This window comes from Artemia sp. Qi Xiang Cuo, chromosome 6, assembly GCF_049724085.1.
Source record: "Artemia sp. Qi Xiang Cuo chromosome 6, ASM4972408v1, whole genome shotgun sequence".
Taxonomy (NCBI): Eukaryota; Metazoa; Arthropoda; class Branchiopoda; order Anostraca; family Artemiidae; genus Artemia; species Artemia sp. Qi Xiang Cuo.
In genome coordinates this window covers 28,227,457-28,365,479 of record NC_142799.1, presented here as the reverse complement: position 1 = coordinate 28,365,479, position 138,023 = coordinate 28,227,457, and the positions used below count along the sequence as shown (strand labels likewise).

Genomic DNA, 138,023 nt, shown 5'->3' with positions numbered 1-138,023 from the left:
GTAGACCCTTATTGCATTTATTAAGAGGATTGAAGAATATTATTCATTTTGTTGATGATGTTATATGCGTAGGGGAAAATGTGGAGCAACATTTAGCAACATTAGCTAAAGTGTTTCAGTGTTCTCTGAAAAAATTCAGAGAAGGCAATTTAAAATGTCGGCCTGAAAAGTTTAATCTATTACAAGAAAAAATTAAATTTTTAGGAATGGTAGTGACGCAAGGAGAAATATCCCCGGATAAAATAAAATGCGTGGAAAGGCTCAAACCCCCTAAGACTATGAAGGAACTAAGAGGAATCTTAGGCCTTACTGTCTACTTCAGAAAATTTGTCCGAAATTATGCCCAAATTGCGAAACCACTTACGGAATTAACCAAAGGGAACTCCCAAAATGTTGCCTGGTCCCAGGAAGCCCAAACTTCATTAGACCGTCTTAAAAAGGCACTCACCTCGGAACCCATACTAGCACTCCCAGATTTCGAGAACGGAAGGTTCGTAGTTACGACTGATGCCAGTTCCAAGGGCATTGGCGCTATTCTTTCACAAATAATCCCAGTAGAAAACCCCACTCCTCCAGAGGAATCGTCCAAACAAAAAGTAATAGAAAAGGTTATATGTTATTCGAGCAGAAGCTTAACAAAGGGTGAAAGTAATTATTCTGCCACCAATTTGGAACTACTGTCTATAATCCATCACTTGGATAAATTTAGACATTATTTGATTGGTAGGAAATTTACGCTACGTTCGGACCACAAAAGCTTGCAGTACCTGCAGACATTTAAAAACCCCACGGGAATTTTAGCTAGATGGACTGTGAAAATTCAATACCTGGATTATGAGTTCGAAGATTTAAAATGTAAACAAAACGCAGAGTGTGTTTACTTGAGAAGGTTTCTGGACGACGTACAATCTAAAACTGAATCAAAGAAAGTCAATATCGATAACAATAAGGTCAAGAGTAAAAAAAGTAAAATTAAAGAATTATAGAAAGAAAATAAGGTTAATTACCGTTCCTTGTCTTTAGAAAATGTAAAAAGAAATCAAGAGAAGGAAGGAATGTGTTTAGCACTTATTAATTATTTTGTGAATGATGATATATTACCATATGAATACAAAATCCTTAGAAAAGAAATAGATAATTTTTACTATGATTTCGATGAAGGAATATTATGCAGAATCGTAACTACTCAGGCAAATAGAAACCAAACTTCAATAATACCGGTATTACCAGAAAAATTAATAATGCGTGCTTTTGAATATGTTCATTCGGATATTGGTGGGCATTTGGGAATAACAAAGACCTTCTACAAATTAAAACAATATTTCTATGTGCCAACGGCATTAACAAAACTTAAAGAATATGTCAGTGCATCTGAAAAGTGTAAATTGAGGAAAAACCCCCAAGCTTACCCCAACCCCCCGCTGGGACGAGTTCCGGTAGCGAGAGTCCCCTTTAATATCGTCTCGTTTGACCTATATGGAACGAGTGGTGGTTTACCTGTTTCCAACAGGGGCCATACTTGGATTCTTTCAGTCATAGATCATTTTTCTGGATTTACCTTTGCAAAAGCTTTAAAAAATCAAGGCGCTTATGCCACGAGTAAGGCGTTAGCGAAATTATTTTTTAAATTTGGCATCCCACACAAGGTCATAAGTGACAACGGAAGTAATTTTGTTTCTAAAGTAACAAAAAACCTAATGAAATTTCTCAACATAGAAAAATGAGTAACGTCTCCTTATCATCCACCAGCTAATGGAAAAATAGAGAATAGACATAAATTATTTTCGAATGTACTAAGTATTTATACAAAAGGCAAGAGAAACGATTGAGACCAATTCTTACCCTATTTAACTAATATTATCAACACCGCCTATTCTGAAGCAACTAAGGACAATCCTTTTTACTTGCTTTTTGGTCGTGATTAGAAAATACCATATGACGAACTTATAGAGTCTCGGCAATATTACAACAATTACGAGGATTATAAGAAAGAGATAATAAATATGATGAGAAAAACTTACAAAATAGTCAGAAAAGAGCTTTAGAGATTTAAAGTAAATCGGGAGATAAGAAACCTACCCACAGACACGTGAAACACATCTTCTGTGATAGGAGACTCCATGTACATTAAAAATGAGACGAAAATGGAATTCAAGAAAATTCCTGACAAATATTCCGGACAGTACAGGATAATTAAGACTTAAAACAATAACTTTAAGTTTAAAATGACAAATTCCGATAGTGGAAGAACCTATAAGGCTCATGTTAGCCGAATAAAAAGAGCCAAATTTCCGGAAAAATGGGTATCGCATCCCTCATCTACTGAGACATCGGACGCAGAAAATGAGCCCCCTAAGTCAAGATTAGCGGAGCTAAAACCCTTCAATCTCAAACAAGATTATTTTGAAAATGAAAGTGACCAGGAGGACTTTGAAGAATTCTTAGCTATGAAAAACCTAGCTATTCCAAATAGAGAATCCTTAGTACCAGCGAGCATAAAAATGCTAAAAACCCCAAACAGCTCATCACCAGAAGGTGCAGGATAACTAGACTATACGATATCTCCTAAAACACAATTTTTCCCTGATAAAATTTCGACTCCTTGTCCCCCCAAAAGATTTCCAGATGATATGGTTTCCCCCGCAACACCAATAGAAAGACCTTTGTCACTACAGGAAGAATTGAACAGAGCAGTAGAAACCCCGGATACCATTGTAAAGAAAACTTCTCCTAAGGATTCAATTAGGACAAATCTACGAGAAGCGATGGATTTTATAAATTAGGCCATAAAAACCAGGCAAAGTACATTGCCTTGGAATCAAACCCCCAAGGACGACCGGGAAGGACAATTCCATGATATAACCGTATCTAAAGTCAAACCCAAACAATGGACTTCATGGAGGGAAACACTAATGCAAAAAATGCCCCATCCCCCTGAAGACATGGCATTTAAACAATGGAGAAACCCCGCAAAAACTTTCGATTCCTCTCAGAGTTCTCAAGAATCTTTCAAATCTCCCGATTTGAAAACACAAGGCGAAGACTTAGAGAATAAACCCTCTACTTCCAGAGGAGTAGAAATTTACGAAGGAAGGGCAGGTAATACCTCAAAAACACGAAGCGCCACCTTCGAAAGTTCTAACGTCGAATCATCAGAATCCAGTTCTGAAGAATCGGACGATGAATCAGACCTTATGATAGTTAAAGAAATAGGGAAATCAAAACCAACTTCAGCGGCCGCACACGCAAAACAAACAAAATTGAAAGGGCAAGAATTTTTGAAAAAACAATACAAAAAATTTGACCTCATATCACTAGCTAAACCAAAAAAGAAAAAACCGCAAAAAACAGAAGAAAAAGTAACGACACAGTCAGGCAGAACGGTCAAAAAACCTGACAGATGGAAATATCCCTAATAAAGGTCAATTCAAGTATTCGTGGGGTAGGGAGGTCGTGTTCGCAACCTTCAACTAGTTAGTTTCCTTTTATTATTCGTTGATAGTGGCGGATTTCAAATTCCTTATGAAAAATCAACTTGTGATCATTATCATAGAATTAGTAATATGCAAATAAAATCGACCAAGTCAAAGGTGAAAAAAAAATAATATGTAACAATAAATAAAAATAATACAGGCGATATCAAAACATTAGTGATCAATAAGAAGGGCCCAAGGTAAAACATCGGCCCACCACGAATGAAACTCGGCCGATCACAGTGAGCCTATGGTGACTAATTGTGTTTTTTGATCCTATTTGGCACGTTCCGCCTACCGGTTAGCTACCTTACGAAAATCGACTATACCTCTGCAAATGTTAATTGATCAATTAAAGAATCAACAATATACCCAGTAATTACAATCGATGACAGACTCCATGTCGTGGGGAGTCCAAGTTATGTTTCAACGACGAACGGTGTTTTATAAGAGTTCGTCGGCGAAGCTGTTCCTTTACTCCTCCGCGGAACTGAACTTATATCCCTAAAAATTAGTGCAAGGTCAGTATACCCAAGTTATTAAAGGTATGACCCCAAAAAACCAAACACGGCCCCCTCTCAGAGTTCCCCACAGAAAGTTAACTTATGTCCTAACCAAGATTAATGTATCCAAAACAAAGAGATTACCAGTATAAAGAGTCTAATTACGGACTGAACATTTCTAGATCATGGCAACAGAATCAAAGCCCATATGTAATGCGATAATAGATACGGAGTTTATTACAATAATGAATGCGAAGGAGAACATTATATATTCGGCAGCCATGGTACTCGTGGACGAACAAGGAAAAGAGATATATGCAAATGAATGGTACTTAACCTACAACCTTAAAGGGTATGCACCCCACACTTATAAGTACGGACTAGCACTCGCGAATACCCCTAAATATCGCCCAGCTAGAGGAGAAGTTAAAACAAGATATAGAAAGAGAAGTTCAAACCACCTTGGTTGTTTGCCACTATTGATAAGGCGTTTGCAAGGTAATCTCTACATAAAACATTTCTACTCTAAGTGACCATCGCAAACAGACCTTTTACTATTTGATAAATATAGAGCTTCAAAAATTTTTCACTATTTAGAGAAAAATCCCCAATGTGATAAATATGAAGGCATACATCATCCCCTATCGGAGATTCGATGCTACAAGCAATTTTTATTTAACCCTGAATCAGAGAAATATCAATCAATATGTAATAAGATGTTCGTAAAATTTATGAAAATAAATAAAATAAAAAAAGATTAACATAAAAATAAATTTATGACAATTAAGGAAAAAGTAGAGTAAGCACATCTAACAAAAGAAAAACATCATATCCATAAACCCAACACTGCCCTCAACGTAGGAGTTATTATAGCTTCACCCGCGATGTATTATTCATTAAAACTAAGATCAAAAACTTCTAGATACACGCTGACTTCTGACGATTGCTCACGCGTACAGCCTTCACCGAACCAATATAAAACGGAACTAACGATTTCGCTGGTCTCTTCGTTGGAAAATCAGAAAGAGATAATCTGCTCGGAACGTTGCTAACCTCTTAGGTAGATAATTAATTTATTAATAAAATGAAGAAATTTTCCAGTTGCCCGCAATTAAATACACCACAATTAGCGTCAGATACACCACCTCATAATTATCCACAACGCCTCGCGTATAAAAAATGTCATAGTCTAAATAATGTAAATAAGTTATTAAACGAATATGCTTTAATAAAAGTAGCAGAAGAATTAGACTTTGTCACGTTACATTTCCTTCTAAAACCACCTAGAAATTCCCTAGATGACAGAGTAATCTTAAGAATAGTGGCAAGTTTAGTATATTGTAATTTCATTCCAAGGATGAGCCCCAAAACAATAGAAAAAACTAGAGTGACGGCCATTAAGACGTTTACAACTCTCTTAAATAAGATCCCGATGTCGAAATATCCCCTAATTGCCGAATTCATCACGGAAAACCCGTGGCAAGTCCAAGACGAACGTGGTATCACGACAATATGGCCACTTAAATTTCTCACATTCCTCATTGATCGAGGGTATAACCTGCTAAATGGAGGAAAATTCCTCACAAGTTTGCATAAAAATTGCTGGAGTTTTAACGGCGTAAACCCCAAAGTAAGGTCAAATACATTGGAAATTGCCGCGCGAGATTACAATGACATAAAGAAAGTTATGCTCAATCTTTTTGAAGAAGATGAGAATTTTGGATCCAAAGTATTTCCCAATTTCGATATTATTATACGTGAACAAAAATGTTGTAATGCGTCACACATGCAATTAATTTTTAAAGTAGTGAAAGTTATAAATAATCGACTTTCCCTAGTAATTCGTGAAAATATGAACAAAAATAACATAGCAAACACGTTGACTAACCTAGAACTCTCGAATGATCTGTTGGTCTATTTAATGCACATGGACACAAATGAAAATAACGAAAATAACATGGTATTTGAATTGAAATTTCTAAGCACAAATGTGTTATCATGGGAAGTTCATCGCCTCAATACCATACTAGCGCGATTAGAAACACGGAAGGAACTACCGAAAGATGCGACAATCTTGAAATTGAATATAAATGAGCATGGAAGGAATCATATTTATAAATAGAATTAAAATGTCCCTACAATAAGACATATCGTAAACCACCCTGTTTTAAAAGTTTACTCCCTTGAAAGTATATATATATATGTAATGTAAATACAATAAATTAAGTAACTTGATGAATTAGGGTATATCCTATGATAAGTTAAACCATATAATTACCTCAACGCTCTCGTGTAAAAGAATAATTTTTGCATTAATGAAGAGTCTATTGATCTTACTTATAATAATGTCAATAAGGTCTTTAAAAGATTGATGACAAAAATACACTGGTGACCTATATTGTGTACGTTGTTTTGTGTGCAGAAATGCACTGGCAGTATATTTTTGTGTACGTTAAATGCTTACTTATTTATGTGCTACTTATTGAACAGAATATAAAAAATATTTACGCCCCTTGGCAATTGTTAATTAAGTGTTTGAAGTATATCTCGACTATTCATAACAGTAGAAGTATATCTCGACTATTCATAACAGTATATAATCACTAGAGTAAAGAGAGAATATCCATAATAGTTCCAATTTTAAGATGTCGTTCACCAACAAAGACTGTACTATGCTTATAAATCAGTCTTGTTCAGATCATTATTTAAAACAGTTCAAAAATTAAATCAACAAAAAATCATCATAAAATGGCCCAATTTAAAGATTATAAGAAAAAAAAAGAAAAATAAGTTAAACAAATTTTCCAAAAATAGGCAAAATTAATAACAGATTAATTTTAGAAACAAGAAAAAAATGAGACTTAAGAATAATATCATAAACCTCGTTGTTCATGCAACAACCCAAGATATTGTAAAACATGGAGTTATATTTAAGCATGAAAATTCGCTCCTAGCAAGCCATAATGCATGGAAAATTTTTATGAAATTGGATCCCAAACCATTTGAAACCTTATTTCAACAAGTAACGAGACTGGAGAAAAATACAAACGAACTTAATGACTCCCTATTTCAATTCCTAAGGTTAGATAAAGGATTACAGGCCAGTAAAATGATGCATAGTAAAGACAACAAAGAATTCCAAGCCCCAACTCTCCCAAAATTAAAATCAAAATTTGTAATAGATGATTTTGACAAAAAAAATGGCGGAAATAGACATGGCACTGGGAACCGTTACCAGAGAAAATAGAAAGAAAAGGTCAACGAATAACGTTGAACGCTTATCGAAAGATCTTACCGCGATGTAACCCATAGAAAGTCCCAAACCTGTTACCCCAAATAAGGGAAAATTGTACGACGGAAACTACGCTATGCTAAGTGAACTACCTAGCTTATGGACCTTTCTCAAAGAATTATGGCAGAACCATACCGAAAAAAACGTTACAAGCCAAATAGTATCGAAACACGCAAAGGAGAAAGACTACAGACAAATTATTAATCTAAAAGAATTAAAATTTTCAAATACACAGCAAGAAATTAGAAACGAAAACCCTATCAAGGGGAAAGAAAAAGACACAAAAACAACCACGCCTGTTTATGAAAAATCATAAACAGGCTTAATAAGAGAAATACAATCTTCAATGTCAGAAACTACGACGAGCACAGTCCCAAAAATGAGCACATTTAGTAAACATTCACCTAAAGATTTGACCACACTGACCTATCTGAAACCAACAATAATAACAAAATGGACTTGGTCTAAAGGGCCCACGTTTACGCGAACACAGCAAAAATTCAAATTTACTATAGGTGTCAACTCAGGGACTCAATTAAAGTGTACTCAGATACAAACAATAACATTACACGCTTTTAAACCAGAAGAAAAGAAAAATGGTTATAAAAAAGAAGAAGAAACGGAATCCGTGAACAAGAAATGTTTGACACTATATGGCAAACGCACTTACGACAGATTAGCACTTGCAGTCCAGCCAGCTACAGAGGATATTGATCCATTACACGATGTAAGGGAGAAAAATGCCCAAAAACTGTCAAATCACCAAGCATTTTTAATATTATACAGACAAAGATTACAAGCCTTGTTTGAACTATTTAATACAGAAATACAAAAGTTAAAACAAAGTACGACACGAATTTTCGTAGTATTCTTTTGAAGAAGCAAATATCGGAGATCGACAAGCCTAATTCCCATCATAAGAGAACTTGCCTCCCGCCTCTTTGGTTTAACAACGGAAGCAGACCTGAATATCCAAAGGGAAAATGTGAAAAAGTTAAATAATGCCATGAACATAACGTTACACGTCCAGAAAATACAAGCAAGTATAGCTAACTACCAAAGAGATAAAGTCGAAATGATATACAAGAAAATCTCGAAAACTGTAAATGTAATGAATTACTTAAGGAATGAAGTAGATCGTGTGGTGACAGATTCAAGCCTTACCATGGTGTCACTCGATATAATTACCATGTCATTACTAAATCTAGCAACTGACGTTAGCAAATTTGAGTTCGCTTTATTTGCCCTCACGGGAGGAACCTTGTCATACGACCTGGTAGACCCTTCGAACTTAAAAAGCATTCTAGACGAAATTAAAACGCACCTAACGTTTGGTTTACATTTACCTATAGAACCAGAAGTATCAAACTTATTCCTCTACTATACAAAGCTAAAAGTACACATCACGGAAATAAATGAACAATTATTCGCAGTAGTGACAATTCCATTGATAAACCAACAATCGATATATGACTTGTACAAAATTTCGACCGTCCCCGCTAATGTAAGTAAAACAGATTCATTTATGACTGTCACCCACGAAGCTAGATATGGAATTGTTGACAAATACGAAAGAACGTATTCACTGTCGAGCCATACCGGGGGATTAGGATATTCGTCTTTCAAAAAAATAGTCTGACAACTTACGTTGTATCTTTACAATGTTAAGTCTGTATCTTGTCTGTGAGGTATATTCCTAAAAGACACAAAACAGGAAGAAATGCCCGATTCATGCAAAGCCTTAATAGGAAGTAATAAACCAGAAGTATTCATACACCTTAGGAAAGACCTTTGGTTATTTTCTGTTCCAAGAGAAACCGTTTGGACTTTGTGTGGTTACAATACCACTGAAAAAATTGATCCGAACTAGAGAACCGAATTACTAATACCAGATTTTGTTAAGGTAACCATAAGAAAGGGATGCTGGAGCGTAACCAAGTGGACAACATTCTAAAAGCACTTAATTCAAACGAGTAATAACATAATAAGTCAAGAAGTAGTAAATTTCGAGTCAATCAACCTATCACATGCTATCCAAAATATATAAAGAGAGGAAGTAAAAACCTCAATATGGTCAAAAATAGAAAACAATAAAGGAACATTGACAATTACAAAAATAAAAGAAACATTAGATTCCCAGATCCCCCTATTTACCAATGGAAACCAGAGATTAATGTACGTAGATGAGAGATAAGGATTATTTTCAACCAATTTTTGGTGGATCATACTACTGACTGTATGTGCCGTATTCGAGATGTCCTTGACTATAAGAGAATTACTGACTTTCAATCATGGAATAATTTTTATAGTAAGAAGGCAAATTACGACGGAACACAAGGAAGAAGTGGCAAAAATGCAAAAGTTAAACCTAGAACCCCGAGAGACCGCTTAAGACCAGAAATAGGGACGACATTAGAAGACAAATGGATGTATTGAGGTCTCCATTCGTCCTTGCTATGTCTATCTCCCTCCATGTAGTATCGTTTACGTAAAACCGTGTGGCTATGACGCTGCAACATGCGTTTCTTTTACAGCACGGACGTGCGTGAACAGTGCAGGCATGAAATGTGTTGTAAAGCCAGACCTCAAATTTAATGATGTAGCGTAAAATTTGTTTAAACGATTATTGTAAATCTATGTAAAAGTAGTTAGGTGTCAAATGTGATTTAAATATAGCATATACAATAGCGTATGCTAAGGAGCATAATGAGAAACCTTACTTCATAAAAATCAATCTACTGTATCGTTATTATGATAACCTAGGAGAAATTTCTATGTTTAGGAATTTCCAAGGGAAGCCTCATAAGTGTTCCCACACATGTAATAAAAATTTCATTTCGTTAAAAATCAATGTGTGTTTATAATAATGTCAGTGCATTTAAGTTGCCTTATAGAGTAAAATGTACCCAGTTGATACATGACCCACTGGTATCATGATTACTCATCGTAAAGAACATGTGATTCTGCCGAGTTATTTTATTTCAGGAATTGGGACGACATACTAATCAGGCCAATGCATAAACCAGTGCAAGCATATCCCAGTAGCACCTATTTTCATCACGTCTCAACCAACGAGTACTCGCCACAAAGCCCAAGGAAACCTCATCCAAGCTTCGCACACCAAATTACGGATACATTTCGATCAAGGAAACGATGATCGTTCAACGAAGAATAATTTCTTCAATTACAAATTGTATTATATATCAGGTAACAAGTCTCAAATATCCAGTACTTTATAAACATAACAAACCTGAGAATTCTATTATCTAACTTAAGACGTAAATGAATATATCATCTTTAATAATAAAATTGATGAACCCACTTTACCACGTTGAATGTGTTAAAGAATCAAAATAATAAAAGTTTTACACATCGACGATTTACACTTCAAGTCACCTTCGAATATTTCTCCATTATGAAGTTACAGAGACACTAGAAACACTACCGTAAACATAAGGAGATAATTATTGAAGTACGAACTTGAAAACCAAATCATAGAATCAAAGTATTTCTAGTAGCAACTTCAGACTAACAATGTACTCCTTCCATGAATCATAGACAGTATGTTGAAGGAATTACTAAAGTCTAATGTCGACGCGCCCCAAGTTCTAACAACATTCCCCTGCGATTTACCAAGGAATAACTATATAAGTTAATGAAAACAAGCGATGCATGAACAAGTTTATGAAATATAATGTTTAAGCGCACGAAGAAACAGTTTTACCAACAAATACGATCTCTACATAACTGAAGATAACCCAAAGACAATACGCTGTATCCTGATGTCTTCAAACAACCAGCATCTGTACCGTCAAAGTAATCCCAGTGCTCAAGACTTTAACAACAAAGCACCCTACAAAACATTTAAAAACAACAGGTGAGAACAAACTCTAATGGTGGAATTCCACGCACCTACAATCATAGATCTAATCATTTTGTCTGAAATAAACGCATCAATAATGTGATACTAATCTGTGAAGAAACTATGTATGAAGTATCTTTTCTATTTCAACAATACTAGCGAAGGACCACAATTTACAGCAGAAAAGCGAGTACACTAAAGGACACGTATAGTGGTAAAATAGGTGTGAACTTATATCACGTTTTATTAACTTTAATAATTCAACGATATTGATATTGTATTATTGGTGTTTACATAACAAAACCCAGTGAAAGTATTTCTATTACCAGTGAAAATGATAACCCAATAGTGAGTGTTATAAATTATTCAAGTATGTATCATTATATATATTTAGGTAGAATTATTTGTAGTATTGTCATATTATTCGTTTAATTTAGCATAAGACGGAAAGAATAGTTATTACGTAGCTAGCTTAAAATAGAAAAAAAACATAAAAGATAATCTTGAAAAAAATTTTTTTTAGTAGTAGTAGAGTAAGATCAATCTCTACCAAATATTGTTAGAATTATAGGAGTTATCAGTGTTAGATGTAGAAAAAAAAACCCTTAGTGTAAGTAGCTATCTTAGTCCGATAGAGGAAACTTAGCAGACTATATGAATTAAAGTAAGGAAAGTAATATAGAAAGAATTTTAATCACTTCTGATTAAGATCAATTAGACATTAATAAAATAAAATCAGTTAAAATTATAAACAGTAGAATTTCAAAATAATTTAAAACCTAAAGGCAAGCAAATACTAATAACGGGACGTTATTCAAAATTGGGATGGGTGATATGTACCGTGTATAATGTTTACTTTAAAATATGAAAAATTTACCTTATTCTAAACATATTTCCGATGTAGATTAAACTCCCTTAATTAAGTTTGAAATTCCGTTTTAAACTCTCATTTATTTATCAGCCAAATATCCCTTTAAAAAGTTCAAAGCAAATGAATACCCTGTTGTACTCTGTAGAGATTTGCATTCTTTGTTTTACAAAACAAAAGGCACTTGAACATTCCAGACGCTATTGACAGATTTCAAAGGCGAAAAACTACGGGTTTTTTGCACGCACAAAATTAATGAGATGGATTGGAATTTCGTTGAAGTATTTTGAAAAACATAGTGGGACATTGTTTAAAACTTAGTTTGGTAGTTTCAGAAGTAGTCTCAGGAATGTGTATGCTTAATGATGAGAATTTTACAAATAAACTATTGGATAGTTTATCAGCATAATAGTCTGATTTTGCCAGCATAAGCGTAAAGTGGCGGGCTCTCCGTATGGAGATGAACCAATTAGAAAATAGTGTTTATTGCTCAGAAGCAAACTTCGTGTTATATAGTTGTGAAGAAGTGTTTTTCGGGGCTTTTTACGTGATCATTATATTTTTGGCATTCCTGTATGAAACATTGCTGTATTTGCCTTTGCCTACTGAAGTTTGAAGCCGTATGTTTAATCATGTAAGTCTAATAAACCCATTACTTTTCTATTTTTACAGTCTTGTTTTATATGTTCGTATCTAGATTTCAAGAGTAGCCCTCTAGTTTGTATGCTATCCATTGGTAACGCTCCCAAGGTATCTGACAATTTCATGAAGGATGTTTATATGCCTGGATTGACGACACTCGGGCAATGTTGGTCACTTCCCAAGAAATCCTAAGTTAATTGGCAAGCTAATCCACAACCCCCCCCCCCATAACACAAGCATTTGTATTCTATTCACTGTTACAACCTTTTCACAATTTCTGTTACAATCTCTTAGAGTAAGGGAAAATGTATTTGCCGGGTATACAAGCCTTTCGTTCGCTACGTCTAATAATACCTTATTCGACCTTAAAAAATTTGCGCCTATAATGGCTTCATACGGACAATTGTTGCATATTATAAAGTTTGTCGGAAAAATTCTATTATCCCTTTTCACATCTAGGCGAATTGAACCTTTTGCATCCAATTTATGCGCTGTTACACTAGTTAAACTTGGATTGTTAAAATTTTTCTGTAGTTTAATATGCAGAGGTAATTTATTAAATACGCGTGAGTTTATTATATTAACTGTCGCACCAGGGTCGACTAGTGCCGCAAAGTAAATATTTGCCACACAAAAAATTATTAAATATAGGCAACATATTGTTACTATCACTAAAAGACGGTACTACTATTGGGTTGGACCTATAAAGAATTCTGGACCCCTTCTGGGTCCATTTTATTCTTCCGAGGGGCCTGACACAATTCCCTGTAGGTTTATTTCGTATGTTGGAGCCTGCAACAGAGATTCAGATATGTCCATGGAATCACTAGCTAACTGATTGACATTTGTTTGTCGATTTTGCCATGTATCAATTCGGTGATTTGGATTTCTTGCGAAAGTGCCAGGGGCTAACGCCGACAGAATTCGCAACGTACGTTCATTTCGCGTTCTCGAAAAATTAGCATTTTCCGTCGGTCAGTTTTCGGTATTTCTATTAAATCTCTTAGGATTTACCGTTCTTGCCTTATATTGGTTTTGTCGAGTATTTGAGTTTTGGAACCGATAATTATTTTGTCTGTTTGGGGAAGGGTTCGCGTACATTTGCCGGTTTGATGTATACAAATTCTGTTGGTACGCATTGTGAGGTACTGGTAGCTGTGGAGGATTACGTCTATTTTCTCCTGCACCACTGACATTAAAATTTTTTCTCCCGAACAAATGGTTGCCATAATTTTGTGTATTCCCGACGACATTAGGGAATGATGAATCAGTTATGGCCCTGATCCTAGGACGGCACTCTCTCGCGATATGCTGATATGCCCAGGACGATTACAAGTATAGCATCTTATTATTGTACGATTATTTTTCTAATTAATTGGTTTGATGGGCTGAAAACGTACTGCTTTTTGCCTAACGGGTTCTTGTGTTCTATTTATTTGTGGCACTGGGGAATTATCCCTTGAAAAGAAATTGAGAGAAGCCTCCCTTGAAGGTCTTGCGGTTGTTTCACCTATGGTATTTATTTTTGATTTACTGTGGTTTGCCACTATCGTGTCAATTTCAATCATTCGTCCCACGTCCTGAACTGCCACGTCTAACGTTTGAATATTTTTGGATATTATCATTCGATATAATTTTGGGGGAGTGCCCTTGTAAAAAGGCATGTAGTATATTTTTTTCATACAATTCTCCTGAACCTTTCCCAAATTTTGCTTCGACGGAAACTCTTATATTATGAACATATTCTCTCACATTCTGTGTTTGGTCAAAGCATACCGTCCCGTGTTTTAATTTATTTGTTGAACTAGTTTCGATAAATCTATCTTTGAATGTTGTTAACAATTTGTCTATTATATTTATTGGAAAATTGTCATCATCCCCTATAGTATTTTCAATTTGTTTTAGGAAGGTTAAAGCCTGTCCTCTTAATCTTAAGAGGAGCATACTTATTTACGTTTTTAGCTCTGTTTTTGTTAATTCTACAAATTGTACCAATTGGATATTACATTTGTTGACATCGGATTGTCTATCATATTGATGGATAATTTTTGTTATTTCAACATTTTTCGCGACCAGTTTTTGCGCAATTAAGAGTTCACTTAGTTTTTCTGACATCTTTGCGTTTTTTTTTTGAAATAATTAAACCAACTTTACAAAATTACACAATCACAATTAATTGACTTTTTCACTTAACCTATTCAGGGGAGAACTACTATCTCCTATGAGATATTCTAAAAGGATGTCCCTATTACTAGCTTAAGGGTTCTAGGCTTAGACACTTTTTCTTATAAGTCTGTATCTATTCATTTATTTAAAATTGAGAGAGAGAGAAAAAAAATTGTAGCATAACTAGTCATTTGTTTTCCTCCAAGTTTACGACCGCGCCACTTGTGCCGCTAAATTTTTATGCTGGCTTGTATTTACTGTGCTTGCTTGTGTCGTTATGGTTTATGCTTACCCTTGTGCCATTATGGTCTTATGGCCAACACCATCATATGCTTGTGCTGCTAAGATTACCTTGTGCCGCTAAAGGTTATGGTTATACTTGCGCCGCTAAAGACTGCACCACTTACACCGCTTGCAGCCACCTTGTGCTGCTTATGCCCGTTTATGACCGCGCCACCCTTGTCGGGAAAGAATTTATTGAATGTAATGGGGAGGAAGAATACCACGCCACTTGTGATGGGGGGGAATTGTTTTGCTGGGGAATTGTTCAATGAGGAATTAATATGGATTGGGGAGCCATCAGTCTAGGAGCGTAATAATACTTCGTAGGGTTATCAGATTACTTTGGAGCGCTACCTATGGAGTTAAATTAAACTAGTTACCTACTATGACATGAGATACAGGCATATAATAAAAACAAACACAAATAGAAAAGTAATAGGTTTATTAAGAATTACATTTGGGTATACAGCAATGTATGTGTATAAGCAAAACTTCGATTCAACCGTACTGGCAGTGAGAATGATAATATCATAATAGATCATAGAATCATAATCATAGAATGAATGCTCTATTCTTAGTGATAATAGTAATAATAATGCGAAAAACACTTATTCATCACTATGTAACACGAGTCCTGATTCTGTGCCCTAAGAGCTATTTCACGATTGGCACAACTCCTGTTGGAGGGCCCCCTCCTTTATCATTATGCTGACAAATAAGATCATTACGCTGACTGGCGGTCCAATAATTTATTTGCAATATTTATAGCCCTTTCACCAAGCTCTGGAAGGAAGGGGGGGGTTCAAACTCGGAGACATAGTTATTTTAGTTATTAGTTATAGTTTATTTTAGTTATAGTTAATTTATATTTGGACTAGCTTGAACAAAATGTATATCTACAAATTTTGATACGATAAATTTGAAGAGAAGAGGGCGTGGGGGGACTAGTTACCCTCCGATCACTTTTGACTCTTAAAAATAAACTAGAAGTTTAAATTTTCAATCAAATGAGCTTCCTCCAAAGTTTATACGACCACCGCTTTCATTAAAACCTGTATACCCCTGAGTCATAATATATAGCCCCTGGCCTAGGCTCGGGGCATTGTGTTCACCCCAAGGGCATTATTATATGATCTTTAGACTATTTTGAACAAAAAGGCTATCTCGAAAGTTACATTAGATGCACTTTAGGAAAAGAGGGTGTAGGGGGAGGAGGGAACCCCAGAGGCATTGTTCTACCATTTGAACATTTGAGGCATTGTTCTACGATGAATCAATTGGAACAAAATGGCTATCTCAAAAGTTCGATCGAATGCATTTGGGAAAAATGGCAGGGGGCCTACTTATTTCCGATCACTTTTGACTCTTAAAATAGAACCAGAACTTTCAATCTGTAATAAAATGAGCCCCCTTCCGAATTTTATTCGACCATCCCTTCCATATGGATCTTATATACCCCCCCGGGCATAGCTAACAACGCTCACCCCCGGCCATAGCTAACAACGCTTACCTACGGGCTCTGGGGGTTTTGTTGACCCCGAAGTTTTGTTTTCGAATATTGGACTATTATGAAAAAATTTCTATCTTAAAATTTTATTGGATGCACTTGGGGAAAAGAGGGCGTGGGGGGGGGGGAGGGGGCTAATTGCTCTCTGATCCCTTTTGATTCTTAAAAGGGTAACTAGAATTATCAATTTCCAGTTTATTGACCCCCCTCCAAAGTTTATACGACCACCCTTTCCATAAAAACCTTATAATGTCCATAGGGCATAACTCATAACACTTGCCGTCTGGTTCTTGGAGATTATATCGACGTCGGAGTTTTTTTCTATCTGATCTTTGAACTATTTTGAACTAAATGCCTATCTCAAAAATATTAACCAGATGCATTTGGGGAAAGAGAACATGGAAGGAGGGTTCTAGTTGCCCTCCGATCACGTTTGATTCTTAAAAATGGAACTAGAGCCGTCAAGTTACAATCAAATGAGCCTCCTCCAAAGCTTATACGACCACCTCTTCCACAAAAACCGTAAATGCCCTCAGGGTATATCTTTCTACACGTGCCAACGGGTTCTGGGGGGTTGTGTCGACCCTGAAGTTTTTGTTATATAATCTTTGAACTTTTTTTCAACAAAATAACTGTCTCAAAATTTTATCGGATGCATTTGGGATAAAGGGGTTCTGGGAAGGGGGTCTATTTGCCCTCCAATCACTTTTGACTATTAAAAAGGGAAATAGAACTTTCAATTTTCAATCAAATGAACCCACCACGAAGTTTATATAACTACTCCTTCCATAAAACCTTCTACACACCTGGAGCATAGCTTGCATTACGTGCCCCCGGGCTCTGGGGGATTGTGTCGACCGCTGAGTTTTTTTTATCAGATCTTTGAACTATTTTTAACAAAATGACAATACCCAAATTTTTAGCGGATGTATTTGAGGAAAAAAGGGCATGGGAGGCTAGTTGCGCTCTGATAAATTTTGACTTTAAAAAGGGCACTAGATCTTCTGATTTCCAATCGAATGAGCCCTCTCCAAAGCTTATACGAGCACACCTTCTGTATGAGGTACCTCTGGGGAAAAATAATCATAATTAAACTCTGAAGCCTTATGGCCTTTATTATAGGCTACTCTATACCGTTACTTCTGATTTGAATGATACGTCACTTGTTGTGTTTTGAATAAGTTTGAAACTAATTTCTGGTAGTAAAATCGGCGTTGAGCGGCGGCGTACCACCGAAGAGAAATCAACGACGGCGTGCCGCCGTTTTTGAAAGAAAAATCAGCTACTCAACGCCGAAATTAAAATCAGCAAAGAGTCTTGATCTGTTGAGAAGAATTTTCTACGCCCTGCCTAGGGATAGGAGAAAGCTGGAAGTACGTTCCTCTTTTAAAAGCTATTAATCCATCGTCAGTGGGTTGCTTCTGATTAACTAGCAAGATAAAGGTGATGGAAAATTTTCGTGGATTATAAGCTTGATAGTAATCAATTTGTTTGTTATTAATCTAATACATAACATACCTGTAAAAAGGCTTCCAATGAGGTCGACGCAGATGGGAGGACTGAAAATTGTTTGTTTCATTATCATCATCTCGAAGAAAAGCATATAGACTATGCCCACAACAAACTGGAATTAGCAAACAATTGTTTTTCTAATTTCTGCTGTAAGTGAAACGGGATAAACCTAATGTTTTCGCTATATGGTAAAATTCTACTTTAGGCTATCTTGGGAAAGGGTTAGGCTAGTAAAATGAAACTTTCAGGGATGGGTCTAGAGGCTAAAGTTTGTCCTGGGAAGGTATTTTGAAGTACCTCAATCCTTCTCCTTGTAGAGGGTCCTGCGTAAAGTTCTACTTTAGCTACTTTTGGCTATCTTGGAAAGGGGTTAGGTTAGAAAAATAAATTTTAGAGATGGGTCTACAGGCTAAAGTGTGTTCTGGGAAGGTATTTTGAATTACCTACATCCATTCCTTCTCCCTCTAGAGGGTCCTGAAAATTGCCTAGATGACAGGTACATGCCTATTGAAATTTTGACAAATGAACATTTTACCATAATTTTTGGTAAAATTCAACTTTAGTTACTTTTGGCTATCTTAGAAAAGGGTTAGGTTACAAAAATGAAACTTGGGGATAAGGGTAAATATTTTTGAAATCATATTATTGACTTACAAATAAAGTGAATATATCACTCAATGTCTTTTTTATGCTCTTTACAAATATAATAGGCCTAATCACTTCTATCAGAAATTCAAATTCAAGCCCTTTTTGAGCTCTTGAAAATGACAAAAATATATAGGGTGTAAAAAGGCTTAAAACATCTGTTTTAAACTTACTGTTTCATAATAAATCTTTTCTTTAATCCACAAGCACTGACTTTCCACAAGTAAGTTGGATAAATGAAAATTGTAGCAATTAATTTTGCAGGTAATTTTTCAATAAGCCTCTACCCACTCTTTTATAGGGTAAAAGACTTCTTTTTGGGAAAGACCACTTTTTTTGGCATTTCAGAAAAATAGCAGTGGGTTTTTGGACCACCTCTTTTTACTACAACTTGATGCAATGTGAGGGCAGTAACAAGAACCCCGCCTTCTTGATCAAATTTTCACCAATGATTTGTCAGCATAAATTGAAAATGTGGTCTCTGTTATGAAAAGCAATTGAAAAGAAAAATTTATTTAGGCTAATATTTGTGATTTATAGAATGAATATCAAGCAATAAAAGTTACATTTCTAGAAACAGAAGAACATCAGCTTTCTGTTAATATGTGAATAAAACTGAAACACTATAAGGATATATAGGCCTATATCAAGATAGGATAATTGGTATTTCCAAAAAGAGGTTCCTGTAGGTAAGTCAATAAACTAATAGTTTCAAGTGCTTGATATTAAATAATTTTAATAATAACCATATTGATGCATAGCTTAGACCTTTAGCTATCCATTACTATACCCAATCCTTCTCAATTCCTCTTTGGTAACAAGATGTGAGGGTTTTAGTTTTACATAATTTTGCTCAATTGGATACTGTTTTTTTACCCTATATCTCAAACTGAAGACTAAATGAAAAACCTGTTTTGATAGGATGATGCAAGACACCACTATAGAGAAATACAATGTATAGCATGGTTTTAATTGCTTATATGATATTTAAAGTGTTGTGTCTTGGGGTTTGGGGGGGGGAGGTACCTAGGTTAGGTTAGGTTTATTGTCCTGGGAAGGTATTTTGAAGTACCTACTTCCACTCCTTCTCCCTGTAGAGGGTCCTGAAATTTGCCTACATGACAGACCTATATAGCCTATATTAAAGATCTGACAAAACAACATTTTACCTTAATTTTCAGTTATCAGTTTCTTTTTCTCTGGCTTTAGTTTAAAAAAATGCAATTCCTGTTATTTGAGTAGAATTTTAAGCCATATCAATGTGTTTTTTTTTTCTAAATTTAGGAAATGCATTTGCATATCTTTTAAAACCTTATAAATTAGAATTGAGCTAAGTTGCAAAGCTGAAAACAATTTTGTTAAACTTCATTTAAGCAGAAGATCTATTTTGCAAGGTTATCAATGGTCAGGTTCCTCTAGAGAGAGAAGGAGTAGAGGTAGGTACTTCAAAATACTTTCCCAGGACATGCTTTAGCCTGTAGATTCATCTCTGATAGTCAGGAGTGTTGTTTGGGGGTGGCAAGAGGGGCAGTTTCCCCCCCCCCCCCCCCCAATAATGTAGAGATAAAAAATATTATACATCCCATGCCCTTTGACTTTCCAAATATGGACCCCTCTTGCCCCCCCTCCCCCCACAAATAAAAATGCCTAGTTAACATATTATAGAAGAGGAGCACCTTTATCCTCACTATTTTCCTTGTTTTTCCAGTTTTACAATCACATTTTTCAATATTTTGTCTTTTCTCAAAGTCTTGAAAGTCATTTTAAAACAATCACTCAAGAGCCATCCAGCTAATCTAACCTATCCAAACCTAGCCTAACATAACTGAAATTTAGTAATATTAGCCTATTTGCATCTTTTGGGTATATAGCAGGGGTAAGGTTTATATAAACAGACTATTCAGGTAGCTAAGGTATAAGCATACCTCTATAGTCAGAATTGCACCCTGAATCTAAATTTAACATGCCATTGCATTGGAAATAAACTTTAACCCCACCCTATATATACCAATTCAGGCTATATGTTTGAACATTAGGTGGGTGGTGGTAAATTTCAAACTTACCTCTATAGATGGAATTTCATCCTGAATCCAAATTTAACATTCATTTGCATCAGAAATGAACTTTACCCACACCCTGCAAAACAAATGAAGGGCCAAAAATATACTTTAGGAAGTTATTGCCAAGCTTCTATTTAGAAATTTACCTACTTGACAGGTGAACTTTTGAAATTTTGACAAAGCAACATTTTACTTTAATTTTCATTTATCACTTTCTTTTTCTCTGGTTTTAGTTCTGAAAATGTAATTCCTTTTATTTGAGTAGAATTTAAGCCATATCAATGGGTTTCTTATAAATTGAGGAAATGCATTTGCAGATCTTTGAAACATATTAAATTGGGATAGAGCAAAGTTGTGGAGCTGAAAACAGTATTTTTGTGTTTCATTTAAGCAGAAAATATATTTTCATGCTTTCACTTTTATAACACAAAGATGTTTAAAGGTCAGTGCTCTTTAGAGAGAGGAGTGGAGGCAATTACTTCAAAATACCTTCCTGGGTATACTTTAGTCTGTAGTTCCATCCCTGAAAGTTTCATTTTCCTAACCTAACCCCTTTCCAAGATAGTGAAAACTAGCTTGTTTAAAAGTTTACCCAATTCTTATATCATGATAAGGAAAATAATTGTAGTTAACATATTTCAACTACAGCTTCACTATACTTTACCCCCAACCCCTCCAATGTGTAAATATAGGGCCTATAGACCTAGCCCAAATTATAGGTCTATATTTTCCATGTTTTCAGGTTCTTAGTTTTGTCATAGTCATTCAGTTTATGCATAAACTAGTTTAAAAAAGATTTATTGCAATAGCTTAAAGCAGACACAGTAATTTTTTTAAGAGTTTACATTGTTTATTCAATTGGATCATGATAAATCAATGCCTTTGGATTATGTAATTTTAGCAAAATACAATTATAGTCAAATAGTAAGTTTATAATCAATATTTTAACCCTTATCTCTTGCAAAAATAAGAGAAAAAGATACTATGTATATGGATCCATAAAGGGCTTGAAATTGAATTTCCAAGTTAGATCACTATTATGTTCAGAAAAAGCCTTAAAAAAGTCATTGAGTGCTATTTTCACCTTATTTGTAGGTCAGTAATGGAAAAATCTCCACCTTTATGGAGAGAAGGCCACTTGATGCCTTTTTGTGCTCTTTCTAAATTTAATAATCATATTACTGGTAAATGCCTCCCACCTGCTTATAGTCCCAAATATAGACTTAATTAATGTATTACTCTATATTTTTTTTAATTTGTTGATGTGTTCTTTTCTTTCTCATCAGGGGGAAAGATAGGGTGCATTGTCAGAAAAACATGAAAACAGAAAAATCATGATATTTGACAAAAGCATAAAATAAGGAATCTAATTGTACTAGGCTACTATTTTGTTTTGTAATGTTTTATTAAGAAGAGCTATTCAACTGAACCATTACTAGTAAATTTGTAGCTGGCAACCCAAGTTAGCCAAGATAAAAGTGAATACACTTGATGCTTTTTTTATGCTCTTCCATATTTCATTAATTGCTTTAGGGGGAATTGCATTTTGAGCTCTTTATGAGGCACCAGAAGGTAAAACAGCCCACGTTAACCAAAAGTTTAAAAACGTGTTTTTAAAGAAACTGTCTGATGAGAAAAAATTGCTATTTGTGGATTAAATTAAATTGCTAATTTGGAAGGCAACTAACACCTCTTCCATGCCAACCTTTTCCCCAAACACATCTAATCAAAATTTTCAGATAACTATTTTGTTCAGCATAATTGATTTCCACATAGGAAATATGTTTTGAGGAGGACACTTTCCCCACAGGCCTCAGGGCAAGAGTTGTAAGCTGTGCCCTGGGGGCATATAAGGTTTTTATAGAAAGTGTTTTGTAGAAACTTCAAAAAGGGCTCATTTGATTGGAAATTGAAATGGGTAGTGCCCTTTTTAATAGTTCTGTTTATTGTTTTCACTTTTATCAAACAGTTTATGGTAACAAACTGTAATTAAGGAGTGACCTGGCTCAATAGTAACCAAAACTCTAAAAAAACAAATTTTGATACCAATAGATACATCAAAAGAATCAGATTTGTTTGCTGATTTCAAATATATAAGTTTTAATAAGTTTAGTCTTACCCAAAAAAGGTTAAGCGCCTGAGAAAATTTGCCTTATTTTCAAAAAAAGGAGGAAACACCCCCTAAAAGTCATAGAACTTTAACAAAAATCACACCATCAGATTCAGCATATCAGAGAACCCTACTGTAGAAGTTTAAAGCTCCTGTCTCCAAAGATGTGGAATTTTGTATTTTTTGTCAGAAGAAAAATCATGGATGCATGTTTATTTTTTTTTTATTTTTTTTTTTTGTTCCCAGGGGTGATTGTATCAACCCAGTGGTCATAGAATATTATGAGAGGGCTCATTTGAACAGAAATTCAAAGTTCTAGTGCCCTTTTTAAGTGACCAAAAAAATTGGAGGGCAGCTAGGCCTCCTCCCATGCTCATATTTTCCCCAAAGTAACCCAATCAAAATTTTGAGAAACGATTTTGTTCAGCATAGTTGAAAATCTTACAAATATGTCTTTGAGGATAACTTAATTCCCCACAGTTCCCGGGGGAAGGGCTTCAAGCTATAAGCTTTGCCCATTGTTTACATACAGTATTGGCTAATGGGAAGTATACGGACGTTTTCAGGAGGGATTTTTCTGGTGGGGGGGGGGTCAGAGTAGAGGGTTATGGGGGAGGATGTTTCCTTGGGGGAAGGGATATTTCTATGAAGAGGGCGCCGGATTTACCAGCATTATTTAAAAAACAATCAGAAATTAAATACAAAAAACAAGTTTTTTTTCAACTGAAAGTAAGGAGCAACATTAAAACTTAAAACAAACAGAAATTATTATGTATATGAGGGGTTTGCCCCCTAGTCAATACCTTGCTCTTTATGCTGAAGTTTTTTTTAGTACTTTCAAAAAAGCAATCTGTTCTAATTAACCCATCTTTGTGATTCAAACAAAATTTGAACTATAGTGTAAAGAGTGAGGTATTGACAAGGGGGTGAACTCCCTAATATACGTAATTAAAACATATGAATATAGAAGTTCATTACGTAAGTTATATCAGAACAAAATTTCCAGACAGCCATTTAGCCAAAAAAAGAAGAAAATTAATATGCAAATTTTGTTTTAATTATTCATGTACAGTGAGCCAAAATCAAAGCTTCATTAATTCAAAAATGTTAAGAAATTAAATAAAAAAAAGTTTTTTTTTAACTGAAAGTAAGGAGTAACATTAAAACTTAAAACAAACAGAAATTATTCTGTATATGAAAGGGTCTGTCCCCTCCTCAATGCCTTGCTCTTTACACTAAAGTTTGACTCTTTCTCACAACTTTATTTTTAAAACAATAAAAAACTTTAGCGTAAAGAGTGAGGCGTTGAGGAAGGGACAGCCCCTTTCATATACAGAATAATTTCTGCTCATTTTAAGTTTTAATGTTGCTCCTTACTTTCAGTTAAAAAAACTTGTTTTTTCATTTAATAACTTTAAGAAATCAAAAATTAATTAGGATTTTAAGGAATAAATATCAGCATATGTCTATTAAACTGACAATGCACATTTTTTTCAGTAAACTCATTTGAATTTTTTTTCAGTAAAGTACAAATTATATTCTGGCTTTTAGATAGCATAGGGTTTAGAACCCTACTCAGATTAATTTCTGCTTGTTTTGAGTTTGACTTATTCTAATTTCTGTTTTTTTTTTTATTTCATTTATTTTTTTATACTGATTTGTGGTAGTTGTATGCTTGGTAAATTATTTGATTCTATTTTTGTTAATTTTTGGTTTTAATTGAGTTCTTTACTTTTTTTTGAAAAACTCATTTTGTGCAAAAAGTTTTTTGATTAATCTCTTACAACATCAGGTAAATAAATTACAAACAATTAAATGCACTGACAAAAAAGGAACAAAAGAGTTTATATATCAATTTGGACAGTCACATTATTAATCCAGAAACACACTAATAAAATCAGTATAGTGCCAATAGATTCCTTATTTTATGCTCTTTCTAAACATCATACAGGTATTCACTGTTCTGACAAAACACAAACCCCCTCTGATGGTCCCAGATATTACCTTAAATTGCATTGTCCAGCAAAATAAGGAATACATATAGAGATAGAACATATACAAAACTAAAAGAAAACACTAAAACAGTGAAATTTTTATCTTGTAATATGCAACATGTTTCTGCTAATCAGATTATTATGTTTTCTTTAATTGTTACCTGTATTTTTATAATTTAAATAAATGTATAATTATTATAAATATTTTAAATTATTCTTGTATTTATTAATATTAATTTAAATAAAGATTAATTAATTTAAGTAATATTTTTATCCAACTGACCTTAAATTCTTTTGCAGTCAGATGCTTGCAGACCTAATGCTTTTGACTGGGTCAAGTATATACCTGGGTCCCCTTTAACAAACAAATACAAAGCATCAAAAGGCGAATAACACAAACAGAAATATATTATTTAGAGCTATATCTGGCACCATCAGGGTACGGGGAGGAGAGGAGGCATAATGTCAGAAATGTAAATATGATATTTGGAAACAGCATAAAATAGGAAATCCAATAGTGCTGCTTTTATTTTGTTAACATGTTTTCTTCTGGAGAGGTGTTCAAATACCCTATTAACCTCCAAGATTGTCCCAAGTTATTAAAGATTAGTGCTCATTTGATGGGGGTAGGGGTTGGAGGTAGAAATCTACAAGATCTTCCCAGGAAATAATTTGTGCTCTAGTCCCATTTGTGAAACTTTCACCCACAACTCAAAGACCCTCAAAGCAATCCTCCAAGGGGATTTTTCTCTGATTCTCACTATTTCTAATTGTGATAAAGAATGAACCGTAACCATGGTATTGTTATTTATTGAGTCACTAGGTGTATATTCAGTTGCCTACCAGTCAATTGTTTTGTCATATATTATTATTTTTGTTTTTTTATTCAGTCCCAAGTATGTTTTGGAGGCATGATTACATAGAGGATTGAAAAGCATAGTCTTGATTAATAACTTGTACTTCTATTAGGGCAAATTTGTGCAAATTATCTTCAGTATTTATCAGAAAATCCTGTAGAATAGCCAAAATGACCAAGGCACAGTAAATGTTAAGAATAGGTGTTGAGGACTGAGAATGGTAGTAACCCAAAGAAGGGGAACTATTAAAAAGCAAATTTTAATAGAAACACAATGCCTAAAAAAAGGCTTGTACAATCCAAATAAATTTTTGTTGAATAGTTAGTTATAGGATGATTGAAGTGGATTTATATTGTTTATAAACATAATATAGAAATTAAATAATGCTGTTTAATTTTATGCCTTGGAGGTTCCTCTTTACAGAAAGTTGCTTCCTCTTATGTTAAATTTCATTGTCAATTGTTAAGCACCTATTAATAGCATTTAATTTTGATTCATTTTTCAGGAAAATTGGTTTGATTAATATCATATTGCCATAAATTGGTTTTTGCTTCTGCTGAACAGCACACTGGCTGAACATTGACCCAATAAACAGTAAGTTGAAAAAAGAGACAATATAATTGCTGTTTTATTCTTTAGCTGTTTTTTTTTGGTTCAAAACAATTAAGACCTCCCCCCACACACCCAGTAGATCTAACTACAATGCCTGAAAGGTATAAAGTATGGTCTATTTCAATAGTTTTAATGCAATTAAGTGGCTTCATCATTTCATAAAAAAAATAATTGAGTAACAAAAAAAAAAAAAAAAAAATATAATGCTAGTACTTCAAGATTCAAATAAGGGTTTAGATATTTGAAAATAAAGAAGGCAATATTAAGATTTGGATTCCAGATTCATAAGAAATATTTGACTAGAATTAGGAATATATGATAAATATGTTATGTTTGTTGTTTTGTTTGAAAATCCATGATACAAAAAAAAATAAAGAGCAGTAATAACAAAAAAAGAATTAAACATTAAAGGCAAAACTTTAGTATTTCAAAATACATCACAACTTCAACAGAATACTGTGTCAATAGTCGTGTCCAAAGAAGGTTTGGTTTTGGTAAACATGAATTGTATATAGAGACTCACTTTTCTGTGGTATTAATGGGTTAACAACATGAAATTTTCTCACAAAATATGCAAATATGATAATGTAAATATGTGATAATGTAAAAATGTAAATATGATATTTGGAAACAGCATAAAATAGGAAATCCAATAGTGCTGCTTTTATTTTGTTAACATGTTTTCTTCTGGAGAGGTGTTCAAATACCCTATTAACCTCCAAGATTGTCCCAAGTTATTAAAGATTAGTGCTCATTTGATGGGGGTAGGGGTTGGAGGTAGAAATCTACAAGATCTTCCCAGGAAATAATTTGTGCTCTAGTCCCGTTTGTGAAACTTTCACCCACAACTCAAAGACCCTCAAAGCAATCCTCCAAGGGGATTTTTCTCTGATTCTCACTATTTCTAATTGTGATAAAGAATGAACAGTAACCATGGTATTGTTATTTATTGAGTCACTAGGTGTATATTCAGTTGCCTACCAGTCAATTGTTTTGTCATATATTATTATTTTTGTTTTTTTATTCAGTCCCAAGTATGTTTTGGAGGCATGATTACATAGAGGATTGAAAAGCATAGTCTTGATTAATAACTTGTACTTCTATTAGGGCAAATTTGTGCAAATTGTCTTCAGTATTTATCAGAAAATCCCGTAGAATAGCCAAAATGACCAAGGCACAGTAAATGTTAAGAATAGGTGTTGAGGACTGAGAATGGTAGTAACCCAAAGAAGAAGAACTATTAAAAAGCAAATTTTAATAGAAACACAATGCCTAAAAAAAGGCTTGGGCAATCCAAATAAATTTTTGTTGAATAGTTAGTTATAGGATGATTGAAGTGGATTTATATTGTTTATAAACATAATATAGAAATTAAATAATGCTGTTTAATTTTATGCCTTGGAGGTTCCTCTTTACAGAAAGTTGCTTCCTCTTATGTTAAATTTCATTGTCAATTGTTAAGCACCTATTAATAGTATTTAATTTTGATTCATTTTTCAGGAAAATTGGTTTGATTAATATCATATTGCCATAAATTGGTTTTTGCTTCTGCTGAACAGCACACTGGCTGAACATTGACCCAATAAACAGTAAGTTGAAAAAAGAGACAATATAATTGCTGTTTTATTCTTTAGCTGTTTTTTTTTGGTTCAAAACAATTAAGACCTCCCCCCACACACCCAGTAGATCTAACTACAATGCCTGAAAGGTATAAAGTATGGTCTATTTCAATAGTTTTAATGCAATTAAGTGGCTTCATCATTTCAGAAAAAAAATAATTGAGTAACAAAAAAAAAAAAATTAAAACTATAATGCTAGTACTTCAAGATTCAAATAAGGGTTTAGATATTTGAAAATAAAGAAGGCAATATTAAGATTTGGATTCCAGATTCATAAGAAATATTTGACTAGAATTAGGAATATATGATAAATATGTTATGTTTGTTGTTTTGTTTGAAAATCCATGATACAAAAAAAAAGAGCAGTAATAACAAAAAAAGAATTAAACATTAAAGGCAAAACTTTAGCATTTCAAAATACATCACAACTTCAACAGAATACTGTGTCAATAGTCGTGTCCAAAGAAGGTTTGGTTTTGGTAAACATGAATTGTATATAGAGACTCACTTTTCTGTGGTATTAATGGGTTAACAACATGAAATTTTCTCACAAAATATGCATTGCAGGTCCATGTGAGGAAACAAAACACATTTCATGAAACAAAAGAAAACTTGTTGCATGTATATACATTTCATCTATCTATGCAGCTCATCATCTAGGCAGCTTTCTAGATGATATCCCCATCCCCCCTAAAAAACAAAACACAAATAAACAATAGTTTTTGAAGTTGTTCCCTTCTTTTTTTTATTGTTCTTGTGACTTACTGATTCTTTTTCAATTCAATAGTATCATTTGATCCTTTTCCCTGTGTTCTAGACTGTTTTACTGTAGTCAAGTTTTAACTATGACTAAGGTCTAGGCTGTTCTGAAAATGTTAAATATGGTATTGAATACTAAATTTATCCTGCTTTTGATCCAATAAATTCATAGTTTATAAAAAAGTTCTAAAAACTTTGACCTTATAAATTTGATCAGTATGGGGCCAGCTGATGCAATGATTTCCAATATCAGCTCTTTATGCTGTAAAAAATAGTCTTTTCTGCAATTTATAGGTGGCTATTTTTGTTATGATATGTCTATTTATTTCTGTGTGTGATGGATTCTAACTAGTAGCTTTTTTTGCATGGACTTCAGCTGATGATCTGGCTCATTTAAAAATTACAGTTAGAGCTATTTTTTATGCATTAACTCTGGCAATCAATCGCAATTTTGGGTTATGCTGCTTTATTCTTTGCTATTGAATGAAAGTCTAAAAAAAGATCATATCTTTTGAAAAGAAAAGAAAAGAGTAATGTCAAATTTTGAAACAAGGAAAATAGTCCAATAATTAAAAAAAAAGTAATGGATATTGCTATAAAATAATGAATAACTAAAATATTATGAATAAACTTAGTAATATAGTCAAATGTAAAACAAAAATAAATACAACAAATATAGTCATGGCTGTCACTCTTCAAATACTAAAGGAGCATTTGGTACTTCATTGAAAACAATCCACATTTTGAGTTTTTTTTTTTTTTTGTTATATCTGGAAAAGAAAATCAAAATACTATTCTGTCAACCTTTCATCAGTTTAGAAATAGTTTACTACCAACTACACTACTACTTTGGTAAAAAAAGAAACCCCTGTTAGTGAATTATGCACTTCATGTGTCTTATTTTGCTCTAAAATTGATATTTTAGAGAAATGGCAATAGCAGTTATAGATGGAGTAGCAGCACAAAGATTGTGTGCTTCTATATTGCAGTATAACACCAAATTTGGCAGAATCAACTGCTATTTATGAAATTTCTACTTATTGTTTTATGTGTTGGATCATTGAATCTTAAATAAACTCTTTACTTGTTAAACAAACTTTAATTTCTGCTCAATTTTTTCTGTAGTTTTGTATCTGTTAATAATAGAAATGTTGACTCATAAACTTTCTTAGTAATAATGGTTAACATTAATCAATAGCAGCAAAAATATTGTAGTAGTTGTTTCAGTTGCTTTGATAGGAGTAGCCCAATGATTTTGGAGTTCCATATTCTAATTTCAGCCAGATTTTTAATAAACAGTTTAAAAAATCCTGAAGTACAAAACTTGATGGGAATCAAAACTATTTGTGGAACTGGTGCTTCCAATTTTTAGTGGACTTTAATTTATGGAGCATTTTCTTAATACGTTCTTGTCTTTTATTCTGCTATAGTAGCTTAAGAATTGTAACCAACAAGCTCAGAGACTTAAATACCAACTTTATTAGAAATGCAACACCAATTGTGAGCAGTGCATTTAGTTGGTTTTGAGATATTCTGTTAAGATAATCATGCTACAATTGTGGACAAAGGATGTTGGATACATACTGATTGATCTTTTGACGAAACGGAGTAAAAAAAAAACCGAGAGGAGACATTGTCAACCAAATGAAACATTAGCTGAAGATATGACCTGTGTGCCAAAGGAGTTTAGAGATAGAGCATATGAGCTTTATGCCAATAGAATAGAAGACAGAACATACAGATTATTGAAAAACCGTTTTCTTCTCTTTTTGATAATATCAATTTCATTACTTAATTGTTGTTATGTAAAACATAATGATAAATAAGGTAAATGGCACAAATTACAATATGAAAGTCTGTAGCTTTTGGCATTTTAACTTGAGGTGAGTTCCAAAGAGCCCTGTGAGTGGCAACTTAATATCTTCAGTTATTCCTAAGAGATAGCAGATATGTTGTTTTGACAACCAGCATGCGCGTTGTGCCTTTTCATTTTATAGCAACACAAACTTTCCCTGAAAGTTTCTACTTTGTATCTTGTTCCATTCTTAAGATATCCCGCCTGTGCCATTCTGACAACATGGATGCATATAAATTATTTTGGTTTAGTTCAGTGGTAGAAGTAGTAGCAGAAGTAGTATTTTTAATAGAACTGAAAGTTTTAGCTCAATAAGCTAAAAGTTTTTGGTTAATAAAAATGTGTTGCTCGGATATTGCTGATGCACCCCTTTGATGATCTGCTTAAATATATATTGTTCTAATTTAGTTCAACAATCCACTCAAAATGCCTTGGAAGCTTCAACTTAATACTTTAAGCCATTCCAGATAAATTGCTGATACACCCTTTTGACAATGTGCATAGTGTGTTATGATTTAGTTTGACCCCTTCCTCTGTATTTCCTGAAAGTTTTCCCCTAATACCCTTAGCTTTGCCATTAGTAATAGTTGTAGTAGCAGTAGTAGTAGAAGCAGTGGTATTAATAGTATTGATAGCATTAGTAATACAAGCTTTGCTTTTTAGGGGAGGCAGCAATAATTTTTTGTTGATATGTTTTTTTTTTTTCAATAAATCCTTCTCTCTCTCTCTCAATAGCACTATTAATGTTCACATAGTGCCTTTTTGGTTGGTTCAACATCCCCTCAACATGCCCTGATAGTTTCTGATTAATACTCCAAGCTGTTCCTTAGATATTGCTGATGCACTCTTTTGATGACCTGCATGCACATAGTGTGTTTTGATTTCGTTCAACATCCTCCTAGATGACCCTGAAAGTTTTACCTTAATACTCTTCGTTTCATCCTTAACCTTAGTAATAGTAGTACAAGTAGCAGCAGAAATAGTAGCAGCATTGGCTTGCACACAGTGCCTTTTTATTAGTGGGACATCTCCCTAAACATGCCCTGAAAGTTTCAACTTCATAGTCTAAGGTGTTTCTGAAATATTGCTGAAATATGGATAGACCCTGATGACAGCTCGCAAAGACAATGGGTGTTTTGATTTAATTGAACATCCCCACAATATCTCCTGAAAATTTCAATTAATACCCTTATCCCTAGTAGCTGTAGTAGTAGTAGTAGTAGTAATAGTGCGCATACAGTATCTCTTGGTAAGTTTTACATCTCCCTCACCACGCCCCAAAAGTTTCAACTTAATACCCCAAGGTTTTCCTGAGAAATTGCTTATATGGCTTTTAGGAAATCTAAATGCACAGTGTGTTGATTTAGTCCAACATTACCCTATATTTTCCCTGAAAGTTCCGTCTTAATGCCGTTAGCCTTAGTGTAGTAGTAGTAGCAGTCGTAGTAGTAGTTGTAGTGAAATGACCATAGAACCTTTTGGTTAGTTCTAGATTCTCCTCAACAGGCCCTGATAGTGTCAACTTAATGCTCTGAGCTGTTCCAGAGATATTGCTGATGCTTCCTTTTGACAACCTGCATACACATATTGTGTTTTGATTTAGTTCACCATCCCTCTCGACATTTGCGAAAAAAAAAACACCTCACTACCCTTATCCTTTGTCAAAGTAATAAACTTGCAGTAGCATGGATATGTAGTGTCTTCTGGTTAGTTTAACATCCCCCTCAACGTGTCCTGAAAGTTTCAACTTAACAATCTAAGCTGTTCCTGAGATGTTGGTGATGCACTCTTTTGGAAACATGTATGCATATAGTGTGTTTTAATTCACTTGTAACTCCCTCTCAGTAGTAGCACTAATTGTAGTAACAGTAGTAGTTGTAGTAGTAGTTTACACACAGTTCCCTAAGTTAGTTCAACATTCCCCTCATCATACCCTGAATGTTTCAACTTAGTACTCTAAGCTGTTCCTGAGATATAACTGATACACCCTTTTTACAAACTGCACAAACAATGTGTTTTAATTTAGTTCAATATCCTTCTAAACATTTTCTGAAAGTTTCGCCTTAATACCTTTAGCCTCAGTAGTAATCTTTGTAGCAGTAGCAGTAGCAGTTACTGTACACACAGCACCTTTTGGTTTTTTCTACATCTTCCTTAACATGGACTGAAAGTTTTAACTTAATACGCTGAGCAGTGTCTTGGACGTTGATATTACGTAATTTTGACAACCAACATGCACATAGTCTGTTTGAATTTTAGTTCAACATATCCTCACTATTCCCTGAAATTTTCACCTTAATGCCCTAGCTTTAGTGGTAGTAGTAGCAATAGTAATAGCAGTAGAAGTAGTAGTGTTAGTACTAGTGTGCACAAAGTGACTTTTGGCTAGTTTATTATTCCCCACAATATGCTCTCCAAGTTTCAACGTAATACTCTACGCCATTCCTTAGATATTGCTTATGCGCCCTTTGACAACCTGCATGTACGTAGTTTACCTTAGTCGTAGTAGTAGTAGCAGTAGGAAAAGTAGCAGTAGTAGCAGTCAGAGTATTAGCAGCAGTAGTAGTATGCACAAGTTGCTCTTTGGTGAAGTGAAATTTTTCTCATCAAGCCAAGAAAATTTCAACTTAATACTCTTAGCCGTTCCTAAGATATTGGTGATACGTCTTTTTGACAACTTTTGTGCAAATAGTGTGTTTTGATTTAGTTCAGCTTCCCCTTCAACAGACCCTGAGAGTTTCACCTTTATACTTTTAGCCATAGTAGTGGTTGCAGTTGAAATAGTAGTTGTATTAGTAGTAATAGTGTTAGGAGTAGCGTGAACATATTGCCTTTTGGTAAATTGATTTTTTCATTCATTCTTCACCCATTTCATTTCATTCACACCCTTAGCCGTTCCTGAGATATGCCCTTTTGACAACCTGTATGCACATATTGTGCCCTGATTTAGTTTTTACACTCCCCTCAACATTCCCTGAAAGCTTCACCTCAATATCCTTAGCTTTTTTGGACACCAAAGGTCAAACATGCCCCCCTTTGCCAATAAAAATACTATATGTGAGCAATGAGTGACTTGCGTAACTTTCAGCCCTTGCCCCAAGGGCAGTGGGTGGAGGGTTGTCATCCTCAAAGATATAGTTATTTTACATTTCAACTATGCTGAACAAAATGACTATCAAAATTTGTATTGGAAATCTTTGGGGGATAAGGGGTGGGGGAGGGGCAGATTTATGCCCCTTTTTGGGTTCCATAAAGAATTTATGGAACCCACTTTGCACTTTTCTTAGGCAGCGCATTTGCAGGGTCTATTATGTCTCGTGGAACAAAAATTAGTCTATTGCACTAACGCATGATGTAAATAAAAGAAGGAAGACAAAGCTGTCTTGCCGAAGATGAACTCAAAACAAAAAGAAAGCCATTTGGAATCAGCATAAAACTTTTGGCATGTGCTTCTTGAAACAAATGGTGTTCCATATCAAAATTAAGAATGTATGGTCGTGCATACTAAATTTTACTTTACCTTGAGCATTTTATGGCGCAGTGCCTTCCTTTGACTCCCAGCAAAGCAGATCCGTTACCTTACCTTAGACCTTAGATCTGCCTGTGCTTCCAGTCTTCTAGCAGGAGCCACCAATCTTCCAGCAGGTTTGCCACTGCCAGTACATCCTTTCACCAAGGTTGGATTGAGCTGTTCAAGTTTCGCGGATCTATGTTGTATATTTGGCACGTGTTGTTTCTGGTTCTGTTTTTGTGGCGTGAACTCTATGGTTGCCAGTGGAGCGATGCATTCGGTATCCGGGGATTGTCCATACGTGTACATGGCTAAAGTGTCTCCATCAGCGAGCTCTTACGACATCTGTCACAAGAGGCTGATCCGTCTTATCGCTATTGGATTGGTTGGTTATCCTCTACTGTCAGTGAATGTTGAGAGTTCTACTGAGACATGTGTTCTCAAAAGCGATAATTCTCACATGTTCCTGGTTCAAGTGCCAGGTTTCGGCTGCGCACAGCAGAACTGGCATGATAGTGGATGGAAGTGTAAAGATAGTGGATAACTAGAAATAATATTAACCCTAGCAAAGAAAATAAAAGCTTTGGCGACATTGACGGAGTAGAGTTGCACATAGTAAAAAAAAATTACTTAAATTCATTTGCTCAAGCAACAGCATTATTACTATGTAGCAGCTGCTAGCTCAGGTATTTAAAAACCAAAAGATATGACAAGCAAATAGCGGCCTGATTCCATGTATCTCTATGTCCAAAACGTAAAGTCCAGTTTATCGAATATTTAAAAGAACTTAGTATTTTTTAGAAGATCATTTATAAATGAGAAAGATTCTTTTAGTAGGTCCTCATCCACTAGTAACCTTCGAGATGCTTATTTATATTAAGAAGTTAGAGAGAATGACCTTGATTGGAACAAAAAACAATGTTTGCACCTCTTGCTGAAGTGCTTCCTAATATAATTTTGTGCGCTGTATGCCAAATAAAAACCACACTGTACAGCTGCACGTTGTAACACTGATAACATTTTAAAATCGTGCAGTATTAACTATTTTGATAAGCAGCTTAAAATTCCATGTTTTTCCTATCCTGTTAAACAAAGCAGCAAACAGGCCCGATCCTTTTGGGGAGGATCAATTAAAGTATTTTACTTTGAGATTTAAATACAAAAAATGTATCATAGTCCTTTTCTCCCTTGGAAGGGGAAGAAATACAAAAAAAATGAGATGCGTAGTTTCATTCTGGATACGGTTTTATTTTTATTGACCCTGCTGGTACGATTAACGGGATCTAATAAATATTAGTTGTCTTTGTGGCTGGCTACACTTTTCTTTCTTTTTTACTCGTTTTATTTTTGTTCAGACAGCATATTTGTTGTTACTATTTATATGCAACCTAGGTAATAAAAATGTTTAGAACTTTGCTTTTGCCACAAGTGTTTTGATTTTTTGCATCTTAGCTGGCATTGGTGATTCTTCTCTGAAGTGTTCTGGCTTGAGCCTATGATCCTGCTGTTTTTTTTACAGTTTGGACCTTCGTTTTAGTATTTTTTTTTCCCAGAGCAAATGGAACAATATCCGGACTAGCTCATATTGCATCAAATGTGTTGAATGGCAAACGATGTATTTTGATTGTTTTATAACCTCGGATGTTTTACCAGGAAACCTATTTTTTTAATTTCGAGATTGATTTATAATTAAACTTAAAAGAATGGTCTTAATTTTGCTTCCTTGTTTTCAAGGTGATGAGATGTCGCAGTCTCTTGAACATCAATTGTCAGAAGCTGCTTCGCGGTTGAGAAATCTTATTTTCGACTCACTTAAACCAAACGATTTTGAGTATACGGACTGTGACAGTGATTTAAAAATACCGAGTGTAAAAAGTGTGTATAACGATTTGAAAAAGCCATTTAGTCTCCCCTCCCCTAAGGTTGAAATCCCGAATTTTATCCCTTCAGAATTGCTTTTTTACAAGGATGGTTATGTCTCTGTTATTTACGACACGCCTTACACCAAGAAGGTTAAAAGTTCTGATAAACAATTAAGAGCCCATCATGTTTATGAATCAAGAACGTCTGTTGATGATATAATCGATTTTGTGGTGACAAAGTATAGCGTGCCCAATGAACCGGCTACAAATATTGACGAAGAAGAACGGATTTCTAAGAAGAAAAGGAAGAAAAAGGAATGCAAAGAAAACGAACGACGCGCATTCAAATATACGGACCATATTTCTACCAGGGAATTGCTCTTGAAAAAAAAGCTTAAAAGTGAGGATTTTGGCACTTTTAAATTTAAGATGTCTTCTCATTCTACTGCGGACGATAAAAAAGAACCTATTGTATCTGGAGATGTAGACAGAGGAATCGTTAATACTGTTATTGTAGAATCTAAATCTGAGCTCCCAACAGATGCTTCTGTACTTGGAAATGGTTCCAAAGAAGAAAACGAAACGCTAAAAGAGGGAATAGAATCTATTCTCTTGGAACCTGAAAAGCGCCAAACAGAAGAAACTGAAGTAGATGAAATTATGAGTGATGTGCAAGATTCGTCCGAGAAAATGCTTTCTGTAGCAGTTGATAGTAACTCACCATTGCCTATTATCCTTCAGGATAGCGTGCCCAATGAACTAGTTACAAATGTTGATGAAGAAGAATGGATTTCGAAGAAGAAAAAGAAGAAAAAGAATAAAAAAGAATACAAAGAAAAGGAACGACAGAGATTCAAATCAGAAGAATCTACCAGGGTTTTGGTCGTGAAAAAAAAGGTTAAAAGTGAAGATGTTGGCGTTTTTAAATCCAAGATCCCTTCTCATTCTGCTACAGACGATAAAAAAAAAGCTATTGCATCTGGAAATGTAGACAGAGAAAGCATAAAAACCGTTACTGTAGAATCTAAATCTGAAATCTCAATAGATGCATCTGTACAAGAAAATGGTGCCAGAGAAGATATCAAAACGCTAAAAGTGGGAATACGATCTATTTTCTTGGAACCTGAAAAGTCCCAAGCACAAGCAGGTAAAGTAGATGAAGTTATGAATGATCTGCAAGGTTCGGCCGAGAAAATGCTATCCGTAACAGTTGATAGTAACTCACCATTGCCTATTATCCTTCAGGATAGCGTGCCCAATGAACTAGTTACAAATGTTGATGAAGAAGAATGGATTTCGAAGAAGAAAAAGAAGAAAAAAGAGTACAAAGAAAAGGAACGACGTAGGTTCAAATCAGAAGAATCTAACAGAGCATTGCTCGTGAAAAAAAAGGTTAAAAGTGAAAATATTGGCGTTTTTAAACCTAAGATGCCTTCTCATTCTACTCTGGACGATAAAAAAGAACCTATTGTATCTGGATATGTAGACAAAGATATCATAAAAACCGTTGCTGTCGAATCTGAATCTGAAATCCCAATAGATGCTTCTGTACAAGAAAATGGTGCCAAAGAAGAAAACGAAACGCTAAAAGTGGGAATAGGATCTATTCTTTTGGATTCGAAAAAGTGCCAAGCAGAAGAAACTAAAGTAGACGAAATTATAAATGATCTACAAGATTCGGCCGAGAAAAAACTTTCTCTAACAGTTGATAGTAATCCACCATTGCCTATTAACCTTCAGGATGAATGGTCTGGTGAAGATAAAATTGTAACTGAAGAGCCTCCTTGTGTGCTGAATGATAGGACATCTTATGATGATGCACTAGATTTTGTGGTTACGAAATGTAGTTCACCCATTGAGCTAGGGGAATATGTTGATATGGAAAAAGGAAATCTTCAAAAGAGAAATGAACCCGAAGAAGTGAGGATTGTTAATAACCTACCAGAATCAAAGTTAAGAAAATGTTTGAACGAAGAATCCCCCAAAAAAGGGTTTGGAGGTGACTGTGTTTCCTCAATAGTTGATAAGCCGATAGCTCTCATGGAAGAAAAACTGTGTGACAAAGACTTGAGTGATGCAGAATGTGAACCTATTTGTCTTCAAGGAAATAACGACAGTAAACAAAAATGTACCGCAATGATGCTTGAAAAATCTAAACCTGAAGAAACCAGAGCAAATGAAATTTTGAGCGATTTGCGAGATTTTGCTGAGAAAGCTTTCTCCCAAGTACGTGCCAATGAGTCATCATCGTCTATTGAATTTGATTTGGACCTTTCAGATAAAGCTAAAGTTGGAAATATAGAACTAGAACGCAAAGAAAGATTAAACACGGTAATAATACGTGATTCAACTGGCACAGAAGAAACCAAATCAACCCCAATACTGAGCAGCTTCCAATCAGTTGCTGAAGCAGAATCTTATACTATCACTAGCAACCTTTCACCATTAGCTAATGATTCTAATACGGTTTTGCAAAGTGATACATTTCTGAGCGATACTACTATTGAGGACCAAAGTGTAAAGACAGAAATTACTAGTCAATCTAATTCCTTAACTCTGTCTCTGTTAGCTGAGACACAAGAAGCAAAAGAAAATAAAAAGCTAGAAGGTAATGAAAAATTGAAGACACTAATAGTATCAGACGTAACTGATGTAGGAGAAAGCCAAGAACCGACTGACTGCAAATCTTCTGTGGAATTTCCTGTCAATTCCAACAACACGGTGCCAGCAGTTAGTGACTCTTATCCAGTTTCACAAAGCAGACCCGTTTTGGAGGACAGTACTGTTGAAGACCAAAGTGGAATGGTTGAGGCTGTTAATAACTTGGGTGCAAAAACAGTTTCTCCTGTAGCTGAGACAGAAGAAACAAAAGAAAACCGAGAACTTAGCTATTGTTTGGAATTGATTGAAACGTCATTAGACTTGAAAAAGGAACTCTCCTCAATTTATAACATGAATTCTACTGCAACCTGTGGGGCACTACCAAAGAAAGGGTTGCTTGAAGAAGTTAAACATTTGCTTTCATGCAAGGTAAAATTACACCGATTATCGAAAAGGGATATTAAAAAGTACACAAAGAAACAAGTCAAAAATGTGTCAACACCGTTAGGGCGGCTTGAGAGAGAGTTGTTTCAGTATTCTGCTGAAGGGGAAGCCTTGTCTAGTGATGACTCATTTGAGAAAAAAAAACTAAAGGATCCTGGCATTAACGAAGATTTGAAACCTAAAAAGGAAGGTAGTAACACCAAGAAAAATGACTTCAATGGCAAAGGTGAATATTTAGGAAGAAAAGGGGATTCCAAAAGTAAAGACTGGAAACGCATAAAGTCTAAGAGTGACTTGGAAATTAAAGGAAAGAAAAAGGAGAAAATTGGTTTAGAAAAAAAAAAGTTGGAAGATGAAACTTTAAGTAAGATTTATGGAACTGCAAACGAATTCAAAACTTTCAAAATTCCGAAAGAACCTACTCCAAAGAAAATTGGTCACAAGGCAAGTATCCTGAGTAAACCAGAAGAGAAACACCTACTGTCCAAAAAAGAATACAAGCTGCTAAAATCTGATAAAGATGCTGAATCTCCAAGAGAAAAATTCAGTCCAAAAAGTGTTCCAGTAAATGTTGTCTCTCCTTTGTGGGAAGGAAATTTTGAAAAGGGCAAAGAAAAACATTCAGATAATAACAAAAGAAAAGAATTCAATAGCATGAAAAATTACGAAAAACCCAGAAATCACCCAGAAAACAGTCGATTTATTGGAGAACAGCTTAAAGACAAACACAAATTCATTGGAAATAATCAGAATATGAAGAAAGAAAAAGGGTTGCACAATATAACCTTAAATAGGACATTCCCAAAAGATACTCACTTACGTGATGATCACATTGACCATCGTTTGGCAATACTCCCTAAACCTGAACTGCATGGTCAGCAAACAAAAAACCCTTTTTTTGATTCCACAAAGAAGTCTTTACTTGAAGGTGATGGGCATTATGAAGACTATGACTTTGATTACCTAGAAGAGAAATTGTCTGCATATCTTAATATACCATACACACAAGAAAAACAGGCTAAACTACAACGACAAGTGCTTTTAAATCGCTGTGAAAGTGGCACACTTGCTGATCGTGCGATAGAGAATCAGAGTGTGAACCCAACTGATGGTAAAGAGATTACTGGTTTTAAAAGGAAAAGCCAAAATCCAGAAAAAATTGAAGATTCAGGTGCTAGTGTTCCAACTTCATCCAGTAAGATTTTGTTGAAAGAGCGCGAATTGCAGCCTGATTTAAAAATACCGGACAAAGATTCAAATAGACAGTTTAGAGCTACTGAAAAGCCACCTGAACGGTTAAGCTCAAATCTAATTCAAATCATTACTAAAAATAAGAAAACAGACATAATTAAGCAACCATTGTGTGACAATGTCAGACCTACTAAAAAGAGGAAAACTTTGCTCCTTGATCCATGTGTTGTCCTTGAAGCTGCATCCGAAGCGAACCTTACCAGTCGATCTTCAATCGAATTTAAAGATTTTGGTTCCAAAGATAATTTTTCTAGTGATATTCGGAGTATAGATTCTGTACAAAAAAAGACACTTGAAGTGGTGAAGAATTCAGAAAGTCCACATTGTAGTGAAAAGTCTTTGTGTAGTCAGAGTGCATCAGATTGGGCAAAAGAATATGGGAATAGTTCACACCTTAGAAGTACTAAAAATACCGCCGATCCCCAAGTCAGCAGTTTGAACGTCAAAGGCTCATCAGCCGATAACGTCATTATAGCTAAACCTCCTCAAAATTATGAGAATCTTGGTTCTGCATGCAACAAGCTTATTAGTATGCTGAAGTTTCCAACAAACGGGGGTGATCCCGCAACGTCAAGTGAAAAGAAAGACGATTCTGATGCTCAACTTCCAGACAATGTAGACTCGGTAAACGAAAAGTGTTGTACGTGGATAACTGAACGTGTTCCTTGTAACGATATTCAGGATGTACATGATCCAGAGGCTATGGATGAACAGCTAGAAAAGGAATGGGAAAAGGATGATGGAGACTCGTACTCTATAATTAGCAGCAGTTTGAGCATCAGTGCCAGTAGACTTGGCCTATTAGACGAAGAAGATGACTCTAAGAAGAAAACACACTTTTCTGGTTCTAAAGAGTTTAGTGACGTAGGTGCTTGTATGAAAACCTCGGATTTTTCAAGGGTTGATGCTTCAAAGTCTAGTGAAGATGAATCTGAATGTGAAATTTTGAAAAAGGCTCAGCAAAAGTTAGCGTTACTCGCTTTTGATCATTCGGAAAATGCAGAAAATGAAGAAGATCTAGAGGCAGTTGAAGCGCTTTTCAAAATGGTAGAAAACTATGGGAAACAACCAGAAACTGAAACTAAAGACTTTGAAGCACCCAGATCAAACCTTTCAAGTGTTCTAAAAAATGACGACTCTAGCATTTTACAAGTTCAATCTCAATACGCTGCCTACCAGTATGCAGCATACTTGCAAAATTATTATACCCAGTTGCAAGCTGCTAGCTACCTTAATCCTTTGGTACAAGCTCTGAATAGCTCTTGTTCTAATACTATGTCGTATCCAGCTAATATATCTGGAACAAAGTCAGCCACAGGATCTAGTGCAAGTGGTGTTAGTGCGCAAATGAACTTGGCTCATTCAAGCTCTGCTAAGAATGCCCCTACTCCTTCTTTCGAACCTCCTCCTCCTTCTACCTAACCTTTAATTTGAATAAATGCTAATGTCGTTTACAATTATAACCTCTTAATTTGTGGGCTTTTTTTGTCAGTTTCGTCGTGATTTTGCTTTAGTCTTAAGTGTATTAGAGTACTCCTGTTCATTGAATAAAATATAGATTCTTTTTTGTTTGGAATTCAGAAATAAACGGGCATTTTTGATTATTTATCAAGAATAGAAATGAAACAAGGCAGTTCACCCTTTATAATCTATCGAAGCATTCTCCTGAATCTGCACAGAATTTGGAACTTTTTTACCTATACTTTCTGACTTTTTAGAACTAGACTTGGTTTTGATTTTCATTTATATATGGTTTTTAGACACCAAGAAGTGTTTACATTTGAATGATTAGGTTTATTAGGCCTATCACTTGAAGCAAGGGCGATATTTGTGAATTTCAGCTTGTTCGAAATTATAAGATACTCCGTTTTTGGTCATCTGAGCGAAAAAATAGTAATCTTTTTTTTTTTTTTTAGTTTGTGGTCTATTGATAACAAACGCTTATATACGAAGCTCGACTATCTTGTTTTTTTTTTCTGCATTTAAAATGCAGCAATATAAAAAGCAGACGTTTTTTATTTTAACTCTAGTATGACCAATGCATATCAAGAAGGCCTATTTAAAAGGTAAGAGAATCGTATGTGGCTTTTGACCTGTCGTTAGGGTGGTACCCCTTTGTGTAAGCTATGAATTACAATCAGATGCTTGCATTAAAGACCGATAACAAAACGTGATATATATTCACTTTTACACGGAACTGCCTCTTCCCGTGGCAGATAATCGAGTGATATGGTTTGTGAGCTGCTGTTAACTAATGATAAAAATATGTTATAGTTTCAATTTGCTCTATAGTAAGGTAAGAATATTTTGCTATTATTTTCCCCCCAAGAATGCCATTATATTTTGCTTTCAAAGATTATTTCACGTGAAGCTAGACTAAAAAATGAAGGCTAAAGCCCGCACTTCAGAAATGTTGGAGGCATGTGTATTCACAGGATTTTTTCAAAGAGAGGGAGTCAGTGTTTCCAAATTCGATTTTTTTTTTTTAACAAATAGAAATTATACGAAAATATAGAGGAAATCTGTAGATGTGGGGGGGGGGATAGTACCTTGTTTCTTCTGCGTGTGCTTGGATAGAGGTACTGATTTTTGGCTTTGTTCACACAATAATTCCCAATGAATGGTGTTTTGGGTTATTGTTTGAAGAAACCAAGTTTAACAAAATTTAGTTATGTACACTGATGTAATAATTTTTTCGAAATATATAATTACTAACAATCACTGCTTTCTAGGTCAGTCTCAAGAATTGTTGTGATTGGAAATTATTGTGACGTTTAGCGCACAAATCTTGGTCTCTGATCGAAATCCAAAAATAGAGGCAAGTCTTGGATATTTATCTTACTCCTTTTCTTTTTTGCCCACTTCATGGTTTATATCTAAATTTTTATACATGTTCTATGTCCTTGATAATTATTTTTGATAAATTTGTATTGAATTTTGTTGTTTTTTTTCCTCTAAGTAAGTATATCCGAATCCAGTTTCAATCGTTGATGATACTGGAGGAGCGATAATACACTCGTCAGTCTTAGAATGAAAAAAAAAAAAAAAATCAAAAATATAATGTTCAATATTTTCTAAGTATTTTTTTTTTTTTTTTTTTTTGAATTAATGAAGAAGGCTAGAGTTTATGAAACCATAAATACTTTCTAAGACCACACTGGCTGTACATGACGTATGAAACCAAGAAAGGAAAGGATATATTAAATGAAAAATAAAATCCTCGTTTTCTCTCCTATTTGATTTGATTTTCTATTTATTATATGTTTTTCTTTCCTTGTTTCATACGTTATGAAACTTTAGAATTAGGAAATGTTCAAAAGAAGAAAAAGGTTTCCATTTTTTTTTTTTAGGATTGATACACCACTACATAATCTCATCACTTATAATTTTTGGTGTAAAGATTCGAAATCGGTTTTTGTGCTCTCGAAGTGACTTTTTTTTTCTTTGTCCCTCTCTTTTTATGGAGATTCGTTTGCGCTTATACCCTAAAGGTTTGATGCCGCTCATCTTTGTATATCTCGCGATTTTTTTCTTTACGCCTGGGTCAAAAAGGCTGTTCATGCCACGGCCGAAGGGGATGCATGGTAAATTTTGAAATAGGTGATGTAGACAAGATTGCCAGAAATAGCCTGAGTATGTGCTGTCAAGTTAGCTCTGATCCTCGGATTATGCTATAGCACTATTTGGCTCTTCATGACGAGAGCCAAATAGTGCATGAATAGAGCCAAATTCGACAGCAGTGACTCTCTATGACCTCGATAGCACAGCATCTTTGTCAAGATAACGCCTGAGTGTCACTGTCTTCCACTTAGAGTAAGCTCTTTGGGGATAACCTTGATTGAGAGTCATTCGATCAAAGCTCTCTTTTCAGCACTCCTGGCGTGGGAGTTCCCGACTGTAGGTAGTCGTGACGAGCCAAACTATGGCAAGCATCAAACAGTTCGTGGTAACGAACTGTAAGTAAGGAGTGACCCGGTTCATTACTAGCCGAAACCCAAGAAAATGGGATCTTGATACCAGTAGACACAGTAAAAAAAACGTAATTTAATGCTAACTTGAAATATATAAGTACCGTAACGTTTAGTCTTGCCCACCGAAGGTTACGCGCCTGAGAAAATCTACCAGATTTTCGAAAAAAGGGAGAAAGACCCCCTAAAAGCTATAGAACCTTAATAAAAATCACACCATCATAATCAGTGTATCAGAGAACCCTACTGTAGAGGTTACAAGCTCCTATCTACAAAAATGTGGAATTTTGCATTTTTTGCCAGAAGAAAGATCACGGATGCGTGTTTATTTTTTTTTTCCAGGGGTGATCGTATCGACCCAGTGGTCCTAGAATATCGTGGGAGGGCTCATTGGAACTGAAATTAAAAGTTCTTGTGCCCTTTTTAAGTGACAAAAAAAATGGAGGGGAACTAGGCCTCCTCCCACGCTTGTTTTTTCCCAAAGTCACCCGATCAAAATTTTGAGATAGCCATTTTGTTCAGCATGGTCGAAAATATGATAACTATGTCTTTTAGGATGACTTAATCCCCTGAATTACCCGGGGGAGGGCTGAAAGTTATGAACTTTACCCAATTTTAACATATAGTATTGGTTATTGGGAAGTATACAGACGTTTTCAGGGGGGATTTTTTCTGGTAGTGGGGGGGGGGTCGGTTTTTATGTGGGAGAATCTTTCCAAGTGAATCTTTCCAATCTTTTTGAAGGAAGTTTTCATGGGGCAAGGGACATTGCTATGAAGGGGGCGCCGGATTGCCCAGCATTATTTAAAAACAAAATCAGAAACTAAATAAAAAAAAAACAGTTTTTCAACTGAAAGTAAGGAGCAACATCAAAACTTAAAACGAACAGAAAATATTACGTATATGATTGGGTTCATCCCCTAGTCAATACCTCGCTCTTTAAGCCAAAGATTTTTTAATACTTTCATAATAGCTATTTATTCTAATTAACGGTCTTTGTGATTAAGGGTCATTTTTAAAGAATTGGAACAAAATTCGAACTTAAGCTTAAAGAGCGAGGTATTGACTAGAGGGTGAACCCCCTAATATACGTATTAAAAATATATGAATATAGAAGTTCGTTACGTATATTTATTACTAATAAAAACGTTCGTAAATAAAATTAAACAACTTTCGAGAAAGCCATTTAACCAAAAAAAGTAAAATTAATATTCAAATTTTGTTTTAATTATTCATGTATGGTGAGCCAAAATCAAAACCTGCATTAATTCAAAAACGTTCAAAAATTAAATAAATATAAGTTTTTTTTAACTGAAAGTAAGGAACGACGTTAAAACTTAAAACGAACAGAAATTATTCCGTATATGAAAGTGGCTGTCCCCTCCTCAACGCCTCACTCTTTACGCTAAAGTTTGACTTTCTCACAACTCTATTATTTTTTAACAGTAAAAAACTTTAGCGTAAAGAGCGAGGCGTTGAGGAGGGGAGCCCTTTCACATACGGAATAATTTCTGTTCGTTTTAAGTTTTAACGTCGTTCCTTACTTTCAGTTAAAAAAACTTGTTTTTTTTTATTTAATATAATTACCAGCTTAGCTTTGCTAGATATAATAGAGTGCATGTTGTTGTAAAGCGCTGACATAGAAATCACGCCAAGGCGCTTCTGTTTTTGCTGAAGGGGATTGGTGACATATTTAGCTGGCGTTCTGGCTCTGCTCGGTTTTACGTTCGCTTGAAAGGAGAAGTGTGGGTCTTATGCGCAATGTGGCAATCTTTTGCAAACCGTTCGATAGTTGGGATGAACTATTCTGGGGGTTCTTGATCAAGACTTCAAATTACACTGCCGGTTTTCTGGATTGACCGAAAGACGTTAGTTTTATCCTGGCTCCAATTAGAAGGTATGCTATCTATTGGGTTTGCATTTAAAGGTACATTCAATAATATTGTTCGCATAAATTATTCAATTTGTTACATTGCGCAATCGAATGTAAATCATCCGTATTTATTTCTGTTGAATGTAGGTATTTTTTTTTTGTTCCAATTTGTGGAGACAAGTCGGTCACTCCTTTCCATATGTGCCACTGCTTAAAAGAAGAAGGTAACTTCTTTTACCTTCGGAGGTATTTTGATAGTGTTTGCTGAAAACTGTGGTTTTACAAAGTATGCATAATTTACTTTATGGTCATGAAGTTTATGAATATATTCAGAACCGTGCCAAATATAACACGCTTCTAAAATGGCAAATTATAGATTTGTTTGTGATTACTAAGTTACGATCATTTAGAAATGTTTCAAGAGGATACAAGAGATAACACTTATAAAGTTGGAATTTATGATGTAGTATTTCAGGTATGTCCTTATTTTTAGTGTGGAGTATAGGGTCAAAGTGCTTTTAATGCTTTTTTTTTTTTTTTGAGACCATTATGTTAAGACTTTTGAAACCTGCAGAAAGGGGTTCCTCTAAGATTGTTCTGAATGCCTTACAGTGAAATTTAAAAGATAGAGTATGTTTTTTAAAGTATCCGTCACGCTCTTTCAAATAAAGTATCTGGATCATCCCCCTTAAGGAACAACCTGCGTTTATCCATTCATAGCCCATGCTGAATAACTCCCTCCCTGTCAAAGACTGTAATATTTACAAAATCCATTGAAGGTTATCGATGAATACTTTTTGTTGTTCGTAGTTTCAAGTTCAGTTTGTAATTTCTGTTTAGATTACGAGATTTTATTATATCGGTTTATTATTTCAAACAGTTCGTGGTAACGAACTGTAAGTAAGGGGAGACCCGGCTCAAAAGTAACCGAAACTCTAATAAACAGAATTTTTATACCAATAGACACATCAAAAGAATCAGATTTTAATGCTGATTTCAAATATATAAGTTTTATCAAGTTCAGTTACCCATCAAAAGTAACGCGCCTGAGAAAATTTGCATGATTTTAGAACAAAGGGGAAAACACCCTCTAAAAGTTATGGAACCTTAATGAAAATTACACCATCAGATTCAGCGTATCAAAGCACCCCACTGTAGAGGTTTCAAGCTCCTATCTGCAAAAATTCGGAATTTTGTATTTTTTGCCAGAAGAAAGATCACGGATGCGTGTATTTGTTGTTTGTTTTTTTTTCACCAGGGGTGATCGTATCGACCCAGTGGTGCTAGAATATCGTGGGAGGGCTCATTCGAACGAAAATTAAAAGTTCTAGTGCCCTTTTATAGTGACCAAAAAATGGAGGGCAACTAGGCCCCCTCCCACGCTCATTTTTTCCAAAGTCACCCGATCAAAATTTTGAGATAGCCATTTTGTTCAGCATGGTCGAAAATATAATAAATATATCTTTTAGGATGACTTAATCTCCCAAAGCTCCCCGGGGGGGCTGAAAGTTATGAACTTTACCCAATGTTTACATATAGTATTGGTTATTTGGAAGTATACAGACGTTTTCAGGGGGATGTTTTCTGGTAGTGAGGGGGGGCGGGGGTTATGTGGGAGGATCTTTCCATGGGGGAAGGGTTATTGCTATGAAGGGTCTGCCGGATTTCCCAGCATTATTTAAAAACCGATCATAAATTAAATAAAAAAAACAATTTTTTCAACTGAAAGTAAGGAGCAACATCAAAACTTAAAACGAACAGAAATTATTACGTATATGATTGGGTTCGCCCCCTAGCCAATACCTCGCTCTTTAAGCCAAAGATTTTTTAGTACTTTCATAAGAGCTGTTTATTCTATTTAACGGCCTTTGTGACTAAAAGAATTGGAACTAAATTCGAACTTTAGCGTAAAGAGCGAGGTATTGACTAGGTTGTGAACCCCCTAATTACGTATTAAAATATATGAATATAGAAGTTCGTTACGTAAGTTACGTATATTTATTACTAATAAAAACATTCGTGAATAAAATTCAAATTTCGAGAAAGCCATTTAACCAAATAAAACTAAAATTGATATGCTAAATTTTTTTTTAATTATTCATGTACGGTGAGCCAAAATCAAAACCTGCATTAATTAAAAAACGTTCAAAAATTAAATAAAAACTAAGTTTTAACTGAAAGTAAGGAGCAACATTAAAACTTAAAACGAACAAAAATTATTTCATATATGAAATGAGCTGTCCCCTCCTCAATGCCTGGCTCTTTACTCTATATTTAGACTCTTTCTCACAACGCTATTTTTTAAAACAATAAAAACTGTAGTTTAAAGAGAGAGGCGTCGAGGAGGGGACAGCCCCTTTCATATACAGAATAATTTATGCTGGTTTTAAGTTTTAATGTTGCTCCTTACTTTCAGTTAAAAAAACTTTTTTTATATTTAATTATCAAAGTAACGACTTTTCAAAAGCAGAAAAATGGTTAAAAGGCGTCATATTTTACAGTCTGAATGATGATTTTGAAACAGTTTTCGTTCCCGAACACTTTGTTCGGGAACGTCGTTCCCAAACGACTGAAGGTTCATATTCACAAAGAACCTTATCATAAAACATAATTAAAATGAAACATCATTATGTTTTCAAAATTAATATAAATGTCAGTGAGTTGGACCTAATCAATAGCTATCTTCTGAGGGGAAATTTATCCCTTAAAAAGAAAAATATAGCATTTCACAGCATTATGAGGTTATTCTGAAGAAGAATATTTTGTATCTTACTTCAAACATTTAGCTTCTACCCTCATATTGTATACATATACACATACAAACACACACACACACACACACACACATATATATATATATATATATATATATATATATATATATATATATATATATATATATATATATATATATATATATATATATATATATATATATATATATATATATATATATATATATATATATATATGTGTGTGTGTGTGTGTGTATATGTGTGTGATTTTTTTCGGAAATGTTTTATTATCGAAAAACACGTAAAATAACCGGCGCTTTAATTTGACCTTCGTTTTTCTTTTGGCAAAACTTTTTTTTAATTATGCGCTCCATTAATTCTGTAAAAGAGGTTGGCTCTTGTCTCTAGAGGTATATATATATATATATATATATATATATATATATATATATATATATATATATATATATATATATATATATATATATATATATATATATATATATATATATATATATATATATATATATATATATATTCGACCTTCAGATTCGTTTTTAACGAAATTCTAAAAATTGCCATCCATTATTTCAGTTTTGACAAAAAGAACAGATTAACTCTGATCTATAGAGATTGGACCGAGAAATATGTAGACGTTCTAGTATATTTTTTACACGTTAATGAATTAATGAACGCGGGGAGGGGGCCCAATAAATGTTTAGGCGGAAAATTATTGTGGTCATTTCAGAAAAACGCTGGCTGAGTCCTGTCCAGATGCTTTAAAATGAATTGAAGAGCGGTTATTTCATTGCGACGATCTGCAAATTTTAGACGGGTCTTTTAAACTACTTACTACTTTAAACATAATTGTGAAAAGAAAGTAGGTACAACAAATGTCAGTGAAGCTGTACTGGCAAAAAGGACATACATCGAAACTGGTTCAGTGAAAGGAAATAAATCCATGTCATTGAAATTTATAAAAGCTAAAACTAATTCAAATTAAACGATTGTTTGTCAAAAAGTGTTTTATTTACTGAAGCCTACAGTGTTGCATTGTAACTGGTATGTTACCCATGTGGGAAGTATTTGGCTTTATCGGGTTTTACACAAAGACATTCATTTTTCATTTTTGATGTCAGAGTCCTCGAACAATTTGAAAAAGGGACCACCATAGAAGAAATCCAGAAATTTTTTTTTAGAATTGTTTATCTAACCGATGAGCTCGAGAAAAATAAATTTATATAAAATTTATAAACAATTAAATAAATAAAATTTAAAATTAGTGAATAATAGATAGTAAAAATAACAAATAAGTACTGAGAAAACAAGTAATAATGATAGCAAATGAGTAATACTTAGTTATAAGTCACCATATAAAGATACACAAAAATCTCTTACATAGCTGGACCATATCCTAACCAAAATCCTGGTTGTGGGCCTGACAGAAACAAAGACAATGATTTATATTTAGATTTTTAAAACCAGAAATGTGAAAAATGGAATTACCAGGGCTCATATAAGTAAAGAGATTAGAAAATTCGGAAAACCAAAGTACTTTAATCGTAAATTTTTCTCTGAGAGTCCTATGAACCTCTAAAAATAAATTGTGGAGTAGCTGCTATAATATCTGATAACGATCACCTAATGGGATAGCAAAACAATATTTGTTATAAAATTATATTTTAAGATAATGTTATAAAATAGATATAAATTAGGGACATTAACATTTGGGTTTCAAAACTGAAAAATTGAATGTTTGTCAATTTTTATCACGAACTGCCTTCAACATCAGTTATTTGTTTGTATCCATTTTTGGGCTACGTTGGGTGAACAATGCATCTTACCCACGACTGCACCCACAAATTTAGTGCTTGTAAAACTAGATTGCTACTCTCGGTGGTTGCACAATTTTTATATTATCAACTTTTCGTTGAATTTGTCGAACCAGAAAATAATATTACATATTAATTATTAGAAAATTGTTAAAGTGGTTGGGTAAAAGACAAAAAAATTATACTTAAAAATCAATTTTCTAAAATGGAAATATGAAGAAATCTGAAAATTAAAGTTGGGTGAATATTGAGTTATCGTGTATCATTTTAGGAAAACTATTTTAGCTGTTTTCTCTTGGAGGTGTTGAGACTTGTTAGCCCTTACTCATCTGCGTGCGTCCATGATCCCAGTGTTTGTGGTATTACCTTTTTAAAAAGTCCGCCAGAGAGGGGAAGAACTCAAAAATTTGCATTCAAATTAATTTGTTAGTGTATATCCATTAGTTTTTGCATACGGTTTTAACAGAATTTGGATCTAGACCTTTTTGCATCCATAGTAGCAGCAGAGCGTGGTAACTATGAACTTGTACTAATGCTTCTCCGAGTATTTTCTTATGATAGTTTTTTTTCCTAGAGATCCCGGAAGTAATCTGTTAAAAAACTTGTTATTTTAGAATGTATCCAGGACATGGGCCTCCCGGTTTTGGACATCCAGGCTATGGACCTCCCGGTTTTGGACATCCAGGCTATTACGGTCCCCCCCAAATGGGACCACCGCATCAAGGAGGGCCCCCATTTCATCCAGGAGCAACGTATAACCCAACACCACTGTATCAACCAGGACCACCTGTTCAAACTGGGCCTCCTTTTCAGCTTGGCATGAATCCCCATGAGTTGCATCAGCAAGACCATTTCAATCAGATGACACCTGGTCCTCCAGGAATTGGGCAAGATCCTCCTTTGATGCCAGGGGGATATCGCCCTCCAAATACTGAAGAATCGGAAGATGATGTGATGCCAACTTCTTCTTTGGTAAATAATCCGGCGGGGAAATTAGCTAAGAGACTCACGGATTTGAAGCCATATGAGAAGATCTCTCTTGTAAGTACTATACTGCTTATTTTTTCTTTTATGAGTTATTTCTATTTAACAGTTGATTGAAATAATTGAACAGCAGTTATACGTTAGGGCTCAGGTAATACGTTAATATTCAACTTGAAATTGTATCTCCGTAATTTTAATTCTATATAGGCAAGTTTTACAGCGTTGCAGATTAACTATGGTTCTAGTTGGTAACTGAGTTTTAGCTGTTTTTTGACGAACTTAGGGTCTTTGGCCAAACTAACTGTCTTTGATTATTTTGTCTTTTATGAGTTCTATCCTTTTAGAAATGTATTGAAGCAATACAACGTTAGAATTACGTTAGTACTCATCTTGAAATTTTGTCTTTGTTATTTTAAGTCTATATCTCTTTCGAGTTTGCAGTGTTCCAAGTTAATTACGGGCTCCCTTGGGAATCCTTTCCCATAATGTGCTGAAAAAACTAATTGTGACTATGGTTGTTCAAAGTATTGTCCATTACAAGCCGTGGCCGAATACGTGTCTGCTGAATTTCGTATCTCCTTTCGGCAGTTTACTCCCTTTTTAAAAGTGTCGAACGTGACTTGAAAGGTTGGTGTCGTCTGTTTAATGTACACTTAGCTTTATTTTTTTTTCATTAAGAAATGTAATACACCTTTAAATATTTTTTGAATATCCTCTGATAATAATGTTCTGTCAGATGAAGGAAGGTGGCTGGGTTTGTGTTATGTTCTGAAATTAATCTTTTCTGGCTAAAAATGAGTCTTTTCAAGGATTCACAGTCGATTCTGGGAAACCAAACCCGGATAATTATAGAATCAAAAAACGATGGCTTAGTCTTAAACTTCTGTAAATACGGAAAATTTTAGGGAAAGAGGCATTTAGATTCTTATGAAGTTTGACATTATCTTCCTATAGTACCGTGTGTCCAAGTAGCTTCTGTATTTGGCTGAAAAAAAAAATATCCAACAAGTGCGATCTGTGTCACGACTCGACTCGCAAGCAGTGGTCTGACTACTTCTGTTTTACTGTAATGGAACAGAAGTGGTCAAGGATTATTTGTTTTTACTTATAAAGTGGTATCTCCTACTGGTCTTATCATCGTAATTCTGAGATGTTAAAAGATCGTTTATAGTAAAAGGGTGAACTGTCTCCTTAGGTGGTAGAAATTTGCAGCTTCTTCTCGGGGCCTCAGTATTACAGATTTGTCTTATTCGCCGATTTGTTGTTCGTGAAAAAAAAAGAAGTGTGAAAAAATAACCCATGAAATAGGGAAGTTTATTTAGAACTAAGAAGCAATTACTGGCTTTTATATTGAATGGGTACGTTAGTGATTTTCGAATGTGTCAAGCGTGTTGTTGCATCACAAAGAGCTGATAAAAATGGAAACATTGATCATAGTAATACTGAAAATAACGTAAGTACTATTTGTGCAATTTTTATTCAAATATCCACGGTTGACATCTACGGAACTTTCAGCCGTAGGGACATACGTGTGTTATGAAAGTGCATTTGAAGCAGGTAATCGCTATAAAAATCTGAAATGTATATGATATGAGCTATTCAGAAGCCTTACAAATTAAAGAAGCGAAGACAGGGAATGGAGTTTTTAAGGCCAACGAAAATACAGGACGAAGCAAGACGAATATTTCGGGAGGACAACCGCCTCTCTTTTTCAACGCTTTAGGAGAAACTTACAAGGAAGCACGTTCGCATTTTCTGACCGAAAATGTGAACGAAACAAATCGGATAAAAACAAAATGATATAAACAAACAACGCGCAAAGCAAAACAAATGCAAACCCAAATTGGGAGGATTAAAACACTTAACAAACCAAACAAAACAGAAAAAAAAACAGCAACAGATAAAATCAGAATTAACAGAATTCTAAAATTTAAAGCCAAAAACCTAATTTCAAATGCGAGACAGTCACCAATATCTACAATTAACAAAAAACAATGTTCTCGCTTATTGCTAGATAAGTGACTAAGGCAGTCACTTGTTAGAAGATTCTTTCAAGCAAAGGCAATTAGGTACCTTGGGATAAAGCTACGTCATATGTTGTATATAGTTGGTAGGCCTTTGTCTGTCATTATTTCTTCAGTCTTCATTTCTATAATTTATATTCTTTGTTATGGCAGACCAGTGTGGTTTGCGAAACTACCTTATTCATAAATTAATTAAGCACGCTTCAGATTTTTGTATCAACGCTGTCGTTTGATCTTCAATTTTGTAAGGCTGTAAGAATATTCTCGAAACATAAAGTCAATGTAGTTTAGCCATTAGTATCTTAGAAAAACGGAAAAAAAATAAATGGTTTTCACTTTTTTAATGCCAAGCAAAAACATTCTAAAAGTTGTAAATTAGTTAGTTTTTATTATGTCTTGAATCAAAAATTCAATTTTTTTATTAAAATCGGTATAATTCCATTCTGTATCCTTTGGTTTTGACCAATCCAAAATCAATATTTGCTGTGTATTATAATTTTGATAACGGTCCAACTCAAAACTTATATTTCTGCTTCCGTACTTTGCATGCAAATAAATAAATAACAGCCATTCACTTTTAGGAAGCAAAGCGTTGGTCGGATGATTTGCCCCCAACCACGCATTGTACTCACGGCCGAAGGCAGTGAATCAAGAGATCGCTACCTGCGCAACGCAGACCATTGCTCACCATGCGAAAAAATTAAAAAATTAAGGCGTTGATTAGGGGGTTGCTGCCTTGCTCTTGTAGCAAATAAAAAAGAGACAAGGATGTTTTTGCCTTTTCTTACACTTCTTTTTCTTTAGGGCCAAGAATTCAGGGACTGGCGCCTAAATGATACAATTCTTCATCGAAATGGTTTGCTATACCCCATATTTTCTAAAACCGAAAACGATATGCATATTGCCTGCAATGTATGCAATACATTTGTCACGGGCATTGTTAGCTTACATGTGCATAGAAAGGGCCACAAGCATGCAAAGGCCTTGCTCGGAGGAGCCAATGTGGACAGCAATCTCAAAGGTTAGTAGTACTGGAAACGAAAATACAGCCAGGTTTTTGTCGGTAGTTAAATCCCTATGTAGCTTGTTTTACGAACCCCCTTTTTCTCTCTGAATATCTCTCAATTTCCTTTTTTCTCTTTTATCTCTATGCTGAATTATGGGAGAGGAAGACCTTCTGTACTTTTAAACATATGAGTACACATTTTGACATATTTCAATTCATTTATTTAATACTACAAAATCTAATTCTAATGCAACAATATAACCAACGAAAAAGAAAACAAATACGGCGGCTATTGCAGCCCCAAAAGTTGACCTTGTAGGGTGCTTCAATACAGCAACATTACAAATGAACAAAACTAACTCCTAATATAAAATAGATTTATACATCAGTACATAACAAAAAGCGGAAAAGATTTACGAACAAAAATAAAAATACGGACAAAGATCAAAATACGGAAATTTTACTCCAGTTTAAAGAACCAGATTTGTATAAAATGAGAAAATTCTTCTCACATGAAAAAGCAGGGGTAAGTCAATTTCATAGCTTAGTAGCTATGCTAAACCAGTAGATAAACTGGGGAACGCTTGGAAAAAGTAGTTCGAATCAGTGGAAGTACAATGGATAGATGTGACTTACGAAGGGAAAGGGAAAAATTCGAATTTGAATTCCTCTTTAATTTGAAGCTTTTTTTAAATTTAAATTTCTAGCATCGAAAATGATGCACAATTGAGGTAGATAACTTAGGTAGAACTATTAATTTTACTACTGATTTTCTATTTTATATGATAGATTAGTTAAACATGGTTTGTGCAGTAGTGCACATACATTAAAGAGCGAACCTTGTTCCATTATAACCGAAAGTTTAAAAATGTTTTCTTAAACAAATTTTAAAATTTAAAAGAGTCGCCATTTGGACACGGACTGAGAAATGGCAACTATTCTCCATTTTAAGGCAAGAAGTGAAGACGAAAATAAATCGGCGGGAATTTCTAAAAAGAGCTTGAAAACATTGAAAACGCTAGTGGATTGGTATATTCTACATTTTTACTCTATGTTGGCACATTGAAATTCTCATATCTGAAACCTAAAGGTTTCACCTCCAACTTAAACTTAAAGAAAATCATATATTTGCTTACACAGCACTAAAATGGGATCACAAATCTTTTTTCTTATTTTTTTTTCTTTTTAGCAGGGATTGTAAGTGACAAGAAAATACTAAAAAGATGAGCAAGGGCTCATTGGGAAGCTAATACTTTCTTTTAATCATTTCTTATATAGTCGTTTGCTTGAAAAGAGCGAATTCAAGACTTGAAACAAACAAGAACCAGCTTATATGAAATATTGGACAGGAAATGACCAGGAATCACTATGAATGAGAACACAGAATTTAACAGAAACAAAAATAAAGCCAAAATTCATACGACCTAAACTTAAACATGCAAAAAAACAATAATAAATCCAAAATTGGCGAGACTTTCAGGAAAGAATATCCATAATATTAAACTGTCGATCTACATTTACTAGTCCTCCTCAGTAATCTTATTCATTATGGTGATTTCCTTCCTTTTTTGTTGGTGAAATGATCATGATATCAATTGTTCTCAGTAAAGCGAAAATGAACTTCTTCTCTTTAGAAAGAATATTGGACGTTAGCCCTACTCATGTCTGAGGAAATTGTTGTTCATTCGGCTCAGATCTTCTTTGGGCTTATTTTGTGGTGTCCTAAACGAAAGAAAAATTGGCCATGATATTGAAAAAAAAGTGTAAAATTGGTGCCTCTATCCAAAAAAATGCCTGACACAAATTTACGCTTCACTTACCGAAATAAAGATGCCTCATTTTACCTAATTGCTTTTCGTAACTCTCAGCCAATCACCGACCTGAAAATAATCTCGTGGTGTTGCAAGCCTGAATCCAAGCGAACATTTCTTTTTTATCTAATCTGTGGGTTTCTGTCCTAACAAGGTGTTTAAGGTTTTTTTTCTTTTATATCTGTTTTCCGACAGGCTCTGTCAGTAGCTATTTTAGTTTCATAATTCTGAAAAAAAATTCTTTAGAATTATATAAAAAAATTCTTAGAAAAGGCTGTCGCTGAAGACTTAAATTAAAGGCTTAATGGCTTTGTTTTGTTTCTTATGTGAACGTGTGAAACTCTTAGTCACGTTCTTTTTTGGGCCAGGAAATATTATTTTCTTTTTTTGGAGGGGGGGGATGTCTGATTTTTCCTTCCTCCTTGGAATTCGGAGGATTCTGGATTTTTCACTGATTTTATATATTACACACACACACATATATATATATATATATATATATATATATATATATATATATATATATATATATATATATATATGTGGGCGCCCTTGAAAGCATATCCTGGGTTAATGCCTCAAAACTGAATAGCCTGAAGCTTATGGAAATTTTTATACTATAGATGCCAAAAAGAAGTTCAGTTCGCTGTTTCTTAAGCCAAATTTAAATTTATAGTGCCCAGTTGTGGGAAACTACCCCATCTTTTCATTACTGGTGTACTGGTGGAGATCAATCTCTTTTTTTATTTACTCGATTGCATATAAAATCCTTTTCACCCTAAATTGTAAATTAGATATTTGTGATTGCGATAAGTAAAAGTTGTTTTTGTTGTTAGTTGTTTCTAAATTTTTTTTCTAGCTCGTTTGGACAAAGATTACGAGTTCTCTGTCATAGGCCAAGTGACAGAACAAGATGCTCCTGAGACTCCGCCCAAGCCCAAAAAAAAAGAAAAGACAAAAGAGCCGACTGATTTGTTCCAGATGAAAGAATTCATCCTTGTTGGTGAGAAATAACTCTCTTTCTGCTATGTTAAATATTAAAAACTTGTAGTTTTTAGAAAGTACCCTTGCTCACAAATTTTTAGCAAACCTTCAAGCCATTAACAATCTTCAACTGGCAAACCTCGTGATAAAAGTGATAAGCCCTATATCCTCTCAGAAAAATGGCTTGCCTGGAATATTTGCTCTTCAAAAGTGAAGAAAGTGGGCATATTCTTCTTCAGCTTTAGCCCCCCCCCCCCCAAAAAAAAAAGAAGACAAATGTATAAATTAGCTTGTAGAAGCAAAGTGTTGAAAAAAGGAAAGCTTTGCAATTTTATTCCATCCCCAGCAAAATTATTGTTGGTTTCCTCCCCCCCCCATGCCTTGGAGAATTTATGTGGGCGCCCTTGAAAGCATATCCTGGGTTAATGCCTCAAAACTGAATAGCCTGAAGCTTATGGAAATTTTTATACTATAGATGCCAAAAAGTCGACCAATTTTATGCCTTACTGCATCGCATCAAGCGTGTCCGGTGGGGTTTTTTTTTTTTTTTTTTTTTTTTTTTTTTAGAACAGTACTGCTTAAATATCTTTATTTTGTAATGAAGCACATAACCTAAAAAAGAGAGGTTTTTGGAGGCTTTTCATTACTAATATTGTGATTTGAAAGTCTAAAACATATTACATATAGATTTGACAAACATTGTTTGACTTCCAGGCTGGAAACATGACCGCCAAAAGTGGGACCCCTGGGCCCGTAACAACTCCTTCCCTTATCCTCGACTTCGGAAATGTTGAGATGTTTGGCCTTTTTTTAATTCATCACCATCCATTGACTATTTAGTAAATATTCCTAAATGACTATTGTTCTATATGATAGCACACACACTCACACGCACACAAACATTCTATTTACATATATAGAGGGAATATGCTAACTATACTACATTGAACGGTAGGATTATTATACCTTTTTGAAATCGATCTTGCACAAACTTCGTTCTGCACAATTACGAGGTTATTGGATTTGAACCACCCCCACACATCATAATTATAATGCAAAGTCTCGCGATGCACCTCTTTCAACTCATGACTGTTAAAGGATCATTCCGGGAGTGGTCTTAAAAATACCAGGTGGATCTCCCAAATGAAAGTACAGTAAGGAAATATTTCTTGCTTGGTTTTTGATAATTTTACTAAATTGAAGAACGGAAGGATTGTTTAGTCTGGGTATTTTTGTTTATATAGTTGGAGTGTCTTAGGCACTCTGTTATACTTTGGAGTGTTATTTCCACCAATTATATATATATATATATATATATATATATATATATATATATATATATATATATATATATATATATATATATACATATATATATTTTTATATGCGGCTATTGCTGCTTTTCTACTCCTGATTGTTCATAGATATTTTGGCAAATGGTCTTGAATGTTTTAAAGACCTCCAAATCAGGACTTTTTTTTTTTTTTTTAAATCAGGACCCAGCTGGCATTTGTTGAATTTTTTTTTTTCAAATTGTCCTGTTGAATTCACTGATTAAATTCATGTTAATTCAAATTCATGGTAAAAATCATAATTTTTCCTGCATACTTGCCTCAGACCGTAGAAAATGGCCTCGAAATGTCCAAATATTCCATTAAAAAATAACTACTACTACACTTGATAATTGTTACACTTACTAGATAGATGAATGAACGTCGAAAGGCTTACTAGAAATGACTTACTAGATTAGGAGAACCGTTGGGAGGCTTACTAGAAATGACAACTGAATTAGGAGAACCATTGAAATTTTATGTCTAGGTGAAGTCAAGTCTGTTGTGCATATATTTGCCCCATATAATGGCAAGACCCTGGGACTTAGCCCTCCTCCCCCTAACACAGTTAAAGTATGTTTATGTCGCAATTTTTTTCCTCGCGATTATTGAATCTTGACATATTTATTTTAAGAAACGTTCTTAAGAATGTAGCTGTAGGAGCTAGAACGGCTTAATTTTGTTACTTTTTATATTATTAAGTAGTATAAAAAAATCAGTTTGATATTCTCTAGAAAACTACTAAAAAATTTTTAAGCCTCAAAGGGAGTTTTCGACTGCGCTTCATGATACCCTTGCCCCCAAAAAAGTTTCGAATTTTTATCTGTTACCGTTACTGATCTATAGTCTCCGATCGCAAAAAAAAATGAAGAAGAAAAAAACAAAAGAGGAAAAAAATGTCCAAAAGACCTGTCCAAAAGAGGATAATAGTGTTTTTTCGCAATACAGTGAAAGGTGACGACTTATCTTAGTTTATATCCGAGAAAGTGGCTAAATATTTGTATCTATTCAGTTTTTGTTTTACAGGTCTTGAATATGTTATTGATGTCAAGGATAAGGATTTTGTGCACTGCCTATTGTGTGACAAATCTGGAACTTTCAAGTCGATGGTAGCTCATATTAAAGGAACACCCCACAGGAAAAAGTTTTTGGTAACGTTTCTTTCTATCTCTGTGTTTCTCCTTTCCCCTCTTCCTTTTCTTCCCTTCCCTCTTTCTCTGCATGTCTCTTCTTTCTTTCTGTCCCTCTTTCTCTCATGCTCTCTGTACTGAATTATGGGGGAAGGGTCACTTTATGCCACCTTTAACTTAGCTTGTATTCCAGTTCAATAATCTGTTCCCATCTAAATGCTCCGACATTTTTCCTGGGAAATTCGAACCGTGTGTTTTTTAAAGGGTTCTGCTTTCTTTTTTTTTGAGATTCTGCTTAAATAAGTTGACTCAGCAGATTGATAGGAACAAAAAGAAAATTTCGTTTGTTAATCATTTTAAATGTGAATTATAATGGTCTAGTCGATTTTCATGACCTGAAGTTGATTTATATTAAATTTGGTTGAAACAATGTCGTATCTTATTTCTAAAGATTTAAGTCATTTCATTCAGTATTTCCCATTGTGTCTTTTACCACACAATATGGGATCTTTGGATCCATGGAGTCGCTTAAACGTTCAATACGTCCATTTCATATGAAACATCTGTCATGAACAATGTCCCTGTTGCTTTTATGAGTAATGTAGTTTTAGATTTTTTTTTTAAGTTTAAAATATTATGACTATGTTTTAACTACTGCTCTTACTAATGACTCATCGCAACACTAAGCCATTTCAGTTGCTCTGTGTTACTCTACTCTTTATTATTTGCTGCTTTTTATATGTGTATCTGTTATGTGTATATACACATATCTGATATGTGTATATGTATATATAATATGTGCTGCTCTATCTACGGTATGTTTTTGTTGCTCTCACTTAAAATTCATCGCAGAACTAAGTCGTTTGAGCTGTTCTGTGCTACTCGACTCAGTATAATGTACTGAACTGTATTTGTGTATCTTATATATTTTTATGCACATATCTGATGTGTGCTGTTCTGTATATGATGTATTTATGTACTACTAGTTACTCATCGCAGCACTAAGCCGTTTTAGATTAACACACGCGCACTCGCCCCTTCACCCAAACTTATTCAAAGCCTCACTTTACAACCTCCCAAAATGTTCCTACTTCGTCTAAATCTTTTCTTAGAACCTTTTTGCACGATAGTTGTGGTTCACTTGTTTTTCATTAGACTTCAGTTTGAATACTAAACATGAAATTTCTGGTAACCGATTATCTTTTTTCTGTAAAATTTGACTTCACCGATTAACTTGCTTTCATTGTAAATCTAATAGGGCCGAATTGTATTTTCTGTGCAGATTGTTGTTAAATATACTGTTTCTTAGACGAGTTTCTGAAACTTTTCTACGACAATTCCTCTTGAAAACATCTATCTTGGTAACTTTTCCAAGTCCAGAACAATAGTTTCAGAACCATACCTAACAGTGTAATTGCAGTGCTCTCTAGCATCTCATTTTGAATTGTAATATTTATGTTTCTTTCCTTTCACACTTATGTCGACTGTCTAAAATCCAGCGAATATACTCTGGATTATTGTTTTCTTTTCATATTGATTCTATTTTTTCTCCTTGTTGAAATACGAAATCACTTTCGATTGTTCTAAGTGCTTGAGGCCATGCGGTGCCTTCAGCCTATCTTGTCCCTTATAAATTTTATTAGTTTTCGTGGCTAAACAATTTAGAATTGACTGGGTCTTTGCCATAAATTTTATAACTTAGATAGTAGATCCAAATAAAGGACAGAAAACTGAATGCCGACTCTAAATTTCCCGAAAATCTTTAATTTCTAGAAAAACTACTTAAATAGAAAAACTATTTAATTTCTCTTATTTTGTGCTGGAGATAGATTCAATTTTAATGAAACTTGCGTCATCAGGAACTGTGAATTTTTTTTTCCAATTAAACAGAGCAGAATTTTCTTTTTAAGGCTCAGGAAAAGGCAGTCCCTAAAAACTTTCTAGCACACCTGCTAGATAAACACTAAAAATTTGCTCAAATAAAAAACCATTTCAGCAATTTGGTAGCTTTCGGAGTTCCGTGTGTTTCTATCTGCTTTGATTGGCAAGCTTGCTGACAAAAGAGACGTAAAATTTCATTATCGTTTCAATCAAATTTCGTAGTCTTACCACAGATTCTCAATAGCTCTCGACAATGGCTAGTCCCATGGGAGAATTCACCAATGGATCTTTTGTCTTTAACTCGATCAGCCGACAAGACAGTAAGGCTGGGACTCGGAAAATGATTAAAAGCTACCGCATGACATTGACTCAATGTCCCTAATTTTGCAGTTCTCAAGACTAGGTGCAAATGAAAAGGCTTTCTTTAGCTGTACATTGTCTATTTCTCAATTTATAAGTGGTACGTTGTTTCAAGTATTCTCTTCAAAGGAATTTTCAGCAATACGACAGGGCATTGAGAGCTCTTTGAAAAGAAAAAACTAAAAAAAAACAGAGGAAAAACAATTTAAGTGCCTTTAACTGTTGAAACAAGATAACCTATATAAAGTTTGAGAAAGTAGCAATTTTCTCATCAGAGTTTTAGCCCTAACTCCTAGGAAACTAATTGCTTGATACTCTTTTGTATTGAGATTTTGTATTCAGTTTATGATGTTGATAAAATATATTGCAAAGGAGCCACAGGACCATAGCAAATGCAAGCTTTAGCAGAATTGGTAATAAAATATGATCAACTATATTTAACTCAAAGACTATGATCAACTATATATTTCAAAGACTACAGTATTCTTTTTTTTTGTTTGGCCTTCTCGATCTCTTGTATCTTTTTTTTACTTTTCTCCAAATAATACAACTTTCCTTATGAACTTAACCTAAATCCTATACTATCATGTTGTTAAAATTTTCCTAATTCTAAAATAAAAATGCGCGGAAGATTGTTTTCTTCTTTTTTGTCCAATAATTTTATGTGTTTTTGCGCCCCCTGAATCGAAAAAAAATCTATAATGTTTTTTTTTTAATAAAATAACTCATTAACTAACTCGTATCTAAGGCACTCATATCCATTCACACTAGAAAACTTTAGTTTGCTCTGACGGTGTAGTGAATGTGATGGATCAGAACGAGTCATATAAACCTCTTCTGGAATGCTTGCCAACACACTACTAGGAGAGGTATTTCCATTTAAGCTCAGTCTAATGAGTCTTCCGACAAAAATAGCACGTTAAGTTTGTGAGAATCTATATTTTTGGGGCAAAATTTAGCTTTTTGCCATTATAATGCATTTCCCCTCTTCAAGAAAAAAACATACTTGAATTCCCATGGATGTTGTAGTATGTGTTGGTATAGCTTATTCTAGAGCACGGGTACGGGTACTAGTAACGAAGAGCAAGGCTCCCTTCCGCGTCCTTAACTCTTGGAAGATTAATGATACACACGAAGCGTCAACGGGAAAAAACTAATTCCAGGAAACTACCGTAAATTGTAATTTGGTGCAAGTTAAGGATTTCCGTCCTTGTAATGCTCTGTGATGGCATCTGCCGCATTTTTTCTGTCGGATGGCTAATTAGTTCCAGATTAAAGACTCAAATTTATTTGAAAACAATACAGAAACACGTCACAATTACAAATTATGCAACGGAAGAATGAAAACGAAATTAAAAGAACTTTCATGTCATCACTCCCTTGAAGGTCAGCAAAGACGGTTTAAAAAGGTATATCGGTCAAACAATAGTATTTCCTCGCAATGCTGGATTTTTTTTTACAGCTAGTATGTTGCTGTGACCAGATACAGGCTTAGGATAATTCAGAGAGTATGGGGAACTTCTAAGAGTTGGCTCTGTGGTGATCTAACACCGGAAGATAGCTATTTTAAAACTAGTAGCGCTGCTGATAGTGTTGCGTTAGTTGACTTGAGGGAAAATTGAATAATTAATCTGTGACTTTTTAGGATTTAAGCTTCATAATTAATCATCACTTTCTTTGCTTTCAAAACTTATTTTAAGTCAATTTCAGTCTACACAAAGTAGACGAAGTAGACAAAATCTTGTCAGGTCAAGGAGGCTGCCTGTAATCTTGCAGCACTACAGGCAACAGAATTTTTATATCTTGAACTTCTGTCCCCATTTTTCGGCACCATTTTACAGGTAGCTAAAAAAAGGAACAAAATCGACAAACCTTAGATGTCATGTTGTGTTTTCTTCTCGGCATTAGAACAGCTTTCCGCTTTTGTATGCTTCCCATTGTATTTAGGATGCTTTTAAATTAATATATGTTTTTGATTACATAGAATCTTTTTTTCTATAAGGAGTTTTCTATAAGTGGGATTTAAGGAGTTAAACTTGATTTCTCCTTTTATTTCCATTTCAAGCTCTTAAGACAACAGTTGGTAAACATGACTGAAGAAAAAATGTAGAAAAAAATAAATGAGCATACATTTCAACCCATGGAAACCAAAAGAAAAAAAAAATGCGAAGATAAGCTACTTAAACATTTATTTTCCTTTTTGCACCGACGACGGTTGAGTGTAAGTCTCAGCCGAAATATTTCCATTATTTTCTGTTTTTTTTTTTCTCTGGCTTAATTTTTCCTCGTTTATTGTTGGTACTGTTTTTCTGGTTTTCAATAAAACTGCAGAAAACTGTGTTTTTTTTTTTTTTTTTTTTAGAACGGGAGAAATATATTAAAATAACGAATTTCATCAACAGGCTTTCCTAAAAGTTTCAAATCAATTTTTTTCCAAAAAAAAATTCAAAACAAAAGAAATTTCCTCATGTTTTTTAAAATTGTTTTAGTCATATTCATTTTTAAATGTGTTTTTCAGTTTAAAAATTCACCACTTTAATCTATTTGATAAATAAAGTTTTAATTGTCATGGGGAGTAAAAACGAGCCATTGTTGGCTGAAAACCGGCTATTCGTCATTTGAACAATTTTGTTGATCAACGGCATTCCACCAACAAACATTGTTGATGGTTTCGGACAAAAGGTCTGGTTCTGAGTTTAGTATGGCAAAATGTTTTTTTTTTTCAGGAGAGACATTATCCAGACGTGGCGAAGAAATTCGAGAAAGATAGCAAAGATTGGAAACCTCAAGCTTACGAAGTTCTGGAATTAGTAGCCACTGTTATTGAAAAGAAGTTAGGGCGTAAACATCCCACTGTTATCACTAAAGATACTTATGATACAAATAGAAGAACTTTAGCTGAAAAAATAAAAGCAGATGAGGATGTCAAGTAAGTTTGTCTTTTTGAGTGTTAAGACCTTACCATCTGAGGGTAGTTCTGCTTGAAGTGATATCTGCAAGCATATTTCGTGCCTTTATAACAAATATAACCCCTCCCCGTTAATAATTTAATGAGCATTCCATTGAGTGGGTCCTAATCTTGGTTGCAGTGATTGAACTGGTGTCAAGGTACAAACTGTAAATTTTTACAGATTTTGGGAAATTTTTAGATTTAAATTTCTTCCTTTTTTGTTGTTAATATTGACCAACGTTTTTTTTTTGGATTCATCTTTTCTTGTTTTCGAACTATTGAGGGTTCCATAGGCCCTTAAATTTAACGAAAGTTTTTTTTACGTCAAAGGGATGATATCAAAGGTAAGTTGGCATAACGTTTTTTTTGAAGAAAAAAAAAGAAACAGAAAATATTAGTACCGTTAACCAAATTATGTAATGGAGACAGAAATGGACCAATTGCTTGAGGGCAATAAGTTTGTGGTAATGAGCTAGTGATTTAGTTTGAGAAAGAATGAACCTTTTAAATTACCGTAGGAATATACATTTGTCATTATATTCGTTTATATATATATTATAAAAACAAATTCCGTGAGATTTTAGTTTAATGTCCATGTATGTAACGATGAATTGATTACGCATGAAGCTGAAGAAACTACAGATTCACAAAGTACTTTGAAGCTAAAAAAAAAAAAAAAAAAATTGAATAATAACAATAATTTATCGTAGCCTATGCCCGCTTAAGCAACACAATACGTTGTGGTCTCTCTCTTATTGCCCCCCCCCCCCAAAGCAAATACTCGACACACGAACAAGCTCGAGCCAATAAGATGCAGAACGAATTGCTTTATCGATTCTACTATTCCGTTTTATACAAATGTCATGTCTATGTTTAGTTTTTTTCCCTTTTTTCCGGCGTTGCAAAAGATAGCGTAATTTAGTTGAGGCTTTTGCCAATACTATGAAAGCTGTTTTAAATAAGTTAATCTTGAATAAGAAATTTTTGTTCTAAAGTAATGAATTAAGATGGAACGTTGGCTAGTGTAGACAATAGGTCTTTAATACAATGCAATCTACCAATAAAATCTGCTTAAAATTTTTTTTTAACCATTTGATGGTTCAAAAAGTAGGTGACCTTCGGAAAGAGATTTCATATTCTAAGACAAATAATTTCATTAGACGGTACAAACTGGTGCAACAAGGGGAAAGTACTATCTTCAATAATATTTGTTTTTCATTCCTGTAGTTCTTTTTTTTCTGAAAGCTAAAATCTTTTTTTGAAGATTTTCTGAGAATTATGAATTCCAGCAGAATTGCCGAATTGTTTAATAAAATAATTTTTGTCGCCCTTATGACCTTACCGCGGCTCCTGACTGAGTCGCTGCTCATAGTTAGAGAACCACTGAATTATGTCAGTTTGATATTTGTTCCACCAAGTTTTAGAATCGAATTGAAGGAACAGTGGCTGTGCCAATCAAAAAAGAGACATACCATTTTCTAATCTGGTTCCATTGCAACTATACCACCATGTAACTGAACCCCAAGCAACTCAACCACACTGTAACTGAACCACCGTGCAACTGAACCACCGTGCAGCTGAACTACCGTGCAGCTGAACCACCATGCAACTGAACTACTGTGCAACTGAACCCTTGTGCAACTCAACCCCATTTAACTGAGCATTTGTGCAACTCAACCCCAGGGCAACTCAACCCCATTTAACTAAACCCTCGTGTAACTGAACCCCCGTGCAACTGAACCACCGTGCAACTGAACCACCATGCAACTGAACCACCATGCAACTGAACCCTTGTATAACTGAACTCTCGTGCAACTCAATCACATTACTTACATTGGGTAAAACACAAGATAAAATCTTTACATGTTCAACCTTGTTGAAATTATTTGATTTTTAAAGTCATAATATAAATGACTGTCAAGAAAATTAATCAAAAAGCTCTGTTTTGTTGTCACAAAAACAAAGAAAATCGGACGTCACAAACTCTTAAAGCAAGATTTATTTCTCCCTTTTTATGCTTGTGAACGGGGTTTCCCTTCGCCCTGTCACTGTCTACGGGTCTAGGTGTTTACTCCCCCCCCCTCTCCCAAGGAAAAACCCTCCCCTCGAAAATACCCCCTCGCGGAAAATGTTGTTTTCCAAATTGGAATATTTTATAATTGGGTTCTATTATTTTTTAGTTTAGCTCAGAAGTGCTAAGGAAAGAGGAAAAGAGAAATTTATGTGTAAGTCTGGCCCCCCCCTCCGGGCAAAAATGTTCTTCTCATGGAAAATCCTCTAGACTCCCCCCCCCTTCAGGAAACTCCCAAGCGAAAAATTACGGGGATGATCCTTCTATGGAGAATGTTTCCTTTGGGGAAGGGACATTTCTGTGAAGGGGGTGCCGGATTTACCAACATTATTTAAAAAATGATCAGAAATTAAATAAAAAAAAGAAACTTTTTCAACTGAAAGTAAGGAGCAACATTAAAACTTAAAACGAACAGAAAGTATTACGTATATGAGGGGGTTCGCCCCTTAGTCGATACCTGGCTCTTTACGCTAAAGTTTTTTAGTACTTTCAAAAGAGCTATCTATTCTAAATAACCAGCCTTTGTGAGTCAGGGATTTGTGATTCGAACAAAATTCGAACTTTAGCGTAAAGAGCGAGGTATTGACTAGGTTGCGAACTCCCTAATATACGTAATAGAAACATACGAATATGGAAGTTCGTTACGTAAGTTAATTCGTACGTTACGCCAGAACAAAATTTCGGGAAAGTCATTTAGCCAAAAAAAGTAAAATTAATATGCAAATTTCGTTTTAATTATTCATGCAAGGTGAGCCAAAATCAAAGCTGCATTAATTCAAAAACGTTCAGAAATTAAATAAATAAAAAAGTTTTTTTAATTAAAAGTAAGGAGCGACATTAAAACCTAAAACGAACAGAAATTATTCCGTATATGAAAGGCGCTATCCCCTCCTCAACGCCTCGCCCTTTACGCTAAAGTTTGACTTTGTCTCACAATTTTATTTTTTAAAACAATAAAAAAAATGTAGCGTAAAGAACGAGGTGTTGAGGAGAGGACAGCCCCTTTCATATACAGAATAATATCCGTTCGTTTTAAGTTTTAATGCTGCTCCTTACTTTCAGTTGAAAAAACTTGTTTTTTTTATTTAATTGTTCATAGCTTGGGAGAGAGGGAGATACCTCAAAGGGTGCATTTTAGTGCCAAAACATCTTAACTCTCATTGAGCCATGGAATAAATACAGAGTTAGCTCTAGGGGAGAGACGAGAGGAGGATGGAGGTTGAAATTAGTTATAGTACCCAGGCAGTTCTAGTCTTTTTCTATAAGTCGAAAGGGATTGGATACCAACCAACCGCAAGGGGTATTTTCCGGGGGGGGGGTTTCGCGGGGAGGTATTTTCCAGGGGAGGGGGTATTTTCCGCGAGGTGGTAAGTCCTGGATGTATTTTCCACAGGAGGTGTGTTCCTGGGGGGGGGGGGGGGAAGGCTGATTGTCCTCCAATTACTTTTTAATTTTAAAAAGGGCACTAAAACTTTCAATTTCCAATCGAACAATAAAATATGATTAATAAACGTGATTAACAAAAACCCCACAGTTCTCGGGGCAACGGCTGTAGGGTGTTGCAAGTTATCCATTGTTAAGGTTTAAGGATTTTATAGACGAAATGGTCGTAAAAACTTCGGAGGAAGCTCATTCGATTGGAAATTGAAATTTCACGTTCATTTTTGAGGAATCAAAGGTAGTCAGAGGACAATCAGCCTCTCCCTCTTAACCATCATTTTCCCCCACACGGATCCGATCAAAAAAAAATGTTTTTCCAAAATAGTCTAAAGGTCAAATAACCATGCCTCTGGGGTTAACAACCCCACCAGCAAAGGCTGTAAGTAAGCTAGTTACTCAATGTTAAAAAATAAGGTTTTATGGAAAAGATTTTTGTATGAACTGGGGGGGGGCGGGGGAGGTGCTCATTCGATTGCAAATCAAAAGTTACAGTGCACTCTTTAAGAGTTAAAGTGATCGAAGGGCTTCCACCCCGCCCTGTTTTTTCCCCAAATACATCCGATTGATTATTTTGAGATGACCATTTATTTAAAACAGATCAAAAGTTAAATAACTATGCCTCCAGGGCTCACAACCCCTATCCCCAGGTCCAAGGGCTGTAAGTTATGCAAGTCACCTATTGTTAATATACAAGGTGTTTTTTTTTATCAGGGAGAGAGGGCATGTTTGATCCTATAAATAAGAAAAAGCATAGAGCATTAAGGTCAAACCTTAGGGAAATGTCAAGAAGAATGCCAAACACAATCAAAAGACGTTTCTTCCTTTATTGGTTGTGAAAAGGAAATACCAGCATTATCTACGATGTCTGATTATATCAGCCGTCATTTGGAAGATGTTTAAGAGCATATTTGACTGAATCAAGAGGTACTTTGTGCATCCAATTTTACAAAACAACGTAGCTGCAATGTATCGACACCAGCCGAGGGTATAAACCTGAGGGTATGGAGTTTAAACTTTCTGGGCATGTTGAAGAAATATTGAAAAAAAAGTTGAAAGTGCAACCAATCACCCTCCCATGTCCTTTTTAGCTGCAATCTCCTCAAAGACATCTGATCAAAATTCGTTATCTAGATTGACAAAGGTCAAATATTTTAAACACATGTTTACTACTTAAAGTCCAGAAAGGTCTGATTCATTTGAAAAAAAAAAAGATTAATAAAATCAGGTTTAATGGTTTATGACATCGGATCTTCTTTTTTTTTCAAAAATAATACAAAGCTTTTTTATGAATGATCTTGACAGGCGTTTATATCATGACTTTAAAAAACAAACAATTCCAACAAGGTTGAACATGTAAAATTCTAACTTGTGTTTTACCCAATGATATTGCCTCATATTTTTATACTACTGAAAAACTGAGTTCAGTGGTTCAGTTGCACGAGTGTTTAGTTAGATGGGGTTCAGTTGCCTCAGGGTTCAGTTACGCGGTGGTTGAGTTACAGGGGTTAAGTTACACGGTGTTTCAGTTACACGCACACCTTAAAATCTAGGTTTTGTCTCTAGATATAATGGTTCCCATCAAGGGGGCATCCAGGATTTTACTTTGGGTCTGGTTTAACCATATCAAAGTTTAAAAACGCATCAAAGTTTGTTTATATGCATTTTTTTTTCATTTTTAAGAGTCAGGATTTTTTTTTTTTTGGGGGGGGGGGTCAAACATGGACCCCCCTCCCCCCCGGATACGGTCTTGGAACCCATACAGCTCATCAGGATTAAACCTACTGGATATAGAAAACCAAGTCATTTAGTTTACCTACATCATATTATAGATGGATTCTGAAATAAATGTTTTGGCAAAATATTACAACTAGTTCATGTGATTTTTCTATTTAAGAACATTAAATTAAAGTCAAATATTTCATGAAAAAAGTTTAAGAATTATATTGCATCTATATGCATTCAGCCAGGCTTAGTGCGATAGATAACTGTCAAGATTCGAAGATGACTTCTTAGCAACTAGAAGATAATTTACCAAGACCTGATAAAAATAAAAAATGCATAAATAAACCAACAGAAGAAAATTAAAATGGGTAACAACATAAAAAGCAGGTCATTTGAATTTTTGAACAAGGAACCAAAAAAAGTAAAGTCCAACTTTCTTTGTTCATACCCTAGGAAAAAGGACCAGGGCCAATACAAAATCCATTGAATAGCCGAGGGCCGTCTAAGATTTGAAATCCAAATGCTCCCCCCCACAAAAAAAAGGACATTCTCTCTCTCTCTCTCTCTCTCTCTCTCTCTCTCTCTCTCTCTCTCTCTCTCTCTGTCTCTCTCTCTCTCTCTCTCTCTCTCTCTCTCTCTTCATATGATAAATGAACAGTAAACCCTGCAAGAAAAATAAAAGTTTTTTTTATGGCCCAAATTGTAATTCTAGGGAAGACCAAACTATATTTGATGAGCTGCCAGATCCCTTTGAAGAAGGAATTGATGTAAAGGAGTTGCAGCGAAAATTTGGCATCCGTCGTAAAAAGAAAGATGAACATAATGAGCAAGGTCAGAATCCAGCTCCGATCCCTCTAATGTCTGCTCCGATACCTCTAATGTCTGCTCCGATACCTTTAATGTCTGCTCCGATACCTCTAATGTCTGCTCCGAGACCTCTAATGCCTGCTCCGATACCTCTAATGTCTGTACCGCTCTATCAAGGTAAATTCTGACCACATTCATTCAGATAAGATTAATATTTTCTATACTTTAATACTACTACTACTAACAACTCACCGCGGCACCAAGCCGCCTGAGGCCAACACAGCTACGCACGTTCCTCCTCCATCCTAAACTATTCAAAGCCTTCCTCTTTACGCCTTCCCAGGAAGCTCCCATTTCCCTTAAATCTCTCTTTACGACATCCGCCCAACCCAACCGCGGACGACCTTCTTTCCGTTTAGCCCTAGACGGTTGGCCGAAAAGGGCAATCTTAGCAATCTGTCATCCTTCATCAACAAGAAGTGTCCTTGCCTTCTAGACCTTTTTTTAATTACGGCCCTTGTAAGCGAGCTAGGCGCACTTTTTTTGCACATCTTACTATTTCAAATACAGCCTGTCAGCCGTGCACCCAAAACAATCCATATGAAATTTTTCTGTAATACATCTATCCAATCTTCAACCGCTTTTTGGAGTGCCCATGCTTCAGAACCATATTTTACCACTGTCATCACTGTAGCTATTAATATTCTAATCTTGGTTAGCAGACTTGTCTTCCTGTTCTTCCAACCTTTTTTTAACTGTGAAAAAACACCCTGAGCCTTGGCTATTCTACTTTTAATATCTTCACTGCTCCCACCATCTTTACTAATAGTACTACCAAGGTAAGTGAAGCTGTCCACCTGATCAGTCTCTTCGGTACCCAACATCACCTTTTCATTTTCACTTATTCCTAGCCATAGTGACTTAGTCTTCTTAACATTTATTTTCAAACCTATTCTAGCACCCTGAACTCGCAAAACCTCTAAAGCTTCATTTATTTTGCTCACACTTTCATCTAGGATACTTAAATCATCTGTATAATTTAAGTACAGGAAAGTTTTTCCTCCCCATTTGATTCCGTGTTCTCCCATTGTCTTTCTTGTGCTCCTTAAGACAAAATCCATAAAAATGATCTATATAAAGGAGGATAGAACACAACCCTGCTTGACTTCTGATTGACCCTATTTCAAACAGTAAACTATGCGAAATATATGGTTCAATCCCGCTTTCTATGGCCATAATAAGAGAAAGGCTGAAATGCCTAGAATAGGTTCTGCTGATGAAGGAGAGGAAATTCATTTTTATTAAATATCAATATTCACAAAAAAACATATCAAACAGACCTACCAGGTGAAAATCTATACAGATTTGTCTGTGGCAGGACTCACTGTTTTACTCACTCATATATATATTGAAAAAAACTTACTCACATATATATTGAAAAAAAAAATGCAGTCATATAAATAAATAAGAAATAAACCTCATGGGAACCGCGAACCAATACTTACACAAGACAGAATACAGCCCCCCTCACCCATCCCTATTCATTAAGAAATTCTTTAACCTATTTTTAAAAGAGGACACACTCTCAGCCATCCTAGTGCTTCCCGGAAGACTATTCTATACCGAAACACCCACATGCCTAAATACAAAATTAGATCTAGCAGTGTGTTGTCTCATGTACTAGGTCCGCCGAATTCCTTGTATCATAAGAATGGTACGCAGAATTCAATGATAAAACATCACAAAAATAATTAGGTGCTAATTTATTTAAACACTGATTCACAAAAATACCGGTCTGATATTCCCTCAACTGCCCAACATTTAAAATATTAAAATGGTGATAACAATTTTTGTACTTTCACAATTTTCAAAATCACCGAGCAGGCGCAGTGCTTTATTCTGCACAATTTGTATCCGTTTAAAATTTACAACACAATTACTAGCCCACACAGAACAACCGTATACAATGTAAGGATGAATAAGTTAATTATATAAAATTTTCAAGACTGAAGGTTAAGAGATTGCCAAACATCGTCTTTGTTGGCCAACCGTCTAAGGTCAAACTAAAAGCAGCTTGTTCCCGAATGGGGTGGGAGGATGTAAGAAAAGATTTAAGGGATATGGGAACTTCTTGGGAGGGCGTAGAGGGAGGTTTTGAATAGATTGAGACGGAGGAAGAGCGTGCGTAGCTGTGTTGGCCTCAGGTGGCTTATTGCTGCTGTGAAGTATTAGTGGCAGTGGTAATAGTAGTATAGTTCAATCACAACGTGCCAGTGACTTGGGAGATACTAAATTGTTATTAGCTTCTTTTCTTTTGTCGGTAAGGCTGCTTAAGTAGGAGAATGTCTTTAATTTTCAGATTTAATTGGTTAATCATTGTGACTGCTCTATATTTTTCCAGTTTAGGGGGATTATGCTATATTGAGTGTCTACTGGGAAAGGTGACTAAAAGTTCACTTGGATAATCTAAAGACATATGTACAAGTTAACTATACTATTTTATTGTAGATAGGTGAGAGTATTGATCACTGCTGAGAGTCTCTACCTTACTTGATCTAATTGTGATCTCACCCCTTCAAACCAGTATTATACTGCTAACCTTCTATAATTTTAGCACAAAACCCATCACGACTTTTAAATAAAATGGAAAGGATTTAAATTCTGTTGGACACCACATCACATAGCTTTTAGTATCGCTAAAAAAAAAATCACCAACGCCATCTTGTGTTTGGCGTCTTTTACCGCTTTTTCAAGCTTCTCAATTAGTTTTTTCACAAAAAACTGATTTCAGACACATATTACTACAGTTATTTTGCCAGTTACACTCATTACAACGATTTTCTGTAATTCCACGCTGGAAAATGCCAAGAAACACTAGATAGCGCTGGTGGTTCTTGTAGACCCTAGTGCCAATTTCCATTCTTATAGGTTACCCATACTGTTTGATATTGACAACATAACTACATAGCTACATAGCTTTTCGTTTGACTCCATACTTCTAATGCACAGCATGCTACATAGATTCACCCGCATAGCTTGCAAAAAAGGCAAAAAAAGACAGTTTGAGAAGAAAGCTGAAAACGAGAGTTTGCCGTATCGGGTAAAGTCTTTGTATAAAAAGACAGTAAAGATCCTTCGAGCTCCTCTTGTGCGGATCCTCTATACTCCTATCCCTTGGATAGAAAGTATAGAAGCCCCGTTCATTTATCTGAGATCCCTTTCAATTATCTGAGATGTATGCGATTCAAATGATTTTAATCTCTGTTCATGAAGATAAGGTAGATAAATGACCTTTCCCTCATAATTTCTTATAAATTTGATATAAATGTTCGTATGTTTTATACATTTTTATACATGTTTCATATATAAACTCCATAGTTTTTTGTTTTTTTTGGCCTTTGTTTTTATTCAACCATTTTCCCCTAATTATATGAAAAATATTGGGGAATTCCGTGGACATATTGTTAAAATCATGAAATTTTTCGGTACTGATCAAGTCTGATGGACGTTACCAAATTGTGAAAATCATGAAATTTTTGGGTGGTTATCAATCCTGAAGAGCCAAACTCCGTTGTCAAATTCTGTGGCCAAATTATGAAAATCATTACAGTTTATGGTGGTGATCAAGCATGAAGAGCCAAATTCCATTTTCAAATTATGAAAATCATGAGATATTTGGGTGGTGGTCAAGCCAGAAGAGGCAAATTTTAATGGCAACTTCCGTTGCCAAGCTCAGTTGCCACATTGTGAGATTTATGAGATTTTTGGGTGTGGATCAAGTCCGAAGAGCCAAATTCTATTGCCAAATTATGAAAAATCATGAGATTTTTGGGTGATGATCAAGTCTGAAAAGCCAAGTTCCATTACCAAATTATGAAAATCATGAGATTTTCGGGTGGCGATCAAGCCTGAAGAGCTTGACGCTGCACTTCAAATAATTTGCAACTCTGAGTTCGAATCTCATTTATTCATTATTTACACCTTAAAGTACCAAAGACGTCAAAATGAAAACATTCCTCACCCCCTGGACTCCTCTTAGGTCTATTTATACCAGAAAACCGGGATCTTCTACGATTTTTCTTTTGGTTGTTTTATAATTATGAAGACTATGAAATTTATCAAGTTATGCGTAAAGTTTCACCATTGTTGCCACACTGATCTGCTAAAAAAGAAGCAAAAACTAATTCGATAAATTTGATGATGCTTTTCGTATGCGAAAATTTGTAACTGGGAGGCTAAATCTGATTTTAGTTATTTTATTGTACCTTAATAATTTCGAACACTTTACAGTTTAGTGGGCAGCAAGTTATTATTTTCCAAGAGAACAAAGTGACGATAGGGTTTTACATTTACTGAATTGGCTGAGCTGATCTGTCTAGTTTATTCACTTCTCTTTTTTTCTTCCTCTTTCTCATTCTTTTTTTTATGATAGTTTTAACGTGAAATTTTTACTAGGTGCTCCTGGCCAACCTCCAATTAATGCTCCTGCAGTTGGCGTTAATTATTTTGGGCCAACAGAGATAGCAAAAGGACCTGTACGGTATTCTGGTAAGTTACCTTTTTTCGACGGTTATTTTTAGCTTTAAACACAAAAAAATCGTTATTTGGACGACTTAGAAAAGTGGTCTAAAACTAAAATGTTTTCGATGGAAAACAAATTTTGAATAATTGTAGTTTAAAGTTGGCAAACAATGCTGGAAAATAATTACTAAATTGTATTTCGAAAGAAGATAAACAAAAAGGTGACAATAAAAAAATGATTTCAATACATGAGGGTTGTTTTTTCAAGAGAGCGACAATCAAACAAGCAAGTGGTTAAATGTATCTAAATCTAAGCGGGGGGGGGGGGGATTTTTTGTTTTCAATTTTCTGAAGGAATTTTTTCCAAAGACCTTTTAGAATAAACATATCCACTAAAAAATATATTTTGAAAACTAGGGGTGAAAAGCTTTTGGGCACGCAAACCCCCACGCCCCGATAATGAATCTGAGATTATTTACAAAGTTTAGAAAAAGTGATAATAAATCCCCACAAAGGGGTAGGATCTAATGATAATTACTCTTGCTGAATTCCACGCAGAGAATCTTATTACATAGATTTCAAGCCTCTTTCAACAAAAATCTGGAAGTTTGTATTTTTGCAAGAAAGATGGGGACAGACGTGTGTTTTATCTATATACGATTGTTCTGCTGCAACCGCAATGCACCGTCTATACAAAATGATATATGAATATTTCGGCTATATAACCAATACGTCTTTAGCAAAAAAGAATAAAAACTAAAAAATATAAGCATTGAAAAAAAAATTCTAGTAAAAATCAGTTTTAAACTAAAAGCGGAAATTGAAGGAAAATTAGAGTAATTACTTCGTGGAAGTCCAACTAAGACTGATATAAAAGTTTACTCGTTCGTGCAATTTTTTTTTATGCTGGAGTGTTGGCTGCTACTATTTCTAAATAATAGTTTAAGGGCGCTTTTTGGCCTTGCAAAAAGCACCCTTTATGGGATTTTTGATGCCCCTCCTTTCACTCGACCGGAAGCTGTGATCTTCGACCCTTGCAAATCAGTCACGTCATTTATCACGGAATCCATTTTATGAGATTTTGACGAATTTTTCCTTTTTAATTTGTTTTCATAAGACTCGTTGGTCAAAGTTTTTTAATGTCTGAAGCAAAAATCAGTTACGGTTGGTCCATTAGTTTTTAGAGCGCATCAAATATATATATATATATATATATATATATATATATATATATATATATATATATATGTATGTATATATATATATATATATATATATATATATATATATATATATATTATATATATATATATATATATATATATATATATATATATATATATATATATATATATATATATATATATATATATATATATATATATATATATATATATATATATATATATATATATATATATATATATATATATATATATATATATATATATATATATATATATATATATATATATATATATATATATATATATATATATATATATATAAAAATAAATACCCTTTATTGCCATAATAGCACACAGCTAACAGTGGACGTCACGTGACAAGAAAATATATTACAATAAAACGAAATAAATGTAAAAAGGGATTATCCGAACATTTTCAATAAGTCCATCATTGTAGCGCTTCATGAAGTACAGAACAAAAGACGATAGGTACCGTCTTGATGCCTTTTTGGGTGGAGGACAAAGTAGACCCCTCTGTGTGTTTTTGGCCAACTTGTTTGTGGTTCTTGAAAATCCGCCAAAATTTGACGATGGGCATCAGAGTTTAGGCAATTTTTTCTACAACGCATTGTAAGATTGTGGCATCTATCAGATAGCTTTTGAAGCCTTAGTGTTTGTGTGTCCCCGTAGAATGTGAAATTTGTCCCAAGCTTTAATTGCCACGCCCGCTTTTTTTACTTCAAGACTGCGCATAATGGAAATTTGGATGTTAAAGACAATGAGGCATGCAAATCATTTTAGGCGTAGGGAAGCTTTTTGGAGACATGACTGTATATATGAATCCTATTTCAGGTTTCTTGTGAACATTACTACAAGGGCTTTTATTTCGTCTTTAGTTGAAAGTCCGATGTCTTTTTGAAATGGAATCGGGTGTTTTAAGAAGCTACATAAATCTTTCACTTAAGATGAATATCGTTTTGTGTATACAGTTCGTTTGAGATCTGCTTTTACAATATTTTCAATTTCTTAGGTTCCAATATTCTATTTTTAATGTACAAGTTTCAGTTTTTTCCTTTGCTTATTTTGCATTACTCTTTCTGTTCGTTTTATACTGAAGCCAGCTTGTTTGAATTCTTTCTTCAAAACTTTGAATTTTCACTTCGTTTTTTCATGTTTTTCATTCTCTTGTCTTGTTGCTATATAGAGCCACTGTATTCTTATAACTTTTTGCTTCTGTAAACAATTTTAGTAGTTCTTTTGAAGTTTATCTTCAATTCCACTGAGCACAATGTAGTTGGCCGCTTCTCATTCAATGAAACAGTGTTCTTGCCTCTTTTATGGGAAAATCTCAGTACAGTTGGTAATTATATAATTGCCTAGATCACATTGTCTTTCGAGTCGTTGGCACGCTAAACTTGAAAATCTTTGTCCTTGAGGATAGGGGTTCGAGTCCTAGTGTCACTGGTTATTTGGTTTGGTAAGGGGGACAGTGACGTGACTGCAAGCTCAGCCAGAGTTGACCCAGCTCTATATAGGTACCCGGAGAAATCCAGGGAACGTAAATAGGAAGGTTGTGCGAAAGCTCAGGATGGCTAACTCCTAACCCCGCATTTCACTTCCTGGCTGAAGGGCCGTACACCGACGGTAGGTAAAGTAAAGTCCGGTGCCGTATTCTTTACCTTTACATCAAATAATTGTTAAGAGTCGTGAAGCTTGATATAACAAAAGGTCGGCGTCTTCTTAAAGAGATTCTTATAGTAATATAGTCATAGAAACTGTAGAATCTCCTCTCAGTCTGAAGATGTATACACTGTGCACTTGGAGGTGGAGGAGGGGATAATGTTAAACTTTGAAGGTGGATTTTATTGTTCAAAATTTATATTATGTATATTACCGTATATCATTTATAACGTTGCTTTGGTAAGAATAGAATAATTTGATTTTTTTTTTTCGTTAAGACAATCCGAGTTTGGCAAGTATTGGGAAGGCCTTAATGCCCGAGAAGGTATCGACCGTGCCAGAGCAGAAGCCAGATATGCAGAGGTAATTAATTTGTCTGCTACTCCCTTTTTCTAATTGAAGTGAAATGTGTCTGTATATTGTGCAAAGAAGATAGTTTGCGTATTGGGAAGTGAACTTAGCTGTTAGTTGTTCGCTGGCTTGTTATGACTTCTTTTATTGCTAAAAACAAAAAAAGGAAGAAATTACTCCTGAAAGTTTTTTATTGCTCTCCATGTTTGCAGATACCTAATCTTAATTGCATTATAAACAGTAAAAAAGAAATTTTTTTTGGTTTTTGGTAATCTTTAGTATTTTGAAATTATTTTGCTATGAAGTTTTAGTTAAAAGTATTGAACTTATTGTTCGTAAGTATTGGAAGTTTCTAGGCCGAAGTGATAGTTTCTAGGCCGAAGTGATAGTTTCTAGGCCGAAGATAATCCTCCTTTTTATTTTTATTATTAACGCCTTGGCTCCTCAAATTCTATTTTATTGTCAACATTTTATTCGGAACAGTAACCTGTTTTCGGAATATTAATTTTCGGCAACCGTTCAAATCCGAAGAAATTGAAATACTTGAAATGATTTTAATAGTCCTTCTTTGTTAGTAAATTTAAGTTTTAATTTATATATTGAATTATCCGTAAACATTGAAAGTGGTACTTTTTAGGAAAGTAAACAAATCTTTTGTATTATTCAGCTACCATTCAAGTCCGTAAAAGTTGAAATAATTGCAGTGGCTTTGTTTTGTCTGTCTTCCTTTTTATGGTCGTTACATTGGTTATATTATTTATGGTTAATACATTGGTTATGCTAGATAGTCTTTGCGGCAGAGCCAGTGAAACAGTACCTGTATCAGACTGGTACTGTGAGATGTTTCACCCTAATAGGGGGGTGGGGGGGTCATCCACTTGCTTTAAGGTAAATATACTTCTTACTACCCAAGCCGTGGACAAAAGATTTTACTTGGAAAATTCTATTCTCTTTTTATGTTCATTAAAAAAAAAATAAAAAAAATAGATTAAAAAAAATGGAAATCAATCCGAAATTGGAATTGTCTCATAATTCTCTCAGGATCGTATTTTGGCAATCTGAATTCCAAAATTGTCGTTTTGGATCACAAAGTGGCTGAAAACGCCACTTTGCTGTGCCGCGATCACTTTTGCTACCTAAAAAGAGCTTTAAATGTACCCCTTTCGTCTGGGATGCGTTATCAATGTATCAATGATAGCGTTTTGACGGTGGAATTGTTAGATTCGTTTTAGAAATCATGCTTAGGAAGTTGGTACCAAGTGCTCTGCATTATAAACAAAGTGGTTTGAGCTCACTCTGTATGAGTAATAGCCTGATGTAGTGTTGTAATTGGTAAAACTAGTCACGGTAAAATTGGGTATTTTGCGTATTTTACCGTAATTTTACGGACCCACGTAAAATTGGTATCTTACATATTTTACGACGCCTTGCAATTTTGAGAGCTGTCAGAAAAAGGATTGAATATTATTATTTTTTTTTCTTTTTTTTGTATAGCTGTGTTCCTGGTTTAAAAGGCCGTCTGTCTGACTTAAGACTCTTGTTATCAGAACGATAAAGTGTATTATATTACAAGTAATTACAATTTTAAAATGGTGAAACATTACTGAAATAAAATTACATTAGTTCTATGAACTTTTAAAGACAGAAAGGGCTAGAAGCAGGCTTGACATGTGACAAACAAGAAAAAATAAATAAAATTAAATAGCCGAGAAAAATGAGGGTAATGTCCAGCGGACAAAAAAATAAGCTAAAATAATAAAGGCAGATATTTCGTCAGGGACTTCCGCCCAGCCGTCTTCAGTGCTTATAAAGAAGGTAGACTAACCTTTTGAATTAACTCTAACTGAGCAGAAGAAAGACTGAATAAAACAAACCAAAAAAACCAAGCCAGAATAAATGAAAGACTATTTACCAATTAGATTGAGCAAGGATTATCTGCTTAGTGATTGACTTAACTTGTCTACTGACCAAATTTTTATTAAAAGTGTGGACAGATGATCTTAATTTAAACTGAAAAGGATTTTTATTTGAATCCTTTAATTATAAGTTGTTGTAAATTGGGTTTATAGGAATATATCCAGTATCTCTACTTGAAGCAAGGTTAATGGATTTTTGTTTTAATTTCAATTGCCTCCTTAAAGAATGTGAGAAGCCATTTGCTTCAAATATTAAAGTTGCCTCATCAAAAAGAACTTCATGATCTGTCTAAATTGAAATGTCTACTCTCCTGTTTAAGTCAGGGGCAATCGTATTGCATTACCTATAGTAAAGGTATAGACCCATAAGGGTTCAATGTATTCATATTTGTTCATTTGTTTTTTCCCAAAGGCACTTCGTGTGGAAGGGGTGGTCGAATTAGCTTTAAAGGGGGCCCAGTCAATTGGAAATCGGAAGGTGCCAGTTCCCTTTTCTAAGATTTATCCTGCTTTTCAACGATTTGCTACCGAATGAGTTGTTACAGACTACAGTGTCTAAAAGAAATTCTTATTCTAGTTTAACGGCCCTTGTTTTTCAGCAGTTGTTTTGAAAGAATCTTCAGATAAATACAGAATTAGTTCTAAGGGAGAGACGATGGGGGTAGAGGTACAAATTTATATATAATCCTCAGGGCCGTATCCAGGACTTGCTTTTAAGGGGGTCGGGGGGGGGGGCTTCGGAACAGGCACGGTCACCTGAATCAGAATCTAAGTCGGAAGAAGAGGAGCTAGATTTACAAGCAAACCCTGTTGAAGAGAGTCTTAATGACTGTAAAAGTGACTGAATGTTCCGCTCTTATGACCCACTGCTTAGTTAATCAAAGTCTTACAAACCTCTTTTTTAATTGTGTTCGGTACTTATAAATAAAGAAGAAGAAAAATAACATGTATATGATATGAGGAATGTTGCTGAATACGGCTATTTAGATATGCAAGGCTATTAGGGTACAATTTCTTAGTTTTAATTGTAGAAAACAAATGACTAATATGATTTTACTCCCAAATAATGGTAAATTTGATTTTTTTTTTTTTTTTTTTTTTTTATTATTATTATTATTATTACAAAATGAACGTCCGAAATCAGGCACTATCCAATTGCTGAGGTATTACCCTAGGCACAAGATTACCAAAAGGATAAACTAGACAGTTAATTAGGTAGATAAAACTCCAGAGGAAGGGGCATTTCCTTTTTTAAGCCCAGGAAAATCAGAATCATTAAAAAATATCATTAAAAGCTGAAAGTGATGCTTAAAAAGAAATACTCAACTGATCTTGTAGCTACAGGGCAAATCTAAAACACCAATTTTACCCTTTATTTCTAGGGAGTACCTTATTTAACCGATTTTACTTACTGAGTTTTTATTTTACGGTAATTTTACAACACTAGCCTACAATGTCTTTGATGGCCTGGGCACGACCTTAAAAATGTATAATAATCTAGTCCTCAGTAAAGTATTTTTTTCTATTAATTTCAGGGGGGAGGAGAGGAAAAGTAAAAGGGTCTAAATTATGTTGCGATAGGTGTAATAAACTGCTATTTACAGTAGGAAATTACAATATTGTAGATTTCGTGACAGGTGCCCGCCTGAAGGCTTAAACAGGGGGACATGGAGCAGACTTGCCATATTTGTCATGTATGACTTTATATCACAGGGCGACAAGGAGTCGGGGTATCTAGACAATGATATAAAAAGTATTTATCAAACAGTATAGATTATGCGATGAAACAAGCTGTCTACGTGTGGCAAGGTAGGATTAACCACCTTTCTGTTTAGCGCCGTCATTTGGACCTCTTTTCCTCGCCATTATCATTGTTTAAATAACTGACGACTAACTCATTAGATTTTGGTTAAATGTGTAATTTACGTCTAAAGCGTGAAAAGGCATATCCATTTTATTTACAGTGCTTACCGTAAAGTTCATGATTTTGTTATAAATACTTTGTTATTTTTTTTTACCTTAAGGGAGGAACAATAGTTTGATGCAAATGTTCTATAGTTTGGTTCTATAGTCTAGGGTATTTAGTTTGACCAGAGCTAAACCATTACTGGATACAAGGGGCTCAGGTATGCCACAATGGTGTTAACAAAATGTAAAACTGCATACAGTGATAACAGATAATATAAATCTTTGGTTAGATTTTGTAGTCATTTATTAACAAATTTGACTTGAATCTATAGAATATATAGCCAAAAAAAAGCAGAGGATTCATTGTTGGTTCTGATTTTAATATGTCAGGGGCAAATAGCTCTGAGACCTTTTTTCTGTGTGGCTTGTGTTGGTTGAACGCGGAGAATGGTCTTAAGAGGGTTATAAATTAACTTGGCCACATACTTTTTTCCATGGACACATCGGATAGAAATTCAATGCCTTGATTGTGACATAGTACTTCATTGGCAATCTAGGTCACGAAATTTCTCTTATACATGCGTCGGGATTGTGAGCTCATAGTCTAAATTGTGAATTCAGTAATGTGGTTAGAAAGCAACACTGTGCCTTTGCATTGATGGGTAATAAGTTTGTATATTTTTTAGTTCACAATCCAACAATCCAGTTTAATAAACTTCTTTATCCCATCTATAATTCTGAACATTGTTTCAAGAATCTGGAATGTCCATGGAAAATGCCTTAAATTACCTTTAAAGGAATTATTTGGGGCTCAATTGCAATTTACTGGAAGTAGGTCAGTCCTGCTGGGCTTAATCTTATGAATATACAAATGAAAAACCTGATAAAATGTAAGAAAGTGAACTCCATAAGATCATCTCAAATTCTTCATTATAAGTATCTTCTCCTTTTTATTCTGTTTTTTGCTTTGATTTTTCTCCTTGGTTCTGCTGTTAATCGGTGGTCCCAAGTAAAAAGTATTTTACCTTATTTTACCTATAGAACAATTGTTCCTCCCTTAAGATCAAACAGGATAACAAAGTATTTATAACAAAATCATGAACTTTACGGTAAAAACTGTAAATAAAATGGATATACCTTCTCACGCTTTAGACGTAAATTACGCATTTAATTAAATCTAATGAGATAGTCTTCAGTTATTTAAACACTGATAATGGCGAGGAAAGGTGATCGAGTAGAAACCCAAATGGCCGGGCTATTTGGAATGTCCATGGAAAATTGTCTATGGAGAAAAAAAGGTATCGGAGCTATTTGCCCCAAAAACCGATTTTGTTATACCGATTAACAGCACCAATGACCATCGATTAACAGCAGAACCGAGGAGGAAAATCTATTCAAATGGATACGAATGACTATACTTGGTCGCAAGTCAGTGGTGCCCTGAGACAAAAATTTATAGAAATAAAGAAATGTGGACTTGATTAGATTGGTTATCGACAAAATGACAGCCCTGAAATTTCTAAGGATATCGGTCAAGTTTGAAGGAATATCGGCTTCAGGGTCTATTGTTGTCTTCTTTCAAGTTTACCGCTTCAATATTTAGTCGTGTTTTTTTTTTTTTATTTTTTTTTTTTTTTTATTGTTTTTTTTATACTTTGAACTTTGATTTCACCGTCAAAAGCCAAGTAGAGTAATTTAAGATAGAAAAGATTCTTAAGGGAAAAAGTAATGTTACTAAAATGTTAAACTTTTGGGCAGAGTAGAGTTGGGTTAGCTGCCAATCCCCCTAGAAATTATACAATTTAAAAAGACTTTATTTAACATATGAACTAAAAATTATTTACAGCGCAACGGAAAGAACAGAAGAAGAAAAGAAAAACATTCAGAAAGAAATAACGAAATTTCTTGTAACGGAACTAAATGAAATTGAGAGAAAATCAGAAGAACCCAAAACTGAAAGTGGCTCTACTGTAGAAACTGAAGAAGCCAAGAAAGAGAAGAGTGAACAGACCGATGGTGACCCTACTGTAGAAGTTGACGAAGCAGAAAAAAAGAAAAGAGAATTGTGAGTTTTATTTATTACATAAATTTGGCTACATGATTAGAACGCAAATCAAAACCGCATTTTAGTCGCTGTTACGCCTAAAGGTCTTATCTGACATTATAGATCCTCTTTAAGATGATTCGATACCTTTAAAGATAACCCTCTCCTGTCCATTATAAACTTTTTTAGCTTGTGTGGGCAAACATTTAGAATTGAACACCTCCAGGGAATATATGACCGTTTAGCCTGTTAATTTGTAGCCTGAAATGACTTTGGGGTTCAGGAAGGTAGTATCTTAGAATATCTTAAGACATTAACGAACATCTTGAAGGGGATTCTTCTTTAAGGGGAAATATTGTCAAACTGTTTTTGGGACAATTCTCAATTTTATTTTCTGTTCTACCATATAGTATTTGCACAATATATATATATATATATATATATATATATATATATATATATATATATATATATATATATATATATATATATATATATATATATATGTATGTATATATATATATATATATATATATATATATATATATATATATATATATATATATATATATATATATATATATATATATATATATATATATATATATGTATGTATATAAATATATATATATATATGTATATAAATATATATATATATATATATATATATATATATATATATATATACTATTTGTAGACATGAATATATAATGAGTCGGAGGTAAAAGGTTTGATACTGTCTCTGCAGGATTTTGACTCTTGTTGAGAGAATAGCATTACCAATTGCTGAAAACCATGTTGTGACAAGATGGGCCCAGGATTCCACAAAACCTCCATTCAATTGGAGGCCCCAGGGACTTATTAATGTCCAGTTCTAAGCCGGCTTAAGCGCTTCGGAAGTTATGTGATCCCCGTCCGGCACTGGGGCTCGGGATCATTGCTTTTCTTGAGGCCAAAATAATTGTTTAAAATGATTTAAAGAGCATGAAAATTGGAACTTGGAATGTTACAACGTTAAAAAATGACTATCGTATCGACATTTTGACTGACGAACTCAGACGATTTGAACTGGACTTATTAGGAGTTTTAGAAACTAATATCCCAGGGGTAGGGAGCATGAAATTAGGTGATATAGAATTTGTTTACTCAGACAGGAAGGATGGGGTACATAGACAGCGAGTAGGGTTCATGATGAATAAGGAAGTTGCTAAGTCTTGTTTAGGCAGGGAAGGTATTAATAATGGAATACTAATTGCTCATTTTATGACTAAAAATTTTAGGGTATCAGTTATAGTGGTATATGCCCCTGTAGAACCGACTGACGGAGATACTAGTGACTCAGATGAATTTTACGTACATTTAGAGGAGCAAATAGACAGGGTCCGGGTAGAAATATGGTGTTTTTAACTTGGAAATTTTAACGTCCAGGTCGATAGAAATAGGGATAAATGGTATCCTAGCCTAGGTAAATTTGGTGTAGGAACAGAAAACAGCAATGGCCACAGGCTTTTGTACTTTTGTAAGTTTAACAATCTAGTTATAACCAATACGGTGTTTGGTCATAAAATGGCCTATAACTTAACATGGTATTCATGTCATGGTAAGACAGCAAGCCTTATTGATTATGTTATAGTAAACCAAAGACTGGCAGGATCAATACAAGATACTAGGGTATATAGGATTGTTGTTATTGATGTTAAAAGTAAAGATCACCATCGAGTAGTGTCTAGAGTTAATTTAAAGCTGAAATATCGGAGGGGTAACTACCTCCTGGAAAGTTATGATGTTGATAGATTCCAGGATGAGAATCTTAGAGAAACTTTCGAAGAACAGTTGAATGCTAAACTTTGAGAGTTTAAAATTTGACAATGTGGAAGATGGTTGGAATAATTCTAGAAAATCAATTTGGGAAGTTGTTGATGATGTCTTGGGAAGAAAGTTAAGACTGCAGCTAGGAATATTAGTTAAAAAGATCTATGTTTAATAGAGAGGAGAAAGGCACTGTACAAGACTTATCTAAGTGATAGGTCATATGAAAACAAAAGGAATGTAAAGAAAGTGAAGAAAATATTAAAATATGAACTAAGGAGGTGTGAAGTGGAGGCAATGGTTAAAATTGCCGTGGATCTGGAAGATGCAGCTAGACGGCATAATAGTAAAATATTGTACTGGCACGTTAATAAATTGAGAGATAGAAGTCAATCCAGACTAGTCCCAGTTAAAGATAGGAACGGGGCCACCCTTAGTGATAAGGAAAGAGTTGAAGAGAGAATGGCAGAACATTTTGATAATTTGCTAAACCAAGATAGAGTTGCAGTAAAAGATATAGAGGAATATGATGAAGTTCGTGATACTTTGGAAGTGAAGGGATATTTGTTTCGCAAGTAAGAAATAGCGACAGTGTTAAAAGGATTAAAATGTAATAATGCCTCAGGTGCCGATAGTGGGGTAAAAGAATTTTTTTGACATTGTAGCTCTGAGGTTAGAAATAAGTTACTGAAGATTATGAATGTGATTTTTGAAAAAGGAGAAGTATCTATGGATTTTAGAAAAACCTTGATTAAACCACTGTATAATAAGGTGATAAGAGTGAGTCTGGTAATTATCGAGGCATTAGTTTGGTCTCTGTAGGTAGCAAATTACTTAGTAGTATGATACTTTTTAGACTGAGAGATGTTGTAGACAAAGTTTTAAGAGAAGAACAGTACGGTTTTAGAAAAGGTAGAGGATGCGTCAACCAAATTTTCTGTCTTAGGTTAAAAACTGAGAAGTACCTTAGTTGTCAAACACCTTTGGTCCTCAGTTTTATAGATTATGAGCAAGCGTTCGATTCTGTTGATAGAAGAGCTTTAGCAAAGGTCTTATCCTTGTATGCTATACCAGACAAGTACATTAAAATGATTAGTGCTGTGTGCGAGAATAACACTGCTACAGTCAAGGTAGGAAATGAGGTTCGCAGCTGATTTTGTGTTAAATCAGGAGTGAAGCAGGGTTTTGTTCTATCCCCCTTTATATGGATCATTTTGATGGACTTTGTCTTAAGGAGCACAGGATAGGCAATGGGAGACCACGGAACTAAATGGGGAGGAAAAGCTCTCGTGGACTTAGATTATGCTGATGATTTGAGCATCCTTGAAGAAAGTGTCAGCAAAATGAATCAAGTTTTAGAAGTTTTGAGAGTTCAGGGTGCTAGAATAGGTTTGAAAATCAATGTTAAGAAGACTAAGTCTCTAAGGCTAGGAATAAATGAAGATGAAAAGGTGACGTTGGGTTACGAAAAGATTGATCAGGTGGGCAGCTTCACTTACCTTGGTAGCATTATTAGTAAAGACGGTGGGAGCAAAGAAGATGTTAAAAGTAGAATAGCCAAGGCTCAGGGTGTTTTTTCACAGTTAAAAATAGTTTGGAAGAATACGAAGATAGTTTTTTGCCATTTTGGGGTACCGAAATAGGTTGACCAACCAGGACAAAGTTGTTATTGATTAAAGATTCTAAGATAGCCAACAATTAAAGATTATTGCAAAACTATATATCGAGCTTCCTAGGTTAGAGCCAATAATACCACACGATGGCGCATTCTTTTCGAAACGGTCAAGAAGTTCATATAAAATAAACAGTAAATATATGCACTTATTTGAGTCAAGTTATAAAGTTACGCTTGGCTCCATTTAACTAAGCTTATTCACTTTCTGACCGATGTGGGGGTCTAAAATTCGTTTTGGGGTTATCGTAAAAGAATCATGGAACGGTAATAGTTAGCTCTACAGTGGTAATAGGTATCTGATCAGCGCTTAGTGGTTTATTGCTCGATAATTTCTTTTGCATTGGAAACCGTACGCGATAATAGCGCAAATTCTGTACATTAAAGACCTTTCCCCAGGGGCTGTGGGGGGTCATATTATCTCCGAAGGCGATTTTGGGAGGAAAGGGGCGTGGAAGGGGTGCTACTTGCCCTCCAATCTTTTCGGTCACCTAAAAAGAGCAAATGTAACTTTTAATTTTCTTTTGAATGAGCCCTCTCCCGATGTTCTAGGACCATTGGTTCGATACGATCACCCCTGAAAAAACGAATAAAACGCATCCGTGATCTTTCTTCTGGTAAAAAATACAAAGTTCCACAGTTTTGTAGATGACGCTTGAAACCTCTATATTTGGGTTATCTGATACGCTGAGTCTGTTAGCGTAATTGTCAATAAAATTATTTGACTTGTACGGGGTGTTTCCCTCTTTTTTAGAAAATCACGCAAATTTTCTCAGACTTGTAGCCTTTGATGGGTAAAACTAAACTTAATAAATTTTATATATTTGGAATCAGTATAATAAGCCAACTCATATCAAAATTCCGTTTTTTAAAGTCGGTTACTTTCTTTATTTTTCTTCCTTTTTTTTTGTCTCTGCTCTACTTTATTTACACGTTTATCGTATTTAAATACTTTAAAGTTTAAGCATTTACCCCGTAGGAGGCTCCTGCTTATGTTTTACTCTCTTCTGAAATATTGAAATGTTCATGGTTTTGTCTTTAATTTGTTATATATTAATCTAATTAGTGTGTGTTTTTTCAAACTCTTCCGAGAAATAAATTCTTGCCTACCAGGGTCTATAGACCTTATCCATTATAAACCTGGCGCTTATACTAAAAAACGGAATGTTTTTGTTGTTCTTAGTTCATTTAGTCTAGTTTTTATTTCGTAGTCACTGGTTTTGTCCAAAAGTCCACGAAGCTCTACAGTCCTTATACAGTCCACGAAATTAAAAATCCAGAGAGCCTGAAAACTTAAAAACTCAAGTGTCATTGAAAAAGTAAACTATAGCCGTTAGGCAGCCCCTGTTATGAAGCCGGACAGTATTTGAGACATTGTGGTGATTACAAGGTCACTGTAAATAAAGCCATAGACAAGTAAAAAGTATAAAGAATAAACTTTTAACCTTTGAAGTTTTAAAGCTTCTATCTAATTTATTTTTATTTTTAGGAAAGATAGAATTACAAGACTTCGAGAAGAACTGAAAGAGCCGTCTATACAGGCTGCTTATCAGAAAGAAAAGGATAATCCTACTAATGATGAAGAAGAAAATGACCAGAAAGTCAAACAAAAGAAGGATGATCTTGAAGAAATGGAAATAGTCAGCTCAGATGATGACATTCAACTGCTTGACAAAAAAGAAACAAACGTTAATGTTGATCAGGGAAAAGTGAAAAAAGAAGAGGCTAAGGAGCAGGAAGGTGGAAAAGGGTATTACGGGCAACGATATTACCCAGGCAGGGGAAAACCTCCTGTGAATCAGAAGCTTTCCTTCAAATTCAGATTCAATAGAGGTACTTATTCGGGACTTTTAAATATTTCGTTACTAGTATATATATTTTTAATTATTTCGTTTATTTGTACTGTTTTAAAGTCTACAAACTCTATAACTGGCGTGAGAACATTAATGCCTATATTAAGACTGAACATTGTGGTAATTGGGGAAGGCAAAACTAATTAATTGTAAAGCTTGTAAATAAATATTATCCTTATAAAGGGGGAGAGGCGTTTGGTTTTACTATGGGCAAGCATGGAGGAGTTTAATTGTATCTGGGGGGGGGGGTGTGAATTTTTCTTAATAAGCTTATTACATGGAAAATGTGCAACAATAAAGGATAGAGAGGATAAAAATGCTCCATATTGATGGGGCGTAGAGCAATCGACAGTTGTCGATGTTTCAGTTACTGGGTACTTTTACAGGGCCACGTAGCAAGCTTGAATGCTTGAAAGCATGTAGGAAATATATAGGAAAAGAAACCACAATAGTACAGGATTTGGGAATACGTCCAAATTATTTTAAAAAGAGGCCGGAAGCCCCAAGGGTGCATCATGAGCCCAGTCTCCTACGCTTTCCAGGATTTTTATCGGTAGAATTTCAACTGTAATAGTTGATAACCAAATATCCAATAATGCCAGTTTCGGGCAAAAGGAAGATTAACGAACGATAGTTTACGGATGTTCACAAAAGCAATAAAGTATAAAAAAAAATATGTTGTTAATTAAGATTACATATGAAAGATACATCTAAAATATTTAAGAAATGTTTTCTAGATTCATGGTTTTTATAAGCACAAAATGAAGAAACGGCAAAATTAAGCAAAGCATGCTTCGAGGCGCAAGCATAGAATATTCTGGGAAAGATTTGCATATTGATAATAGTCTAAGTAGAAGAAAACTTCACCTTATGGTTAAGGTCGAAATTAATTCCAACTACAATTACATGTGCCGTTCTTAATATTTCGAATTAAGTGTTGTCCAACTTTCAAGCATAAGTTTATTAGTTTTATTAAGTTTACTGACAAATGAGAGCAAAGATTTAAGGAATAAATTGTTTTACATTAGAAAAGAATGAAGCTTGTAACACCAGTTTTTCCATATGTTTTATGAACTTGGCAAAACATCCAGAAACTTGTATTACTCAGGGCTGTGGAGTTGGTTATAAGCTATAGCCGACTCCAGACATTTTCAATATACCGACTTCGACTCTGTTCAGCAAAGATTTACTAAAACTCCAGCCCCACGACTCCGACTCCACAGCCCTGTTTTGATGCTTCATTTAACCTGATTTTATAAGGTATAACTGACTCCGACTCCAGACATTTTCAATATATCGACTCCGACTCCATTCAGCAAAAATTTGCTAAAACTTTGACTCCACGACCCCCGACTCCACAGCCCTTGTATTGATAGCTAATCATTGAAAATAAGTCGTCGAGAACAAGCTTTCCAGAACATTTTTTTGCTATTTCAATCTTCCTCTTCATCGGCACAACTGTAATGTTGAAATCAAGGACGAAAACAGTATTTACATTTCTCTGCTTTTTGCCAACAGATGACTAAGATGTGGCACGCGGACAACTGCGTAATCCTCGCGTAATCCTCTGCGTAATCCTCGAGGAACCCCAGAAATTAATAATATATGGTAGAACAGACTGTCTAATAAGGAACTTGCAAAGAAATTGGGGTTTGTATAAAGGAAACGCATAAATTGATACTCGGAACTGTTATTAAGGGACTAGGAAGAGTCTTAAAATCCCATGATTTGAGGGGGCGCGGACCCAAATGTTCTGACGCACGAAAGATGGCATTTGGGTCATTGAATATAACTGTGACATGATTGTAGGTGTCCTAATGAGTGGGAAGACGCTATGCTATAGAATGAGAAACTACTCGGTTGTCAATCTCGGAACTCTTGATCGATCCCGAAGCTCTTGATCAAGAGGGGAGACCCTTGTCAGCAGACGAAATAAACTCCTACTTTGCCGAAATCTGCTCTAAATATCGATCTCTTCAGCAACTTACCGAATTTGATGGAAACTGAATGAAATCCCGATAATCACCCCTAGAAGTCGAGAAAAAGATTCGCAAGATGAACCAGAATAAGGCATCATGTCCCTTCGAAGTCCCCACCAAAATCATTGCCCAGTGTTCGAAGGAACTGTCTACACAACTTGCTGCCGCTTTTAATCAGTGCATTGTTGAGGAAACATTTCCCTAGCGATTTAAGGTGGCGTATATCGTCCCTATCCCAAAGATGCCGAACCCGACACAAGTTAAAGACCTGCGGACTATCTCGAAGACTTCCAACTTCTCGAAAATCTTTGAAGATTTTCTGTTTAGCTGGCTCTGTGGCGACATCAAGGAATCGCTTGATCCACGGCAATTTTGATTCCGCCCCAAGCACAGCACTATACACTACCTTGTCATCATGATGGAAGGAATCCTGAGCCACCTTGAAAATCCTAGCTCTTACGTCGATGATCTTATTGGGGACATGGTCAAGACGTTCGAGCTCTTAGACCATTATATCGTCGTTTCTGGAACAGCTGAAATGACAACTCGACAATTTCTTGTTAGACAGATGGCCAGTTTTCTGAGCGACAGGATGCATTGCGTTGAGCTTAAAAATACGCAGACAGCAAAAATGTCAAAGTTCCTCCCCATCACCTGCGGAGCTTTTCAGGGTACCAAACTTGGGCCTCTGGCTTTCCTCATAGCTGTAAACAAGCTGGTAATCCAACTAAAACGAGACTGAAATTTGCAGACGACTTGACACTACCCACCTTTCGATTGGTCTCGTCCAAATCACAAGCACTCAAGCACACCCTTGAGGAGCTGTGACGTCAAGCAAGCGAGGCCAAACTTCAAATCAGCTCTGAAAAAAGTATAGTCCTCCGAGTAAACTTAACAAAGCATATTCCGGAAAAAATAGACTCTGAGGTTGATCTTAACGCAGTGGAGTCCGCGAAAATTCTTGGGATCATAATTGACAATAACCTTGGCTGGGAATCCCAAACCTCCGAAATGGTGCAGAGAGGAGCCAGTCTTCTCAGACAATTTTCCCAGCTACAAAGATTTGGACTATCCCCCCACAACTTGACCAACCTCTATAAAACCTACGCTTGTCCTGCCCTGGATTATGGATGCCAAGTTTGGCACCCCAGACTCACCAAAGCTCAGGATCTTAAAGTCGAGCGAATTCAAAAAGGCGCATGCCGAATCATCCGTGGGCACGAATATAGATCATATGAGGAGAGTCTGACATCACTAGGCCTGAATACACTATCCGCCAGGCAACACGAGTTGCTAATGATTTTTGGAAGGTCCTCCCTGTCGTTGGATCTTTTTCGTAGAATCCTGCCAGAGTTTTAGCCAGCCCCACCCGGGGGTCAAAACTGGAGAAAAGAAAAATTTAAGCTCCATCCGGCTAATTGTAGTGTGCGATACGATCGTTCCTTTGTGCCATACTTTTGTAAACATTATAAGAACATGTCACAGTAATTAACGTCTTTTTTTCTTTCTTTTTTCTGACATGCCACTGCTATTCTTTTTGGTATTTTGGCGTAATAATAAACTTGATTGATTGATTGATTGAATGACGAGTGTTAATATGTAATTTACTCAAATAGGCAATACATTCTGGCTTATACATTAGGCTCTATTTTTTCCGCTCGAATTACCCTAAACGTTCCTTACGATTTTTCATCTTGAGCTATTTAAAATTTGAAAGTTTTATCAAGTTTCTCAGGGATACAATTCCTGTCTCCCAAGTATTCCTATCAATTGATGGCACCAACTTTCTATAGACACGTGGAAACAAAAATTCATTGCAAAGACTTATGGGATGTAATAACTTGTCGTACAAAATAAGTAATAAACGTAAAAGGCAAATTTGAAAACGCAAAAGAAATGTTTCTTTCTTGAATCGGAACCGGTAAATATCTGGCAAGGTTCTCTTTTCCATAATCAGCATTTCTGAAATCATAGTCGAACCGCACCAAGAAATTTTGTCTTTTTTAGTGTCTTTCTGTAGTATTTTTTTTCCTTAATTTCCTGTTGTTTTTTTTTTCTTCGCTTGTATTAATCCACTTGGGATTTTATATCTTTGAAATGTGCAATAAAACCCATTCATTCTATGTATGTGAATATTCATTCACATCTGCATACAGGGACGTCGGAATTTTCCCGTTCTCTTGGAATTAGTCCCCCCCCCCCTGTCCCCTCTGAAAAAGAACGTTTTCTTTAGTGGAAAAAATTCAAGACTTGCTGGAAATACGTTGTCTATTGAATACTGTTTCTAATAATTTTCGTAAAGATAGGAAACTAGTTATATTTCAATATAGTTTTTAGTTATTTGTTTATTTTGAGAGGGGGGAATTCTTGTGATTAAACTGGGCCTCTGAGCTAATATTCGTCTTGTCCGATAAATAGTTAAAGACATATAATGCACTAGATATATAAGAATAACTACTAAGTTATTAAGTTTAACACAAAGATCTGATCAAGAATAGATTTTTGCTAGCCGTTGGATAATCAATGATTATAGAGCCCAAAAAAATATGAAAAGCTCATATCCTTATTTTTGCTCTCTTGAGCAACTACGAAAATGTCCTTGTTTGTTTAGGTGTGGACAATATTTTCTGTAATGTGAGTGCTTTCTGTCGTACAATTGTCTGTGTATAAATTAAAAAATCAATGACTATAGAGCTAAAAATATGTGAAAAGCTCATCCTTTTTTTTTTGTTCTCTTGAAGAACTATGAAAGTTTCCTTGTTTGTTTGAAAGTGTGGACAATATTTTCTATAACGGGTCCTTTCTGTCACGCAATTGTCTTTGTATACGTAGCTTGATTTAGCATCCCTGTCGAAGTCATCCAACTGCAGTTAATTTTTGCTAAAAGTTCTTTATTTTTATTTTTTTTAATTTTTCTTCACATAATTCTTGTAAATTTTGAACCTAAGAGGTACGTAAATACTAGAAATTCTGTAAAGATTTTGGACTGGAAAACGAGAAATTTTTATAGAAACTCCAGTTAGGAGAAAAGAATTTGCCTCCTAGTTCCTAGGTTACTGCAGTTCTTTTTTTTCTGATTTTCGATGCCTTTCGATCCTGATAATGTACTACTTAATTCTTTTAAACTTTTTAGTAATCCAGATTTTTTTTTCAGACAGGGAGAATGAGAGGGATTACAGAGGAAGGGAAAGAAGGTCTCGCCCCTGGAGCCCCGTTCCTAGTCGTCGTCATTCCTTGTCTCCAAAGAGATCGCCTCTGAGAAGGTCTTCACCCGTTCAAACTAACAAAGCTCCACTGTCAAAACTTGAAATGTGGAAAAGAATGAATAGGGAATTTAGAGTAATAGCAGATACGCTAAGAAGAAAGCGAAAATTTTTAGAGAAACGTCCTGAAGACCATCCCCAGTATAAAAAAGAGTGGAACCAGTTCTGGGAAAAGCGATCTAGAGAGTTGGTAAAAGCGGGAGTAGATGTCGTAAAGTATAATTTTGAACCCGAATGGAATATTTATTGGCATGAAAGGGTAACCGTTATTGACGAAGAGGAACTGGTAATGAAAAAAGATGAACTAATTCAAAAGTATGGCTTAGAAGGGTATGACCCAGACGCCGATGTGGCAGAAACATCAAGTCGATTTAGGAGATCCTCTGCAGAAGAAGAAAGAAAGGAAGATAAAATTGTGAGGAACCCATCACCTCCCACTTCTAGGTGGAATAAATCTCCTGATCAAGAAAAAAGAGGTCGGTCTAGATCACTCTCTCATTCAAGACGCTCAAGAGCTGATAGATGTCATTCTAGACATAGATCGTCTGAGCCCAAGGACATAACTGTGTTGATGGTAGTTCGGCATCTGAGCACGCTTGAAAATCAGCTTGGCTCTTTGATGCCAATGATTACTTCTATTTTTTCTAGAGCTGTAGAAGCAGAGCGTAGTGCGTTAGAAGGTTCGGACAGGCTGCTTGAAGACAGCTCCGTGCGAAACGTGCTAGATATGACAAAGGAGAAACTTATTGCTTGTCTTGACTCTAGCTCCAACGAAAGAAGTGCAAGAAAAGCCATAAAGAAAGGAATCGATCTTGTTTTAGCTCTGGACTCTAAAATGCCACCTCCAAAGATGTCTCCTAGACCTGAAAATTCTGTTGTATCTATGACATCGTCATTGCCATTCACTCCACTGCCAAGTAAAAGAATTGATAAGCTTTACTTTTCCCAAATTGTTGCTGATACTTTAGCTTCATTGGGTCGAGACTCCATATCTGATGAGGCTTTAGCAACTTTGATGGTTGAAATTTTACCTGGATTAAACGTTAAGATTGAACCTGAACCCCCAGCCCCGTCGAGCGTTGATGTCCAACCAGATTTATTTTCCAATCCTCTATTTCCATCAGTACTAAATACAAATGCTAATGTTGCTTCAACTTCCTCGACAGTATCGGCATCCGCAGCCAATTTAATTCAAGCTGATAACAACCCTGCAAGTATTAGAGAAGCAGTTCCCTCGTTAAGTACCACAGAGGAAATGTTTGGAGGCTTTAGCATGTCTGACCTAGGCACTTTAATCAAAAACACAAGCAAATTAGACAAACAGCTACAGCAGAATTTAGCAATGCTTCTAAAAAAATTGGAAATCGAGCGTCCTGAACAATTTAAAAAGTTAAAAGCATCTGTGCTTCCTGTCCGATCAAAGCCAACTCGAGAACGTTCACCATCCCCTTTTCGATCGAAAAAGAAAACCATGCTGGAAGAAGGAGTTAATCCTTCCCCTCCATCACCTACGCCAGAGAGTCTACCAGGTTCACAAAAGCGTGGAGTCTCTCTTGATTTGGAGGACTTTCAGCCCCAAAAAGATCCAAAATCGTCCATGCACCTGTCACAGTCAATCCAATCTGCGTCTGCTTTGCAAACTCTACCTTACGCTGCTAATGGTCCCAATTTATCTCAAGTGGCGTCCGCTATGAGTGCCAGTTCTTACCAAAATATTGCTTATTATAATCAGTGGCTTGCTTTTTATCAACAAGCTATTCAACAGAATCAGACTGTCCCACCGGTTCCATCTGGAGCCCCTCCGAGTGCGTTGCCTAAGCCACCACCACCTCAATCGTAATTTCAATCTGTTTTTTTTAGTTTTGTGGTTTTTTTTTTTTTTTTTTGTTTGTGTGTAAGTGTATTGATTCATTTTCCTTTTTGGTTTAAAATATACAATATCAAGGAATTAGCTCTATTCCACTCAATTCGGCGATAGTCTTTTTTGTTCTTTTCTTCCATAAACCATACTCAAAAAGAAATTCTTTTGACGCCACTACCCTTTAAAACGGAGAAAAACCAACGTTAGGTTTTAACACATATACCATACTAAAAACTTTTTTTGGAAAAGTGGGGCTCAGGCGTTTGGAGTCTTATTAAATAAATCTTGACGCATAGCAATGAGAAAGATGATATTCAAGAAGATGTTTTACATTTAGAAAACAAGGAAAAGAGGTTTCATAAAAACTTGTAACCAACATCGAATTAGTACTAGTTGGTTATAAATTTTCTAACGTTTGTAATCCTTAATATTGATACTAATTAATAATGATATTATTACTGATAATATCATTATCATTAACAATAATAATGATATTAATATTGATATTAATCCTTAATATCAATATGAGGGTTAATTTTAAATCTCATATTGACCAAATTGTATGGTCCTCCTTTTTAGAACTACATATTTGGATTAAGCAAGCAACATGAATTTAAAAAAATGAAATTTACTTATTACAAAAATATTCTGGGCGTGAAATAAGAGGATACATTCGTAAGCGTACGTGAACAGAGGTAGGAGTGGTGGGAGGCCCCCTAAGAACAAAATGTGTCCATCGAACCCCACCCTAGAAAAAATTTACATTTTGACGTAGTTGTCATACATCATTCCTATAAACACAGTGCTTTACTTTACTGCTCCTGTATGTAAGTATTTAGGCCAAACTATATGTATTTCATGAATTTTCATTAGTAAAGCTCTTCTATTATTAATTGAACAACAGACAGTAACAAGCTGAAGAAAAAAAGTCATGCTAATGAAAATTCATGAAATACATATAGTTTGGCCTAAATATTTACACATACATGAGGATGAAAGTAAAGCATTGTGTATAAAGGAATGATGTAAGTATTTTACGACAACTAATACGTCTTTGTAAAAATTTGTAACCAACCTCGAATCAACCAGAAATGATTATTTTAAAAATGGGTTTATTGAGATGTTTTTTTTCGAATATTATCGGTTTCCCTTAGTTTTCTAGATACCAACTTGAAATACTGAAAGTAGAATTGATTTTTAGTGACCATGTAATATTTGGTCTATTTTTCATTTTGGTTTACCTGAGACAGCCGAAGCCGATCGACATTTTGTAATATACAAACAAAAATAAAAATTAAGTTTCTGACTCTGTTTTTAAAGTTGTTGACATTATTTTGGAGCCATATTGAAAAAAGTATTGATAAAATGGAATTTCAGTGTATTTCCACGGCCGAACCGGCCGTGCTTCCACGGCCAGACGGCACTTAACTTGAATACATTTTTCTCCAAGTGAAAATGGCTTTTATAAAGTTAGTCATATTCTAAAGCAGAAGAAAACATTTGGAAATATTTTAAGGTTGTTTTAATGTGTTCTAATACTTATTCATGAAGTGTGACTTCTAAATTAAAGGTGACCTAACTTCACGCAACAATGAAATATCTAATTTGATAGGAATTGAATTAAGAACTTTCCGCAAACCGGAGTTTATAGTCGGGATGGATCATGGAATTCGTGAGGAAGCCGAAGGTAATAAAATTATTTTAAATTACGGTGTGAGAAGACTGAGACCTTACACTACAGGCGAGAGTCAAAATAAAAAGATATAACCCGAAGTTCCTTTCATTAGCTTTGATGATATATTCTTTTCTAAGCTTAAAGCTTACATCTCTAACAATTTTTTTTAAAATAACAGTTAAGAGCGACATTGAAACTAGCAGAAGTTGCACTGTATTTAAAGAGGGCTGCCGCTCCCTTTTCCCCCAATGTTGTCATCCTAAAACAAAGTTTTACCCTTAAGCTTGACTAATCTTTACGGAAATCATTTTAGATTACAAAAAATATAGCTAGTTGGTAGTTGCAAGTGTTTGTTCGCCGATTGCTTTGCAAAAAATTCATACTAGAAATGTTACTGGTTAAATCAAATACGAATAAATACGCCACCCAATCCTTGAGGTATTGCGAAAAAATAAAACCTCTTGTAACGTTATGTGATACAGAACATTCGTTCTTGATTTTTTCTTCGGGGGGGGGGGGCAAACTATAGCATAACGAGTGGGGGTCAGAGGAACAGCAACCCATCATGTACAATTAATTGTTTTAGATTTTAATGTCGCACATAATTCTCTATTACCTGCATATTTTCCTCCACACTTTCTAAAGAAAATTTCTGAAAATTTGTGTGCTACCATCTTCACTAGTGAAGGACGGTACGGTATTTCTGCTTATAAGTAAGCGAAGTTAAGAATACGGCACTTGACTCTACAGTCCCTACCGGTGGTGCTGATCCCTGTTTCATGGCTCTTTAGCCAGGAAGTGTGATGTTGGGAGGGGGTTGGGTAACCATCCTGTGCTTTCGTACACCCTTCCTATTTACCTTGCATAGATTCATACAGATACCCATTTATAACTGGGTCAACTCTCGCTGAGCTTGAAGATTCACACCACTGTTTCAAACCGAATAACCCCCGTTTCAAACCAAATAAACACCAGGATTTCAACCGGCTTACCAGGACGGCTCAAGTGACTTGTCGGGTAAGTATTTTTCTGTGCATAGCACAGGTGATACTTATCCTTTACAATAATAATAGAGTACATAAATGCAAGCTATTCCTGATCTACGGAATAGCTTGTTCTTTTTTTTTTCGGATAATTTTCTGAATCATAACGACAGTCATCCAAACTCATAGATTGCAATTTTTATGTATTTTAAAATCTTAAAGTATTTTAAAAGCTAGAAGAGAAAAGTACCATCGTGCAAATGCGCACACTTCGAAAACTTTCCAAAATCAGGGGAGCAAGTGTCTAAATAGCCCCCAAATGGCATGTCTGTATTTGATTTCAAAAGCAGTGACCAACTATTATTCATAACAAGGGGTATTCACCCCTTGACGGGGTTGGCAAGTAAAAACCCCAACTGTGAAAACTGATTACTCATTTCAATACTCCCAGGATGCTACAATACCCCCCTAGCGCTAGACAAAAGTCCTTTTTTGGTTTTGTATATGACTACGATGGTGTTGTCATAAAGCATTTATGCAAAACGCTTGCTTACAAGCATCAGCTTTGTAAGCATCATGTTTGCGGTATCATCCACAATTTAATGAAGAATGAATTATATACAAGCACTGTGTGTAGTGGCGTCAGTTAGGAGAAGATATGGGGGCAGTGGTTCCTCTACATTTTCCCCAATTTAGATTTAGATTTTTTTTTTTTCTCGGTATTTTCCTGGGCATGCCCTTTTTTAGATTTCCATTGTGTAAATTGAAGAAGAACGAGATTGTCCCTCTCTCCTGGATTTGAAATTACATGCCCCTCCCCATGTTTTCGCGAGCTGATGCCACTGGCAATATGGAGGCCTTTACTCTGTGTTTGGCTTCATCTTTCCAACATCAATGTATTAAAACCTATCGTCTTAGCAAATTAAACTTAAATTACCTACAAAAATTAATTCTATGTACAGAGTATTTCAGCATGCTATCATCGTCATTCATAGCATGCAGATTACAATACGAAAATACAAGTAAAAAAAAAAACAACATTATCAAACTTTCGTTTTATTCTAGTGCGATCAAGACGAATTAACAAAACGCGCATATATATGAGCAGTCGCTTTTAAATGAACCATTAAACATCTATCTATGATCTTGTGGTATCCCTGTATATTTGACCTGCCACCATTTCTAAGGAGTTTCAGCCTCCTTTTTTCAACATTCTCAAAAATTTGTTTTTCGCAATAAACTTCTGCCATTAAGGCGAACCTATGTTATTGTTGTCATTTCTTAATTACATGTAAACAAGACAGTTTCTCAATAAAAAAAATTTTCTATCAAAACACGTTTCTAAACCTTCTGGTTACTATCGGCTGTAGTTCGCTCTTCACTGTGGTGCAGGATGGGAACTTGAAACACTCCGTTTGTGAAGATAAAATATTTATTTGGAAAAAAAAAATCACTATCACAAGCCCACAAAGGGCCGAATTCAGACTTTGGAGTCGACAAATCATATGATTACAAGAAAACTGGCAAAATGCAAAAACAACAACGAAAAAGAAAAATCAGAATTAATAAATATTTGTGAGCCAATAATTTAACTGTAAATAGTCAATTGAAAGTTAAAAACTGGTCAAACTAAACTTAAAAAAATAGTGGTAAGAAAAATTTAAAAGAATGTTAAAAAAAGGAGGGGGGGGGGCAAAATAAACGAATCAATACAAAAACGAACAAGATATAAATATATATAAAAATTAAAAGGGGCACTAAAAAAGTGTCAATAATTTAACTGTATAAGGTCAATAAACAGTTAAGAATATACAAACTGGTAAAAACAAGAGGGGGCAAAAATAAACGAATAAGCACCAAAAAAGAGAACGAAATATAAATATATATAAAAATTAAAAGGGACACTGAAAAAGAGTGGGGGGGGGGGCAAAATAAGCACCTGGGCAGCACCATCATCCAATAAAAAAGGGATACAGTAGCGGAATATTTTATTCATTTTTACTGTAATGAAGGGGACAAAAGTTTTTTTCATATCTGGAAGTAACGCAGCGTATAGGGGACAAAATAGGGATGAACAGAGAAACAGTTCGAGGCGGCCGTAATCTGGATGGGGAGTGACGTTTGGGGAAAATACTTGCTGTCTGAGGGTTTGCTATTGCATTTTTTTTTTGCTAAACGGAGGCACCACGAAACCGTCCTGCGCTCAAAGATTTCCAAACTAGCTTTTCTAAGGAGCAGAGAGTATGGCACATTACCTTCTTTGAAAATTATTCGCATGGCTCTGTTTTGCATTGATTAAAATTTTTTCGATTCTTCGCGAGATACCAGGGTGCCAAACTGGACAAGCATATTCGAGATGGGGGTGGACAAAAGGCGTGTAAATCCTTATGGAATGGGAAGGGGGGATGCTAAATTTATTTAGGAGCTTAAGGAGGGCGATAAACACATTAGCTCTATGGATGATATCATTGACATGTGTATCCCACTTCAAATTTGAAGAAATTATGACGCCAAGTAATTTAAAGGAGGACACAGAAATTTCAGGAGGGATAGGATTAAGCAAACAGGGCGAGGATTTGAGGAAACAAATCGGCATTATCATGGACTTAGAGGGGCTCACTGTCATGTCTAAGTCCGAGGCATCATCTCCAATTTACGTGAGGATACTCATAGGGTTGCTTATTAAATTTCTGAAGTAAGTTTCAACAACCTTTAGGTCATCAACAAATTTCCATTGGTCAGGAAATTCCTTCGCGAGGCTGTTAATCATGACTGAAAAAAGGAGAGGACCTAGGAGAGTACCTTGGGGTAGGCCAGTGTGGACAGAGAGAGGATTTAAATAATGATTCTGGTATTTGACAACCTGCGTTTCTATTTGTAAGAAGGAGGCAACCAATTTTTCCAGTAAGGGATCAATATTGAATTCGCTGACGAGTTTTAACAGGGTCAAATGCTTTTTGAAGGTCAATTAAAATTAAACGTAGCCAGGAATTAGGTTTTTCGAGCATTTTTCCGATTTGGTCTATAAGAGAAACGAGGTAGTGTCCGGACCACCTCGTGTACGGATTTTAGCTTTAGCCAATCTGTAAGGAATCCTTAATAGAGTTTCGAGAAAATAGGAGTAAGAGTAATAGGACGAACGCCTTCAAAAGTAGGCTTTCTGTTTTTCTTTTTCAAATGGGTTATGAAACCCTGTTTCTAAATTGTTGGAATTTGCCCAGACTCGGTAATCTCTTTAAACAGGACGGACAAGGGCTTTGAAAGGAAGTCACTGAAGGCACTAATGAGAGGAAACGGGATATCCAAAGGACAAACACTTGTTTTTCTTAGTTTTTCAATTCTTCTTTCCATCAGACGGAGAAACAGAGGGAAAAGAAGGGGAAGGCTCCTGTTGGTAATTGATCAGACAATGCTAGAAGGCTCTGGACAATGATGAAGCGAGAAATTTATTTAGATTATTGGCAGTAACATCTGGGGACTCGGGTAGATTGAAGTTAAGCTGCTCAAACTTCTTGCTACATAGCTTTTTAATCTCTGAATATCAATTTTTGGTTTATTAGTGAACAATTCTTTGACCTAACTTTTGTATGACGATCGAGCCAATTTTCGAATTTCTCTTTTAATTGATTTTCTTGGTTTATTGGCTTCATCCGGTTTACCATTTCTGAAAAGCTTCAATTTGGTTTTAACTAGTGTTTTTATTGTTTGATTAATAAAGGGTCTTTCACTGGAGAACGTTTTAATTTTTTTTTCTGGGAAACAAATTTGATATCTATCAATTAGCTTTCTGTGAAAAGTTGCCATTTTCTCATCAAGATTTTTTAAACTGTAAATATCAGACCAATCTTCAATATTCAGCCACATACCAAAAGAAAGAAGACCAGAATTTTGAAGAGGGTGGTAAGCGCCATAAGATATTGAGAAAGAATGCTTAAAATTTGAAAAGAGGGATAAAAGAATCGAAAGATGATAACTCCCACCCAATGGGGGCAAAGCTGAGGGAGGGCTGTAAAAATTATACATATTAGTTAAAACAACATAAAGAGAGGTATTTCCCGGAGTAGTTGGTATTTTAACAGTTTGCTTTACTTTAAGTGAGGAGCAAAAAGAATCCATTTTAAGCTCGTTGGCAACATCAACTAAAAAAAGGCCAGCATTGGGATACTTAGAAATAACAAAATCAGCACTTGTCTGCAATTGCTGGATGCATTTATGTTTTGAATCGATATTTTGATTTTTAGAGTAATAGGAAACAGCTATTGCAATAATATTAAATGAACGAGGGAGTACTTTTGGTCTAATATTTAGCCAGAGGATTTCATCATACTCGGATAAACTAGGGACTTGAATAACCTTTGAGGAAAGGTGGCTCTTAGCAAAGAACAAAACACCGCCACATTTCATTCCGAATGGGTGGTCTAAAGGACGGAGTTTAATAAACTCTGAATAATTTGTCAGGCGCAGGGACCGTGGGTCGTGAGACTGTACTTCAATAATAGCTATAATATCTATTTGATTTTATTCTGAAAGCACCTTGAGTTCGGTAAGCTTTTCAAAATTAAGACTTTCTGACTTAGTAACTAAAAGTTTAGGAAAAACAAAGCGATTGGGAAAACAAGACAAGAAGACCCGATGAGTTTGAGAAATTCCTGGGAGAGGTTTTAATTTAATATTATGGTGCTTTGAAGAAGTAGGGTAAGGGAAGGATTTACATTGAAGATTTAGGAGGACGTGCAAGGATACAGACGAAGCAGGATGAGGAAGGTGCAACTTGTTTTCAGTTGACGGGAAGTCAGAACAATTAGGATTTATTACACGGCAATTATTAATGCAAAAAGTCTCAAAACTGAGTCACATTGACAGGGTAGGCACGAGGGATAAAACGAAAATGCTGGAGATGGGGTTTCGGGGTGATAGGGTAAGAAGGAGTCCAATTGGGGGGATTTTTAATGGGGAGTAAAGGGGGAGATGGGAAGGCAAGAAGGTTCTGGGAAAGGGAAGTGGAGTGGGAACTGTCTGAGAGGAGGGAGGTCGGATTTACTTTGGCAAATAACGGTTGGAGGCCCGAACTGGTCGACAACATCTTGGGTGCATGGAGCGGATCGGGTATGCAAGGGGGTTTGTGTCTGGGAGGGATATAAGTAAGAGAGGATTGTGGGAAGGTTTGGGTGCAGTAATATCTGTGATGGTGATTTTACTGGTCGTGAGTAAATTTCTGGGTTGGAGCGGCGTTTCGGGGGGTGGATTCGTGGCAGTGTCGAATCTCCAGCATTTTATTGGGGGGGGGGGCAAGAGGGGTCCATATCTGGATAGTCAAGGGGTATGGGATATATAATTATTTTTTTTTCTCCATATTATTGGGGGTATTCCCCCCCCCCCCCAAGACGACCTGATTCCTGGGGCGTGTTGCTTTGTATCAAATAGGGGCATGGGCGCCCATAAGCTGAATTCCAGGGGGGGGGGGGCAAACCTCATTTAATTGGTCCTTTTAATTCTATATAATAGGAATCTAAGAACAAAATATAAAAATAAAGGCGGCATAATTCAGCCAGGGGGCGGGAGCCCCCTGCCCCCCTCCCCCATATGGGCGCCCATGAATAGGGGGAAAGGTAATGAGGGGTATTTAATCAGGGAGAAATGGGATCCGTAATGCTGCCTAAGAAAAGGGTTTTCCTGTGTGGAATCCTTGTCCGGTAACAGCTGGGACTACCCAAGTTTCTACATTTGGTTTTTGTTTGCAGCTTGATTTTTTTTTTCAAAAGGGAAGAGTGGACAAAGATATGCAGGTTACCACACCCGAAGCAACGCCCACTTCATCCTAACTGACACAGTGGGAGATCCAGGGGGCGCCCCCCTAAGGTAGTCTAAAGTAGTGTAATTTACTTAATTACCGCAAGATTGCGTTAATTAGGCTAAACCTTCTCCTAACGCCAGTTTATCGGATCAACCTATTTTGCGCCCCCCTCCCTAAAAAAAATCCTGGATCCACCCCTGAATTGACATAAAGGAATGTGGTCAAAATTACACTTTACTTTAGTACACTTGCCAGTGAGGTAACGTCACAAATGCAATAACGAGCACTTCTTTTGGTGGCACTTGTTATATAAAAATGGGAACAAACTCTTGGATTAGCTTCATTTCGTTATGAGTAATAGATCCATGATTATAAGGGCACTTTGGACTTAATTTGCAATTTCCTTGCTTGAAAAACTTGTTATGTTTTATAACACTATTATCAGGAATACTTTTTTGCAGCAGCTTGCTTGGAGCACGATCATGTCCAAAATATCATATCTCCAAATTTGCAAAAATCTGCCAAAATTACATTAGCACATTTGCGTATCTTAGCAGCGATGTCATTATTACTAGGCAGATTCACTTCCGCACTGTCAAAAGAATTTCGGGCATCTGTGATTGAGTTATCAAGGTCACGATTATAGTTGAAGTCACCAACCACTATGAAATCATAACCACCCGATACAACAGACGCAAGAATAGCCTTAAGATTTGCCGAGGCTTTCGTATACGCGTCTAATGCGGAAATAGTTTTTTTGTTACACAGAAGATATACATTTATCAGCACAGTATTACCAAACCGAACTGCAAGGATAGAATTATCACTATGAAAACACACTGGAGAGATAAAACTAAGGTTATTCTTAACAATGCACGTGAGGCCTCTAGAAGGTCTATCAAAAGTGACCCTAGCATTAGTTGTAAAAATGGAATGATTACGATTTCTTGTTAACACGTTAAAACTGGAAGAAGTCAGAAGGTGTTCTTGAAGGCATACTGCCTTCTTGAATGTCAAACCGTTCACACAATTCCTCAATCACATGTTCCTTTAAACGAGTACCATTTTTCTTACTATATTCTATATTTCTTTTTAGCCAGACGGAAAAAAACTGTTAAAATAAAGTTTTACAGTAAAAAAACCGTGAGTGAATATTAATCACGTCTAGACAATTTTTGAAGGTTCTGGCTTGAGTTAATTTTGCACTGTTTATGGATAAGTTTGTGGTTGCTTATTTAATTATCTGCTTAACCTACACCTAGCCACATAACCAGACAAACTAAGAAAAGAAGAGAGTTAGCGATTATTGTAAAGTTAATCAGTAATTCCATAATATAATGTATAACTTGGCCTATGCTTTTTATATATTTTTCTTTCTGCAGACGTAGAATCAATATCTAAAAAATAACTTAATGCCTTAAGTTTGAACCATTAGGGCAATTTTGAGTGCAGCTGATACTAGTAGCTACCTCCACGATAATATATATTACACAAAGGAGAAATATGTATGTTGCATCATAATGTATACGAGGATTTAGTTAAACGAAGATGTTATTTTTTGCCAAAAGTTAATATGAAATATTATGGCCTTGTTGATTTCAGAAGGAACTAGATTTAGCAGTCTTTTTAATTAGCCATTAAATGCTGCTATAGAAGTGGAAGGAAAGAAGCATTTACAAAACTACTGTTAATACTACTACTACTGAAAGTATATAGCCTAACCTGGCCACTATTTAGTTATACTTTATTTATATTCATCCTCCTGCTACCACTACTGCTACTATTGACTATATTTCTCAAATCTAACCACTACTACTACGACTATTTCTACTCCTCTTCCTATTACTACCACTACTACTACCTGACTATTACCTAACCTCACATTTTTTTTTTAGGATTACTAATCTACACCCTTTTTTATCTACTGCTACTGCTTCTCGAAATAATTATAAGTAAGTAACAAATTCTTTCTTGAAGTCACCTCTCGGATATACGATGCAGAAATTTCATTCAAGAAATAATGACAAAATTCTAAATAAGTAACAATCTCTTTCTTGAATTCACCTCTTGGATACACAATACGGAAATTTCATTCAAGAAATTATAAAAAAAAAATTGTAAGTAAGTAACAAACTCTTTATTGAATTCCCCTCTTTGATACACAATATAGATATATACCTAATGAACATCTGAACAAATTGTAAGTCACTAAGATATTAATTATTGTTTTTCCCTATTGGTTACCAAATACGAGCGTATTATTCAATAGTTTGTTAAAGATTCTGAGTAAGTAATAAACACTTTCTTTACGTCACTTTTAGGAAACATAATGTGAAAATTTCTTTCAAGAAATTATAAAAAGATTGTAAGTAACAAATTCTTTCTTGATTTCGCCTCCTGGATACACAATACAGATATTTCATTCAAGAAATTATGACAAAATTGTAAGTAAGTAACAAATTCTTTCTTGAATTCACCGTTTGGATGCATAATACAGAAATTAAATTCAGGAAATTATGAAAAAAAATTGTTAACAAACTATTCCATGAATTCGCTTCCTGGACACACAATAGAGCGATTTCATTCAATAGATTATGAAAAAAATTGTAATTAAGTAACAAACTCCTTCTTGATTTCTCCTCATGGATACACAATACAGACATTTCATTCAAGAAGTTATAAAAAAATTGTAAGTAAGTGTCAAACTCTTTTTTGAATTCACCTCTTGGATATACAACACGGAAATTTCATTCAAGAAATTATGAAAAAATTGTAAGTAAGTAAGTAAAAACTCTTTCCTGAATTTGCCTCTTAGATACGAAATACAGAAATTCCATTCAAAAAATTATGAGAACATGTTATGGAAGTGACAAACTCTTTCCTGAATTAGCCTCTTGCGTACACAATACAGAGATTTCATTGAAGAAATTATGAAAACTTGTAAGTAAGTAATAAACTCCTTCTTGAATTCACCTCTTGGATAGACATGACAGACATTTCATTTAAGAAATTATAAAAAAAATTAACTAAGTATCAAACTTTTTCTTGAATTCACCTCTTGGATGCACAATACAGACATCTCGTTCAAGAAATTATGAAAAACTGTAAGTAGGTAACAAACTCTTTCTTGAATTTGTCTCTTGGATACACAATACAGTAATTTCAATAATGAAATCATGAAAAAATTGTAGGTAAGTAACAAGCTCATTCTTGAATTCACCTCTTGGATACGCATTGCAGAAATTTCATTTATAAAATTATGAAAAGAATTGTAAGTAAGTAACAAACTCTTTTTGAATTCACCTCTTGAATACACAATACAGAAATTTCATTCAAGAAACTATGAAAAAAAATTGTAAGTAAGTAGGTAAGTAACAAACAATTTCTTGAATTCGCCTCAGTAGCCTAGTGAGAGAGACAAGCAAAAAGCTAGGTTCATTTAGGTTTGCTTATCGTGACGCATAGAGTACGATTGGTACAGCCGCAAGCATATTTCATTTTGTTATAGATGTCAGCACACCTAATCAGACACAAGTTGCGTTGAATTTAGGTTAGACTGGTTATAAATGGCAGCACCCCCGCCCAGACACACAGTCATAGTGAGAGAGACATGAAAAAAGATAGGTTTATTTGGGTTCACTTTGAGCGATGCGCCACTCTAAGTGCGCCAATCTATTTCTTGAATGAAATTTCTTCATTGTGTATTCAAGAGGTGACTTCAAGAAAGAGTTTGTTACTTACTTACAATTTTTTCATAATTTCTTGAATGAAATTTCCGTATTGTGTATCCAAGAGGTGAAAACAATAAAGAGTTTGTTACTTACTGCCAATTTTTTTATTATTTCTTGAATGAAGTATCTCTACTGTATATTCAAGAGGTGAATTCAATAAGAAGTTTGTTACTTAATTACAATTTTTTTATAGTTTATTGAATGAAATGTTTGTATTGTGTATCCAGGAGGAGAATTCAAGAAAGAGTTAATTACTTACTTACAATTTTTTCATAATTTCTTGAGTGAAATTGCTGTATTATCTGTCCAGGAAGCGAATTCAAAAAAGAGTTTGTTTACATTTTTTTTTCAATTTCCTGAATTAAATTTCTGTATTGTGCATCCAAACGGCGAATTCAAGAAAGAATTTGTTACTTACTTACAATTTTTTCATAATTTCTTGAATGAAATTTCTGTATTTTGTATCCAAGATGCGAATTCAAGAAAGAATTTGTTACTTACATACAATTTTATTATAATTTCTTGAATGAAATTTCCGTATTGTGTATCCAAGAAGTGACTTGAAGAAAGAGTTTGTTGCTTACTTACAATTTTTTCATAATTTCTTGAATGAAATTTCCACATTGTGTATCTAACAGGTGAAAACAATAAAGAGTTTGTTACTTACTTGCAATTTTTTCATAATTTCTTGAATGAAATATCTGTATTTTGTATCCAAGAGGTGAAATCAATAAAGAGTTTGTTACTTACTTACAATTTTTTTTTTATAATTTCTTGAATGAAATTTCCGTATTGTGTATCCAAGAGGTGAATTCAAGAAAGAGATTGTTACTTATTTAGAATTTTGTCATTATTTCTTGAATGAAATTTCTGCATCGTGTATCCGAGAGGTGACTTCAGGAAAGAGTTTGTTACTTACTTATAATTTTTTCATACTTTAATGAATGAATAGAACTATTCTAAAGAATAAAGACGGGTTAAGCTTAAAGATATTTATTGCTTAAACATATTAAAAGATTTTTTGAAAAAAACACGCATTTACATAAAAATAGTACTTAAAGTTCACTGTTAAGCATCCAGAAACGAGGATCCCATGATATAAAATAGGTTTTACCGTGTCTTATACACTTATCGCGATCAGGTATGTCCTTAGGTATCCACTGCGCGAAGAACCTAACCTCGTCTTCAGCACGGTGATAAGCCCCTTCAAATTTAGGACACTTAAATTCTTCTAGATTGAAAAGTGGAATCCTAGGGTCACACTTTTGAATTAAAACTTTATCTGTAGTTACATTACCCTTTACGTAGAGTGCTTCAACCTCGAAAAAGCTGCAAATTTCACTGACTTACTCCTGAACATTTCTCAGTTCCTGACCACTTTTATTAAATGTTGTAATCACTATCGTAGAATCCCATTCTGTTTATACGGCGTAATGTAGTACTCCACAAGCTTTTATCATGCTCAAACATATTATAGTTAACTATCCAATGATAACAGTCAATTTCTTCGAGTTCTATAGACAATAATAAAAATGCACATTCAAATATAACACCATAAGATGATTTCTTCAAACCGATATATTCTTTGTCATACATTCCTATCATCCTGGAAGCTATTAATGTAGTATTTAAGTAGAGAAGTACTTTATCAAACTTTTATACCTTTGCTCAAGGTTGAATGGAGCTATGGCTAGGCGGATGAGTCCTAAAACCATCTGAATTCATTGTGGGGAGGAGTCATAAAACCTGTAGAATTCATTGCGGGGATGAGTCATAGAGCTCTCGATATCTATTGCATGCAAATGAAGCCTGGAAATTACAATTTTTTCATAATTTCTTGAATGAAATTTCTGTATTGTGTCCAAGAGGTGAATTAAAGAAAGAGTTTGTTACTTACTTACAATTTTTTCATAATGACATATCCGACAACGGGTGATGATAAAGAATTTATTCATTGTAATAAATAGATTTTGTAAATGTTATCCAACGTATCCGACAATTGGTATCGATAAAGAATGTTAATAAAGAATTTGTTCAATTTGATACTTAAATTCTGTCAGTGTTATCAAACGTATCTGTCAAAAGACATTGATAAAGAATTTATTCACTATGATACTTAGATTTTCTCAATTTTATCAAGCATATCTGACAAAGCATGTTGATAAAGAATTTATTCACTCTTGTACTTAGATTTCGTGAATGTTATCTGATGGTTCTGAGAGAAGAAGTTGATATAGAGTTTATTCACTATGATACTTAGATTTGGTCAGTGTTATCAAACGTATTGGTCAAAAGACATTGATAAAGAATTTATTCGCTCTGATGCTCAGATTTCTCGGTTTTCTCAGTTATATCTGACAAAATAAAAGGATAAAGAATTTATTTACTCTGACACTACCAAACGTATCTGTCAAATTAAATTGATAAAGAATTTTTTTATTCTGATGATTAGATTTTCTCAATTTTATCCGTTGTATCCGATAAAGATGCTGATAGAAAAAATTTATTCACTCTGATACTGAGATTTTGTCAATGTTATCCCATGTATCTGACAATAGATGTTGATAGAGAATTTATTCATTCTGACACTGTCAAATGATATTGATAAAGAATTTATTTATTCTGATGCTTAGATTTTCTCAATTTTATCCGTTGTATCCGATAAAGATGCTGATAGAAAAAATTTATTCGCTATGATACTGAGATTATATCAATGCTATCCCATGTATCTGTTAATAGATGTTGATAGAGAATTTATTCATTCTTATACTTAGATTTTCTCTATGTTAATCTATCTAGCCGACATATGATGTATGCAAATTCCTTTTCTTACATATCCGATATTTTAATAGACATTCTAAACGTTTGATATGGTAGCATACTCTAAAAATAATGAACACATAACAATGTAATGCACAATATATTTTTAATGAAATAATGTCATGAAGAATGTTAATACAAAAAATATATTATGATACATTATTAATATCAATGATCAACTTTGGACATTTTGAATCTGTTCCATAAAATAGTTCACCATGTTCTCTCTTGATATTTTAGCTCTTGTCTTCTCTTAGTTCGTAATCAGTAGAATAATTATTATTCCATTTTGAGTCATACACAATTTTTACTGGTGTGTCACCGACAGGTTCAATATGCGTTTCGTCTATGGTATTATTTGGTTCATTGACTGTTTGATCAATGGTAATAACGTTTGCTTGCACTTTGTTTTTCATCGATTCATCTTTATATTCCTTAGTGATATTTTCCCCCAATGCCCTTTTTATTTTTCCAGCAATTTCACTGTCTATTACAAAATTATTTTTACACAGGTAACAGTTTCGGCACCTAGACAAGATATGGTTTATGATATTAGTAGAAGAGTAGGCCTTTCTCTTCCTCTTTTCTTTCATTTGAATGCTAATACCCGAAAGCTGACGATATGATTTAACACTGGGTAACATTTTACCACAAGCACTAGCAAGAAGATGACCCTCTTCATCAACTATTATTTTTAGGTTGGCATTCTCTTTGAGTGCAATCATCTCCGGAGATCTCAATCTCGCATATCCACCATCATAAGAGTTGAATTTTCTTGGTGCTCCAAAGAAATTTAGTTCCTTACTGTCATGACAATGCATGCATACGTTTCCGATAGTGCTACCACTTGTACTTATTTCATAGTTTAAATACTTCTCCTTGTCAGCATTCAATGCTACAATAACACTATCATACGAGCACACTTTCTTAAAATGCTTCAAAAAAAGTTGAATAATTTCGAAGTCAAAAAAAAATTCAATTCAAAAAAAGTGCTACTACAAACCTTATTTTTCTAATAGTAAAAGTCATGACTAACGTATCTATACCATTCTCATTTTGAGTTTCGAAAATATTAAGTGTGAATTTTTCATGTTTTATGTATGTTTCATGTCATTCTAAGAGATGTAAAAAAAAGTTGAAAAAATACCATGTTAAAAAAATTTAAAAAAACTTTAATACAAAAAAAACTTCAAAAAAAGTATACAAAAAAATGGGGGGAGGGGGCTAAAAAGTTTGGGGAAGGGGCCCCTTGGAGGTTGGGGGTAGGGGACCTTTGGACGTTGAGGTCCTTGGTGGTTAGGGTCATTGATGGTTGCGATCATTGATGCTTCAAACCTATAATCATCTCACCACCCGATTTACTTTCAACTTAAAACAATTCCGACTATTGGATCCCATTCCACATTCTTCAATTACCCGCGACGCGTTCCTAAGAAAACTAGTTTTGACTAAAGGCAATGGTCCAGAAAATGGGTTTTGGCGAAATGAGTATATTCCTTGTACAGTCGATAGTAATTAATACCATATGCTATCATTAAACCTACCGTCGAATGCTAATAGCCGAAAGCTTTGCTGTTGACCATTTTACGGAAAAGTCCAATAAACCTTTAAATACTTTATACCAATGTCTCTTGTATGCGTCAAATCTATTACGTATCTGAGCATATTCCTTGTATAGTTGATAGTAATTAATCCCATATGCTATCATTAAACCTACCGTAGGGAATGCTAATAGCCGAAAGCTTGGCTGTTGATCATTTTACAGAAAAGTCCAATAAACCTTTAAATACGTTATACCAATGTCTCTTGTATGCGTCAAATCTATTACGTATCTGAGCATGTTCCTTGTATAGTAAAAAAAAAAACTTCAAAAAAAGTATATAAAAAAATGGGGGGAGGGGGCCAAAAAGTTGGGGGGGGGGAGGGGTCCCTTGGAGCTTGAGGGTATGGGGTGGCTTCTGAGGTTGCGGTCCTTGGTGATTAGGGTCAATGGTGCTTACGGTCCTTGATGGTTCATACTCATAATCACCTCACTACTTGATTTCCAAGGATTTCTAAGGATTGTTCTGAATTTCTTTATTAAAATTCTATTCTTGGCATCTACATCTCTATTAGTCTAAAATTTTTAGTATACTATAATGTTAGAGCATGTTTTATATTGACAACACTGTTCAAACGGTACTTGTGTATTATACCGAACACATCAGAGAAATAAAGCTAGGTCAACTCACAAGGTCATCTTGTCATCGTTAACCATTTCCATAGATTGATGCTATTCCAAATTTATAATAAATTGCCTGAGTTAACAACTCCATCGGGCTTACCTTAACTGGTAATTAGTTTAACCCGTTCTTAGCATCTTCATACAATCCAATCACAAATTAAGATAATTCTCACCCCTATTATTCAATCACCAATTAAAATCATTCATACAATCCAATTCGTTAATGCTATACCTTTTTCACCCCCTATTATTCAATCGCCAATTAAGATCATTCATGCAGTCCAATACCTTTCGCAAGTGCTATACTTTTTTTCACAAATTGAGTTAGTTATGCAAATGCTATACCTTTTTTCGCAAATTGAATTAGTTTACGCAAATGTTACAACTTTCAACTTAAATCAATTCTTAGTGTAGCATCCTATTCTTTAATTAGCATCGACGCATTCCTAAGCAAACTAAAGGCAATTGTCCAGAAAACAGGTGTTGACACAGAAACCTGTCTGGTTGCATTACGCAATCTCGCCCCTGGTTCCAAATATAACGTACAATGAAAATCACTCCTTACATTTGAATCCAATTACTAATCAAGTTACTGTAAATGGAGTAGCCTCCGCTTTCTCTGATTGTCCCCAAAAAATGGGAGTTACCTCAGGAACCTGTCTGCTTGCATTAAACAATCTCGTCCATGGTTCCAAATATAACGTGGCTCCATAATATGGGAGTTTATGGTCGCTTTATACGACCTGTCTTGGTACTAATTGATACGATACTACTGATACCCAAACTCTTGTTTGTAGTTATTTTTATTCGATTCAGGCTTGATTTACATATTCAATTTAAGTTTCACTCGTTTTAAGATTTATTTATCCATTTACATTAATATCTATTGTATCTTTGTTCGCATTAATTGTTTATTTAATTTCTGTTCGTTTTAAGTTTCATTTATACTTCAATAGCAAAATATTTTTTTTCGTTTTAAGCTTGATTTTCATATTCATCTTAGCATTACTCGCTTTAAGATCTATTTATTCATTTATATTGTTACTTATTGTATGTTTTTTGCTATGATTGTTTATTTAATTTCTGTTCGTTTTGGGTTTCATTTATTTTTTACTAGTAATTTCTGGTCGTTTTGAGTTTGAATTTTAACAGGTATTTGTATCTGCTGAGCTTAAGATTAAAATGCCCTTTACTTTTCTTTGAAAAACTTACTTTTCCGAAAGTTTTTTTTAATTAATTTTTGTTCGTTTTTGATTGCAAAAAGTTAAAAGTTTTTAAAAATTTCTTATTTCAAAATCAAACTTTTTTTAAAGAAATCAAATGGTCATCAAAGTATCAAAACTGGTATCAAAGTAACAAAATCAAAGTAAAACATGGGTTTGAGTCAACCTCGGAGTTTTTGTTATCTGATGCTTTAACTATTTTTAACAAAATGGCTATCTCAAAATTTTTATCGGATGGGTTTGGAGAAAAAGGGCGTGGGGGGACTAATTAAGCTTTGGTCTCTTTTGACTCTTTAAAAGTGAACTAGAACTTTCTATTTTCCATCAAATGAGCCCTCTCTGAAGCTTATATGAGTATCCCTTCTATAAGAACCATATATATCCCCTGAGCCAAATTTGCAAGGCCTGTCCCTGGGTCCTGGGGGGCTGTATTGACCCCGGAATTTTTATATCTGATGGTTGAACTATTTTTAAAAAAATGGCAACCTCAAATTTTTATCGGATGGGTTTATCCATCCGATAAACCCAAGGGCATGGATGGTGGGAGGGCTAGTTGCCCTCCGCTCTTTTTTCACTCTGAGAATATGAACTACAACTTTTAATTTCCATTCAAATGAACCCTCTCTGAAGTCTATGGGAGCATACCTTTCATAAGAACCACATACGGCCCCAGGACATAGGTTACAATGCCTGACTCGCCCTGGGGCCCTGGGGGGATGTGTCGACACCGGAGTTTTTGTTATCTGACCTTTGAACTATTTTGAAAAAATAGCTTTCTCAAAGTTCTTATCGGATGGGTTTGAGGAAAATAGGATGTGGAGAGGGGGGCTATTTGACCTCCGACCTCTTTTGACTCCTAAAAAGTGAACGAGAACTTTCAATTTCAAATCATATGATCCCTCCGAAGTTTATACGAGCATACCTTTCATAAGAACCATACATGCCCCTAAAGCAATACTTATAACGCCTGCACCGAGCCCGGGGGGGGGGGGGGTTGACACAGGAGTTTTTCTTATCTGACCTTTGAACTATTTTTAACGAAATGGTTATACGTAAAGGAATTTTCGTTATATGATCTTTGAACTATTTTTAACAAAATAGCTACCTCACATTTTTTATCAGATGTATTTAGGGAAAAAGGGCTTGGGGGCCAGTTGCCCTCCGATCACTTTTGACTCTTAAAAAGGGCACTAGAACTCTCGATTTCCAATCAAATGAGCCCCTTTGAAGTTTATACGACGACCCCTTCTTTATGAAGTGCCTCTGGGAAAAAAAATGGAGTTTAGGGGGAGGCTAGCTGCACTTCAATCACTTTTGACTCTTAAAAAGTAAATTACAATTTTCAATTTCCAATCAAATGAGCCCTCTAGGAAGTTTATACGAGTATCCATTCCATAACAACCATATATGCCCCCAGGGAATAACTTACAACGCCTACCCCCGGGCCCTGGGGGGCTGTGTCGGCTGACCTTTGAACTATTTTAATGAAATGGCTCGGATTTTATCGGAAATTTTATCGGATGGGCTTGGGGAAAAGAGGGTGCGTGGGGGGGGGGGGGTATTGACACCGGATTTTTTCTTATCCGACCTTTGAACTATTTTTAAGAAAATGTCTACTTCCAAATTTTCATCATGTGGGTTTGGAAAAAGAAGGCTAGGTGCCCTCCAATCTCTTTTGACTCTTAAAAAGTGAACTAGAACTTTCAATTTTCAATCAAATGAGCCCTATTTGAAGTTAATACGAGCTTATCTTCCATAAGACCCATATTTACCCATATTTAAAATTTTTATCTGATGGGCTTGGGGAAAAGAGGGTGCGTGGGGGGGGGGGGCATTGACACCGGATTTTTTCTTATCCGACCTTTGAACTATTTTTAAGAAAATGTCTACTTCAAAATTTTCATCAGATGGGTTTGGAAAAAGAAGGCTAGGTGCCCTCCAATCTCTTTTGACGCTTAAAAAGTGAATTAGAACTTTCAATTTCCAATTAAATGAGCCCTTTCCGAAGTTTATACGAGCATTCCTTTCATAAAACCCATATATTCTCCCAGGGCATAACTTATAACCCTTGCCCCTGAAGACTGTGGGGGGAGTGTCCTGCTCAAACATTTAATTTCTAGAAATTTCATCTACGTTGAACAAAATGGCTATATCAAAATTTTTATTGGATGTGTTTGGGAAAATGGTGGGCTTGGAAAGGGTGTCAGTTGCCTTAGAATCACTTTCAACTATTAAAAAGGGAACTAGCCATTTAAATTTCCAATCGAATGAACCGTTTCTGAAGTTTCTGCGACGACGTTGTCTATGCAAAACCTTATATGCCCCAAGGGCATAACTTACAACCCTTGTCCTGAGGGCTTTGGGAGAGTTGTCATCCTCAAAGACCTAATTTCTAGAACTTAAAACTACGTTTAATAAAATGGCTCTCTCAAAATTTTGATGGCATTTGTTTGTGGAAATGCTGGGTTTAAGAAGGGAGCTATTTGCCCACCAATCCCCTTCGAATACTAAAAAGGACACTAGTTTTTTGAATTTTCAAGTGAAAGAACCTGGTTTGAAGTTTCTGCTACAACACTTTCTATAAACACCTTATATGCCCCCAGTGCAAAACTTACAACCCTTGCCCTGAAGGTTGTGGGGGAGTGTCCTCCTCGAAAACATATTTTATGTCCGAAAATCAACTACGCTGAACAAAATGGCTATCTCAAAATTTTGATTGGATGTGTTTGGGGGAATGATGGGCGTGGGGGGGAGGGCTTGTTGCCCTCCAATCACTTTCGACTATTAAAAAGGGCACTAGCCCTTTGAATTTCCAATCGAATGAGCCTTTTTTGAAGTTTCTAAGACAACACCTTCTATAAAAACCTTATATGCCCCCAGGGCATAACTTAAAACCCTTGCCCTGAGAGCTGTGGGGGAGTGTCCTCCTCAAAAACATATTTTCTATCTGGAAATCAACTACCCTTAACAAAATGACTATCTCAAAATTTCGATTTGATGTGTTTGGGGGAATGATGGACATGGGGGGGCTAGTTGCCCTCCAATCACTCTCGACTATTAAAAAGGGCACTAGAACTCTCGAATTCCAATTGAATGAGCCCCCTTTGAAGTTTTACGACGACCCCTTCCATATGAAGTGCCTCTGGGGAAAAAATAAATAATAATAATAAAACATTGGAGCCGTATGGTCTTTACTATAAGCAACGCTTAATGGATGGAGAATCGTATGAATGAAAAAAAAGATTTTAGGAAAAAGGTAGGTAAAATGTACTAGGAGAAAAAAAAATTATGTATGTGAGGAATTATAAAAGTGGAAAGCTATGGAACGTCGAGTAAGAGGTAAGATAGATAGGTAGTAAAGTAAAGGAATAATAGAGAAATAGGGACAATCTACGTTGAATCTACGTTGAACAAAATGGATATATCAAAATTTTGATTGGATGTGTTTGGGAAAATGGTGGGCTTGGAAGGGGTGTCAGTTGCCTTAGAATCACTTTCAACTATTAAAAAGGGAACTAGCCATTTAAATTTCCAATCGAATGAGCCCTTTCTGAAGTTTCTACGATGACGTTGTCTATACAAAACCTTATATGCCGCAAGGGCATAACTTACAACCCTTGTCCTGAGGGCTGTGGGGGAGTTGTCATCCTCAAAGACCTAATTTCTAGAACTTAAAACTACGTTTAATAAAATGGCTCTTTCAAAATTTTGATTGGATGTGTTTGGGGAAAAAGTGGGCGTGAGAGGGGAGTTAGTTGCCCTCCAATCACTTTCAACTACTAAAATGGGCACTAGCCCTTGGAATTTCCAATTGAATGAGCCCTTTTTGAAGTTTCTACGACAACTCCTTCTATAAAAAACCTTATATGCCCCCAGGGCATAACTTAAAACCCTTGCCCTGAAGGTTTTGGGGCAGTTTCCTCTTCAAAAACATATTTTCTATCCGAAAATCAACTACGCTGAACAAAATGGCTATCTCAAAATTTTGATTGGATGTGTTTTGGGGAATGATGGGCGTGGGGGGGGGGGAGGGCTTGTTGCCCTCCAATCCCTTTCGACTATTAAAAAGGGCACTAGCCCTTTGAATTTCCAATCGAATGAGCCTTTTTTGAAGTTTCTACGACAACGCCTTCTATAAAAACCTTATATGCCCCCAGGGCATAACTTAAAACCCTTGCCCAGAGGGTTTTGGGGGAGTGTCATCCTCAAAAATATATTTTCTATCTGGAAATAAACTACGCTTAACAAAATGTCTATCTCAAAATTTCGATTTGATGTGTTTGGGGGAATGATGGGCGTGGGGGGGGGCTAGTTGCCCTCCAATCACTCTCGACTATTAAAAAGGGCACTAGAACTCTCGAATTCCAATTGAATGAGCCCCCTTTGAAGTTTTACGACGACCCCTTCCATATGAAGTGCCTCTGGGGAAAAAATAAATAATAATAATAAAACATTGGAGCCGTATGGTCTTTACTATAAGCAACGCTTAATGGATGGAGAATCGTATGAATGAAAAAAAAGATTTTAGGAAAAAGGTAGATAAAATGTACTAGGAGAAAAAAAATTATGTATGTGAGGAATTATAAAAGTGGAAAGCTGTGGAACGTCGAGTAAGAGGTAAGATAGATAGGTAGTAAAGTAAAGGAATAATAGAGAAATAGGGACAAATTAGATTACAAATAAGCATGGAGTCTTAGATAAAACAAAAGAAGAAAGAAACAGGATTGATTTTCTTTCTTTTTTTCAGGAGTACGAAAAGGAAACAATAACCGATTTCATTCTATCCATTACGTGAAGTATCACCAACCTATTATTAAGAAATGGAAAAAGAAAAGGAAACGCAGAAAGGAGGACCAAATACCAATGGATAAAAGAAAGAAAAGAAGAAGAATTTAAAACATGCATTGGAAAATGATTTTTTATTTTTTCAATATTATAGTCTATTTTTGATAAAAAAAAAAAAAAAAAAAAGCAACGCTATAGCGTTACCTCTGATAGCATAATCATTATCAAATCTTCAAAGTTTAAAATTCATTTTGTTTTCTATATATTGTGAATTTTTGATCATAAGAATATTTCATCAAAATGATGTAAAAAAAAGTACGCGCAGGACTTCCAAAGAAAGAATCAATAAATAATTGTGCTAATTGAATTTGGCAAAATCAGGAGTTAATCTGAGCAAATAAATTATTAGAAATTTCGTTTAATCATATTTTCACCTAACACAACTGGGACGCTTTGATTTCCTAAATTACGCTGGCTTTTGAACAGGGTTTCCACCAGACCGAAAATTTCAGTGACGTCCAAACTCCTAAAAACGTAACTTTTTCGTAACCTTTGCTATCAAAAGCCGCACTTAAAGGGGAAAGGGGACATTAGTTGCCTGTATAATTAAAAAATATATTTTTACGTAATCTCATTAAAAATCCTCCCTCCAACTTTTAAAAGGTGCCTAAAAAGTATATATTACTAACACTTCGTGCTTCTTTACCTTCAGGAAATTCCTATTTATTCAGCTATAAGTGCTGCTTCCAGTTTACCTGCACAACAGAAAGACACCCCTTCGATGCTTGTATATAACCCTAGGCTACTATTTACTTATTTTGTTGTTGTTGTTTTTAATTGCAATTATTGGTGTTTTAAACCTAAAGTTGATGAGTAATACGTAAAACATAAAAGGCAAATCAATAAACACAGGACAATTTAGAGTTTTTCAGAAAAGAAGATAACCAACTATATTTTTTTTTTGGTTAAGTTTTCAATAAAAACGATCTTAATAAATCCAGCTTCTTAAAAACACAAAAAAAAATATTTTAATCGCTCCATTCCCGTCTAATATTTTAGATTTGCTCGGTCTCAGTCTCACCTCTAACTTCAAATTTGCATCGCTCCAAAATGAAGATTTGCGCAATTCCAAGTGACAGATTTTTTTTTGTTTTTATTTTATCGATCAAAAATTATTTCAGTCGTTGTCTTCAGTTCTTATACGAAACATCAGTTATTTTACATAAAATACCTTTTTCCGTTTGTAATTTGAATCGTAACTCCCAACCAAAAGAAAGCAAGAAATAAAAGAAGAATTTACACAATTCAATTCCAAGAATTTTATCCTAAAGTTGTTTTGATGGGTCTGACTAGTCCAGGCACGTACAAAGAATTTTTAGGGGAGGATGTTAAGCAATAAAAAAAATTATACTCATTTTCAAAATGAACTAAAAAGTGGAGAATTAATTTTTTTTTTCTGAAGAATATATGAATATAATCGAACATGAGGGGCACAAAAAGTATTGGGTTTTACATAAGATAAACACCAAATTTACTAGGTTTTAAATGCATAAACGGAAAAAGTCGATGAGTTGAAGAAAACAAATAAAAACGATCAAATTATGCAAAGACGAATCGATTTTTTGCCCCGAATTTTCACTTACATTTACAGATTCTGGAAAAACATATTTTCAGTATTTTAATTTTCCAGTTAAAATAAAAAAATATAATGTCTCATCCAAGATTACAACCTAAGTTATCACAGCCTCGGGAAGTGCTCTTACCGTTGTGCTATGCTGATAAAAGTGGGACGTAACTGAACATTCGGAAGTGGTCGAAAAATTGTTCACAATTTAAAAAAAAATCGTGTGACAAAGAGATTAATCGAAGGTGGTACAAAAAGATCAGTGAGTCAATAAAAATGAACTAGAAATGATTTGATTAAAAAAAAAATTAAGGGGGATAATAAAAAACCTATAATTTAATAAAGAAATTTGAAGAAATTTACATTTTCAGGGGCTTGGGGCCCCAGTCCAGCCTGTGTGGTCCCTACGAATCAGTTTTTAAGTAGACTGTAAGCCTACCCTATCATGGTTGCAGCGGCAGCTGCAACCTAGTAAAGAGCGAACTACGGCCTATGGTAACCAAAAATTAAAAAACGCGTTTAGAAAAAAACTACCTAGTGAAAAAAAAATTCCATCTGACACTGATTCAGGAATGGTAACTATCGTTTCAGTTCGTATTAAAAATAAAAGCTTATTGGGAAAATAAATTTATGGTTATTTCGAAAATAAGCCTGAAACCCCTCAAAAATGGCGTCAGATCAAAATTAAAAGTGTACCATTGGAATCAGCATGGTCGAAGTCGAAAACCTTATTCAGGGAAATTACAGTCCCCAACCTTGAAAAACAAGAAAAATCACTTTTTTGTATGGGTAGCACTTTATGTGCCATTTCTCAAGGGGTGGGGCTAGCGGGCTACCAAAATATCGTAGACAGATGTTTAATAGCTCACATTAAAGATATTTCTCGTATTTACGTTTTATTCATCAATTCTACCACCTGCAATTGCCAAATGGCACTAAAAATGGCACTATTGATACCATGTCCCAAGTGGGATAGCTAGGGGTTTGTGGACTGCCAGAGCTTCTTAGAGAGATGTTTAATGGGCTGATTTGAAAGCAATTGCTGATATCTACGTGATTTAAATCTGTTTGGCCATTCGTAGCTTCCAAATAGCACAAAAAACGGTATTTTTTGTGCCACCTGTTAAGTTGAAAAGCTTTGAAGTATACAACGGTACTATTGTAATAATTATGTTCCAAAACCCTTAACTGGAGATTTACAAGGGACCCTTCCCGTATACTCCCCCTCCCAGCCCCCTTAGTAATTCTCATTAGTCTGTTGGGAGTCAGAATCAAAAGTCAAAAATCATGTTTAGGAAAAAACTGCCTAGTGGAAACAAATTGCCATTTGAGACTGATTGAGGAACGGTGACTATTATTTTGGTTCGTCTTAAAAGTAAAAGTTTATTGCGAGATGAAACTTCTGATGATTTTGAAAAAGCCTGAAACCCCTCGTAAATGGTGTCAGATCAAAATGAAAAGTGTACCATTGGAATCATCATGGTCGAAACCCTTCTACAGAGAAATTACAGTCCCCCTCCTTGAGCAACAAAGAAAATGACTTTTTCCTTGTTGTAGCACTGATGCGTCTCCCGTTTTTCTTTTTAGCAGGGCTAGGGGGTGACCAGTACATCAAAGAGAGATGTATAATAGCACGTTCGAACGGAAATTAAATTTGCTAGTGTTCTTTTGAAGTGACCAAAAATATTGGAGTGCAACTAGCCCCTCTTCCCTCCCTGAAGGTCTCCTCCCCCCAAAATCATCCAATCACAATTTTGAGATAGTCATTTTGTTCAACATATTTCAAAGGTCAAATATCTTTGGTTTTGGTGATGATATGACCCTCCATACTCCCTGGAGAAAGGGCTGCACACTGTATCGGTATCGGGCGTAATTATATCACGCGTATCGGCGTGAGCGTATTGTTATTGGGCGTAGTGGTACCGCATGTGTCTAGACAGATGTTTAATAGCTCATATAAAAAATATTCCTCATATCTACGTGAGTGGCGTAATTTCGTCAAAATCGTGAGATGGGGGGGGGGGCAAAGTTGGATCCAATTTTTCCAAATCAAGGGAAAATGATAGTGAAAATGGAAAAAATGAGCCATATATTACCATAGAGGCAAAGATATACTAAAGAAAACTGACCTGTTTCTCTGAATGTCTGAATTATGAAGGCTTATGTTAGTTTTGACAAGGTTTTTTGCAGAAACGAAATTTCAGCCGGGAGGCAAAATGAGGTCTGGGGGCGCAAATTTCGGTCTGAAGGGGGCGGTTGCCTCCCCTGTCTCGTATCAATTACGCTTTTTCTACACCATTTCTATACATTCTACCATCAGCAATTAACTTAAAAACACACAGAAAATTGGTAGCATTAGTCTATGCTCCCTTGAAAGAAAAATTACTGGTACTTATGTATTATGAAAACACACTCAAGAAGAGCTGTTAGGTTAATCATAATGAAAGATGCCATAACATGATGATAATATAATACTTTAGTTTATATAATAATATAACTTGAGCTAAATATTTGCATATTAAGGGGGGGGGGGTTAAAATAAATCTCGGAAAGGGGTTAAAAACCTAATTCAACCTAACCTTACCCCAAACCCCCGACTGTGCAAATATATAGCCTACATTATACAATTCAAAGCATTCTGTCGCCCGTCATTTATCCTTGTGGCTATGAAATCGGTTTGCTCAGATCGTACATTCAGTGAACTTCTCGACTGTTTGGTATCATGGTTGCAGCGGTAGCTGCAACCTAGTAAAAGCAAGCCAAAGCTCATAGTAACCAAAAGTTAAAAAAACCGTTTTGAAAAAAACTGCCTAGTGATATAATTGCCATCTGACACTGATTAACGAACAGTAACGGGGTTAATGTCCATGAACGGGGTTAATGTCCAAGAGGATGTTCATATTCGACGTGGAGTACGCCAAGGAGGCAGGTTATCCCCTAATGTTTTTAAACTTTGTATTGCTATAGTGCTCTATAAGATAGCTGATACTTGCTTTCTTTGTTTTTCTGATGTATCGTGTGTTGCTTACGCGGATGACATCCTAATTATTAGAAGGAGAAAATTTTCTTTGTCTAAAATGGTCGATAATGGGAGAAAAGGGTTTTTTAGATATTGGACTTAATTAAAATTTTGAAAAGTGCGAGTATCTTTGTTTCATCGGCAATGCTACGAAATGTCCTTTGAATTGAAATTATGCTGCTTTACGTTCAGTTGATAGCCTACGTTGGCTTGGTATTACTCTGTGTAATAATATGTTTTGTTTTCGCCAGTCAGCTGTTAGGGACGCATGACGCATGTACCAAGATTAGATGTGGCTATTCCAAGATCGGTCGACATACAATCGTAAAGCCTTAGTGTCGCTGTATTTTGTTTTCTGTGACCATGTTATTTCAGGTAATTAACATTTTGCTTAGGAAGAATGGCCTATCTAAATCAAGGAAAGGCTATTATTGGTATTGGCATTCTTTGTTATATCTTCAGTTGTAATTTCGTAATCGCCGTATTATCAAAAAGTATAACACACCTTATATAAATGAAAAATTTCGTGATTTACATATAAAACTGTCTGCTAATGCCTATGAAAAACTGTCCCCTCACCAATGTCTCATTCATTTGTTTCGCTGAATTTTCTTTTATTTGTTTATTTTATTTTATGTGATGTGTGTGTTTATTTTTCTTTCCTTTTTCTCTTTACTCCACTATTTTTCACATTGTTTGTGCAGTGGGTTATAAATAAATTTTATTATTATTATTAACTATCATTTCGGTTTGACTTAAAAGGAAAAGTTCATTGCAAAAAGAAATTTATGGTGATTTAGAAAAGAAGCCTGAAACCCCTCCAAGAAGGCGTCAGATCAAAATGAAAAGTGCAGCATCGGAACCAGAATTGTCGAAAAATTATACAGGGAAATTACAGTCCCCCTCCTTGAACAACAAGGAAAATGAAACTCAGAGAGGAGAGAAACTAACAAAATGAAAAATAAAATCAAAAAAGGGTGAAAAAACGAGGATTTTGTCAGCCAGTGGTGAACCATGAAGATGAACAAAATATAAGCAAATATTTCGACAAGGACCTCCGCCAAGTCGTCCTCAGTGCTAAACAAAAAAGAAGACAAAGAGAGAGAAAAAACAAACTAAAATCTAACCTTTCGAAGTTTACTTTACAAAGACAGAACAGACACTGAATAAAAACCAGGCAGGAATCAATGAAAATGAATTTACCAAGATGATTGGGCAAGGATCTTTTGCCTTGCAATAGTTTTAGCTGGTCTACAATTTCGGTTTTCATTAGATATGCAAATAGGTTCTTTTAAGTTATACGGGGTGAAAATATTGATTGAGTCCTTCAAGATTAAACTGTCGTAAATTGGGCTTAATCAAATGTCTCCAGTATCTCTATTTATTGCTAAATTTTGGTTCATATATTTTTTTTATTTCAATTACCTCTTTAAAAGTTTGTGGTACGCCATTTACAGTTGATATTAAGGTTGCCTCGTCAAACAGAACTAGATGGGTCGGATTTACGAAAATATGCGAAGCCAATGCCGAATCAAAGTTGTCATTGTTATTTTTTAATCTCAGGGACTTATCTATTGAAATTTTGTGCTCATGCAAACGTTCACCTTGTTGTTGATTGGTCCTACCAATGTAAAATTTTCCACAAAAACACGGGATTCTGTAGACACCGCTTCCTAGTACAGGGTCTGTTTTATCCTTTCCTGAGTTGAAAAAGCGTTAAACTTTTTGTTCGGTCTTAAAAAAAACAGAAAGATTATGTTTTTTAAAAAAATTTCCAAATTTATCGCCAAGTTTCGGGATGTATGGTAAAACGATGAAAGTTTTTTTCTCAACTGCCGGTGTAACTGAATCAAGTTAGACAAGCTTCGTATTTTGTTCTTTTATCTTTTTGAATCGTGTAACTGTTATATTTTCGATGAGTTTGATTTGGTAACCATTGCAGAAAAAAAGATCCTTGACATAATTTAATTCAGAATTTATATGATTACGGGAACAAATTTTGAAAACTCTGTCGACTAAAGAGATTATTACCCCTCTTTTCACAGAAGGAGGGTGATTGGAAGAGAAATGTAGATATTGATAATTATGAGTTAGCTTTCTATACATAGAGAATTTAAGACCGGGAGTAGTTTTTATAATTAAAACATGCAAAAAAGGCAGAGCACCTAAATCTTCGAATTCCATTTTGAAGTGGAGATTTAAATCAAAAGAGTTCAAATGTGCCAAAAAATCTCTTAGAGAGTCTTGTCCATGTTCCCAAACAGAAAGGATATCATCAACAAAACGAAACCAGATAGAGTGTTTTAAGTGGAAACTATTCAAGGCAGACTGTTCCATGAAATCCATGTAAAAATTTGCCAAATAAGGAGACAAGACAGTGCCATGGAGACAGTGCCACCAAAAGGGCCCTTTGTTTTGTTTCTATTTCTGAAACTCTGATTCAAATGAAAACTAGGACCAAAAACTGTCAAGTAATCTCAAAGAATACATCAGATTATCATTAAGTCAAAAACTAAACAACATTTTCTTGTAAAAGAAATAAATAATCACTACATGATAATCACTTCCTAAATAATATTTTCAGCTTGCCTCAGGAAGGCATTTCTTTGGGCGCCAAAATGGCCCTTCGTTTTGTTTCTATTTCTGAAACTCTGATTCAAATGAAAACTAGGACCAAACACAATTAAGTAATCTCAAAGAATACATCAGATTATCATTAAGTCACAAAACTAAAGATTATTTTCTTGTAAAAGAAATAAATAATCACTACATGATACTCACTTCTTAAATTATATTTTCAGCTTGCCTCAGGAAGGCATTTCTTTGGGCACCAAAAGGGCCCTTCGTTTTGTTTCTATTCCGGAAACTCTGATTCAAATGAAAACTAGGACAAAACACAGTTAAGTAATCTCAAAGAATAAATCAGATTATCATTAAGTCACAAAACTAAAGAACATTTTCTTGTAAAAGAAATAAACAATCACTACATGAGAATTACTTCCTAAATTATACTTTCAGCTTGCCTCAGGAATGCATTTCTTTGGGCACCAAAAGGGCCCTTTGTTTTGTTTCTATTCCTGAAACTCTGATTCAAATGAAAACTAGGACAAAACACAGTTAAGTAATCTCAAAGAATACATCAGATTATCATTAAGTCACAAAACTAAAGAACATTTTCTTGTAAAAGAAATAAATAATCACTACATGATAATCACTTCCTAAATTATATTTTCAGCTTTCCTCAGGAAGGCATTTCTTTGGGCACCAAAAGGGCCCTTCGTTTTGTTTATATTTCTGAAACTCTGATTCAAATGAAAACTAGGACAAAACACAGTTAAGTAATCTCAAAGAATACATCAGATTATCATTAAGTCACAAAACTAAAGAATATTTTCTTGTAAAAGAAATAAACAATCACTACGCGATAATCACTTCCTAAATTATATTTTCAGCTTGCCTCAGGAAGGCATTTCTTTGGGCGCCAAAAGAGCATTGGTTTTGTTTCTATTTCTGAAACTCTGATTCAAATGAAAACTAGGACCAAACACAGTTAAGTAATCTCAAAGAATGCATCTGATTATCATTAAGTCACAAAACTAAAGAACATTTTCTTGTAAAAGAAATAAATAATCACTACATAATAATCACTTCCTAAATTATATTTTCAGGTTTCCTCAGGAAGGCATTTCTTTGGGCGCCAAAAGGGCCCTTCGTTTTGTTTCTATTTCTGAAACTCTGATTCAAATGAAAACTAGGACCAAACACAGTTAAGTAATCTCAAAGAATACATCAGATTATCATTAAGTCACAAAACTAAAGAACATTTTCTTGTAAAAGAAATAAAAAATCACTACATGATAATCCCTTTCTAAATTATATTTTCACCTTGCCTCAGGAAGGCATTTCTTTGGGCACCAAAAGGACCCTTCGTTTTGTTTCTATTTCTGAAACTCTGATTCAAATGAAAACTAGGACCAAACACAGTTAAGTAATCTCAAAGAATACATCAGATTATCATTAAGTCACAAAACTAAAGAACATTTTCTTGTAAAAGAAATAAATAATCACTACATAATAAGCACTTCCTAAATTATATTTTCAGCTTGCCTCAGGAAGGTATTTCTTTGGGCACCAAAAGAGCCCTTCGTTTTGTTTCTATTTCTGAAACTCTGATTCAAATGAAAACTAGGACCAAACACAGTTAAGTAATCTCAAAGAATACATCAGATTATCATTAAGTCACAAAACTAAAGAACATTTTCTTGTACAAGAAATAAATAATCACTACATGATAATCACTTCCTAAATTATATTTTCAGCTTTCCTCAGGAAGGCACTTCTTTGGGCGCCAAAAGGGCCCTTCGTTTTGTTTCTATTTCTGAAACTCTGATTCAAATGAAAACTAGGACCAAACACGGTTAAGTAATCTCAAAGAATACATCAGATTATCATTAAGTCACAAAACTAAAGAACATTTTCTTGTAAAAGAAATAAATAATCACTACATGATAATCCCTTCCTAAATTATATTTTCAGCTTGCCTCAGGAAAGCATTTCTTTGGGCACCAAAAGGGCCCTTTGTTTTGTTTCTATTCCTGAAACTCTGATTCAAATGAAAACTAGGACAAAACACAGTTAAGTAATCTCAAAGAATACATCAGATTATCATTAAGTCACAAAACTAAAGAACATTTTCTTGTAAAAGAAATAAATAATGACTACTTGATAATCACTTCCTAAATTATACTTTCAGCTTTCCTCAGGAATGCATTTCTTTGGGCGCCAAAAGGGCCCTTCGTTTTGTTTCTATTTCTGAAACTCTGATTCAAATGAAAACTAGGACCAAACACAGTTAAGTAATCTCAAAGAATACATCAGATTATCATTAAGTCACAAAACTAAAGAATATTTTCTTGTAAAAGAAATAAACAATCATTACATGATAATCACTTCCTAAATTATACTTTCAGCTTGCCTCAGGAAAGCACTTCTTTGGGCACCAAAAGGGCCCTTCGTTTTGTTTCTATTCCTGAAACTCTGATTCAAATGAAAACTAGGACAAAACACAGTTAAGTAATCTCAAAGAATACATCAGATTATCATTAAGTCACAAAACTAAAGAACATTTTCTTGTAAAAGAAATAAATAATCACTACATGATAATCACTTCCTAAATTATATTTTCAGCTTTCCTCAGGAAGGCATTTTCTTGGGCGCCAAAAGGGCCCTTCGTTTTGTTTCTATTTCTGAAACTCTGATTCAAATGAAAACTAGGACCAAACACAGTTAAGTAATCTCAAAGAATACATCAGATTATCATTAAGTCACAAAACTAAAGAACATTTTCTTGTAAAAGAAATAAAAAATCACTACATGATAATCCCTTCCTAAATTATACTTTCAGCTTTCCTCAGGAAAGCACTTCTTTGGGCACCAAAAGGGCCCTTTGTTTTGTTTCTATTCCTGAAACTCTGATTCAAATGAAAACTAGGACAAAACACAGTTAAGTAATCTCAAAGAATACATCAGATTATCATTAAGTAACAAAACTAAAGAACATTTTCTTGTAAAAGAAATAAATAATGACTACTTGATAATCACTTCCTAAATTATATTTTCAGCTTTCCTCAGGAATGCAATTCTTTGGGCACCAAAAGGGCCCTTCTTTTTGTTTATATTTCTGAAACTCTGATTCAAATGAAAACTAGGACCAAACACAGTTAAGTAATCTCAAAGAATACATCAGATTATCATTAAGTCACAAAACTAAAGAACATTTTCTTGTAAAAGAAATAAATAATCACTACATGATAATCACTTCCTAAATTATATTTTCAGCTTGCCTCAGGAAAGCACTTCTTTGGGCACCAAAAGGGCCCTTCGTTTTGTTTATATTCCTGAAACTCTGATTCAAATGAAAACTAGGACAAAACACAGTTAAGTAATCTCAAAGAATACATCAGATTATCATTAAGTCACAAAACTAAAGAACATTTTCTTGTAAAAGAAATAAATAATCACTACATGATAATCACTTCCTAAATTATATTTTCAGCTTTCGTCAGAAAGGCATTTCTTTGGGCGCCAAAAGGGCCCTTCGTTTTGTTTCTATTTCTGAAACTCTGATTCAAATGAAAACTAGGACCAAACACAGTTAAGTAATCTCAAAGAATACATCAGATTATCATTAAGTCACAAAACTAAAGAACATTTTCTTGTAAAAGAAATAAACAATCACTACATGATAATCACTTCCTAAATTATATTTTCAGCTTGCCTCAGGAAAGCACTTCTTTGGGCACCAAAAGGGCCCTTCGTTTTGTTTCTATTCCTGAAACTCTGATTCAAATGAAAACTAGGACAAAACACAGTTAAGTAATCTCAAAGAATACAACAGATTATCATTAAGTCACAAAACTAAAGAACATTTTCTTTTAAAAGAAATAAATAATCACTACGTGATAATCACTTCCTAAATTATATTTTCAGCTTTCCTCAGGAAGGCATTTCTTTGGGCGCCAAAAGGGCCCTTCGTTTTGTTTTTATTTCTGAAACTCTGATTCAAATGAAAACTAGAACCAAACACAGTTAAGTAATCTCAAAGAATACTTCAGATTATCATTAAGTCACAAAACTAAAGAACATTTTCTTGTAAAAGAAATAAATAATCACTACATGATAATCACTTCCTAAATTATATTTTCAGCTTGCCTCAGGAAAGCACTTCTTTGGGCACCAAAAGGGCCCTTCGTTTCGTTTCTATTTCTGAAACTCTGATTCAAATGAAAACTAGGACAAAACACAGTTAAGTAATCTCAAAGAATACATCAGATTATCATTAAGTCACAAAACTAAAGAACATTTTCTTGTAAAAAAAATAAATAATCACTACATGATAATCCCTTCCTAAATTATATTTTCAGCTTGCCTCAGGAAGGCATTTCTTTGGGCACCAAAAGGGCCCTTCGTTTTGTTTCTATTTCTGAAACTCTAATTCAAATGAAAACTAGGACCAAACACAGTTAAGTAATCTCAAAGAATACATCAGATTATCATTAAGTCACACAACTAAGAAACATTTTCTTGTAAAAGAAATAAACAATCACTACATGATAATCACTTCCTAAATTATATTTTCTGCTTGCCTCAGGAAGGCATTTCTTTGGGCGCCAAAAGTGCCCTTGGTTTTGTTTCTATGTCTGAAACTCTGATTCAAATGAAAACTAGGACCAAACACAGTTAAATAATCTCAAAGAATACATCAGATTATCATTAAGTCACAAAACTAAATAACATTTTCTTGTAAAAGAAATAAATAATCACTACATGATAATCCCTTCCTAAATTATATTTTCACCTTGCCTCAGGAAGGCATTTCTTTGGGCACCAAAAGGGCCCTTCGTTTTGTTTCTATTTCTGAAACTCTGATTCAAATGAAAACTAGGACCAAACACAGTTAAGTAATCTCAAAGAATACATCAGATTATCATTAAGTCACAAAACTAAAGAACATTTTCTTGTAAAAGAAATAAAAAATCACTACATGATAATCCCTTCCTAAATTATATTTTCACCTTGCCTCAGGAAGGCATTTCTTTGGGCACCAAAAGGGCCCTTCTTTTTGTTTCTATTTCTGAAACTCTGATTCAAATGAAAACTAAGACCAAACACAGTTAAGTAATCACAAAGAATACATCAGATTATCATTAAGTCACAAAACTAAAGAACATTTTCTTGTAAAAGAAATAAATAATCACTACATAATAATCACTTCCTAAATTATATTTTCAGCTTTCCTCAGGAAGGCATTTCTTTGGGCACCAAAAGAGCCCTTCGTTTTGTTTCTATTTCTGAAACTCTGATTCAAATGAAAACTAGGACCAACCACAGTTAAGTAATCACAAAGAATACATCAGATTATCATTAAGTCACAAAAGTAAAGAACATTTTCTTGTAAAAGAAATAAATAATCACTACATAATAATCACTTCCTAAATTATATTTTCAGCTTTCCTCAGGAAGGCATTTCTTTGGGCACCAAAAGAGCCCTTCGTTTTGTTTCTATTTCTGAAACTCTGATTCAAATGAAAACTAGGACCAAACACAGTTAAGTAATCACAAAGAATACATCAGATTATCATTAAGTCACAAAACTAAAGAACATTTTCTTGTAAAAGAAATAAATAATCACTACATGATAATCACTTCCTAAATTATATTTTCAGCTTTCCTCAGGAAGGCATTTCTTTGGGCACCAAAAGGGCCCTTCTTTTTGTTTCTATTTCTGAAACTCTGATTCAAATGAAAACTAGGAACAAACACAGTTAAGTAATCTCAAAGAATACATCAGATTATCATTTAGTCACAAAACTAAAGAATATTTTCTTGTAAAAGAAATAAATAATCACTACATGATAATCCCTTCCTAAATTATATTTTCACCTTGCCTCAGGAAGGCATTTCTTTGGGCACCAAAAGGGCCCTTCGTTTTGTTTCTATTTCTGAAACTCTGATTCAAATGAAAACTAGGACCAAACACAGTTAAGTAATCTCAAAGAATACATCAGATTATCATTAAGTCACAAAACTAAAGAACATTTTCTTGTAAAAGAAATAAATAATCACTACATAATAAGCACTTCCTAAATTATATTTTCAGCTTGCCTCAGGAAGGCATTTCTTTGGGCACAAAAAGAGCCCTTCGTTTTGTTTCTATTTCTGAAACTCTGATTCAAATGAAAACTTGGACCAAACACAGTTAAGTAATCACAAAGAATACATCAGATTATCATTAAGTCACAAAACTAAAGAACATTTTCTTGTAAAAGAAATAAATAATCACTACATAATAATCACTTCCTAAATTATATTTTCAGCTTGCCTCAGGAAGGCATTTCTTTTGGCGCCAAAAGGGCCCTTCGTTTTGTTTCTATTTCTGAAACTCTAATTCAAATGCAAAGTAGGACCAAAAACAGTTAAGTAATCTCAAAGAATACATAAGATTATTATTCAGTCACAAAACTAAAGAATATTTTCTTGTAAAAGAACTAAATAATCTCTACATGATTGAGCTCAACTTTGGTAGATTATATGAAAAGTTATTTCCATGAAATGTGCTAACTTCTATAACTCACCATAGCTCTAGGAATTTTTCTTCTTTTCTTAAAAATACTAACTTGGATTTTATATCTGTAGAAACAGGGGTGTCGTCTAGGGGAGGGGCAAGGGAGGGCAGTTGCTCCCCAATAATGAGGAGAAAAAATTATTATATATTCCATGCTTCTTGACTATCCAGATATGGACCCCTCTTGCCCCCCCCCCCTCCCCAATAAACATGCTGGAGATTCGCCCCTGTATAGGAATAAGACAATATTTAAAAAACTAAGCTATCATAAAGTGGAACTGGAAGTACAAAAAATTAGACAGGTTCAAAAACACTATGGAGGAGATTTTCATAGCTTCATAGCGATTTACCAGCATAACCACTAGGGCAGCTATTAGGGAGCAAGGGACGGTTGCTCTTTTATAAAACGCATCAGACACAATGAGGAAGGGACATGGAACTTGCAACCCCTGAAATTTTTGCCCCCCGCGTAGATTTAAAAATGTAATTTTTGGAGAAGGATTTTTCATTGAAAAATATCTTTTACGGTATTTGTACTAGAAAAACTGAAATAACTATAAACTTGCCGCACTAGATTCTGAAAACATTTATTTAGCCCCCCCCCCACCCCCCATTTTCATTAATTGACGCTACTGATCACCCCCTAGAATAACCTGAAAAGAATGTGTGGCAAAGTCCCAAGCCTGATATAAAACCACGCAGAAAATTTTCCAGGGAGGGGGCAGATACCTGAAAAGCGGAGATTGCAGAAATGAATTTTCTGGTAAAAAAAAGGCAAAAAAGCATATCGTTGACCAGTTAAGTATCATTTTGAGTTTTAATGAGTTAGCTACTATGTCAAACTCGTTGACAAGCTGTTGTCACTATAGAACCATTGAAAGAAGACAACTTTCGTAAATGTCCTGTTCGGCATACTGTCGACTAAGCAGATTTAGTTCTGGGTAAAAGCTTTTGCAAAAGTTCTAGAATCTGCCGTATTGAGCCGGTTGCAATCTTGAGAAGGATTACAAATTGTAGACTGGAGTGTGACAATTTTTCCTATTTTATTATCAAGATATTGACACCTGAGTACAGGGACAAACAAAAACCAAGACCAAACTGACCGTTGGTAGAGCACGACGCTGTATAATATATATAAAACTTTCTTTGTTTATTACTACCAATATGCAGTAAGTTTATCAAGCTTGTCGTACTATTACTAGGGCATAAGAATGCCCTTGATAGTATTTACTCTACACCCTAAATCGGGTTCCGGTTTCGGTTTCTCCTTTGGATAGATAGATAATGACTTATATTGAGTTAATCTAAGATCTAATAATTGAACTAAATTCTGAATTGATTCTTAACAAGTTTCATAGCAGTTCTTCAAGATAAAACAAAAAAAAGAAATTATTTTTCAATGATTAGTTGTCACACTTCTATTTTCTTCCTACTCTGGTCTAAAATCCAGGGGGGACATGACCCCCTTTGGCCCCCCCCCCTGCTGGCGCCCACGGCGTCGACGAAGCCTCCCAAATCGTCCTAAAGCAGCTCTTCAGCAATGAGGTGTCCCATTGCGATACTAACGAGGTCTCAGCTGTCAACAGATCTCGGTCATAGGTTCCCTGCAAGGAGTTTTTTGAATGACCTCATCTTCTTTGATATTTGACAATATCCGATTGTAGGCCATCAAAGGAAGGAAGAAATCACTGAAATTAAATTTTTAGGCAAAGAAGTATAGTAGAGGGAGAGTATTGAATACGAACAGGGCTGACGTCAGACCCATATTTCCAGGAAATTCTAGCATAGATTTACGCAATAGCCCCAAGAGTTCTTTGCAACCGCTCATAGCAGCCACAACTAATATAAGGAACGATTTTCAGTATAGTTCATATTAGTGTGAGAATAGAATTCAAGGAGAGAGAACAGTTTGACTATATTTGTTTTTATTTGCCAAGATACATATTTGCAATAATGAGTGGTATATTTATACTATTAGTAGTTGATAGTGTAGCTGGTAGCAGCAATGATACAAAAGTATCGAACATTGCAGTAGAAATTACAAGAGGATCTAGACTTTGTCTTGAATGGGATGAAGTGTCTGCAAGATACGTGATAACATTGAGTAAATTTAAATTGGATGAAAAATTATGCTTCGCTGCAAAAGTTGATATAGTGCATATACATAGACTTAAAACTGCATTAAATGCAATAGTGAAACATATTGAGGCGAATAAGTTATATCAGTAATTGTATGTGTAATATATTATTATTGTATTTATACTGACACACAATAAAATTGTTTCGAAATCGAAAATTTTCTTTTTCTTCTTGTTAGATTTTTTAAGTAGGTTAGAGAATATTCTTGAAGTAGAACGAATCCTGATTAGTCTAAAGTCAGCTGTGAGAGTGTTAGGATTGAAAAAATGAATGAATTTGAGAAAGAGAGAATTATGTTGAATCTTGTGATTATGGAAAAACGTTTGATTCTAGATGATGATTTTCTGGAGTTATCTCTCCAAAGGAAAATATTTTCTCAATGAACAATTGACAGTATAATGAGAAATGATTCCCCATCGTTGGACTATTGTATGCAGCTTTTACGACGTGACTCAAAGGCATTTACACAATTTATTTATATATTAATTGAAACAAAGCAAAATAATATCGTGGATTTACTTTTGAATACATTGCCATAGATTCTATCTAGATGACTCTCTCTTCAAAACAGGTTTTGTAACGTTACATAGTTAATCCTCTCTCTCTCTCCTCTCACTGAATTAACCAAACGTAGATCAGTTTCATTTTAGTTGTGAGAGAGTTAACACTTGAAAAAAATGTTCCATACATGTTCACTGTGTATATATACCCTTGGCAGCTTGTCATCATGTGTGAATTGTACAACTGCTGATGGGTTTGATGAAAAGTGTAAATTATGCAATCCATGTAAATTACATAGAGAATATGCAGTACAAATTAAAAGCTTTAATTCATGTCTTGAAGAGATTTGTGACTCTCACCCTAGAGGACAACTATGCTCCAATTGTCACTATGATAAATGTGATCAGTGGGAGAATACTTATCCTGGTATGATTGGAAAGAACCCTAAACGAGATTTTAGTTTGTTTCTACGAGATTTGTATCGTCAGGGTTTTAAATTATTTTGGGAGGAAGAATCAGGACTACGATTCAACTGTTTGGTTAACAAGACAATTTGGTTTCTACGTCATCGTTGTGACGACACTGCCTATTATGACTGTAAACCTAGTGATTTTTATATGGCTGTTACAGAATGTGAGTCACCACTTGAAAACACTGTATGTGAAATTGCTTCAAATAGGCAAATTGAAACACGTGAATTTCACAATATGAATGCAAATAATATCATTGACTATACAAAGAAACATGATAAGAGTAAAGTTACATTGTACTGTAGAAAATGTGACCCTGACTTTTCAGCCAATCAAGATCAATATACAGTGAATTCAAATGATCTATCAGCATTAGTTGTTTTCGACATTTGCCTAAACGCACCAGAAGAAGAAGAGGAAGAAATCTAAAGTGGTGAATAAAGACATTCACCACTTTACAATTGTGTCTTTAAATTTTTTGAACAAAATTTACATAAATAAAATTGATAGTCTATGTACAGACCACTTTGCTATAGTTTGCTCCCTAAATGAACCTGCTGAAACTTTATCTCATACATCCAAATATATCAACACTAAAGCAAATTGGTCTATTTTCCAAAATAAGCTAAATCATGAAATTACAAGTTTCACCCAAAGTTCATGCATTTCTA

General features: G+C 34.8%; 1 protein-coding gene across 4 annotated transcripts; it reads left to right on the top strand.

Annotated features, from left to right (window-relative positions):
- Window positions 1-18,187: 18,187 nt before the first annotated feature.
- Window positions 18,188-120,559, top strand: LOC148951075 (uncharacterized). Of its 4 annotated transcripts, none has more exons than XM_089090616.1 (16): window positions 18,188-18,256; window positions 26,279-26,367; window positions 27,886-27,974; window positions 43,020-43,105; window positions 51,310-51,736; window positions 54,508-54,724; window positions 57,380-57,523; window positions 59,862-59,986; window positions 64,933-65,135; window positions 71,102-71,220; window positions 75,652-75,744; window positions 78,863-78,947; window positions 84,606-84,824; window positions 89,774-90,117; window positions 95,271-97,215; window positions 120,438-120,559. In XM_089090616.1, exons 5-16 carry the CDS (start codon window positions 51,311-51,313, stop codon window positions 120,457-120,459), a joined length of 3,942 nt encoding a protein of 1,313 aa, XP_088946742.1. In that variant the 5' UTR covers window positions 18,188-18,256; window positions 26,279-26,367; window positions 27,886-27,974; window positions 43,020-43,105; window position 51,310; the 3' UTR covers window positions 120,460-120,559. The 4 variants fall into 4 exon arrangements, with proteins under 4 accessions (XP_088946742.1, XP_088946741.1, XP_088946739.1 ...); XM_089090615.1 differs by having other exon boundaries at window positions 71,102-71,373; XM_089090613.1 differs by lacking the exons at window positions 43,020-43,105; window positions 51,310-51,736; window positions 54,508-54,724; ... (8 more) ...; window positions 95,271-97,215; window positions 120,438-120,559 and adding an exon at window positions 35,864-41,851.
- Window positions 120,560-138,023: the final 17,464 nt, after the last annotated feature.

Coding starts and splice junctions, on each gene's coding strand:
- LOC148951075 (XM_089090613.1), top strand. CDS start 35,872: ATGTCGCAGTCTCTTGAACATCAATTGTCAGAAGCTGCTTCGCGGTTG.